This window comes from Paroedura picta, chromosome 4, assembly GCF_049243985.1.
Source record: "Paroedura picta isolate Pp20150507F chromosome 4, Ppicta_v3.0, whole genome shotgun sequence".
NCBI classification, from domain to species: Eukaryota; Metazoa; Chordata; class Lepidosauria; order Squamata; family Gekkonidae; genus Paroedura; species Paroedura picta.
The window spans coordinates 112,921,854-113,043,732 of NC_135372.1; the positions used below are offsets into that span (position 1 = coordinate 112,921,854).

The 121,879-nt window shown below is 42.4% G+C and overlaps 3 protein-coding genes across 9 annotated transcripts; all 3 read right to left on the minus strand.

Moving 5' to 3' along the window:
* Positions 1-7,489: 7,489 nt before the first annotated feature.
* Positions 7,490-16,934, minus strand: EIF6 (eukaryotic translation initiation factor 6). The gene is made up of 6 exons (XM_077335165.1): positions 16,600-16,934; positions 15,358-15,443; positions 14,331-14,506; positions 12,523-12,699; positions 9,380-9,561; positions 7,490-7,790 (listed from the first exon to the last, which is right to left on the minus strand). The coding sequence occupies exons 1-6, from the start codon at positions 16,704-16,706 to the stop codon at positions 7,781-7,783; spliced, it is 738 nt and encodes a 245-aa protein (XP_077191280.1). The 5' UTR covers positions 16,707-16,934; the 3' UTR covers positions 7,490-7,780.
* A 3,199-nt stretch (positions 16,935-20,133) lies between these two features.
* FAM83C (family with sequence similarity 83 member C) lies at positions 20,134-34,718 on the minus strand. Its single transcript, XM_077335164.1, has 4 exons — positions 33,811-34,718; positions 24,428-24,595; positions 23,011-23,135; positions 20,134-21,822 (listed from the first exon to the last, which is right to left on the minus strand). Exons 1-4 carry the CDS (start codon positions 34,357-34,359, stop codon positions 20,949-20,951), a joined length of 1,716 nt encoding a protein of 571 aa, XP_077191279.1. The 5' UTR covers positions 34,360-34,718; the 3' UTR covers positions 20,134-20,948.
* Positions 34,719-58,051: 23,333 nt separating this feature from the next.
* Positions 58,052-110,965, minus strand: UQCC1 (ubiquinol-cytochrome c reductase complex assembly factor 1). Of its 7 annotated transcripts, none has more exons than XM_077335170.1 (10): positions 110,818-110,965; positions 107,493-107,597; positions 105,082-105,186; positions 102,222-102,329; positions 97,786-97,858; positions 94,195-94,252; positions 80,858-80,966; positions 61,801-61,878; positions 60,669-60,782; positions 58,052-59,223 (listed from the first exon to the last, which is right to left on the minus strand). In XM_077335170.1, the coding sequence occupies exons 1-10, from the start codon at positions 110,839-110,841 to the stop codon at positions 59,089-59,091; spliced, it is 909 nt and encodes a 302-aa protein (XP_077191285.1). In that variant the 5' UTR covers positions 110,842-110,965; the 3' UTR covers positions 58,052-59,088. The 7 variants fall into 7 exon arrangements, with proteins under 7 accessions (XP_077191285.1, XP_077191286.1, XP_077191284.1 ...); XM_077335171.1 differs by having other exon boundaries at positions 107,493-107,594; positions 110,818-110,923; XM_077335169.1 differs by lacking the exon at positions 110,818-110,965 and adding an exon at positions 110,276-110,752 and having other exon boundaries at positions 107,493-107,594.
* Positions 110,966-121,879: the final 10,914 nt, after the last annotated feature.

A 121,879-nucleotide genomic window follows, 5' to 3' on the forward strand; every position in this document is an offset into this window, starting at 1 on the left:
CTTCCCTGCAGACACTTCTGTTCATCATCTGGGGCTGGTAAGACTCCTTTGCTCCCCAATGACAGGCACATAAAGGCCTCTCCCTTTTTATTTACATAAACATATCATAGAATACCATGGTTGCCTGGCAACAGCTATTGAGGGAATTGTTGCTTAAAGCTACAGGTGCATCTTTTATCATTATTTTAAATTTCAAAGTTTTTGTATATTTTTTTCTAAATTCACATTTTTCAGCAAACCTGGGACCTTTGCAGGTTTGTAGAAATACCTGTCTTGTCCGTTCACAGCTTCAGTCACTAGATTTAGAGGTCCAAATATTTGGTTGACTTTGTTATTAGGATACAGATAGTTTGGATTCCACAAGAGCAAAGCCATATAAAACTTCAACATTGATACATTCCAAATATGATAAAACAGGTGGTTGCCTTAAAAACTCATGCTTTAACAAGCCATTTATTATCTAAAATACTAAAGACACCTGACCTGGCAGCAGCAAGAGAGATTCTGTGTTCACCTACCCTTTCAACATGACAGCTAATATACTTAGCCTGTGTTTATATGTGCCATGCTATGCTACTTTTGTGTTTCAGATATGTAATTCATTGCATGGTGTGTGTTTGTGTGTGCGTGCGTATATCTGTGCGTGAGCACATCAAAGTCCCAAACTGAAAAGAATGGAATTAGAATTGGTGCATGTGAAGTAGTCATAAGTTTTCCTTTTTAGCGTGTGCAAAAGCAAATTGTGCTTTAGCAATGTGTGTGGATAATTTACTGCATCACTGCTAGGCCTTTGGAGAGTTGAGCTGTAAAAGTACAGTCAAACGCCCAAACCTCTGCAAACCTGGCTGTGGAATATGATGCTGTCAGACAATGTTGTGTTGTGTGCTCAGGCTTAGCCCACGTAACTTTCAGCCTCTTTCAGCACTGTTCTGTAGGTGTGCAATGGATCTACCATGGTTACTGTTCTGAAATTTGTCACTTAAGAGTGTGCAAGGGTACTAGGAATAATACATATTTTTAAAAAGTCAAGGCATATTAATTTATACTGAAAAAAACTGAATTTTTAATGAATTCAGCAACATTTAATCTAATAATTATCTTTTGATCAACATGTTATCCCAACCCATTAGGCAGCACCTTTAAAAATATTTTAAATTTTAATGGCTGAGATGTCCCATTTTATCTATCATTTAAATAGACGAGTTCTTGTTTCACATGAGAAAATGTCTCTTCTAAGAAGTCACCTGTGGTGGCAGACACAGTGTTTCTCCCCTCAAAACTTATGTGTGGATTTATGCAGTTTAATTATAACTTGTACAATTGATTAAGATTCTATCAAGGTAAATGCTTAAAATATGGTAGAAACTATCTAAATTATAAGAGGGCAATCATTGAACTACTTAAGCTCCAGGAGTTAAGTGCAGATTGGCCACAGCCCTATCATGGAAGCTACTTATAGAGCATCATCATTGGGTTCAAATAATATATTAGCCTTATTACTCACTTCTCATCATGTATAAGCAGATATTCAAAATCCACTTATATCATGTCTCTGGTCAAACAACATCCATTAACCTTTAGAAAGTAGTGTTGTTAATGTATGGGAGAGTTTGGATCATTCAGGGCCCAACAATTTCACTGTTGTCCTGCACGTCTCCTTTGAAAATAAGACAGAGTGTAAGACTAGGACCAAAATATTCTGCTTCACATCCTCCTCTCAGCAATGGAGCTCAATGGATAACTTTGGGTAGTTTCTTCTTCCTTACATGGTTTATTTTCCTCATTTATACCAGTTTTCTCTCCCCAATGGAAATGCAAAGTAGCTTAAATTATTCTCATATTTTAGCCTCGCAACAACCCTTTGGGGTAGGCTAGGCTGAGTGAGTGAATTATTGGACCACATGAAGTTTCCATGGCAGAATTAGGATTGATCTCCGAGGTCCTAGTCAAAATCTCACTGTGGGAGAACAATGTCCTAAGTTTCCATAACAACTGGCCTCAACTTAATTGCACCATATTGTAATTTTCCATCAAGCCTTGTAAAATCACCTGATTCATTACAAAAATCATATGGTGCTAATCTACTTATATGATAATACTGAAAAACTCAAATGCATATGAAACAATTGCCCAAAGAAAGGCCTATCATCAATTTCTTCCATATTAGTTCCAAATCTTATATCTTTTAAGATTACCTCCAGTTTATCAGCATTCCGGTACACCTGTTTTTCTCTGAAATCCTTGCATGCAAATATGTTGGATATTAGGATGATTTACTAACAAATATGCAGGCTGAAATCTTATTTTCCTTTATTACATATTCTCATTATTAACATAGTTCTACCTCTTACACAGCTTGGGTATGTTAAACATTTTTCCATTTCCTCCCAAAGTATGGATTTATTTTTAAAATCCTCTCTGCAATGCATTGTTTAACCTCCCTTATTCTCTCACACCTTAAGTATTTTGCTCCATTAACTGCTTGGAATAATCAGTTAACCTTCCCAGTTATAGATGGGTTAATTCAGATATTTGCAATTTGTTCTTTGCAGAGACACAAAACCATTCCTGGGTTATAGCTGCACAGAAGACTTCACATACAGTCATGAGTTTTTGAATGCAATAGCTGGTCACCATGCCACTCTATTTGTAGGAAGCAGACTCTGTGGCCAGGTATTGAGTATGCCAGACATTACTTTCACAGTATAGCTTGCACAGGTGACCAAACAGGACTCTTTTGGGGGTGGCTTAATTGAACTGGTCTTCAATCAGAACCTGGAATTTTTTTTCAGAATCAGAACACTGGAGTTATTTTTGACAGCTGCCTTTTGTATTTTTGTTACAAAACAAGGCTGAAAGGAAAATCCATCTGCTGCTAAACTCTTCCCCACACAGGCAGTAATTGTGGGCCAGAAGAGTCTATAATAGGTGCTGAAGCTTTAGCCAAAAACAGACTAATGTGTAGGGATGGGCACAAACTGAAAAAAAAAATAGTTCAAAGCTTGCCCTGAACCCCAAACAAAACTTCTCTACTGAACTGGTTCAGGAAGTTCAGGATGCAGTGGGATAGCCCCTTCAGGTGCTAAAGACTCCAAAATCACAGGATATCCCCAACCATCTGTCATCTGCCTGCCTACCAAGTTTGGTGAAGACTGAGCTTTGGAGGTCTGAGTTATGGCTCCCAAAACAAGGTGCCACAGGAAAGTGCTTTTGGGGAATGATGTCAGGCGTGCATTCTGGAGTTCTGTATGAGCTAGAGGCATTAAACCCACAATGGACCTCGCCAGGATGCACCAGAGAAGGTCAAGCATAGGTTTTGGCCCACAGGATGGGGCCAGTGTGACCTAGTAGAGAGAAGGCATCAAACTTGTAGCAGGCCTCCCTGGGATGGAAACCTCCCTCCTTCCTCAGAAGATAGGAGTATTTCTGGCACTGTTGCACATGGCTGTCACCTTGTCCATGGCCAGGCCCACCCTCTCTCCACTGGCAAGGTGACCACAGAGCCAACCCCCTTGGGATCACTGGAAGTCCCCTAATTTGCCTGAACAATACATAGTATACAATGACTATGACAAATCTAAACTGTGGCCTGTCATCCCTGCCTCTGGAATCATCCAGCCAGCAATGTGGCCAGAAGGGGATAGTTCTGTGACAACAGCCGGACATGTAAATGGAATTCTGGGCCCACGTCCCTTCTGAACCATGGTGTCCCACCCCCAAACACCAGAATTTCCTCAAGAACATCACTGGATGTCTCAGCAACTGGAACCAACTGCCAAGGTCCCATTCCGAGGAAGTATCTGCCTACCAAACACAGGTGACGTGGTGATATACACAGGCTGGAAGCCTCAATATGAAGCAAAAAACACATCCAGCATACTAATATGTGGTAGATGTTGGTTTGTGAGGTAGGCATTATGCCATGCAGAGGAGCATATTGCTTGGAATAGTCAGCCAGTTATTGGAGCTGATGCTGAGCTCCTCTTCCCAGTGCAGGTTAGTCATGGAGGAGATGACATCCTGCACGGCACTCTTCTGCTCCACCAAATGCGCAGTCATAGTGTATGTGGAGTTCCATGGGGTGGCCATGTCTTGGAGGTGTAGGTCAGGGATCCCCAACCTTTTGGCACATGGGGTCATATTAGCGTGCCCAGTGCCTAAAGAGGGCCACGTCTTAAACCAAAATGTAACAAAATTATTAACCTACTTATTTAGATCAAAAGTAAACATTCAAAGAAAATGAAGAAATGTTAACTTTAATGCAATCGATTTGGGAAAAATATTTTACTGTAGAATCCTTTTATTTAGTTACACCTGCTTACCTAGAGTGATTTTTGTGGCTGCTTGCTGTTAGCCAAGGCACTGATGTCCATGTCAAGGTTTGTGACACTCTTAAGATGTCATGTAAATGTTCATCTATAAGCCTTGACCTACACTTTGATTTCACAATTTTCATCTTGGAAGAGGTTGTTCACAGATGTAGATGGAATCCCCCCCCCCCCCCAATTCAACACGCCTGGTGGTTATAGATGCAGATAAACTAATATACCTAACAGAAGATACCTTCTCAGGCCATATTTCCTCCATTACTTTAACAATGCACCTTTTAACAAATTCACCATCAGAGAATGGTCTACCACTCTCATCAATACATTTAGCAACATGATAGCTGGCCCTCACAGTGGACAGGTTCTCTTCAACATGCTTTCGAAAACTATTTTACTGCAAGAATAATGATTTTAAAGAGTTTATCTTGTTCACTCGTACCTCTCCTTGATATAGTGAGTAGTTCTTGTGACAGGTTTCAAACCTTTTAATAATGTATTCCTTTAATACTGAGACAGCTTCAAGACATATCAGGCAAACTGCTTTATCCTTGTTTAAAACAAAGAAGTATTCCGTAGGTCATTTGTTATTAAAGACATGGAACTCATCTGCAATTTTTCATTTCTTTGAAACAGAACTTCGTTTTGCAGATAATTTACAAGGTTTTTAGAAGAGCAGGAGTTGCAGAATTACGATGTTATTCTTGAATAAATAAAAATACGAGTAGTATGATTTTAGGGGCCTAACTCCTCCCTTTCCCATTAAATCCACCCCACTCTAGCTGCTATTATCTGGGGATTTTCCATTCAACCATGGCAAAGAAGAGACCCCTGGCCCCCACTATCGACTACAGTTCTCAGAAGCACTGGGCTATATACACAGGCTAGGAACAATTTTTTAAAAATGGATCATGAATCTGGCCTCTCAGATGGTAGAGTTGCAATCCTAGGTACATTGAATACTATGAGATTTATTTCTTAACTAGTAATCAAGCCTGCTGTACTTAAAATACAGCGGGCGCTAGGCATGGGAGCCCCCGGCAGTCGCGCGGAGCGAGGCTGCCGGGGGCTCCCATTGTCGGCGGCCTGATGCGGCGAGAGGCGCTTAGCGCCTCTCACCACGTCAGGCCGGCAGCAAAGGAGCAAACGCAGTCCTTTGATGTTTAAATATACACCTGCTAATATGTTTTAATTTTAATATGTTAAAAATTGGCAAGTGGCAAGTAGAAAGAGTGAATGAGGGCAGCCTTCCACCTGGAACAGAGGATATGCCATTAAGCTGGCTTCAAATTATATGCAGGCTGCACGTACACATCACTGCTTGCCAGCCAAGCCTCAATCATGAGAAGTAAAATGGCAGCCAGAGGGAGGGAACTTGGCTGGAGGATGATGTGAGAAGGGGAATGTCATAAGCTTCCCTGCTGAGAGAGTACTCAAGGGGCCACTCACTGGCTCCTGCAATCACAGAAGTATAAGAAGACTCCTGGCTGGAGTGAGGAAGGGAAGAGAGGCAGAAGCAAGCAAGGCCAGCAGTCAGAGCAACTAGGTCTTCTTGTGGAAGGAAGAACACTTTTGCTTGCAGCAGCAACCTCACCAGTAGCTTTGGAAGCTGCTTGCTTTGATGTGTGGAGCCTCTAGAAATATTCAGTATGCAAAACACTTTGTAATCTTTTTTTTTTTTGCAAAAATACCAGGCTTTTGCCACTTTTTTTTTTTTGTTGCAAAACCAAACCTGACATCTTCGGAACCCATTCACACAGTGACTTTACTTTCCGTATATACATACATAGCTTCAGCATAGAGAGGGGGAGTTAAAAAGCTGAGTGGTATGGGTGCCTGAGTTTTGCTGGCTAGCAAAGCACCTAGAATGGCTAAAATGCTATGATGGAGGATAAGAACAAGAGGGGGCTGATACAGACCCCCCCCCCAGCAGCAGCCTAAAAAGAAAAAAATCCCAAAAGGGGGCAATCCCTCAAGGCTTAACTACAACAAATGGATTGGAGACAAAGAGAAACCAATCAACAGGGAAATCTCCCTAAACAAACTGCATTCCAGGTGAAAGAGAGAACAATCCCACCCCTACCCTCCTTCATAGCAACAAACAAAAAAAGGCCCATGGCAAAGCCAAACCCCCTGACTGAGTGCAATCCCCCCTTGCCCAACAAGATTCTCCAACTATGCTCTCCCTCTTCAACCAACACCCAACAAGGACACATGTGCTTCTCTTGAACTTATATAGCATCTGAGTCCCATTGGGATTAATAGGTTGGTCAGTTCTTGGCAGGCAGCAGCACCTGCCAAGCTTCAGAGGATTCATATTTGGTGTTTCTAAGGTTGGAAAACGTCACCTCCACTGTTGCCTAGCAGTTCTGTGCCAGGTTTACTCTGGGTTGGTTTTGTTTATCTGTGCTGCTCCCCAAAGCTCGAAGATTTATTCAGAGACCAGCCCTGAGTCCTGATCTGTTGTATGGTTTGTGCCTATCCCTACTAATGAGCTTTGCTAATAGAGAAAGCTACTAAATGACGACAGGTGTCTATAAACAAATACTAATTATCAAAACCCGATGCAAAAATTCATATTTCTGCCTTTAAGGTTTGCTAGAACATAGTCTCTCACTGAGACTGAAGTCGACATAAGTTTCAAGGACTCCTTCTAACCTTGTGCAACAACAGGAAAGAAGAACAATTCTCGCAAGATTTGGTGCTTAAGACACAGGCAGCAGAGTGAAATAACAGAACAGGTCTACTTGTATGAATCTGATAACAGAATGACTCAGACATTTCTCTTCAGGAAAAGGTTTTAGTCAGTGTATCACCATTGTAGCAACCCAACGCTTTCTTACTGACCTCTAAGGCCAGTCACTCAGCAAACTGGCTGTTACAACTGGTTTGGCACAATTTCCTGGCTTCAGTCTAACTCCATGCTCCTTTAAAGGAGCTCTTGGCTACTGAATGAATACAAGACAGTAAGTAATGCCACAATCTCCCTGTGCTAATCTGGTCTGCTAAGCAGGTGGAAACTCCATTACTGGGTACAACATCTTTTGTTTCAGCTTAGAGCTTTTCAAAGGATGGCTTTTCAAGCTGCATGCTGAGAAGTACAGGAGATAGACTACCTTTTTGTTGAAACTGTAACTATGTGTACCACAATAATGACAGCTGCCTTTTCAACATACTCTCGAGAGCTGTAAAGATTTATTATCTCACAAATAAACTGAGAGCAACACAAAAGGAGAAACAAAAGCAGCAAAAGGAGTATAAGAGATTTCTCTCATTCAATAGTTTGCTAGAGGGAATTTATAAAAAGAATGTAATGTACAATTTTGAAGCAGTGTTGTTCAGCCCCTTGTTCCAGGCCTGCAAGAGTAACACAGTATATAATTTAGTGAGCTGTCAAACTCATAATCGGGCATTTCACTCCTTCAGAGCTTCCATGGTGGTTGGGGAGGACATCATCATGTCAAGCTATAAAAGGGAACAGAAATGAAGGTTAGCCAAAAAAAAAAAAAAAAGCTCAAAAGGGGAACAGAAATAAAGGCTAGCCGAAAATACTTAAGGGCTCCAGCAAGGCTTTTTTATTTCCAACCTCCTCCTCTAAAAATTAAAGAAGGTCCAATTGAGAACTCAAAACTTGTCACGTGAAGGTTACCAACTGCTTGGACACATATAATAGTGTCAGCCATAGCTGGAGTCAAAACCAAGTGGAATGCAGCATTCTATTTACATCTATAGCAATTCTCAGGGCCATTCAGCACAAGGACCAATGTTGCCAATTGTTTACAGAATGCAGAAACGCTATATTAAATAGTGGAATTTCGTCATTCCACATATCTTTTTTTTTAGTAGAATATAGAAGTCCCAGTAGCGTTTCATTCATTCCCCACAGGTTTCCGGTCTCGCTGGAACCACAACAAAGGAAGCGATTTTTTTCTGCGCTTCTTCCTGCCCCTGGCTGTCAATCAAATGGAACAGCCAATGGGCAGTTGTGTTCATGCTCACGAAAAGCCCCTTTTTCTTTAAGAACTGTTTTTTTTTTAACCAAACACACCTGTTGCAACGAATCTGTGTTAAATCGTTGCAAGACCTTTTTGCTGGCCGTAGGAGCTGGCGATTAATTGTTAACACGCTCCTCAAGTAGAAAGAAAATCCCCCACCCACGGGCGCGATTTGTGGCCGAAATTACAGGCACTGCCGAACAGGGGGCTGTGTTGTGCTTGGGAAATTAGGGAGGTTTGTTTTACTTTAAATCACTTCTGTGGAGGGACTTTAGCCAGTGAAGCCTCGCTGGTTCGTTGCTTTCACCGGTCTAAGGGGAAAAAAATGGCGATCGCTTATGCGGCAAGGGCAAGAGCGGGGGGAGGGACTTTCTTTCTACCGCTACATTGAGAACGCACATGTCTTTCGCTGATGTGTTGCAGCTTGTGCGCAGTAGCGGTTTTTTCAGGGGGAATCCACTTTTCCTGATTCCCTGAAAAGCGCTACAACTAAGAGCTTTTTGCGGGAGTGTTGCAGATTGTGTGCGACGTCATGTGGAACGTTGAATTTGTAGCGTTTACAAAAGATAAGACTTCTGCTACATTTAAGTTGTGCGGAATGGCCCTCAAGCTAAGCATACCATCTAAATACAAACTGACCAAGAGCATTTTAACAGTACACATAGTGTGCTCATCCTAGGATCAAGAATGGCACCACAAGCAATCTCATATCTATTCAGGGCTGAGAAGTTTAGAAAATGTTTAAAACCAATAATTTAAAAAATGCTGAATCATGGAAAACCTCTGTTCAGCTGTAATTTCTCAACAAAAAAGTGTATAAAAATGGAGGTGGGATTCACACTTTCTTGCTTTGATGAATTTTGAAAATGGTGCCCTGCTTCCAGAAGACAGTCAGCTTCCAAGGACATGATACAAAGCATCAGAAATGTTCTGAAAAGCTTAACTATGTATTAACTTATTTTAAGCGATAACAACTCAAACAAGAAGCAGCAAGAAAAATATATGTTCTGAATTAATAGTCCAGATATTAGTTTGATTTGAAAGTGATGTTTTACCTACCTGTCAACCAAAGAATCCCTCATATTAGTGGCAATAGCACTTGGCTGTGCTTCGTTGAGCTTGAAGACACTCTCAATAACTGATAACTCAGTGCTGGTTGTGTCCAGTCCACAAAAGGCACACCAGTCATTCACAACCATTCCAGCAGCGATCACTTCACTTCCACGGTTAACAGTCCCAGCCTAAGCAGCCAGAAGAGACAGCCAGAAGCACATCATAACAAGAGAAAGAATGTCTAATGTTCTCTCAACATCCTATTATTAAAATACTAGCAGAAAGGCCCATTTCTGCTAGGCCCCACTGACTGGGGGCCCCACTGACTGGGGGCCAACAGAGGGGCTTCCCTGCCCTACCCCAGTGGCTAGGAAGAGTGGAACCACGGAGGACAAGCAGACAGCCTTCCCCACCCTGGCCTGGCAGCCTGGAGGGCAGGAAGAGCAGGGTGGCTGCTGTGAAGCATGCAAAGTGGGTCTTCCCCATCTTCCCTTAGCAGTCAGGAGCCTGGGGAGGAGCTGCAGAGTGCAGGCAGAGGATTCCCCACCTTCACCTGGCAGCCAGGAAGAGCAACTCAGTGGCACTGGAGTGTGCAGCTTGCCATCCCCAGGCTCCCCCAGTGGCCAGGAGGGAAGTCAACGTGGACGGGTGGACAGACAGAGATAGGTGCTTACCTCCTGCCAGCTCCTCCTCCTGAGAAGCATGGAAACAACATGGAGTGTGGGGGGGTAGAGCCTTTGACTGGCCCTTAGGGGGTGAAAGCTCTCCCTATTGAGGGTCAATCAGAGGGCCAGTACATCGTCGGGTAGTACCCCATGCTTTTTGTTAGATATGATAAATTCAAGCCATCCAGAATAACTGTTTTGTTTTGTTTTTTGCCGGGGGGGGGGGCCGGGAGAATGTGAAACATTTCTACTGCTTGGAACTGTTTTTGATAACCACTTTAAACATACTACATGAGCCAGAGCCCCCAGGAAAGGGAAGGCATTTTTTAACCAATCCATGGAAATTTTTCAATTCATTAGGGGGAAAAGTCGAGAGGAGCCTGCAAAAAACTTTCCCTTCTGGTCCTTGTTAAGAATATAAGAGCTAGCTAGATCAGACCAATTGTCTATGTAGCCCAGCACATGGCCACTGTATGAAACAAACCAATTGCTCTGGAGCACCAAACAAACAGGTCATGGGGGCCAGGGCCTTCCCAGGCTGCCTCTGGAGATGGAGGTTCCCTTCAGTCACCATGGCTAGTAGCCACTGCTGGACCACTCCTCCATGAATCTTTCCCTTTTAAAGCTGTCTATCCTTGTTAGCTTAAGATCATACCTGCAAGCTGCATTTTTCCCTGTATGGGAAAGATATGGTCACATCCATGATTTCGTCACTTGTAGATGAAAAAGCAGCCTGGGGTGGGGGGAGGGGATTTCAAGCTACAATACCAGCTTGTCACCAGCTACTCTGCATTGATGCAGCCTGGGATTTTTAAGAATGCAAGGAAAGCATCATGGCATGCCTTTTGCCTAGAGCACAGAGCCCGATCTTACCCGTTAACAAGACTAACCATTTAAAATGCAATGCTGTTGCACAAACATCTCAATCACTGTGCTGATATGCACTTCAGGTTTAAGACTAGTCAGTTGGGAAGGAGAACCTGCCAAACAAGTATGCTATCCCAAGGCCTGGACTGCAGTGCTGTCTTGGAATCAGGACATGCAGAATCACGTTCAGCTTTGAACTTGTGATATGAATACTGTTGCACCAAATCCACAAAACTAAGCCACCTGCCAATGCACATCAACCCAAGTCCTGTGTATTATATACAGAGCATGAAGGCAAAGAAGCTGACTTGACTGAAACAGAAGTCTACTTGCAGTACCTGAATTTAAAAAAAGACAAGAAAAGGTGACCAGAAGAAGAGCTGTTTGTTATACCCTGCTTTTCACTACCTAAGGGAGTTTCAAAATGGATTACAATCACCTTCCCTTCCTCTTCCCCACAACAAATAGCCTGGGAGGTAGGAGAGACTAAGAGAGCTCAGACAGTTCTTGAGAACAGCTCTAATAGGACTGTGACTAGTCCATGATCATCCAGCTAGCTGCAAGTGGAAGAGTGGGGAATCAAATCTGGCTCCCTCTTTAACTAAACAGTTAAACAGAAGACGGACAGTCCAAGATTCCCAACTCCAGGATAATAAGCGGGGAAAGTTTTATTGTTTAAGTCGGCTTTTCTCAACTTTTTTACCATTGATAAACCCCTGAAACTTTCTTCAGGCTTTGAGAAACCCCAGAATATGGTTGAGAAACACAACCCATCATTGGCCATTTTGGGAGGGGAAGGCAGGTTGACATGGTCATGTCACCCAATAAATGCTTAATTTTTAAAAATATACTAAAAATTAATTAACTCCAAAACAGTCAGGAAACCCCAGGGTTTCACAAAATCCTGGTTGAGAAAGTCTGGTTTAAGTAAAGAGGGAACATTTGCCTAACTTTATATCAGAGTCATTGTTTCTCCTCTCCACTCATCTTTCTGAAATGAATTACTATAACTTGATTTGGCAAAAGAAACATCAGTAAGGTTACATGTAGCTCACTCATACCTTTTAATAACATGAATGAAGCTAAAATATGTCAGTATCAGTACAGCAAAATATAAGGCAAAGTAGCACATATCAGATGATGTACCTCTGACACTGCCATCTTTCATTTAATGCTCAGGGCAAGACCAGTGCTTCAGAGCACACCTCACCATCCATGTGCTCTGCGTGCTCTTACCAATGCGCCTTGTATATTTCTTGTACCGTTAAATTAACTCCTCACTAACCCGCCTTCTGCTATGCATATTCACCCTATGCTACTACTCTCATCTCTTAGAATTTTCTTATTTCTATTATTCTTATAGGTTTTCTTCTTTTAGTGCCACTATATTTTCCCAGTACCATGCACAACGTAGCAGAACCGAGAAGTAATTTTATTAATAAAATTGGCAACAATTAGAAATTTAAGTTCCTGATACAAATCAGATGATATCAAGGCACAGATGGATGGTAACATGGTAACCAATATGTACTGCCTGCTCATACCAACCCTAAAGTCAAAAGAACATATCTGAATCATCTGAGGAAACTTAGAAATCTGACTGGAAAGAATACTAACCACAAGTGGGACTTGTAGCAATGAGGAGAGCTCATCTTGGTCTTCAATAGAAGTCTTTGGATGCACCAGTCCTCCTTGATTACTGAATGCACAATAACTTCCCACCAGCACTTGATCTGCTAGTGTCTGTCTGAACACTTCTACTTTTAGTACATCAGCTAAAATCTCCTCTGTTTCCTGTAAAAACAATGGGAATGTTTAAAATTAGAGCTGTCAACAACATGAAACTGTGTTTACTTGATTTTTTGCTTTTAACAGACCACATACCAATTACACTTTAACACTGTTCATGTAATAAAGCATTACTATAGGGGTCTTTTTGCTGCTTAAGCTTGACATTTAATAAACTAAATCTATCGCATAGAAAGAAGGAAGACAAAATTTTAAAAACACCTACATCGATTTCAACTGAGCACTGTCAGAATTACAGAATTTATTTATTTATATTTTGATTTGTATGCTGTCCCTCTCCAAATGGTCTTGAGGTGGCTCACACCAGTAAGATTAAAAACCTGTACAAGTTTAAAATTTTAAAATGCATTAAAACCAATTCAAAGATCTATCTCTGAGGATAAAACTGCTAGCCAGGCACAGAATGGAGGATAATGGGGGTTTGGCTGGAGGGGCCCCATTAGATGGGGATGGTGGACCCTGGTCTTAACCAAATGCCGTGCCATCTTGCATGCCCTTCAGAATTTTACAAGCTCCGTGAGGGCTTGCACTCATTCCATCAGGCTGGAGTCAGGGCCAAGTGCACTTCACTGGGGCCAGGGATCATCAACAGGTTGGCGTTAGCTGAACAAAGAATCCTCTGGGGGACATATTCAGAAAGGCAGTCCTTCAAGTACACGGGTCCAAGACTGCATAAGGCCTTAAAGGTTAGAACCAGCAACCATTGCAGCTGTTGGGAGAACTGGGAGAGCTATCTAAGAGGTCTGTGATAGCTGCGTTCTGGAGCAACTGCAACTTTCAAATCAGGGATAAGGAATACAGCGATACAGCGAGTTACAGTAGTCACCTCTCAGTTCTTACCTCTTTCATTGCCACTCTTCTCACCATTTCTGCAACACTACTTTGACTTCAGAAACAACACATGGCCATGGCAAATTGCAGCACATAGCTTCACATGAGACCATGCTCTCAACCAGCTCACAGACAGGCACTCTCTCTCTCCTTCCCACTTCTGCGTCTGGTTTGCCGCAAAGAAGCCCAAGAGGAGCAACCCTCAGCACAGATGAGGATACATTTGTCCTCATCAGCAATGATCTGATTACTCTTAGTACTATGATCAGATTGCTCCAATTCTGTATCCTTGCATATCTCCTAGACATCACTCATGGCCTTTACCCCAACTAAACAGAAGCAAGATAATGAAGGTGCCGAGGTGGTTAGCAGTCTGACAAGTTAACATGCAGTTTTAGAAAGCAATTCATTTCTATTGGATTTAGACATCTTGCAGTCCAGACTGCAGTAGAAAAAGTTGCCTTTTGCTCAGTGAACATGAGAGGAGGGAAATCACCTTTCAAATGAGTCCTATGGCATGTACTGAGTCTTCATCATTGCTCTCGATTTCCCCACTGCCTCTTCTGTTATCTCCTTAACCCAAGGAACCGAGGTCATTTGAGCAGCAGGGAGTTGTAACCTTACACAAGGAGTCTGGAATTCCAGGTCCCCACTAAGGCCTTAGCTGAACTGCTAGTAAAGTTCTCAAAATCCCTCTGGAAACCAGTAGGATCCAGAAGTCTCCAAGGGGAAACCAATTTGAAATTAGTATGAGATTCTGAAAAAAGGTCAAATAAGTCCTTTACCCTGTCAATGTCTGGATGAACAAGTGCTACATAGTCATTGCAGGTGGTGACATTGCCCAAGGCTGAGAGGCGTTCTTCTATTCGCTGGATTCGCACTGAATCTGGAAGACTGTTTCGGATATGCTGAAGCTCCTGGTCTGTGGTATTGTTTGGGACTAATAATCCATGCCTGTTTCCTAGAAACAAAGACAAAGACTACTCTTATAATGAGGGTAAAAGGGAGTCAACTCCTGCTTTTAAATTCTTCCTTCCAAGACCCCCATGCTATATAGCAACCACCAAAAGCAAATCCTACCATCATAGAGCTAGAAGGATTGAACAGTGTGTCTAGCTCAGCCCTGCCATTCGACCCATAAAATCTAGATCACAGAGTATCAAAAACAAGGTTCATACAGAAAACTATACACAAAACAGACTGATCTAGCAAGAAGGTGAACCCTACTGCTCCCCATAAAAGGAGACAAACCCATTACCACTTACAGACAGAACATTAAGTGGAATAAATACAGTTCACATTTATTTATTCAATTTCTATACTGCCCCTCCTTGCAAGTTGGCTTGGGGCAGTTTACAATAATAGTAAAACTTTTAAAATCAGTATTTCCCCCCCCCACCCCCTCTTAAATACCTTCCACCAGGTTAACCCTACTGGTGATGGTCTAAACTAGGGGGGATGGGCAAGGAGAAGGAAGGAGGCCCATATAACAAAAAATTATTTAGCATCCTAATGATCAGCACACAGGTTTTAAAGTATTTTTCTTCCAAGCTCAATTGTGACAAAAACAATACAAAATGCTCATGAGAAATACTCCATTAAACTCTACAATGAATGTACATCTGATGCACTCATTGTGTGGGTGTTTATATCCTGAAGAAACTGTTCTCCTAAGATACAAGTGCTTTTTTACCTTTGAAAAATCAGGAAATAGCACACTGGGAGATGGGATAGTAAGGAAGATTAAAGGCATGTTCTAGGAAACTCATTTTAAAGGAGTCCAGAATTTATCAGTTTGAAGACTTCACTTACCCACACACATTCTGCCAATGATCCGACATCCAGCAATAGAGGCATGGACTACAGGGATGGTATCAGAAAGCTCCCCTTCAAAAACACTAAAATAAATAGCAGAATAATGTTTACACATTACATCAACTACAGAGCCAGGAAGTGACTTCAGGTTACACCTTACTACATAGCACAGTGAATTTTTAAGCAAAATACACCTTTCGATGTTTCTTTTAAATTGCTTATCATTAAAACACACACATCTCTAATTCCCAATGTATGAATCTGCTGAGAATAAAAATAAAATTTTATTCCATTATAAACTTTCATGAAATAGAGGCCACTAAATGGATAATTGCTACAAAGTTATTTTATATCATAGCAGGAAAAAACCCTCAGACAGGAAGATCAAAGTAAGAACGGAGGGGAAAATGAAACACATTTACTAGTTATAGTAAATTACTTAACCCCAGGTTTGGTTAAATTTGGGGGTGGGGGAAGACTGTTATCAAATTTCTCTTCATTTCCCCTCTGAAGTTCTGTTGTTGAAGAATTGTTATAGTCATGTAAGAAGTATAAGGAGCAGTGATGATGCTTATATTTTAGGGTTTGAACATGCCCCCCCTTATTATAGGAGAGTGGAAAAATAGCTTGTCAAGGCAGTAAAAAATGAATATCCTTATGCAGTTTTATGAGCTTTTATTTACTGTAACCCGCCACAAAGCTCTGGAGAGTGGTGAGCTAGAAATGTAACAATAAATAAAAAAATAAGTACTCAGGCAGTCCCACTGCCAAACAGTGCACCTCCATGGATCTCGCCTTTGAAATCACAGCCTTGAAAAGACCCGAGGGAGTGGCTGTGCTGACCTCAGAAAAATGAGTCTGGGCGAAACCTGCCACCACTTCAGGTCTGGGCAAGGAACTCTTGGCTTTGAGAGGCCCAGTCTGAAAGGAAAAGGAGCTGTTTTTTTTATACCCCATTTTTTAATACCCGAAGGAGTCTCAAAGCAGCTTACCATCGCTTTCCCTTCCTCTCCCCACAACAGACACCCTGCAAGGTAGGTGAGGCTGAGAGAGCTCTGACAGAACTGCTCTGTGAGAACAGCTCTAACAGGACTGTGACTGGCCCTGGTCACCCAGCTGGCTGCATGTGGAGGAGCGGGGGATCAAACCCGGCTCTCCAGATGAGAGGCTGCTGCTCTTAACTCCCACACCCCGCTGGCTTTCAGGAGGCCCCCAGAGGCGCTGCGTCTCTCCATTCACCTGTAGAAGCCCTCGGAGCCCCCGACGGCCACCAGGCAGTAGGCGTTGGTGAGCTTGGCGAAGCACCCGATTTCGTTGTTGTTCTCGAAACTGGCCCGGACCGCCATGGTCGGAAGAGAACCGGCAGAGACAGTGAAAACGAAATGGAACTTCTCTGAGCGGCTTCCGAGACACGAGGACAGGCCACCAACTACTAGCCCGGAAACGCAATGCGTCACTTCCGTTTCCTGGATCCCTTTTTCCGGCGAGCTTTGAGAGCCGTTGATGGTGGCCGATGAGGTGTCTAGGGTCAGAGCCCCGCGTCGCTCTAGGCCTGCGCGCAGTGACTGTTGGAGGGGGGGGAGTGGAAAACTGGTCCAAATGAAGACCGGAAGTGGCGATACCGATAGTGTAATTCCAGCCTCTTCCCCCGCGATCCCTTGTTCGGCAATTCCCGCGAACTTCCGGGGGAAGGGTACCAAAGAATTAGTCTGAAAGGGAGCCCGACGTCCCGTCTCGTTGTGTGCAGCGCCGCCTGGCGTTCGTTTGTAGCCTAGGCTAGATTCCAAAGGGCAGCCGTATTGGTCCGAAGTGGCTCAACAAAACCAGAGTCCCGAGGCCTCTTCAAGACCAGCGAAGATTCCGTGCCCGTGCCCTCTTCCTCAGACCAGACCAGACCAGCCCTGAGGGCGTGTGCATTAACCCCAAAAGCGCGCCTTGAACGAATCCTTGCTGGCCTCACAGTTGCCTAGGCTCGACCTTTGGGCCATGGAGACGGGTCGCGGGGGAGGGGGGTGGGGAGGGGGCTCGGCGGCAGTCGTCATCCTCCCTTAGTGGGGGGCCTGAACGAGCGGCTTCCTGGTCCGTGCGCAACTATTCCTCGGTGCGTTTGAGGTTTTTCGCAGTGAGCAGGAATCTTGCGGCGCCTTAAAGACTTTTCGCGTGCTCGTTTTTTACCCTGGAATCAAATGACGCTCGTCTTCGAGCTGTCTCCAGGCGCCTGGTTATTGCTGCTCCAGCGGACTCCCAGGGCTAGTTGGCTGAGAAGCGCGCTGCTGCCGGAAATTCGTGGAGCTCCGAGGGCAGATCTCGCGTGGGGAAACTGCCCCCCAGTTCAGAGGGGCAAGATTCAGGAAGACTCAAAATCCACGTGTTGTCCAACAGTGGGATCTGGATCTTTGGAAGGACGGGTGCATAAGGGCCTAAATGTGCTCATGAGGATGAGTGTCACGGGTTCAACAACTGTCACCAGCCCACCCTGGAACTGTTTGTTTTTATGAGGCAGCAGAAGCAGGACATGCCGGCAGGAAAGGCAGAAGGTGACTACTAGAATCCCTTCTGAATTACGCTAGGTTTTCTGATTAACCATTGGCAAGCACCAAAGCAAAAGTGATTGGCTGCTTACAGGATTTTGTTGTAGAACAAAGGTTGAATCCAGTGGCACTCTTAAGACCAACAAAATTTTAACTGTGGTTAAGTTGCCTTGAGCTACAAGGGAAGGCGAGATACAAGTATAATGATAATGGATGATGATAGATTCTAGGTACTGTATCCTAATGGCAGAACAAAATGCTTACCCTTACATTAATACAGATTCCGGGGGGATAATAAATATATATGCTATTAAACACAACCACCATTACCAAAATTCAACATTGTGATAAATAAGGCTGTTGCAAAACTATATCAAGTCATATCTTTTCATTTTATTGAATAGAAAAAAGAGAAGCTGGCTGATAGCACCATCAATTCATATGGCGCTTCAGTGAATAAAATAAAAAGACAGATTGCCTGCCTTGAAGCAATCAAAGATGCTATTGATAAGACTGTACACCCTTGAAATACAAAAACAAACAAAAAACAACATGAAATGTATTATTTACTTATTTGGAAAGCCCTCTCCTCTCTGTTAAAAAGAATACTCATTTCTTATTTTTTAAAATCCCAATCCACAAAAAGGAATATGACCTAAACAAAATACCACCAATATAAAAATAGCAATATACAATAATTTAAAAAACAAAACAAACGGCAGCAATAAAACAAGCTCCAGAATCGTCTACATTTTGCATTCTTTGCATCCATCTGTAAGATAAGCAAACAATTCCAAAAGCACTTAAGATCTGTTGGAAAGCTAAGAGAGAAGCCATTAATCTGAGACTTGGGGCAGCTACGTAATAGACTCTCTTGCAAGTGTCACCCTTACATTTCTCAGTGTTGGTTCCTTCTGCAGGGCCCTCTGTTGACTTCGGGGCCTGGACAGGTTCACATGAATGGAGACAATCCTTTGGCAGTTTGGATCCAGGCTGTTTTGAGACACTATAAATCAAACCTAAATTTTTAATTGGGCCTGATCATAAATTGGGAGCCAGCAAAGTTGATAAAGCAGTCCGTTTATATGCTCATTGTTGCAATTCCAGTTAACATCCTAGTTGCCATATTTTGTACCAGGTTTCCAGAGAGCCTTCAAACATATTGTGATATAGAATAAATTGAGCCTTGATGTTACCTAGGTATGTGTGATAATGTTATGATCTGTTTTCTCCAGGAATGGCTGCTGCTGGCAGAGTAACTTAGGCAGGTAAAAAGTACTTATTTGCTGCCTCTACCTCTTATACAGCAAGAAGCTTAGGATTATAATGGAAAAGTAAACTTTATCTTTCAGGGGAAACTACAGCCTACTCTAGTTATGTTCTTCTTCCCCAACTTCCCACAGCAATTTGCATGGTTTAAATTTCAATAAGATCAGCAACATCCTGTCTGTCTCTGATTCCTTACTCTGATTTAGAGTTGCTAGTCTACCACCTTCCTGGACGTTAGATGAAAAGCAGAAACGGGTTGGACATCGTAAACATCCTGAGGAGAATTCCCCCAAGTTGATCACATTTTCCAGTAGTTTTACATTCTGCAATACAGGAGACAAAGTGCTCCTGTGCAGAATCTCACAAGCCAATGTCCATGAGGGACAGCAGTAATTTCTCAACACCACCTACTGGGATTTTCCTTCTTGGAAGGAATATAATTATTCCCTGTCCCACCCCCTCTCTGTCATGGCACTCACCAAGAGTGAAATCCTGCTCCTCCTGTTAAGTAAGGAAACAATAACCTCAAAGCCCCGCTTATTTGAGTGGCATTTATTTATTCATCTGATGAATACTCCCTGAAACCAGTGGGACTTCAAAGGGCCTAACTTGGATTCAGCTGTGTCCTAGTTTTTTCCCCAAGTAATTCAACTGGAAGAAACAGAGTTATGATTGTGAAAATCCATTATTCAAATCTGGTTGATCACTGGTTTTGCGTAAATATATGTCCACATAATGAAAGAGTACATCATACTGTGCACAGAAACAAGGGCAGAATTCAGGTTGCATAGGCTGCTAATTTTCAGACATCTGCGGCCACCCTTTGAATTAGTTTGCATATTTGACACCAGTGGGCCCATAGATCTTCCTTAGTGTTTATTGTGCAACTAGAAGAGCTTATTAAACATGAACACAAAAGTCAATTACTGTGGCCTTACTAGTGCAATGTTCCACTACAGAATTCACAAGTTATTTAAAGAAATATTTTCTAACCAAAGCAATATATTCTTGATTTTCTTTTTAAAGAAAAGATTTTATTGCAGGAACAGAGGCTGTGATTGACATGGCACAGGGATTTAAATAGTGATTTCATATAATTTCATATTTCTGTACCCACAGCAGGATTGCAAATGAATCTTTTTAAAATAAATAAATATATTTATATATCTTGCAAGCTGCATATCGCACATTAATACCTGTTTGCCACACCAAGGAGAGAAGGGAAGAGAAGTGAGGAAGGAGTAGCATTAGAGAGGTAGGCATCTTTCAAACCATAAATCTACATATCCTCACTATTGCTACCTGTAGCCGCTCTGACTACGGAGGCTTGCAGAATTGTCCTTAATAGGCAAAGTGAGAGGTCTGGACCTGCCAAGGAGCAGGGTTAAGCGCAATCTCTGTGACTGTCCATTAGTACGTGTGAATGATATTCCTTATCTTCAAGCTGTACCAGGAAATAATGGCTGCCCTTCCACTGATTTCAGGAACAATTTGTTATACCCAAAAGGCAAAACAATTCAAAGAAGTTCACTGACATTGATGTTTAAAGCTCTGATAATATATTATAGTTTAATTCATTATAGAAGCCTCCAGTATTAGAGGACAGTTTATCCTGTTCCTGTCATAGAGCTGATTTTAATACTTGTTATGATGCCTTCTCAGCTTTTGTTAAGCCAAATTTGAAACCTAGACCAATTAAAAATGTCATTGAGCTTCCATGTTTTTATTATTATAGATTTAATTTAATGGCTGCACTTGTTACCCCTTGCTAAGAGCCCAGAATACAGATTACAGCTCAAATCGACTGTGAATTTGCCTTGTTTTTGATTTGTTATAGTTAGTAATCAGATCCAGTTTACTATGACCAAGAGTCATCCTTTTGTCACTCCTCTGTATACGGCTTTTGCTTTCCATTGACACATCATCACAGAGGCCAGAAGTACTGGGAACTGTATATTTCATCTCGCTGTTTAGTGGATTAAAAGTCTTGCTAAGGAGATCTAGTTTGGTGTATCTGTGATTTATTGGTCTCTCATCCTTCTGTATTTTGCTTACATCTTCCAGAGGCAGAGCAGTATAGTGAAACTTGTTGCTTATTCCGGTATCCTCAGTCCCAAGTTGCAAATCATGAACATATCTTGTTTTGGAGTCTAGCAGTGGTGGAGTTACTGGCAGCCAAGATGCCTTAAATTTTAAAAGATTAGAGGCCTCATCAAATGGAGCATTACATTTTGGTGATATGCTGTAAGTAGAGCTTGGCTGCTCTGTGGGCTGGTGTTTCAAGTCACAAAGCCTGAGGAAACCCAGCGTATCTTTTTTTGTCTCACCAGCAGCCCCTTCTTTCTTCTCACCGGGTACAGTGGAGGTTGCTCGGTTTCGATATGGCGATCGTTTAATGCTCACTATGCTGGAGTTGGAGGAACTACTGGAAGGGCTTGAGGGATCACTCTCGTTGGTCTGAGAATGCTTTAAAATTGGTTCTGTTTTCTGCAAGCTGTTGTAAGGAGAATAGGTGGGTCTTTCAGCAACGGAGGCACTGAGTTTATTCACAGATCTGGATTCAGCATATGTGCATCGGAACTCTCTGTCAAAGTCCTCAACCAGTTTCCCTCTGAACTGTGTCACCAAGCAGGTGTGGACTTGGCTGCACAGCCATGTAAAACTGAAAGGAAAAAATAGAGAGAATAAAAGTCAATATCGCTCTAATGTCTAACTCAGTGGTGGGCAAACTGTGGCCCTCCATATGTCCATGGACTACAATTCCCATGGGAATTCCCATGGGAATTGTAGTCCATGAACATCTGGAGGACCACTGTTTGCTCACCCCTGGTCTAACTATTTACTTTCTTCAGATACTTTAAGAACTTACTGGGAGGAGGGGAATGGCATCTTGTAGCTTCCCCACTTTTCCTACTTGCCTTTCCCCTTCCCACCTTTCAATCCCATCCTCCTTTCCTTCTCCCCATTCCCTACTCCCCCACTTTTTCTTCTTCCCTCCACTCTAGCTTTCCTTCCTCTCTTCCTGCTATCCTTGACTAATGGATAAGTTGGGGAAATTCCATGGGGTAAGCAGGATTCCCATAAATAAAGGCTTAATGATTTCACAAACAATGAGAAATCAGGTGTGAAGATAGGTGAGCCACATGCATAGCATTAAAGCAGGGCAGTTTCCTCAAAGGAGAGCCAAGGAATATCCTGACAAAGGGCACGTGGATGTAAAGAGGAAGTGAACACTGTAATTACTGATAATGCAATTAAGATGAGAAGCAGCATGATCTCTGCATAAAGCAGGCAGGAAGTGAAAAACTGTGTAACAGTCTGTGCAATTTAGAAGGTTTTTTACACTAAAAATTTGGGGCAGGCATGATTTTGTGCAAACAAGTACAGCAGAGTTCAGACAAATTTCCTCCTGGGTTTGTGCCTATAAGATTGCAGCTTTATATGCTTTTCAAGGAGACACTTAACCAAATGTTTATAATTTTGAAATTGTATTTCCTAAATGGTGATTTCATGCCAACTCAGAGTTTTTACGTTTTGACATTCTCATGCAATTAGAAATTCAGCACCACTATCTCTTTGTTCAAAAGATGCCATGCTTTACAGGAGGAGAACCCAGATACTATTTTTCCTATTGACATTTGATAATGACTATCTTTTAAACCTACTTTGAATACAAATGGACACTTGAATTCTACAGTCGCATGGAATATCATTCATTATTTTAAATGACTGCTTCCTGAAATACATGGTGCAATAATCATTTTCTCAGGATCAAAGAAAACCACATTACAGGCTAAAGAGCATTCTTAGAATTATATGCGAAAATGACTTAATTGTTCATAGTTCTCACCTGTAGGTCCCAGCAAGGACTTGTTCACAGTCTATCATCATAAATTTCTCAAGAGCTTGTCCTGCAAGCTTCTTGCCAGCCTTACTGTAGTATGTGTCTCCGCTCACACAGCGAATGCGCATGTTCTAGAATGGGGGAAGGGGGGGAGAAGAAGGTATATTAGAAATGAGCTGAAACATCTCTCTTTTCCATTCAGTGTGGACCTTATGGGGGAAAATAGAAAATAAGTGAGTGTTGGGATGTGTCTGATCATTTTAGACATGGAACTGAAAGGCATGGGGAAATAGTTTTTTGTATTTTAAAATATATGACTTTTCGGTAAGTTAGTCTCTGGCTAAATGGCAGAAGCTACTTTCAAATACATATGTTTTTGCATGTCAGTGTAGTAATGCAGAAGGTTAATGTTGATCCATGCCTATTCAAATGGCAAACCCGATATTTACATCAACAGCAGAGGCAGCATACTCCATTTCCAAAAATCCTTTTCCATTGGTACTTTTCTCCCTGCATCCAGGGTTTTTTGCTATACAGCCTAATTGTATTGACCAGCCTGCATTGATGATTTTCTGGCTTAGCAACAACACAACACTTAAAATGTAATCCACAAAACACAGGCAGATGCATTTTAATCTTCAGCAAGAGCCCAGCATTTCTGGTTTTTATCTTTTAACTGGGTTGAGCACATCTATTAAAATTTAGATCTTAATCTCTAGATTTCCCAACTGCAAGGAACAGCAACTGATGGATGCTCAGTCTCTATCATAAGACACATCACAAATTCTCTTCCTGTTTTCAGTTTAGGGTGTTTGCTGCCAATTAAGAAGTGCGTGAGAAGGTTGTTTTTTTTTGGGGGGGGGGTGACACATGCACAGGTGATACTGGTATCTTAGTAATATTAAGGTTCTGTTCTGGGGACAGGTAACCAACCCTGTTAGAAAAACATGGTATGAAAAGGGTGAAAAATATCAGCTCAGTGATTTTATGGGAGGTGTTACATTTGGGTGAGGAAGAGTTTATGAAATTATGAACTGTATAGAGACAATATATAGAGCTTTTTCACACCCTCACCTTTGGTGTCACTCAAAGAAGTTGATTTGTGGAGTGTTTAGGACAGACAAAATTGTTATTTACTTCATTTGTACCCAGCCTTTCTTCCCAGTGGGAACCCTAAGTGATTAGGACAATACTGTTTCATAAGTACATCATCACATTCATTTTTAAAGATGTAATGATAACTATTAGCTTAGATGGCTTTTCAACACATTAGCAGCTTTTCATCCTAGTGATGGGAAGAAGAGGGGTAAGAAAATACCTTTACAAATTTCCCCCTCCCTCCCTCCCTCCCTCCCTCCATTTCCTCATGGTTTATCCCAGGTTCTTTTAATATTGCCTTCAATTAAAATAAACAGGAATATACTGGGAAGTCATCCATGGTGAGATCCATTTTACTGCACATCTCTGCAAAGTGACTGAAGTTCTTTTCATCAAGGATCAAGTAAACAGGGACGTGTCGTTTGCTTGAAGCTTCTAGCAGGTCACTGAGGATCTCCATATCTGTAAAGAGGTCCATCACAATCGCAATCACCTGAATGGAACGGGTGAAAAAATACAGCAGGCATCCTTAAAGCACTGGAAGTAGATTGTCATAACCCAATTTCCAAAACAGAGCAACTGAGTTAAGTACATTGCTTTAGTGAAAAAATTAAAAAGTGCTTTAGCAAATTAAAAGTAAAACTCAGATTGACCTTTTTATTGTGAATTTTAAACCTTTCTTGCCAAATATTACGCCAAAAAAATAGTGTTTGAAATACTCAGCTAAGGACCTACAAAAGGTGACAGAGGAGAATAACTAAAATTTTAAAATGTTAACTTTTGTATACATATGTCATATTTTTAATCTTCTATACATGTTATCTTAACCATAAGCCTTATATATAAAAGAAAAAGGGCCATGTAGGTGGTGGTGTCCGGGTGGTGTCCAGGTCAGCTGGACGCGTCTGGATTGGGCCGGCCCCTGGAGTGCCCGCCTCTAGGAGCCGCACACCAGCTGCTCGCCTACCGTCCCAGCCAGAAGGTTCCTGGCTGCTGAGGAGGGCACTTTGCTTCCTCGCCTCAGTCACGGATGCTTCAACAGGCCACCGCCTCCGCAGGTCAGTGCCCACCAGCAGTGGCTTTCCAGGGGCTGCTTGCCCTGCTATGGGCTCTTGCCACCTCGCAGACGTGGCAACAGCCCTTCCCGCCCCAATCTGCCACGCCCAAGAACCATGCCCGGCAACAGGGAGTTTCCGTCTCTGCTTGTCCCGCCAGGAGCTCTCGCCACTTCCCCAACGTGGAGTCAGACCCCTGTGGACCAAGCGGGGAGGGAAAGCCCCCACCTCCAGTCCCGCTCCTCTCCAGGCCTGCCTTCCCACGCGAGGCCTCACACCGCTTCTCCGCCGTGCCGAGAGCCCCTCGCGGCCCCCGCACGGATGGAAAACCCCTCCCGCCGGCCGCGCTCCTTGCTCACCCTGGCTTCCCATAGTGAGGCCTCACGCCGCCTCTCTGCCGTGCCGAGAGCCCCTCACCACCCCTGCATGGAAGAAAAGCCTGTACACACTCAGGGCCATTTCCCACGGCTTAAAAATAGCACAATGGTTGCTAATTGAAAACGCTACTAATTTGGCATTACCCACGACGTCGTAGACAATCTGCAACACTCCTGAAACCGATCAGCAATAAGCGCTTCGTTTTAGCGCTTTCAGGGGAATCCAGAAAAGTGGATTCACCCTCCGGATAGCGATACACTCCTGCAACCAATCTGCAACACTAGCGCTAAAGACCTGTGCGTTACCATTGTTGCGGGTTCTTCAAAGTCCCTCCTCCTGAGCCTGTCATCCAAACTTCCGGCGAAGCGATCGCCATTTTTTTTTCTCGGAGCGAGCGGGGATAAACGCACCGGCGAGCCTCTTTCTGTTTAGAGGCTTCCCTGGCTTCATTCCTTCACCTTTAGTCACTAAGCACAAACCACATAAAAGCCCGTTTGCTGAAATAAAGTCCCTTTATTTTTTACACATTAATTCAGCCCAAAATCGGGGCCGTGAGAGGGGGGGGGATTTTTTTTTTATCACTCGAGCCAGCGTGCCAACGATCATACAATCAAACGACAGCTCACATTAGGCAGCTGGATGGGTCTCTCCAGTGCAAGGAATCTATGTAGATTCGTTGCTATGGGTCTGTTTTTTTTTTTAAAAACCTTTCTTAAAGGGAAAGGGGCTGTTTGGGAGCATGCTAACGGCTGCCCATTGGCTGCTTGACGGCCAGGGGCGGGACGAGCTTGGCAATAGCGCTTCCTTTCTAGCGATTTCTGCCGAGACCGGAAGCCTGTGGGAAACGCTAAAAAACGCAACTGATTCCACTACAAAGCCAGGTGTGCAAAACGACGAATTCCACTATTTTAAATGGCGATTTTTCATTCCGCAAACAATTTGCAACAAAGATCCCTGTGCGAAAAGGCCCACAGTATCCCTTCAATTCATAATTCTTCATCAGATACTTCAGAACTTGATCTTGGCACATAGTTGCAAGGGTTAACCAACAGAAGGAGCTCAAGCTCAATAATGTCATGCTCATGAATAAAATATCTGAATTCTAATCTCTCAATATTCATGGGAGACCCAACAGTAGAAGTTCCTTTGTCTGAATTATGCTCTATAATTATATTTCTAAAGAAAGTTAATAGGATGGCTTTGTGATTTATTATTACTATATACTAGGGTATTTTTGTGTGAGTAGTATTTCAGATACAGAAAAGTTTTTAAACTAATTAATAATAATAATAATAATAATAATAATAATAATAATAATAATAAAGAGATTGATGTAACAGAGTTAAAGCAGAAAGAGTAGTACACTGGATAACTTACTTTCTGCATCATCTGTCAACTCTATGTTAGATTTTAGTAACACCCTCTCCCAAATCTCTTTTTATTGACAATACACAAATAGAAAATGTAAGGTTGTAGACTTTTCTATTGTTCCATTTGTGGTAAAATGACAGTTCCCTGAGATCTCTGTATAAAAGTTTACAGCTCTGTACAGTGAATGTTGAATTTGTACTCTGTGAATGCTTGGAGGCCAAGCCAAGGCTCCTCTCAGGTTGTTAATAGGTTGAAGAACCTGTTTCTTCCCCCTAGCAAATTCCTTTCAACTTCCAGTCTGCCAAGATAGGAAGATGGCAGTTCATATATTCATTATAAGTAGCCAGAAGACAATGGACTTGTTCCTTGCCTGGGGCATTACCAGAACTCTTTATCATCATAGGAGTAATTTCTAGATAGAGGATACCATTTATTGCCTACTTTATTTTCCTTTGCTAAGATGTTGTTTGTTGTTGCTCACTTATATGTTTTTTCTTTTTGTAACCAATGGCTGTAGTGTTTATACAACCAGGGATAATCTTTTTTCCCCTAACACTGACATTATGACTGGTTCCTGCACCCAAATATCAAAGCCCAGCTCATGCTAAACTGAGTACCAGGAAAAGCTAGTGAAATGTCTGCCTGAGCGTGGATAATCCTAACAAGGGAGAACTCCAGGATTTTTGCTATCTTCGTGGTGGTTCCAAATAGGAGAGTGACTCTTTATTTGCAGTGGAGGATCTTAAAAGGATCTGGAGCCCAGATTATAAGGGAAATGCACCTCCAACTCACAACCAGTTGGTGCCAATAGAAGAAATGAGCCCTGGCTCATTTCTTGTAGGTAAAATTGTTTTTGTTTTTGTTTCATTTACTTTTTTGGCCCACAAAATCTGTGAAAAATACTGCTGTTTTTTTTTTTTTTTGACTGATGGTTGAATTCAACAGTTTTTTCTTGAACTTGACTCAGACTGGTTGCCTTGTATTTCCACTATCCAAGTACACATGCAGTGACTGACTGGGCACAGCCACTTGCCCAGGTATCAGAATCAAATGGCTGTGATGCCCCACCAGCCACTCCATAGCAGTGTGTGAGTATTTGGGCACAACATGTAGACGTGTTTGACCAACCATCACCACACGCTGATTTAAAACTGGATTGGGAGAAAAATAGCAAAAAAGGCTTACAGAGGGGAAATCCTCCTAAAACAGTTGATTGACTCGGTCCAGAGTTTGACATTGGATAAAGTCTTTAGCCTTCTACAGAACTTCTCAACAATACAAGACAAACACACATACGTACGTTTTTGGAATTGAACTGCTGCAAAACAAAGGGCTCATAAGGTCTATGAGTAATGCTGTTTATCCTGATGCTATTTAACATCTATATGTGCCGTACAACTCATCTGAGGGTTTGGGCTGGGGTCAGCTCTATCTATTTATGGGCGACCAACCAGATGCACCCCAGTTTCATTGGCCAGGTGTCTGGAGGCCATAACACAATGGCTCTGACAGAGCCACCTAAAGCTTAATTCCTCAGAGATGGAGATCCTGTGCTAGGAAAGAAGGGACCAGGAGAGGCAGTGCATCTCCCCTGCCTAGCTGGTGAGCAACACCATCAGGAATTTGGGGGTGATTTTTGATGCCTCTTTCTATGGAAGCACAGCGGCCTGGCTGCCTGCCGCAAACGTTGCCCACACCACCAACACCCTGGACAGGTAGGGTGACAGCACCAACATTGTGGGCTCCCCCCTGCTAACACTTATTGCATCCTTGGTGCAACAGGCTTTAGAACAAGTTATTCCATGTTTTTGTTTGAAGTGTACTTTTTGCTGCATGCTGAAAAATAACTATTAACTCAGGTCATAAAAAGAAGGTATGGATGATAGACTGTGGATTTCAGAACAAGTGCATCCTACTTTACATATAGCAAAATGCTTGCACAGAAAATATTTTAATGAAGCAATTAATGTGAAATCTTTATCTAGTAAGCGATGTGTGTGCTGATCAAATGTCTGGGTTTTTTTTCAATACATCTGCGACAGTCTACACCCAAGTTTCACATTAATTGCAACACTACCTGTGTATAAATTTTATAGGGTGTAAAACTTAGCAACGTCCACATATCTTTAGGTAATAAATTTACTGTTAAGGGATTGGATCCATTTAGTTTTTTCATCCAATCTTACTGACTTATCCTTTTTACTATAGCCACCATATTGCTTTTGTTAATGTAGTCCCCATGATCCCCATCATAACCTTATTTGGTGGCCAAAGAGGACTTGCCTTCCCTTTTAAACCTAGGAACTTGTTCTATTGTTTGAATAAAGCTTTTGCCATCGCCAGCTTGAAAATTTCATTCTTGTCTACTCATCTTCAGCTGATGGGTCGTCTCTGCTTCCCTTTCTAACCAGCAGAAAAGCTAGCTGTATCAAACCCATGGTTTCCCAGTTCTTCTTTCTCATAAGTGAGCAGGTTCCCACAGAAGGTGGGAAAAGATTACTAGCTACCAAAGAAGCATGTAAACCATCTTGTTCCTTTTATAAGCTGTCCTGGAGGGTTATCCATTTAGACTGTTGTTCAAGTGGCACCTTGAAGACTAACAGGTGGCCACCAGGGAAAGTCCTGGTAGATGGATGACCTGAGGAGGACTCACCTCCCTTGCACATGGCTGCCAAATCTGAGTTGCATGAGCAACAGCTCATGTTCATCTACAACCAGCTTTCTCAACTTGGGTTTCATTAAACCCCGTTAAACATTTATTGGGTGAAATGACCACATACGGTAATGTCAACCCCTCTCCCAAAATGGCCAATGATGGGCCTGGGGGGGCAGGAAGGGGAGGGTCCCTGGGTAGACATGTGTATATAGGGTATGCTTCCCAACCATGTTCTGTACAATCATGCTACTTCTGGGGTTTCTTGAAACCTGAAGAATGTTTCAGGGGTTTCTGAATGGTAAGAAAGTCGAGAAAGGCTGATCTACAATTAGGGGTTCCCAAAATTGGTGGTATGCCCCCCTGTAGGTTGTGTAAGGGTCCAGGGGGGCAGTCAGGCATTTTGGGCAGTAGGGGGTGGTGAGGATTTGGGGGGCATTTAAGGGGGCAGCAATCTGCCTCTTCCTGCCATGGCTGCTTTTTCCTAGCAAGAGACATCCCAAAGTGGCTTGCCATTGATTGACTTTGAGTAGTAGCAATTAGGGTTGGGTGCTTCGGTATCCAAAGCAGCTGTTCTTGCCCGAAGCAGCCAGCACTGTGGTGCAGTGGGGAGGCATGGGTGCCAGTGTGCTGACTAGCACACACATGCCTGTACCTCTTCCCCCACGCCACGCTGCTTCGTGAGCGAATGGTCACTTTAGATGCTGAAGCACCCAACTCTAGTAGCAACCCTGGACTTCCTTGGTGGTCCTCCAGCCCAGTGTTGACCAGGGTCAACCCTGCTTATTTTATTTATTTATTTATTTATTTATTTATTTATTTATTTATTTATTTATTTATTTATTTATTAATTATTCAATTTATATACCGCCATTCCCTGATTGGGCTCATTGGGGTTTACATCATAAAACATTAAAAATACAATAAAATCCCCAGTAAAAACATCCCAGCTTACATCGTACAAGCGGCAGTAGTCACAATTCCAATCCCAGTTCCCTTGTTGTTTAGTGTGGTGGGAAACATAACATTCAGTGAGAGTGGGAGCCAACCCAATAGGTCATAATGTTGACAATCTCAGTATTGGAGGTCTCTGTATTGGAGGGGATCCTTAGTTGGACTATTGGGGAGACTGCCCTGGCCTCAACCGTACACCTGGTGGAAGAGCTCCATCTTGCAGGCCCTGTGGAAAGCTGGTAACTCTGACAGGGCCCTCAGCTCTTCCAGGAGCTCATTCCACCGAAAAGGCCCTGGCCCGAGCCGAGGCCAGGTGAACATCCCATGGGCCCAGGACAACCAGCAAATTTATACCCGCGGAGCAGAGTGCTCTGCGGGGGGTATAGGCAACCAGGCGGTCCAGCAGGTAAATGGGAACCAGGCCGCATATGACCTTGAAGGTCAATACCAAAACCTTGAACTTGACTCTGAAACAGACTGGTAACCAATGCAGATGACGAAGCACCAGCTGAATATGGGCCCTCAGAGGTGTTCAAGTGAGGACCCTGAAGCTGACATTTTCTTCAGGAGTGGGCTAGATGTCACCATATTTCTGCTGAGCCCCCCCCCCCCCGCAACTCTGTCCTCCCCAGGCTTTGCCTTCAATCTCCAGGATTTTCTTAACCCAGGGTTTGCAAACACTCCATGTCTCCATCTTTGGGAGGCTGGAAATACCTTCTCCTGCTTGCTCCCAGCCATGAAATCTCTCTCTCTCTCTCTCTCTCTCTCTCTCTCCTCCAATGAGGACCCAAAGGGTTTTTTACAAATGACTTTAACAAAGAACTTACATATTTTTCTATACTAAAATATGGCTGCTGCACAACAAACAAACAAAAAAGTTCAGGCGATAAAGTGTGTTTTGAATTTGCAGTAGACCTAACACCAGGAAAGGGCACTAGGAATGTGGCATGGGAGAGCAGTGGCCTGAAAAAGTTTGGGAACCACTCATCTACATCTACCACCACAGCCAGACAGACCTCCCTCCATGGGGGCTTGAGGGGCAAAGACAAGGAGGGGCCTTTCTATAAGGCCATTTTGGCTTCCCAGATGCCCCCTGCAGACTAACAAAAGGTATTCCAGCATAAACTTTTAGCAATCACATAACCTTTTTTCTTCACATGCATGGAATGAATATTTTTTTAAAGATTTGTATGACCAAGGTCACAGAAAATGGGAAGAGCAGGAATTGTGGCAGAGAGATACCTGCTGTAAACCATCCAGGTCTGAGATCATGTGTAATGAAATTAAATTGACATGATTGTTATACATAGTGAACGATGAGGAAGGACAGAGCTTCCAGCCTTCTTGGAGTGCAGATATAGAAAGATATAATTTTTAAAAGTCTAATAGTGGAGGAAGACCATTTATAGCTGTAGAGGATAGACAGACAGACAGTCAGACAGACAGTCTACCCAGGGACGGTACAACGCAAAGCATAATAATCCTAATTTCTTATTATCATGTTTTAATCATATTACCATGTTGCGTCCTACTGTAATCTTTTACGTATGGTAATTTTTTTAATGCTTCACATTGCACCTTCTGTTCAGTTTAACATTCTGTTTCCGAGGTGATTTACTGATGCCAACATTCCAGGAAGCAATCAGGTTACTGATCTCAATGATGAATGTCAATTAGTGCTGAACCTTTGTACAATACTTTGTATTTATTTCACCCTTCACATTTCCTTTGCAGGCAAACAAACAGTGCTTTCCTTTCCTTATCCATTTTTATGTTGCCATTATGGACTGGCATGTCTTACATATAAACACGAGAATGCTCTCTCCTTGCCTCTCCATAAGGCAATTAAACAGAAACGAGGCTTTCTGCAGAATTCTTGTTTCAGCCCAGACTAATGCAGCCTGCAGCTGGCAAGTTCACTAATTTCAATATAGGCAACTATTCCAAAAGGTTTATATATCAGTTTAAGAGTTTGAGAAGGAATTAGAGTATCATAGCTAATACCGCTTCCAACGCAGAACTTGGCCTGTTTGCGTGACGGAAGAAGGACATTTATCAGTAACAATCAATGGGTTTGAGAGAAAGCCAGTTAATTCCTGTCGAGCCTACTGAGTCATCCCTGTAAATAGCTCCCCCAGATATTTCCTCACCTCCAGGTTTACTTTGGTATTTAGAGCACAGAGAAAAAGAACACTTTTCAGCCATGCAGAGGGGCATTTGCAGGGGGGAACTGAGGCAGAAAGGGCACGCTTGCCTTTCAAGCAAACAAGAGAGTTTGCCATGCAATTCATAATTCCACCTTTTGATGGCATTCTTACAATAAGTGCCCACTTCTTTCTTTACCCTTCATGAATAAATATTGGCAATATGTTAAAATGAAGAGTTAGCTTCCTTCCCTCCTGATTAAATGGATAATCATTGAAATTAGCAGGAGTTATTTTCAACAAGATCTGTTTTAGATCCAGATCTATTAGCTGAATAACATCAACAGGTATGTAAGTGCAAGAAACCTGTAGCTCTCTTTTTGACTTTTTTTCCTTTTATAAAGCAGTTTGGAATGATCACAACCGAGTGGAAAATCTACATGGATTTTGGAGAAAATAGTTCAGAACAGGAACCAGCAGGAATGTGGCATTTTAATAGTGGATCTTTTCTGCGAATGCCACGTGGATTTTCAGATTTTCCACATATATTCCTTCACTGACTCATCCTAAAATGCTTTCATGTCTAGAGCCACAATTGTCACAGGAACGGTCAGAAATGGCTTGTGGAGCAATTTTACCTGCCACACAGAGGCCATACCAAATTTAAATTATGATAACATTTTGCCCTGTTTCATGTATAAGGAAAATAAATTTGTTTTCTAATTTGTGCAAGTTAGACTCACCTTTGTCTCTCTCTTAAAATTTGGAATTTAGTGCCCAGAACATATGCAAAAATCTCTATAACTCTGAAGTTCACAGTAATCAGTTTTCCTGGCTTTATTATAGAGCCTGTGAAGGAGTTAGGCTGTGCAGCAAAATCTTTCTGGATAATCCAGTGGCCCGCAAGACTGCAGAAATTGGCCTTCTTGTGATAGAAATATGGTCTCCCTAACACAGAATTATCAAACTTCATAGCCTGCAAAGTAATTCTCTACTTTGTTTACAATTTTTCCAAGTACAAAACAATACAATAATGAGGCACTTAAAATAACACACCAAAAAATAGTATATGAAGTCCAATATTATAAAACACAAGAGTCCCACAGAAATGAGAACCTTCCCCATTTAGATTTTTTACAATTGTTGTACTTACTCTCTTGGCCTTGCTTATTAGAGATCGAAATAATTCCTTTATGTTGTTTGCCTTGTCTCTTTGAAAATACAAACTGACTTCAGTTTTCTCAAACCAGGAGACAGGGGGCACCGCTGGCCAACCCAGCTCTAATTCTGGGGGATCAATGTCTGACATACATGGAAAGTAGGTCCCAGATGTAACTTCAGAAAGGAGAGAAGCCCTGTCTACATTATCTTCTCTCGCGAGCCCTGCCTCATGTCCATTAATGGGAGAACCTATGATGCATTGGCTGTGTTGGCTCATGTAATCCATGTCTAACGTGGAAAGAAATGGTAGCTCCTTTTCTTGAACAACGGCTTGCAGATAGCCGGATTCACCCTGCTCCAGAAAGGCATCCACAGCCAGTCTAGCCGTCTCACTGTGCTGTAACAATGAAGGAGTGACTTCTGTCCGCCATGGCTTTTTCAAATCCTCCAAACGACTTTTCAGCTGCCCCGTGGCCCCTTGAGAACTCCCAAAGCTCCTGTGGAGCCAGCTCTTTGCTTCTGCCGATGGGTATCCAAACATGATAATGGTTGCTGTTGCTCCTGCTGAGGGAAATTCTCAGCCTTCCTTTCTTTTTTGTGTGAAACACTGCTCCCCAAGCTCTCTCACAGTTAAGATCCCCAAGAGACAGTGTTTTGAGCTGTTTCTCTGATGTTTCCTTGGTCTTCAGCCTCTTCTAAACATTTGAGCATCCCAGGGCAAAACTGGTTTCTGAAGAAGTCTCTGTTCTCAATTTTCCCCTTGAAGTAGGAACAGTTGCTGAAAATTCTGGGTTTCGGGGCCTATCTCGATGTTTCCTTCCTCATGGAAATGAGGAGAAGGTTTTTCCGTAGCTGCTTTTAGACATACTTCTTTCAGCAATGCGACCCAGTTAAGTTCCCGCCCTAACTAACCCTAAACTAATTTCTCTCGTACAGACAAAGCACTGGAACCCGTTCTGTCAGTTCTTATGCCTGGAGAGGAAATACAAATGTCGAAACCTGTTCTCGGGTCAACATGAATTTATGTCATAATTATAACTATACCCAAATGATACGACAGTGTAATAACACCGAGCCAGTCTGGAAATGGGGAGGTAGGCTGCCAGTAATTTCTTAGCACATTTCTTTCTCAGGTGTTTAAAAGGATCTGAGCATCTGTGATGCAGATTGTTTAAATTAGGGCAAAGCAATGGATATTCATGCTTTCCATTGAACATGTTTTGTCTGAACTGCAAGATAAATGCTAGATACTGGGCAACTTATTTTCTGTACAATGTTTAAGTTACCCTGGATGTTTAGCTTTCAGGCAACATTGCCAATGTTTGGACATGTCTAGGTTGTTTAAAAAGGGAAAGCTTTAAAAGTTGCTGCTTTCCCTGTGTATTTCTTCCTGGTCCATTTAAACTACTAATAATATGGAATATAAGTAGGTTCTAGCTATACAAAAATAGATAATGATAGTGGCTCAAAATTTATAGACACTATTATATGTACCAGGGGTCTCAGACCTCATTGAGTCTGTTGTTGGCCCCATACTCATGACAGTTCCCTCAGACTCAATGAGGTCTGAGACCCCTGGTATATATAATAGTGTCTATAAATTTTGAGCTACTGTCACAGGAAGGGGAGCAAGGATAACTTGCAAATGAAATGTAAGGTCACCATCTAGGCAATGAATGATTATTTAAAGTCCCAATGATTTCAGCAAAAGAGTTCAGTATTTGTTAAAGAATCCCCATTGAAATAAATGAGATGGTCGTTCTTGACTTTCACTGGGTCTTGCCTTAAGGGCTGATTTTCGTGATATGAAGTGCTTGAGATAGTAATGAAGAGTTTGGATCACATGTGCACTGGGAGATCCATGCTTTCCAGCTATGTGAGGGACCCTGTTTTGAATGGGACCACAGTAAGTAAAAAGAAGGGGATAAATGCTTCCCTCCCTCCATACCATGTTATGTACCTGAAAAGGTTTCAGGGAGTTGCTATTTGCTTTGTTAGGATGGGTACATGTAAGTTTCCCATTAAACAGTGATACCCCAGGGCTGTTTTTCATTGGCTGAAGCCCCTTCCCCATGGATGTCATGGTTCATATGAGAAAAAAGAAGACAAATTGGTTTTTATATCTTGCTCTTTCACTACCTGAAGGCATCTCACAATCACCTTCCCTTGCTCTCCTCACAACGGACACCCTGTGAAGTAGCTGGGACTGAGAACTCTGAGGGAACTGTGACTGGCCCAAGATCACCCAGCTAGTTTCATGTGGAAGTGTGGAATCAAACTCAGTTCTCCAGATTAGAGTCTGCCGTTCTTAACCACTACACAAGGGGTAGTCAACCTGTGGTCCTCCAGATGTCTACGGACTACAATTTGCTGGCAGGGGCTCATGGGAATTGTAGTCCATGGACATCTGGAGGACCACAGGTTGACCACCCCTGCACTGCACCATGCTTGCTCTCATGAGCATGGAACTTCCAGCACCCGTGTGATCCATAGTCCTGGTGGTGGCTACATGGACTGTTTATGTTAATTGACCCTAAATCGCTATAGGTTTTTAAATCATAAATTTAATGCAAGGGTGTGGGATGCGACTTGTATGTTTTCTACGTACAACTGTACTGAAAACATATTCATATAATGGTTGCCACTTATATGACTCATACTTCTATAATATAAATTTCTTGTGGATAGGTTTTTAATTTTTCTTAAGGCTAAGCAAATTGTTTGCTTTATAGTTTTAATTAGATTCTGTCAATCTATCTTCTTTTGGTTCTGAGTCCCACATCTCATTACAGCTTTATATTAAGTGATCTTCAGAATCGATTTGGGGTTGTTTTGTTCCAAACTGGTTTTGTTTCTATTTGCTTTTTAACAATTTATTTCTATTGTGCATTTCCACTAATGTCTTTTATGCACGTACAGCTTACTTTGATTTTCACTGAAGTCAAGTTGGTAGGACTTCTAAAGATATAATATAAAGATATTGAACTCCAAACCTGCACGCCACACCTTTTCCGCCCTCCAATTTTTCTCTTAGGTGTTGTGACGTATATATTCTGCTTGCCCATGATAAAACATGGATATTGTATTGGAGCATTTACATTTCCTTTTTTAGTATGTGACATGGCTTGTTTTTCCTTATTGATCAGTTTTGCACAGGGCATGTTTTTAAAAATTGTATCAGTTCTTCAAGCTGTATTTGCTCTCGGATAACCATCTTAGCTTAATCTTTATCAGTGTACAAGCTCCACTGTTGCTTGCTTTCCCCATGTGATTTTTTTTTGCTGGGTATTTTTCTATGCATGATGAGTTTAGTGAAATAAGTAGAGTGCTAAATTTTGAGTACTGGTCAAAAAATTGTCAAGGAAAGCTTTAAGAGGTAGCTTGCTCCATGCTTCAGCTCTCTTTGAGGAACCTCTTTAGTAGGTGGAAGAGGCATGGCGGTGCTCCCATTGGGCCAATTTGCACCCCCTCCCCAACCTATTCTATTATTGATCATGTTTAAGCCTTGAGTCATTTCTCTTTATTAGGCACTTTTTTCTCAAGAAAAGAGAAGGAAATATATGGCTCTGACCATAACACATGTTGACTCACTCTGTGTGTGTGTTTATAGCTGGGCAAGCAGGAAACAGGAACAAGCCCCTTGGTAGGGCTGCCCTGACCCATGACGTTCTCTGATTCCAGGAGCTGGTAGATGCATCATGCTGCTCAGATCCTGGCCATGGGCTTATCCCCTTGATAGCTGCATTGCTGTGTCAGTGCAAGGAATGCATGCCTCTGCTGCTGACTGCACTTGACACTGATCTGCAGAGGGGGTTACAGGAGCTGACCCACCTGGGACTGCTAAGGTTTTCCACAGGTACTGGCAGAAAATCCCCTTTTCCCATTCCTGCTCCCCCACCCATTCAAATTCACTTGGCAGAGCCAAGTCAGCAAAGATGCACTGCATTGCAGATCAATGCCAGGTCTAGTCAGCATCTTCCAGCATGGTGTGATGGTGAAGAGAGGTGGACTCTAATCTAGCAGCAGGTTTGACTCCTCACTCCTGCACATGAAACCTGCTCTCTTAGCCTCATCTACTTTTCATGGTTCCTGATTTGGGAAAAGGAGGGGAAGGAGGTGGTAAAAAAAACCCTCTTCTTTGTCTCAGGTTCAGTCAGGTGGGGGTGAAGAATGCTGCCAGTCTGAGTTGACAGTACTGATATTGATGGATCAAGGGCCTGATTAATTCAGTATCGGGCAGCTTCATGTTATTTCATGTCTGTCCACAATAGCTAATATATTAAGTGTAAGATACCACTGCACAAGTATTTTTTAAAAACGATTTCAAATTCATTGAGATTATTTTCAAGGTGACATCTTTGCCAATCTATTTCCATTCCTGAAAACTCAAAACAATTATATCTTTCTCTTGATTTTTTTCGTGTAGCTTAAAGGGGTGGTATTCATGACTAAATCTCATTCCACTAGAGATAAGACTGACAATGATTAGGGATCCAAAAGTGGCTTTGGTTGCAAACTAGTATGTTTCTCAATAAATAACAACTTGTCTTATTTGAAAAATTGAAAAGTGGGTTTTATTCCCCTAATTGTACATGTGTTATCCTCACGAGAACATAAGAAGAGCTCCACTGAGTAAGATCAGTGGTCCGTCTAGTCCAGTATCCCATCTCACTTAGTGCACTTTGGTTATTTAATGGGAAAAATGCAGTTAATCATTGAAAAAGGTGAAAGTTCATGGCTTTATTTAACTTTCTATTACTCAGAAAGGATGGAGCTATACCTAAATTATTCACCTCACATCTCTCAACTTCAGGCTTTTTTTCAATGAAGACTCCAAGATGAATATATCTTTGCACTTAATATTATGTTAGAAATATTTGCATTTCAATTTTGGTCTATGAGTATCCAATTTGGAGTATACCACTGGTGTATGGGGAAGCTTTTTCCACTGCACCAGTATCCTGCCCTGAAATGGTCTGGAGGAGGCACTATATGCCCCATTGGAGAAACCCACAAGAAACTGGATCCTGCCTATACTATTGCTTCAACAGAAGAAAACAGGGAACCTTTCCAAGGCAATGTGTTTTAATAATGTATATAATGAATTTCAATTCAATTTCTTTTACAATTCTTTTATATACCAGAAGGAACAACCATAATGGCTTCTAGATAATGCTAGTCATTAGCATTCCCCACAGTACCCTAGAGAGCCTGTGGCCTATTGATACTAAAATACTAAAACAGTAATATAAGGAAAGGCGATAGGATTTTGCCACCTTTGATACAACACACTGTTTTGGGAGGAATGGAGGATTCAACCACTGATGAAGTCAATGAAAACAGAATTTATCTAGAAGCCATTATGGTTGTTCCTTCTGGTATATAAAAGAACTAGTAATCAAGCCCGCTGCACTTTAAAGGCGAGGGAGCAAATGGCGGCGGGCGGCTGGCGGTAGGGCCGAAGTGTGTGTTGCCGCGTGCCCCAGCGGCGGAGGCGGCCTGGGTGGAGAGTGGGGGCTAGTGTCTCGCTGCCGCGGGGCAGTGATAGTGTTGGGCAGCGGCGGCCGCCTATCCCTGCAGCCTGTTGGCTTCGCGCCTCCCGATTCGTCAGTCTGGCAGCAAGGGTCCAATCGGGACCCGCACTGTGCGCGGCTCCCGATTGGTCCCTTGCCGCCAGACTGACAATCGGACGGGCCAATCGGCAGGCGTGAAGGATTGGCCCCTCCGATTGTCAGTCTGGGGGAAGGGGCCAATCAGTACCCTTCCTCATCACGGACAGGGCCCTCCTTAGGTGCCCTTACCCGATTATTTAATCCACTCCGCAGGAGCGGTTAAAGATTGTAAAAGAAATTGAATTGCAATTCATTATATACATTAATACAAACATATTGCCTTGGAAAGGTTCCCTGTTTTCTTCTGTTGATTTTCCATTGTGAACCTTTCTTTTTTCATGTTGTATACCATTGCTTCAGGCAATGGTGGAGTCAGAAAAGGTGAGGGCAGAGGGAAGGATCTAGTACTCTGCCCCCCTCACACACATACAAAACTTTTTGGGAGCTTTCCCATCTCAGACTATTTATGTACTCATTCTTAACAGTATTGTAAATACACTGTAAAACGCAGAAGAGTAGAATTGCAAAAAGGCATGAATTCCAGCAAGGAAGGAGATGTACAAGATACATACTGTTATTAGACATTGCCACAAACAGCTGGGAGTGTACAGTTGTTTTCCTTGCTGGATTTTAGAAAACAATAACATTAACCATAATAACAGCAATTATGCATGTCATCCAAATCACTCTTACGTTGTGTAACTCTTTGGGTGGCCTTTAACAAAGTCATAATTGTTCATCTTAATTTACTTATTAATTTATATGTGATAAATATCTTTTTTCCTGCCAATCAATTGTTCAAGATTACAATAAACTAAATGCTTTATAGAAATATATTACAAAGGATGCAATAGAAAACACACACAAGACCAAACCCTATGAAGAAAGGCTGAGGGATCTGGGAATGTTCAGTCTGGAGAAGAGGAGGTTGGGGAGGGGAATGATTGTTCTCTTTAAGTAGTTGAAAGGCCATCAGAGGAGGGCAGGGAGCAGTTCCTGTTGGCAGCATAGGGTAGGACCTGCAATAATGTGTTTAAATTACAGGTGGAAACCTTGATATTAGGATCAAAAAAAAAAAAACGATAACATTAAGAATAGTCCAGGCTGTGGAATCAACTGTCTAGGGAGGCAGTGAGCCCCCCCACACACACACACACACACTGCCAATCTTCATGCAGCAGCTGGACAAATATTTGTCAGGGATGCTTTAGGGTGATCCTGCACTGAGGAGGAGGCTAGACTAGGTGGCTTGTATGGCCCCTTCCAACTCTATGATTCTGCATACAACTAGTTAACCCAGATTCTGTGAGCTTTCAGGGTCTAGGGCAGGCAAATTCCCCTTCATTTTCTCCCTTTGACTCAAATATTCTCACTCTTCATGAAGCTCCTTAGGCCCCAGAATAGTCTTCTTACTGTGGTGAATATAGAAAGGTTCATTTTTCTATATACCTGGGACTTCCATGAATATATAGAGACTACAGGTGACCTCATTTTTGTTGCTTGCATGATTTAGCCATATTTGGTATAGTGATAGGCTGAGGATTTCTCAGCTCCCCCATTAGCCACTTTAATTTCCAGCTGCTTTTCTCTTCCTCTTGTTTTTAGCTTCTCCCCTCTCCCTGCTTTCCTTCATTCCATTTTTCTTTCCCTCCTACCCCCACTCTAGCTTCACTCTTTGGTACTTTCTGCATTGTGCTTTTTATTCTCTCTTAATCTGAATTAAAAAACACCCTCTATGCACCTTATTCGATTTCCATTTTATTATTGAGCACTTTACATTTTCCCTGTGCAATGTCTATGATAGATCCGTGGTGACACTACCTTTTCTCCTGGATATCCAGAGGTGGCTATAACTTGCTACATCTAAGAAAGGTGCTCCAAGAGCCCCAGTATTGCAAGTGTAGATGTTGGCGTTTTTCTGGATTAACTTCCATCCCCTTCTCCATGCTTCGAACACTGACGTAGTGCGGTAGTCTGTCACTGTTTAGTCAGGGTGTCAATTCAAAGACTGGAGGAAAACTGGTTCCTGGTTGCCATTCCCTCACAGGATTTATTTGGGTCCTCATTTTGGGATCCATTTTAAAGAGACTGTGAGATTTGCCTTTTGGATGTACTTTCCCACCCTTGTTCTCTCTGAGGCTGCTTCCTCCCTCTCCCCCTCCTCCTTGCAGGAAAAGAAAGATAAACCAGCAGCCTGATGCTTCACTTGCCTCTCTCCGAGCTTGCTCTGGCTGTAGAGTCAGGAGACAAAAGGAGCTTAACACGACCACCACTTCTCCCCCCTCCACTTCCCCAATCAAATGGGCAGGAGAGAGGAGACTGAAAATTGGGACAATGCAAGTACAGAATTTTCAAGTCAAGGAAAAAGGAAGGCTGCAGATCCAGGTTCAGATTGATCAGAATTTGGCAGGATCTACAGCGGAAAAAATGTGAGTGCAGACTCAGCCATTCTTTCTTGTCCTTCTTCCTTGCCCACCCACCTCAATCTTTAAATAGGACAGGGTCCTATTAAATAAAAGAGTAAGGCCACCTGGGGAGGAGTTAGGGCGGGCCCTGTCCAGGATAAAAACTCAGAGGGCCCAATCAGGAGCCGCGAAGCGGCTCCTGATTGGGCCCTCTAAGTGTCCATCCAGGGCCAAGCAGCCAATGGGGAGGTGCGCAAAGTGCCTTCCTATTGGCCCCTCACCAGGACAGACCAAAATTCCATTCACCCAACCCAGTCTGGCTGCCAGTCTGCTCCTGACCACCGCAGGGAGAGGAGGTCAGCAGGGCTGCCAAGGGGGGTGAGAACAGAGGCTTGGACAGGCTGTGCCAGCGCTTTTCACCCCAAGGCTGTCCTAACTGCCATGTCCAACTGTAAATTGCCTCAGAACCCTGACAGAGCTGGCAGGAGGCTGCAGAGTGCTCCCCCTCCCCCCCTTCAGGCCTGCTGCGAAGGAGCCTCTGACAGGCCCTGACTGAGGGAAGGAGGCCTTTCCAAGAGCAACGCAGGGGAGCCTGAGGGCCTTCCTTTTGAGGTGGGGGGACTTTCCCCTTCAGCCAAACAGTTGCCTGACAGGGAGGCCACAGAAAAGCCCCTTCTCACTTAAAATACTGCTCTGGCCGGGGGTTAGACACAGCCAAGCCATGTGTCTTTCTTCTTTGCAACTCTCTGCAGATTTGAGGCCACTGCACAGCGTTATTCTGCAGAGGAAGCTGGCTCTTTTGTCTTCTGTTTCATCTGCACAACAACCCTGTGCAGTAGGCCTCAAGTCTTTCAATTCAACAACAACCTGTGTGGGAAGCCTTAAATGTTTCTTCTCTACCACAACCCTGTCCAAAGTAGCCCTTTCTGCCTGGGGAGCTGATCTTTATACTCTGCAAGTGAGCTGTAATTCCAGGAGCTCTCCAGGCCACGCCTGTAGGTTGGAAATATTCCTGGAGGTTTGGAGGTGGGACTTCAAAATCGTACAATGCCTCAGAGTCCAGCCTTCAAATGAGCCATTTTTACCTGCAGTTGGTAGGAAGTGGTGCAGGAGTGTCCCTCCTGGCCTATGGGTTATGGCCAGCCCTTATCAGCAACTGTTTGTATTCTGGGGCGCAGACAGGCAGACCAGCATCAGTCCTCTGAGTCTTGAAAGTGCAGGAAGATCTAAATAAATATTTACAAGCCTGAAACTAAATAGAGAACAAGTAAATGTCTGGAGACACATCGTAACTGAAATAATAACTGGCAAATAACCTTGGCCTGGCAAATAAAAAAACAGTATTAAAAACCTTACTAAGGTCAAGACTGCTGTGCACAGACAGTCTTCCTCTTAGGGTTGCCAGCTTCCCTGTGAGGCTCGCTACCCCACCTCCCTCATGGGGAGTCTGCTATGGAGAGAGAAGGGGAAGACGATTGGAAAATGCTTTGAGACACCTGAGGCCTGCTGGGTCACTGCGGCCCATTCCCAGTTCTCTCAGATCTCTCACAACCCTACATACCTCACAGGTTGACTATTGTGGAGAGACAAATGGAAAAGGTGTTTGTAAACCGCTTTGAGACTCCTTTGGGTAGTAAGCAATAGGGTACAAAAATCCGTTCTTCTAAGGAGCAACCATGAAAGAAGCATGTGGGCACATAACATTTTACCAACAGTGAAAATATGGGAGACAGAAGGAACAGGGTGGACACCTGTGTACTGTGACTACCCTATGTGTATTAGGGCAGAGGGGCATTTCGGTGAATGTGGCCTAATTCACACAAGAAGGGAAATGACGCAGAAATGGGGGGAATTGGTTGCCATGTAATCTTCCCCTAAGAAGAGTCTCCAGTCTGATTTTCCCTTCACATATCTGAGGACATGGCTCTGGAAAGCTCATCTGTAACCACTATGCCACAATTCCCAAAGGTCAGTCCTCTCCCACAATCAACGAACATTCCACACCACAGGTTCTTGACACCCATATCTCCACACCCATGGCCTCATTTGCCACCATGCCACCATAACCTCCCACACAACACACATGACAACCCCATGCACTTACAGACTGGACAACTCCTCCCCTTCCTCTTCCCACTGCCAAGCTCTAGCGCCCGTTGTATTCTTGGAGACAACGGGCTTTGCCCCTAGTTAAGTAATATTACAGAAGTCATTGTCACTGAATTTGTCCTTTCCTGTAAGACTAGAATTCAAATTTGTAGAAGCTGTTCAGATGCATTTCCTCCAAAAGCTAGTTCTGAAACTGCTTTTTGAATACCAAAATGCATTGTTTGCCAATTTAGCTAACTTCTCTCAGTTTGTTTCTGCTAGTTTCAGATACGTGTTAGTGTATTGAGTGAATGTGTAACTTCCAAAATTAACAATTATAATTTGTAGAGAGATGTGGGCCTTTGTCCCACCTGCTCTCTTTCAACCAACATGAAATTCTGCTTCTGTTAATTTGAGTCTTTGTACTTTAGGGTCCACTAGGCTGAATGTAGTCCAGCAGCCTGTGGTGGCCCAACAGGTCTCAGTGAATCTTCTACATTTGCTGCATTTGGAAGTATGCCAAATACCCAGAAAGCTGCACTATGTACCAGTAGGGAATGCTTACTGCTTAGTGTGATGGGTAATAAATTGGGTGGACCAGACCTACATGTACCAGCGTGCATCAAGCAGTAATTTCCAGATTATTTTCGAACAGCAGAGAAAGCAAGCAGGACACTGGAATACACAGTGATGGGATAGCAACAAATGTTTTTATGGAGATGAAGGCTGAGGAGATTTAGCCCCGCTAAATTGACAAACATATCAGACTTCTGATGTTTTGTGCTGATTGAATGGTAAATACAGCTCACTGCTATTCTATAGGTAAATACAGCTCACTGCTATTCTTCAGAAAAATTATGTTCCTTGATATAAAAGAAAACATGGTCCAATCTTGATGATCTGCCCCGGACCCTTGTGCAGCCTTAGTCAAGCCTTCGCTAACAAGTTCAGACTTTCAAGCACTCATGATGAGTAGCCCAGGATTATGGAATAGTGCTTTCAAATGGTGATTTGTACAAGTGTGGTGGCAGAGGTGTATTTTCATGTTCATATTAACAGCTACCAGAAGACAGCAACTGTCGTTACAGTCATGCTGCGTCAGACGCTTACTCGTTCCTCTGTATGGGTCACAAGGAGCCATAGGGGTGCTTGCGACACATTCATGAACTTTTCAAGACTCAGCTGGGAGTAATTTTCAAACCCTGCCTGCAAATAATCTACCTCAGACTAATGTGTGTACCTTTGCAAATAACCAAGTAGTAGGATCCATTAACATTTTTTGCTCTGGATTAGAGTTCTTATAAGAAGAAAAGCTATGAGGGGTAAGAGCTGTAATACACCCAGTAATCCCCATCATGACCTTTATTATTTATTTAATACATATTTTATAAATATTTTATGATTTATTATTGAAGAAAAGCCAGTTGAAGCCATCCCAGTAATTCCAGGAAAGTGCTTCATAGGTGCTTTGAGTACAAAATACATTCACCCCCTTCTGATTTACTGTGAAAAGTGCTTCTACTTGCTATTTTGGTAAATATGCTATTTGGTAAATACACAACTTCAAACTAAAAACATTAACTGTTTTTCTCACAACAGCAAGGAAATTTCCTTCTCATTAATTGTGTCATGTAGGTTTTCTTCACGCAGGTCTAGTTCACATTTCAGAAACTATTGAGACTGCGTGATCCCAGGAAGAACTGATTCATGCAAAAGCCATTTGTTTAATGGGAACATACTTCTACAGTGATTGGAACAGGAGGTGCTGTTGAATTTACTTCTTCCTCAACATTATAGTTAACACACCATGTTTACTTTGAAAGCATGTTTCAACAGATATCATTTCATAATAGATCATGTCATGCAGAAGCCAACAAGTTGCTTATCATTTAAAACACATATATCACTTTGAATACTTTAATTGCTTATGACCTCTTTTCTTACTTGCCCTCTCTGTGAACTCCTGCTATTGTTTTATTCCACTGAGCCTCTTCTGTTCTTGATTCAGATAAGCCTAGGAAGCAGGGCCCCATGATGGCAGAGCTCCGAGGCCCAGGGCTGAGCCACAAGTACCCCAAGATCGCACACACTGCTGCCCATCCAGTATGCATGCTTCTCATTTTTGTGACCTAGATGTAGAACTCTGCACTTATCCTTATTTAACTACATCTTGTTCCCATTTGCCCACTTTTCAAGCATGTTCAGATTTCACTGAATGCTATCTCTATCTTCTGCGGTGTTTGGTAGTCCTCCTAATTTGTGTCATCTGCAAATATAATGAGAACTCCCTCCACCCCCTCATCCAGATCACTGATAAAAAAAGTTGACTGGATCCAGTAACAAGCCCTGTTGTACTCCACTGCTCACTTCCCACCAATATGATGAAACACCATTGACAACTACTCATTTCCCTATTCACTTTAGTTAAGTCTAAAGTCTATCAGAAAATCTATTCTGCAGTATTCCAGTTTACCCATCAGCACATCATGGGCAACCTTGTCAAAACCTTACTGAAATCCAGGTTAACAACATCAACTGAGTTTCCACAACCTAGTAAGTTACTCAGTCAAAGAAGAAAACCAGGTCAGGAGAAGTTCTACTCTTTTCTTTCCTAGTCAGACCTCATCAGGAAAACTGTCCAGTTCTGAATAGCCACTTCAAGTAAGATAGAAACAAATTGGAATGGGTTCATAAGAGGGGAACAAAGATGGGTGGTGGTGGGGCACCGGAAATTAGTTGAAAGATCTGGGTATTGTCAGCCTGGGGGAGAAGTGGCTTATAATATTAAAATCCATACACAATAGTTGAAAATAGATAACAGAAATTAAACATGAGCACTGGGGAGAATATTTAACTAAAAATGGTCAGAGAAACATTTCATTAATTCATTAATTCATTAATGAGCAGGCAGTGCTATACAGCGGTAAAAAAGGCAAATGCCATTTTGGGCTGTATCAACAGGAGCATCACATCAAAATCACAAGATGTCATAGTCCCATTGTATACGGCACTGGTCAGACCACACCTGGAGTGCTGTATGCAGTTCTGGAGGCCTCACTTCAAGAAAGACGTAGATACAATTGAAAGGGTACAGAGGAGAGCGAAGAGGATGTTCTGGGGCCAAGGGACCAAGCCCTATGAAGATAGGTTGAGGGACTTGGGAATGTTCAGCCTGGAGAAAAGGAGGTTGAGAGGGGACATGATAGCCCTCTTTAAGTATTTGAAAGGTTGTCACTTGCAGGGGGGCAGGATGCTGTTTCTGTTGATTTGCAGAGGAGAGGACACGCAGTAATGGGTTTAAACTTCAAGTACAACGATATAGGCTAGATATCAGGAAAAAAATTTTCACAGTCAGAGTAGTTCAGCAGTAGAATAGGCTGCCTAAGGAGGTGGTGAGCTCCCCCTCACTGGCAGTCTTCAAGCAAAGATTGGATACACACTTTTCTTGGATGATTTAGGATGCTTTGGGCTGATCCTGCATTGAGCAGGGGGTTGGACTAGATGGCCTGTATGGCCTCTTCCAACTATATGATTCTATGGTTAATTCATTTTATTTATAGCCTACCTTTCTCACAGGGACTCAAGGTAGTTTACATAGAGTGAGTCAGTACAATCAACAAAACAGGACATCCAGTAACCAAGGCATTATTAGGGTTGTATAAGCCTCGAACTGACCAGAAAGAACTGAAGCATAACTATTAACATAACGCATTAAGAAATGCAGATATTATATAATAGGATCCTACTTACAGTAAGTGTGGCAGAACAGGCCTGCTCTGACTTGCAGACCCTGTCCAAGTATTAGGAATACTTTGGAGTGGTTTCTCTCTCTTTCTCTCTCTCAGGTAATTGGTTCCACCACCTGCCCTTTGTACAGAATTACCCATTGAAAGGGTCAGGACTCCCAGCTTCCCTTCCAAATTCTGAGGCCTTACCACTGTGTTTCCTGCTTCTCAACACCTAGTTACCATGGGAACAATTTACTGCCTTGTGCACCTTGGAAGAATAGCTGTTTGCCAGCTGACTGTTTTCCCCTTGTCACTCCTTTTAAGATAGCATGCCTGAGATGGTAGAAGTCTGTGTGGTACAGAGAACCACTACTAGCATCCAAAGTCATAAAGGCTTTAAAAAATATATTCACAAGCATACTTTTAGCATATCACCAGTCTGAGCAAGGAACTCAAAGGAAATTAGTAAAATGCAGTTCCTCTGTCCCTCTCTCTATACATGCCCTCTCAGATGTTAAAATATTGTTTACTCACATAAGAATGCCTACCATCCTCTTGGAGTAGTGATTAAGAGCAGCAGCCTCAAATCTGGAGAAGCTGGGTTTGATTCCTTACTCCTCCTCCACATGCAGCCTGCTGGGTCATCTTAGGCCAGTTACAGTTCTCTCAGAGCTTTTTCAGTTTTACCTACTTCCCAGGGTGCATGTTGTGGGAAGAGGAAGGTAAGGTGCTTTGAAACTCCTTTGGGTAGTAAAAAAGCAGGGTACAAAAGGGTTACAGGTAGGTCACTTACCGTGTCTATTAAAATATAGAGGAGGTTGTGATCATTTCAAACCTCAGGTTGTCTCTCTCACATACAGATACATCTGCAGACAGGGTAGCCCTGCCCCTTTTAATAATAGGCCCTCGCTCACACAGTCTTATTATAGTTGGGGGTTCAAACACTGTTCAATTCATATGCTGCCACTGTTTATTCATATCCTAAACATGTATATAGGCAGAGATATTAACATATATGTGTGTTTCGTTCCCTGAGACCCAAAACCCACAGAATTAAAACAAAACTAGGTTAACATTTATCTATGGTATAAATATAACATTGAAGAAAGTAAGGTAGAAACTACAACATTTCACCTCCATTTTGAACTGTTCCCGTAGTCCCACAGCTGGGATTCATGGTTCAGGCTATTTTCTGCCAGCTTTAAGCAGCTCTTTGACACAATCATCCTCCTTTCCCTCTTAGCTCCCCAGATGACTTCTTAACTGCTGCTTTTTGGCTTTCTCTTCAACTTTTCATCTACTCTCATCAATCGCTCTTAGGGAGAAGTGGAACCTGCCCTGTCTTTCACAGCAACTTATAATTAAAACCATGTCACTATATTAAAAACAAGCCATTTGACATATAAGTATCAGACATATAAGGATCAGAGGGACTGCCCTCCTTTCTCCGGAATCGCGGACAGAGGGTAGCATTAGGAGAGAACTCATCAAGCCGCCACCAACTGGCTTGTGGAGTCCCCCAAGGGGCAATTCTCTCTCCAACACTATTAAACATCTTTATGCCCCCTCTTGCCCAGCTGGTGCGGAAGTTTGGGCTGGGTTGTCACCAATATGCCGATGACACCCAGTTCTTCCTCCTGATGGATGGCCGCCCTGACTCTCCCCCAGAAACATTAGCCAGCTGCCTGGAAGCGGTGACGGGGTGGCTCAAGCAGAGTCGTCTGAAGCTCAACCCTTCAAAGACGGAGGTCCTGTGGCTGGGCAGGAAAGGTCCAAGTGAGGAAGCATGCCTACCCAATCTGGATGGAGTGCAGGTAAAAGTGACCCACTCTGCCAGGAACCTGGGAGTGATACTTGATGCCTCCCTCTCAATGGAGGCTCAGATCACGATGGTAGCACAGCTGGCATTTTACCACCTTCGCCAAGCCAAACTACTAGCGCTCTACTTGGCCCGGAACACCTTGCTGCAGTGATTCATGTGACGGTCACCTCTAGGCTAGACTTCTGTAACTCGCTCTACACTGGCCTGCCCTTATCCTTGATCCGGAAACTGCAACTGGTCCAGAACGCGGCTGCCAGGGTCCTCACAGCAACACCTTGGAGGTCCTATATCCGGCCTATCCTCCAGCAGCTGCACTGGCTCCCGGTTGAATTCCAGATCAGGCTAAAGGTCGTACGCAGACTGGGCCTTTAAGGCCATACGCGGGCTGGGCCCAGTATACCTGAGGGACTGCCTCTCCACCTACACTCCTCAAAGAGCCTTGCGCTCTACTACATCCAACCTTCTGGTGGTCCCTGGTCCCAAGGAAGCCCGTTTGACCTCAACCAGGGCCAGAGCTTTCTCTATTCTGGCCCCCACCTGGTGGAACGAGTTCCCAGAGGAGATCAGGGCCCAGACAGAACCCAAACAGTTCCACAGGGCCTGCAAAAGGGAGCTCCTCCACCAGGCATTTGGTTGAGGTCGAGCAAACCACCGCTTCCAGTTGGCCCCCAAGCTCCCCCCCTACGACCAACATTAATCGGTTACCCACTGGGTCCAGTAAGAGTTGAGCTGAGGCTCTCGCGATTTCTATTTTATAATGTTACTAGTAATCAAGCCCGCTGTATGAGTAATACAGCGGGCTCTAGGCACTTACCGGATCGTGGGAGGTCCGTCGGGCGGCAGGGCCTCCCCTGGGCAGCGGTCATTTGGCGGGCAGGGAGTCCCCGGCAGCCGCGCTCCGCGCGACTGCCGGGGGCTCCCTCGGGCGGCGGCCTGATGCGGCGAGAGGCGCTTCGCGCGGCTGCCAGGGACTCCCTTGCGGCCAGCCTGACGCGTCGGAGGCGCTTTGCGCCTCCGACATGTCAGGCCGGCGGCAAAGGGAGCAAAAGTGCTGGGGCTGGGAATCGGAGGGACCAATCGGCAGGCACTGTGCGCCTGCCGATTGGTCCCTCCGATTGTCTGTCCTGAGGAAGGGTCCAATCCGGACCCTTCCTCATCACGGACACATCCCACCTTAACCATTTATTTAGTCCGTGGCGCCTGTGGCGCCACGGGCGGTTTAAAGATTGTTATGATCTTATTATTGTTATAATGTTATTACTGTTACTGTTACCTGTTACCATATGTTAATAGTATCTTTTCCTATTTTCTGTAAACTGCCCTGAGCCCTCGGGGAGGGCGATATTTAAATATAATAAATAAATAAATAAATACCATCCGCAAAGCAGAAGCAGTCGATTAAATAGGTAATAAGATAAACCCCTTAATTAAAAGCCTAGGTGAAAAGATGTGTTTTGGCCTGGTACCTAAAAGAAAGTAAAGTACGCACCAGACAAGACTCAACAGGGAAGCATTCCAGTGGTGAGGTATTCCCAATGAATAATCCCTGCCTCTAATCACCACCCACCTCACCTTTGAAGGAAGGGGGGCAGACATAGGGCTTGAGAGGCAGCTCTTAACTAGTGGGCTGGATAGAATGGGAGGAGACAGTCTGTCAGGTCCCTGGTACCAAGCCACTTAGGACCTTAAAGGAGAGAACACTTTGAACTGTACCTAGAAATGAAAGATTGTACTTACCTGAAGACTTCTTCCCTTCATTGGGGCAAAGTCATCCTAGCTAGTTAGATCACATCCCCTCTTGCCCAGGCAGAGCTATACAAATCCTTGTGCAACTGACCTGGGGTGGAGTAAAGCCACCTATCCAGTCTTCCCATTGTTTAGTTTTATCCGTTCTTCAACTTCCTATCAATAGGTGTAGACTGCTATCTCCCACTCTCTTTTTACTTTCCTTCTTTTTTGCAGTGGGTGGAAACTAGATGACTTTGCCCCACTGAAGAGAAGAAACCTTCAGGTAAGTCCAAATATTTTGTCCTCCTTTAGTGGGGGACAGCCTATGCTCCCGCAGCAATTGAATGGATGCTTCTGAGTCCCTGGTCCTGATCAGTAGGTCATCCAGTTAAAGGTAGCTGTAGATCCCTTGCTGTCTCAGGAGAACCATCAGCACTACTAGCACCTTGGTGAAGACTCTTGGCAAGGAAGACAGGCCAAAGGGTAGGTCTGTGTATTGTCTCCCACAGAGAAACAGGAATATGCAGGTAAATAAGAATCCTTGAGATCCTGTGACCCAAATCGTCCTGATGTATTTTCTGCACAATTGAGCAAAGCTACTTCATGCAGAACTTGTGATTTTTACCCACAAGTTCAATTCCTTTAGGTTGAGAGTTGCCATCTAGTCTCCTGACTTCTTGGACACCACAAAGAGGACAAACTTCCAGTGTGGTAGAGATGCTAACTCTGTCTTGTAACTGTACTTGATGATGGAAAGCACCGACTGCTTGGTCATGGTCTATTTCCAGGTTTCCTGATGTGGACAAAGTTCTGGAGGCAACCCCCTATCATGTAGTCAAACAGTGGTCCTTTTTGCTGGACAAGTCCTGTCCTGCTTCTTGGGAGGTAACTAACTGCTTTTGAATCACAGCCAGTAATTAAAAGTATGATTGCTCCTAAAATCCTTGCCTTCCTGTCCTCTGGCATGGGATCTGAAGCCACAAAAGGATTTGAAGTACCTCCCTTTGCTGTCTGTTTCATTTGAGGCCAAGATAGATGCATGGCTTTTTTGTCTTTTGTTTCCAAGATCATGCCTAAAGCTCCCCCCGAATAGTAGTCTACCATGCTGTCCCCTGCCAGGGATCCCAAGGAGCCCTGATGGTGGGCTGAAAGGGGACCATCCAGGCTGATCTCCAGGCCTTTAAATCCCATTCTGCTGAGGCTGGGAGGAATGGTATGACTCCATATTATGGTTTCATGAGTTTGCCAGTGGGCCCACTAAAGTCTGTGCAGCTTGGGGAAATGGGCCCTGTGTTATCCTGCCCCTGGCCCTTACCATCACCCCACTCATGTCCAGCTTGTAGTTTCTTCTAGAGCGTTTGCTGGCAGGGGGTCATGGGAATTGTAGTCCATGGACATCTGGAGGACCACAGGTTGACTACCCCTGTTCTAGAGGGTTGCTTACATCCTTCCCCGACTCGTGCACTTCTTTCCAACCCCATGACTTCCAGGTTCTGTCAGGTGATTCTTGCTGTGTCCTGTGCTACGTGGGCTGCTATGATCTGCCTTTGGGTGGTATCTGGTGACAGCAAGTCGGCAACTGCACAATCCAAAGCTTAGGATTGTTTACCAGTGGAATTACTAGTAAATTCAAGACAAACAATAATATAGGCAGCACATATTGCAGTACATAGAAGTAAGAGAAAGTATTAGGAAGAAGGGTGTCTATTTTTATATGTGGGAAACCACCCAAGACAGTGACCAGAAAGGAGTAGTCTATAAATCTATAAAGCAGTCTATAAAGCTTTGGATTGTCCTGCCCTGTCCTTGATAGCAGATGCCGGTCCTGGATCCTGCTCCAACTCCTCTCCTGTGCCCGAAACTCCAGGCTCGAGGGACTTTTCTTTTGTCACTGTTTTCTTCCTCTTCTTAGACCTTCTTGGAGGTCTTTTCTTCTTTCATGGTTTGGATCCTTCTGATTTTTTTTAAAGGTGTCAAACCTAGTCTAATGAATCCTGCAGGGCTATCCAAACTGGAGAGGTGGTCTTGCTCTACCCCAAGTCAGTCGCACAAAGATTTGCATAGCTCTGCTTGAAACCTAACCATCTTGGATGACTTCCTCCACTGAAAGAAAACTGATGAGGAACCAGTTGAGGAACGCTACATTCTGCCACCATTCACACACAAGGATACATTTTGAAAGCCAATGAGGACAATTTAAAAAATTTATTTATTATTTGATTTATAGACTGCTCCTTTCTGGTCACTGTCTTGGGTGGTTTCCCACATATAAAAATAGACACCCTTCTTCCTAATACTTTCTCTTACTTCCATGTACTGCAATATGTGCTGCCTATATTATTGTTTGTCTTGAATTTACTAGTAATTCCACTGGTAAACAGGAAGAGGCAAAGATTTAGTGATAGAGCATCTGCTCAACATGCAGAATGTCCCAGGTTCAATCCCTGCCTCTTCAGTGCAAGGGATCAGATAGTAGGAGATGTGAAAGACCTTTACACCCAAGACCACAGGGAGTCACTGCTGGTCTGAGTAGGCAATGCTCATTGATACAGGTATGGTCTGATTCTAGGGTTGCCAGGTCTCCTCTGGCTATTGGTGGGGGTTAGGTGGAAGCCTTGCCAGCCGCAGGTTGGGAAACACCTGGGGATTTGGGGATGGAGCCTGGGGAGGACAATGGGGTATAATGCCATAGAGTCTACCCTCCAAAGCATCTGTTTCCTCCACAGAAAATGTTTCCCCTGACCACTGCCATGCAATTTCTATATAGAGAAAATTCCAAGTTGTTGCAATCCAGCAGGGGCTTTTTGCACGCCTTCAAAATAGCACAATGGTTGCCAATTGAAAACGCTACTGATTTGCTGTTTTGCACAACGTCGTCGACAATCTGCCACACACCTGAAACCAATCTGCAAAAAGCACTTCCTTGTAGCGCTTTCAGGGAAATCCCCAAAAGTGGATTCACCCTCCGGAAAGCGATACACTCCTGCAACCAATCTGCTACACTAGCGAAAAAGACCTGTGCGTTAACATTGTTGCGGTTTCTACAAAGTCCCTCCCCCTGGCTCTCTTCTCTGATCTTCCGGCGAAGCGATCGCCATTTTTTTTTTCTCCGAGCGAGCGGGGATAAACGCACCAGCGAGCCTCTTTCAGTTTAGAGGCTTCCCCGGCTTCAGTCCCTCCCCTTCAGTCACTAAGCACACAGAACGTTTGCTGATGTATTTTCCCTTTATTTTTTACATTTTCATTCAGCCGAAAATCGGGCCCGTGAGAGGGGGGGGGGATTTTTTTTTTCACTCGGAGGGAGCGTGGCAACGATCAAACGATCAAACGACAGCTCAAACACACTAGGCAGCTGGATGGGTCTCTCCGTTGCAACGAATCTACACAGATTCGTTGCAATGGGTCTGTTTTTTTTTTAAAAAACCCTTTCTTAAAGGGAAAGGGGCTGTTTGGGAGCATGCTAACGGCTGCCCATTGGCTGCTTGACGGCCAGGGGTGGGACGAGCTTGGCAATAGCGCTTCCTTTCTAGCGATTTCTGCCGAGACCGGAAGCCTGTGGGAAACGCTACAAAACGCAACTGGATTCCACTACAAAGGCAGGTATGCATAACGACGAATTCCACTATTTTAAATGGCGATTTTTCATTCAGTGACCAATTTGCAACAAAGATCCCGGTGCGTAAAGCCCCTCTATATTGGTTCAATTTTAATCTTTCTTATAACAGTGAGCATGGTCTTACTTCAGCCACAGGGCACTATCAGGGACTAGTCTGGGGCTTATCTTAGCATCCATATTGTTCTATATTGTTACCATTCTGGTATGCAGTCTCCTGGTTTTGGTGCTAACTACATGAGATAAAAGATATACTGTAATTCACTAAATAATTTTATTCTAGAAGTTAATTCTGGGTCCAAATTACTCTTTTAAAATGGATTCAGAGCCTCCTACATTGTTTATTAAAGAAGGCAGTGTAATTTGTACAAACATTCCATAGCCGATAACATTTCAAATGCACAGATCTGGGCTCCACATCGTCCCCTGGCATAGTGAACAGACTTCAAGGGCTCTAGATGGCAGGTTTCACAGATCCAATAGCCAGAGACTTCTCATACCAGCTGACCCCCGGCCTACTCTTGGTTGATCAACTGTGCTGTACTTCCAGGTTCATCTCCTTGACACTGCAGGTGACAAGACAGTGTTGGATATGGGTGTGGGGATGTTAACAGTGAAACAAGCATTTTGAATTTGAATTAATGCAGGTAGCTTTGTGCCAAAATATCTACCATTACTTTTTCCATCTATTCCAGGAGCAGCAAGATACACACAGTAAAGTTTATTTTGGTCCTGGGTATACTTCACTCCCATTAAAAATAAATTAATCAGCAAATTCCTACACAGCTAAGCCAGCTTTTATGTAAATATAACACAGCTGTAATGAATTACAAGGTGTTATTATCTCACACACACGCACTGCATAATACTTCACACATAAGAGGCTTCTCTCTTTAGCTCCGCTTGCAACAAAAGCATCTTAAATAAACTGAGAAAAAATTGTTTGGTTTGTAATGTTTTCATAGAAGTGGAGTATACCTCACACATATAAAGTTTCATTATATGACTCATTTTATAACAAGTTAAACTGAGGAAGTTTATTTTGGAAACACGAACAAATTGGGGTTTTTGTACAAAGAAAATTTACTGGTAGCTGCTTCTAGAGCAAAGGCTAAAGGGGCACTTAGAACAGACTTGTCAGATTTCATTTTGTTTTAGGTCTGTCCTTCACTGTCTTTATACGTTGTATAATTCTGATGCGAACACATTTACCCTCTCTGGAGATGCTGGGCTGTTTTAATGACATTGCCATGTTTTTAATGGCTTTTATTGACTTAATTGTAAGCAGCCTTGAGCAGGTGCCTGGAGAGGCGGCATAATATTTTCTACATAAAATTAATACATCTGGAATTGCTGCCTCCAATTTTAATTTGTTTCTGAAGGCTGCACCTGCATGCCCATATATTCCTAATTAATTTGATTCAAAGGTGGGGAAAATTGACATGGGAGAGTGAATTAGTCTCATGTCTATTAAAATATCAAATTACCAAAACGTCTACCTAGACAGGTGTGCCAGTGCAAATTCTGCATTTATTTTTACCCATGCCCCAGTCATGAAAGCGGAGGGATTAATCAGGAAGGCCAGTCGGTGTGAGACTTCTATTGAAGCCAACCATTGACAAGTATTTGTCTTAATTATTTATTTAAAACATTTATTAGCTGCCTTTCCCTCCTTGCAGAATTCAAGGCATCTTAAAATATAAATTAATATTAAAAACACAATAAAAAACGCTTTTACAAAACCCATAACATCATCAGTTTATTAACTCCAATGAGGACTGCCAATAATAAAAACTAAATCCATCAAAATGCAGACCTAAATAAAACTGTCTTCAGCTGCTTCTTAGAGATCGACAACTCGGGGGGGGGGGGGGGGGGGAGGGCTGGCACAACCAAGAATGGATACTGTGGATGAACCAGCCAGAGTTGGGCAAATCTACTCTAAGCTACAGCAGGCACCTGGCTTTCTAAGTTGACTGCTGCACTCCCAAGCTGCAATGGTGACAGGGAACTATTGCCTATTCACCATCCTCACTGACACAGAATATTCTCTAATATGGGCTCTATGCCACATTCAATCAGTCTCACTCTAAGATTTTTGCCAGCAGCACTCTAGCCTTTTGTCCCTCCCATTTAATTGCCTATTGTTAACCAGGGAAACTGTTTGGCTCTGTCTTGGGGGAGGAAAGGCACCTAGGTGCCATTGGGCCAACAGCTCTGGCCATCTCCCTATCCCAGATAAGGGGTCAGAGTCTTGGCAGAATCATGAGCAACTGAAGTGGGAATATCCACAGGGAGCCATTCTCTCCTCAATGTTATTTGACATCTGTATGCATCCCTTTTGCCCATTTGGTCTGCAGTTTTGGGCTGGGTGGTCATCAATATGCAGATGACATCCAGCTGTATATGTTGATGGATGTCCATCCATCTCCCCCCCCCCCCATTCATTGGCCAGTTGTCTGGAGGCAGTGGTGGACTTGATCAAGCTGAATCCAGTTAAGATGGAAGTCCTCTTGCTGAGTTGGCGGGCTGCAGGTGAGTTTGTTTAACTTCTAGATCTTGACAGAGTTCAGTTAAGAACTTCACCTGCCATCAAGAGTCAGGCTGTGACTACCTGGCATTTTATCATCTTTGCCAGGTGCAGCAACTAGCACCTTACCTGTTAGCATCTGACCTTGCCACAGTGATCCATGCAAGTTATCTTCAGACTGGCCCACTGCAACTCGCTCTATGCAGGGCTGCCCTTGAAATTGCTTCAGAAACCTCAACTGGTCCAGAATGCAGTGGTGAGAGTCCTTACTGGGACCCAGTGGAGAGCACACATTTGACCTATGCTCTCCCAGCTGAACAGGCTCCAGATTGAAGACTGGTTCAGGTTCAAGGTTATTACCTATAAAGCCCTAAACAGTCTGGAATTGTCATACCTGTTGGAATGCTTCTTCCCCTTTGTCCCCCAAAGGAGTCTAACCAGCTCAAGACCCCCAGCCCCAAGGACGTCAAACTGGCCTTGACCAGATTAATTATATCTCTCCCACCTCATCACCGGTAGCCAATTTGGCTGGTTGCACCCTTTGAACAGCTACAGATTACATTCTGTATCTCGCTGAGACGCAGACTCTAAACAATATGCTGAAAAGAAAAAGTTAAATTTGTGACAGTCAAAGAGAAAACATATATTAATGGACAGTTTATACAATGTATTAATGTTACCCAAAATGAAAGAAGCATCTGTCTATATTGTTTTCAGTACATTTATTAGGATCAAACCCCTAAAGTACTGGAGAACTATTTCCCAGTTTCACAACAAAGGCATTACATGGGAAGGAAAATAAAGATCCCCCTTCTCCATTTACGATTTTGACCACAAGAGAGCTGAAGGAAGTTTTCCCTCTAAGAATGGGATACTAGACTAACCTTCCTTATGTAACGCAGACAGGGATGTGTTAAAAACAGGTTAGGAAAACCAACACCTGGTCAAAGTGTGAGTCAGACAGGATCCCGAGCCTTTATTTTACATGGTGGTAACCTGAACAAAGCTAATAGGAACTGCTGTTCCTGCTGGAAAGCTTTCAGAACAGGGCAAGCAGCCAGGCAGGAGGCTGAGCAGCTGATCTAGCAGTGGCCCCAAACCTTGCCTTGCCTGGATGGAGTCAATAAACAGACTGCCATGCATCTCTGCTCCCAGGACACGTATGTGAAACAAGGAGGGGGTCCCCTGGCTCTGCAGCTGGTAACCTTCAGTCTGATGATGTTAGATGGGAATCTGCAGACCATCCTTTCAGAACCCATTCTCTTTTCAAGCTTTGCAATTCCGGGATCTTGTTTGCCTTGTGCAGAACATCATGCTGCATCCAAGTGGCTACATCCACACTTAGGCTTCTCAGTGTCAGAGAAGAGAGAAGGACAGCGTGAGGCAGCTGATCCCCTCTTGCCAGACAAAGGGAGCTGGCTTGTTGTGTCACTTTGGGAAACTCTTTTGCTCTCTAAAGACAAAAGCTCCCTCTTAGAACCAGTGAGTGGGATAATGTATCAGCGAGGGATTCTTCAAATGAACTAGCAGCTTTTTTCACCACAGATGTAATACTAAAAGTAGAATGCTTTCCAGGTTTGCTAAAGGTGGAAATCATTATACATAAGGGAGTTTTAAACATTCTTTCAAATTGAAAATACTGTGTTTATTCTTTGCCTTCTTGTGAACTCCGCAGCATGATATGTCCCACTTTCAGTGTCTCTTCCAAATATAGACTTTAAAGACACAGTCAGCAGCAAACATGTCAGAGTCCTTCATCATTGTACGTAGGAGCAGCTGGCTTGACGATGCTTTGGGCATTTGTTTCCACAAGGGGGCGCCAAGAAACTTCTCCAGACAGCAGCAGGTCTTCTCCAGGTATAGCATCCAGGTGCTGCATCTGACATTCACAAGATTAATACAAGTCACTCTGGGGTCTATTAACAAGATTAATCCCTAGTCATGAATCTGATTATATACCACCATCAAAGGAAACACAGCAAGGTTAATTTTGAATCTGATATTTCTTATTACATGAGGTTAAAAGGGCAAATTAGTTGCCAAACAGGTGATCTTACACAAAGAAAAACAAAAGAAATGATATGTATCTGGATATCAGAGGTCAGTTTATCCCTTTCTACAAATGCAAAAGAAGATGAATTTTGGCTTGTAATGAGGAAGGATGCTCCCATCTAGTAGAGCCAAGCTTGTTCACCGTGTATTTAGGCTGCCTTAATTAGAGAAATTATGGTAAAATTATCTCTGAAGGTGGGCAAAAGAATTTAGCAGTCTTTGAACAGCAAGCAAATGAATGAACCTGTTTTTTTAACCAAAAATGATCAAACACAGTTTGCCTCTACATTTTAGAAGAAAAAGAAAAGATGGTTTTTTAAAGCATGTTTTTCACTACCCAGAGGAGTTCCTAAGTGGCTTACGAAAACTTTTCCCTTCCTCTCCCCACAACAGACAGCCTGTGAGGTAGCTGGGGCTGAGAGAACTCTAAGAGAACTGCTCTGTGAGAATAGCCGTAAGAGAACCGTGACTAGGCAAAGTTTATTTGTTTGTTTACTTATTGACTTATTCCTTCCTTCCTTAGATTTCTAGCCTGCACTTTCCGAAAAGGTCTCAGGGCAGCTTACAAGACAAATAATCTTACAATAAAAGCTTTAAAATCTTAAAATTCAACTAAAATACACTGTAATCGCCCTATCAGTTAAACCATCTCCTGGGCCTGATGTTGAAGTTTGCTCGGCTTTGATGGCAGGGGAATGCAGAAGCCTGAGTGGGGGTTTAGGGGGGGGGATTCCCAGCTGGCTGCATGTAGAGGATTGGGGAATCAAACTTGGTTCTCCAGATTAGAGTTCACCACTCTTAACCACTACACCACGCTTCAAGGATCTCCATCTGACACAAGACTGACCAAGATGGATTTTACCAATGCACTGTAAATGTTCATGAGTGGGCTATTACAAAAGTTACACCAGAAAATCAATAAGAATTCAATATATCACATGAAGAATTTTTCAGATTATAATATTGTCTGGTAGGCTACTTAAAATCTATAGTCCAAGGTGCAAGATAAAACTTTATGGCTTTGGTAGCTCCAGCAATCACAAATATGTCTAATGGAACCTGAAACACTGCAACTCTATTTCCAGCTCTGGGAACAAAAATTTCAACTTCCTCAAAGAAACAGGGGTATTTGTAGTGATGGGAAGGCCATTCTGTCACCTACAGGTTATGGTATCAGGGCTCATTAGATTAGCTCTGGTTGGGAAGCAAATACAAACATTTCCATTCTTTGAGGAAGAATGAGAATATCCACATCCCAAATCGATGGCCCACCTGCTTGCGTATATATTCCACCATTATTTCTAGATGCCTTGGATCATCACATTGCTTTTCAAACAGATTTCTCCAGATGGCTGCTGCAAGTATATGGTCATCTGATAGGATTCCCTAAAATAAAGCAAGAAAAACAAAAATGGGGAAAATATAAGCTCTAAACCAATGAATGAATCAGTCCAACCTTTATTGGTATATCAGTTAAAAAGCTCTAATAGACCAGGTTCAGGCTTAATTAATTCTTTTCCAACTGGACATTTCCTTGAGATAATACCATGTTAAATGAATGTAGCCAAACCCATGAAAAGTTGCAATTTTCAAAAAGCACATTCAGACCCATCCCTACCTCCCTTTTATTCACGTATTATGTGTACAACTAGCATAAGCTGGTGCTGGGAGTGGAATTCAGCAAATAAAGCAAACTTCGATCTTTCATGGCGGCCAAGATACATGTGTGCGAATACCTGACTACTAGTCTAGCTGCAGCATTTGATACAGCAGATCATGCTATCCTATTTGGAGGCAGAAGTAGGTATTAGAGGAACTACCTTGGACAGTTTCAAATTGTTGCTGACAGATAGGTAGATCAGGGCCAATTTATCTGTGTAGCACGGGCCTTCAAGGGCCCACAAGGGGCCTTCCCCCTATGGATCAGGGCCACAGCCTCTGTCCTTCCTTTCCCCTCTTTGTGAGCACTCAGTGACACCCCTTTCCCACCCCCACTCTGGCTGCTATTGCCTCTGGTGCTACTTGTCCCGCAAATCCTGAAACCCCTCCTGGGTATAATCTACTGTATCGAAGGCTGCAGATATATGCTTAATAATAGCAAGGAGAAACAAAGAGGCGTGACCTGCATCTACATTCAGGTGGTCAACTAAAGCTAGCAGCTTCAAGCTAGCATCTCTAGCTTCAAGCTACACCCCAGAAAGAGAATAAGTTAGGGAGAAGAACACTTAACAAGCACATTAATTTAATTGGCATAATCCATAGTTTGTGAAATCATAAATATCTGCCATAGAAATTAGGTCAATTTTAGGCAGAACTTGATTTTTTTAAATTATAAAATACAGAACCCATCACTTGTTTATTTTGACTTTTATACATGTGGTGCTAATTGTGTAATTAATATCACCTCATCATATCCAAAAATTGCTGCATAGAAGTTTTCTGTCATGTGCTTCATACTTCCTTTCAGGGCAACAGAACTAATCTGAAAACAAAGCAAGACAATTAAATGTTAAAGTACAGAGGAGGGAAACCAAGAACAGTCATGGGCTGGAGTACCTTTGCTATGTGGAAAAGCTGAAGAGAGTGGGACATTTCAGTTTAAGAAAATAAATGATAAAGGGACATGATAAAGATTTATACAATTAAATGGGGTGGAGAGTGCTAACAAAGAGATTTTTTTTCTCCTTCTTCCAAAATATTCAAGGGCATCTAATTAAGCTGATGGGCAGTAGGTTCAGGGAGATCAAAACGTTTAAACAAAGAACATTTAAAACATGGAATTTGCTGCCGGAGGATATAGTGATCGTCAGAGGAATAAACAGTTATAAAGGGGGATAGATTCATGGAAGATAAGTATCAGCGGCTACTAGCAGGGAACCTCCACATCCAGAGGCACTAAACCTCTGAATCCCAAAGCCATAAGGCAATATCAGGAGAAGGCTTCAGTCTCTATGCCCTGTTGTTAGCCATTCAGAGGAACTGGTTGGACACTATGTGAGACAGGATGCTAGACTAGATGGACTATTGGTCTGAGGCAGCAGGGCTCTTCTTGTGTTTTTGTCCAGCAAATCAGAGATTAAAACAACACATTTCCAAAAACTGAAAATCTATTCCATCTACATGTAGTTTGGATAGGTAAGAACCACAACCTTAGTGGGTCAGGGCTGGACAAAAACGGTATTTTTGAAAACAATAAGTACACAGAATGGGAGCTATGGGACATACAGGTAGAGGGGATGGATGTTCAAATGTTCAACAAGACCTTAGTAGGTTGCAAAACCTCAACTGGTTTGCATGACCAGAACCTGGGGGGGGGGGGAGGAGCAAACAATGGCAGGCCCTGAAAGGGGAGCGGGCCATCCGTGGTCTGGACCTGACATATCTGAGGAACCATCTATCTCCCTATGCTTCCTTGCAGGGTTTTACACTGGATATAAATATGCTGGTGCACCTGAAAGGTGCCCACGAGAGGTGCACCTGGTCTTGACCAGGACCAAGGCCTTCTTGGTCCTGGCCCCCACCTGATAGAATGAGCTCCCAGAAGAGCTAAGCGCCCTGTTGGAGGTCTTCTGCCAGGCTTTTGGTTGACACTAGGTCAGCAATATCCTGCCCCCTGCCCCCCTTGTCTCATGGCTGGTACCATGCACTTTTACAGCAAATTTGCCGACAGCTGTCCACAGGCGGCATGTTGCCAGGACTCCAGGGAGGGTGGGAATTAGAAATTTGTTTTTACCTGCTGCCCTTATGAGTTTTAAAATTGTAATTGGAGACTTGTTTTAACTTGGTTGTTATTGTGCGTTTTTAATATCTAACCTGCTGCAAGCCAGTATACTGATACTGGCGGGAAACAAACAAACGGACAGAATGAACGAATGAATAAACAAAAACCTGGAGGGGGATTTCCCCGTGAGTTCCTTGTGGGTTTTCAGTGGCAAACTTTTAATGTAGAGCTGAAGTGGGAAGTATCCCTTTCCAAGAAAGGCTTCCCATTTCCTAAGGATATTTCCACATGGAATATATGCAGCACAGAGCATTCCACACTAATGTCCTATATCTCAGAGAGAAAAACATAAGGCCACACTCAGAATATCCACTGAAAAAAAATCACGTGAAACCTTACAATCGAATGGGATGCCATGAAAAAGAGCACACAGGCACACAAGGGGCTTGAATTAATTCCAATGAGTTTGGTCTGAAGTAGCACAGTAAAATCAGAGTCCAGTAGCACCTTTATGACCAACAAAGATTTATTCAAGGCGTGAGCTTTCGAGTGCAAGCACTCTTCCTCAGACTTGAATGTTTGGCTTGCACAATATCTAATCAGCATGATCTGAGGAGCTGCAGAATTTGCCTCACAAAGGAAACCAAGAATACCTCCAATCACCAGCCTCACTGCTTTGATCAAACAGGCCAGTATTGCTTCATCAGTGATGTCATCAGAGTCCTATTAATATGCATATAGCCCTGAGGTTATTGCCTTGTAATAATTTCTCCCTCAAACAGCTAATTAGTTCATGTCATACTATCAAACCTAAGGCTTATATATATTCTTCCATTAAACTGGTATCCTTCATAGCTTTCTTTTTTATAATACATGCATACAGTGCAACCACAAGGGGGGGAGTTCTTTTATGTCTGTTACTCATATTTTTCCATTTATATAAACTATTAAAATTCATGCATATATTTTATAGGCTATCAAAATTTGGTCGCTGGGCTATTACTGAATGTTTCATGAAAAAGTGCTAAATAGAAGAAATCACAGGGTTAAATGGTGACTGCAACCCCTGTAATGACTTAATTAAAAATTTATTGAGTACATAAACTATGATGTCACTTTTAGCCAACCAGGCTCGAACTTTCGAGGCATGTCGGAGACCATGGCTTTTCTCAATAGAACATGCTCCTAACTAAGCAGCATTTCTATGCTCTAATAAGGGGGAGCAGGTCTCATGTAACACACTCAATAAATTATCCCTCCATTTTTAAAACAAACAAATTCCATGAGTTATAATATATTTGCCATGCACTTTTTATGACATAATAAAAATGTTACCTTAAGGATTACTTAACACATACTACAAATGTTACAGCAGGCAATTGCAAGGGGGGCAAAGAAAATAAACAGCGCCATTACAGGGACAAGCCCTGGACTCTGCATCCCTAGGGGAGCAGCTCACTATATAAAAGCAAAAGGCAGCAGCCTCATGTTAGTTAGAAAGAGATTAATAAGGAGATAACAAAGTTAAACAAACATGGCAATAAATAAAATGTGACTCTTGCACTGAAAGGGGGGGCAGCGTCCTGGATAACATCATTATTAATAGTAATCATCATCATCATCATCATCATCAAGGGCTAGCACAATATTTGGAGGCAACCAGAGAAACACTGTCTCATTAAAACAAGCTTCTTTAGAAACCTTCCTTTCTTAATCCTGTCCTCTCATCATGGGCTAATTTCAGTACCTTAGAACAATGGTAAGGGCTACACTGACCAAAAGCTTGTGTCAAGTGCCATGCATGATTTAAAACTACCATTCAGTGACAGCCACTGGATTCTCCCTGCAAGCTACAACTCCAGCACATTTTTGTTAAAAGGGAACCTTGGATTAGGAATATTCCACTACCTGCTTTGATTAATAGGAGATGAGGAACTTTTAAAGGCCTTACAAACAACAGTAATGGGTTAATATAAGGGGAGCCCTCCTGGATCAGACAGTGGCCAACCTGTTGCCCTGGAGGGTCAACAAACAGAGCACAGAAAGCAGGGCCTTCCTCAGATGGTGCTTCCTAGCACTGGTTATTCAGAGGTTTGTTGCCTTCCTACATGGAGATTCCCTTTCGTCACCTTGGAAGGTCATTCCAAGAAATTAATCAAAAGCTGATCAAAAATCCTACTTCTAAAATCTGTTCTGGGTCTCTCAGAATTCTGGTGTACTAATTAAAAAATAGGTATATGAACATTTTCACATTTAATCTACCAGGTCTTGGTGTAAGCAATTTACATCTAATTCAAGCTACAGTCATATAAATAAGTGAATCAATCCTTCCTGATGTATTAGTTATACTGGAACTTTGCATTTGGAAAAATGAGAGATTTAGCTTTGAAATATTGTCAAATACAGTGCAACATGTTACTGCTCCTAGCAGTGCAGAGTTCCATGGATGGAATACAGTTCTGCTTTCTTAAAACACTTCTTCTGCCCAAGGCATCATACTCACTCTTGCTACAAAACAGTTAACAGTTAAATATTTTCTTGCCAATATTTTAAGAGTGTAGAAGGTTCCAAATTGCTGGTAAAATAAACAATGCCAGACTGTGAAAACTCCTGGCTGCCATGCTCTCTGATGTTAACAAGAGTTTCTTTATTACTGTAACCTTTCTGAAGTGAATAAAAATTATTTCTCTGCCCTACTTCTGCCCTCAAGTAAAAGGAAAAGAAGGAAAGTAAACCACAAAAAGTTACACAGTATGAATTCTAGAATCCTGAAGAATTCTCATTTTAAACATCTATTTATACCTTATTATATATATATATATTGTTCCCCAGTTTAAAAGTCTTATGTTCCATCAGTACAACAGTTTCTGATTTTGCAAATCTCCAAGAGTTTATTAAGTTCTATTGAATGAACAATAACTACAAGGGACCCTTTGATGTTTGCCCCTGATATGTTCTGGAGCCAGAAAGGTATTTTTCTGCCTAATGTTTTGGGAAAGGAGAATTGTTCCTTTGTTTGAGGCAAAAAGTTGCCACAACTGTAGAAGTAACTATGCTAAAGCACCAATTGATTCTTCTAAGTACATTTTCTGTTCAGACTTTTCCAGGACATGATCCAGCTAAAATCAGGTACTTTAAAGCTCAACTGATTTCACTAGGAGAGAATTAAGCACATATGTAACTTTCTCACTGAAATCAATGAAGATGAAAAGCACTGCACTTTGGTTAGATTATAAATTCAGGCTTTAACTTTTGTTAATCAGCAACCAGGATTTGGAATTTTTTTTCCATCCAAAATCTGAATTTCAGATTTGAAAATAATTGCATCCAGAATTTAGTAGCAGTGCTGAACTGGTATCTGGAGAAACTGAAGAAGCTGCAAGTGGATTGCTTCAGGTTGGAGGAGTATACAACAATGTGGCAAATACAGTTCAGTGTAAATAAGTGCAAGTTGTTGCACACTGGAACAAAAAAAAATCCTTACTTGATTTATATATTGATGGGATCTTGGTGACTGAGATGAGATATTTCAGTTGCAGTGGAGTGGACAACTAAGTGAAAATGTTGACAGTGCCCATTAATGACTTTATAGCAGTGTGGAGGGAGACTGAGTTGGGGTTCTCTCCTAGGCCTTGTATTCCATTTTCATGAATGACTTGGATATGACAGATGGGATGGGGAGGGGTAGCTATCCCTGAACAGAGTTAAGATTTAAAATGATCTTAATATACTGAGCCAAGACCAAAATTTTTATTTCAACTGGAATAGAAGAAAAGTTGGTTTTTATATGCCGCTTTTACCCGAAGGAGGCTCGAAGCGGCTTACAGTCGCCTTCCCATTCCTCTCCCCACAACAGACACCCTGTGAGGTGGGTGAGGCTGAGAGAGCCCTGATATTACTGCTCGGTTAGAGCAGTTTTATCAGCGCCTTGGTGAGCCCAAGGTCACCCAGCTGGCTGAGTGCAGAATCAAACCCGGCATGCCAGATTAGAAGTCCACACTCCTAACCACTACACCAAACTGGAATAAAGATAAAGCCTTTAATTTAGTTAGGAAAATCAAGACACAAATACAGGATGGTTGAGATTTAACCTGGCAGCAGTACATGGGGTAGATGTGTCAATCACAAGCTGAACATCACCTAGTATTGTATTGTGGCTGATAAAACAACTAATGAAGGTTTAGGCTACATTTAAAGAATCATAGCTCCCTGATCATGGGAAGTAGTAGTTACACTCTGTTCTTTACTGGTCAGCCATTATCTGGAGTACTGCATCCAGTTCCGGAGACCACATTTTAAAAATCCCATAGACAAGCAAAAACAGGTTCAGAGGAAGGTAAAGAGAAACCTGAAAACCAAACTCTGAGAGGAAAGGTTGAAATAGCTGGGTTGAGAAAACAGTGTTGAGAAAACTTAAAGGACATGACTGCTATCTTCAGATATCTAAAGGTATGTCACATTATCTGCTCTATCTTCTTGTTCTCCCTTGCTTCAGTGTGCAAGACTAGAACAAAAGGATGAAAATGACAAGGAAACAGTTTTCAGCTAAATATAAAAAGAATTTTCCTAAGAGTTCTTTGACAGTGGAACAGACTGCCTTGGGAGATTTAACTTTAATTGAAAACTTTAATTGAAAGTTTTTTTTTTAACACAGTCCAAATTATGATCTATCAGGGATAGTGCAGTTGTATACCCTTGCACAGAGCAGAGGTTTGAACTACATGATCTCCAAAAACCTTCCAACTCTTAACATTCTAACTTTCTAGGATTAAGAACATCTATCAAAGCTGTAGCTTTTTCTCTAGCCAGATCTCAGTAATGCTAGGATTGCCCTGCCAAAGAATAAGAACTGGTGTAGTACAGCAGTCCCAATGTCAGACTAGAAAGGTCCGAACTCATAGCACAATCAGCCATTATGGTCACTTTGGGCCAGTCAGTGATTTAAAGTCTAATCAACATCACAAGGTTCCTGAGAGGATAATACGGAAGTGGGGAAATAAGGTACGCCTTCCTGAGCTCCTTAGAGAAAGGACAAAATAGAAAAGTGAGAAATATAATAGCCATACCGCAAAATGTTTCTGCAGAATCACTGGATAGCTATCGTTCGAAACTCTCTCCATCTGACAGAAACCGTGGACTGTTAGATAAATACACTACACAAACATCTGAAACTCATCCCAAATCCCACAGTGAAGGCCTACAGCATTGAGGTGTTGGGCTATCTTATTCTATCCCTGAGGCAGGTGAGCTAAATATTACTTAATAATCAATAGATGGAGCAGAGGAAGTGTTGGACTCTTTGCACAGGAATCACTCAAACCCATTTCCAGCTAAGTTTGCAGGGGTTTGTTTACTTTCCAGGAAAAGGATTCCATTCTGTGTGAGCTGGCAGATGGTCAGGTTATAAATTCATTGCATAAATACATTCATGACCTAATAGATCTTATTACAGCGCTTATGCAAAGAGACTTTCATTTCTAAGTCCTCCCTTTTCTCTGTTTAAGGAATGTAAATTTTACTTTGTGACTCACAGGTCTCCTATTTTGGGATTCCCTACTTTAACTCTCGAAAGATGGCCCATGTTTTACCATTATCCTGAAGGTTTTTTTTTTTTTTTTAATGGAGGAACTATATTCCTAGCCCACACATAGGAGAAAGACCTCAGATTTCTTATTTCTCTGTTCCTTCCTTAAAGGATAGTAGATGTGCCTGGTATGGGACAGGAAGATCTGGTTTCCTTCACCACTCTGGGACACAGGAACCTCCTTGTTATTGCATGGCCACCACAGAAAGGAATGATGATACTAACTCAACCATGTGGCCAATTGTTCAAATAAGAACTGAAGAAACTCCTACCCAGCTTCTAGTTCAGAGGAAATAGTTATGCCTTGAAACTCAGGATTTCACATACCATTTTCGTCTGACCATCACATCAGCTAGTGAAAGGAAAACAAGCATTTCTCCTTTTGGAGTGTTCCCTAACCAGCAAGGAGCAGGCATCAAAAGCTTACCTCCTCTGGCCACAAGAAATGGATGCAAGTCTCAGTGCCTTTCTTCAGACCCTGAACAGGAAGAAGCTACTCTGCTGGGTAGCCGAGGTTAGCCTGATCTCATCAAAGCACGAAAGGGTAGAAGGGTTGGCTTGAGTTAGTGCTTAGATGGGAAACCACTAAGGAACTTTGTTGTTACATAGAGGCAGGCGAACTACATCTATTTATCTCTTACCTTGAAAGCCTATGGGATTGCCATAAATCCACATCAACTTCATGGCATTTTGACACACACATTCACACACACGCACAAACACACACACACAAACGGCTGATGTAAACAGAACAGGAGCTGCAAAAAGTACACCATAATCTGTAAATGGAACAAAAGCCTTATGATCACTTAGTAGCAATGTGGAGTTTCTAGGAGCTCTTGCCACTGGAGTGAGTGGGATCCAACTAGCCTTTGTGCTGACAAGACGGGGCCTTTAAAATTTGTATTTAATTTATTTATTAGACTTATATGCCACCACTCCCAACCTAAATGATTATGCTTTGGAGCAGAAGCAGCCTTGTGAGGTGGGGGCTGTTGTAGGCAGGGGAGTTGGGGCAAGATTAAGCAGAAAAGCTTCACTATCACTAACTGCTGGGACAAACAGGACGACACAGCAGGACTATGGCAGGACAGCCAATGTGCTGAACATATGAGCTGCTTGGAAGACAGAACAGGCTGGATGAAAAAAAAATAAAGTTCACGACAGAATACATGAAGGTACTGCTAGGTGAAGACTTTTGGACTAGTACAGTTATCTATTGTTTGTTCAGAATAAGGAAAGACAGTGCCAAAGGGATCTTTCAGATTCAGTTTTATCTTTGGATACGTAAATAGCATCTGTGATTCAAAGAACCTTTTCTCAATAAAGATTGGTGTGCCCGCTACACCCTTCCAAGGAAAGAAATGATCTGGTTAGTGTTATTCACACTCTAGTCACATCAGTGTTTGATTACTGGGACTGCCCTCCGAGGCCTCTCAGATACTTTTGAGCCCAAAGTGCTGCAGCAAGGCAGCAAGCTGAGACGCATCACAGTAATCATATCACCTTTGTATTACAAAAGGACAATGTGTATTCTTCAAATGCCTATATTCACTTGGTCCAGGGGATCAGAAGGCCTGTTTCCTCTTGTATGAATTTTTCTGTCTTGCAGTGGGGCCTTCCTCCAGGTGCCCACACTAAGGTGATCCCAGTCTTGTGAAACCTTTTGAAGTTTGCATGGCACATTATTTGCATGCATGCAGGTGACAAGAAGGAAAACATCCCCGGCCAGTCACGACATCCTATATGAACTATGAGAGAACCCCGTAGTCAACCTATGAGAGAAGTAATCAGAACTATCAGAGTAGTCAGAACTATGAGAGAAGCTCCATAGTCAGCCACTTCTTGGAAAGTAAACATCTGCTGTCCTTTCTAGGCAGGAAGGCCAAAAACTTTCCTACTGTCTTGGAATGAAGGCCAACATTAGGGAGGGGCCATGGTTCAGATGCAGAGCACACAATGTTCATACAGACATTTCTCCAGAACAATCATTCACAATCTAGGAGAGCCATAACTAGTAACACAATACTGGATTGGATTTCTGAGTCTTAGAGTATCATTTGGCAGCACAGGACATGCTAAACATGAACTCTACACATGTCGTTTTGAGTTGCCTAAGGCAAAGCAGGCAGGAAATATAAACATAATAAAACAAAGCAAATCTATATGTTCATTCATGATACAGTACTCAAGATTTAACTTCCTGCTGTTAGCACACTGCTTCTCTGAACCGATTTTCTCACAGATACTTCTGACATGATGTAGTCTAACAATAGTATACTATAATCTGTATGTACCCTAGTCTATTAGAATTAGAATACGGAGATTCTTCCTTACACCAAGAGGATGTACAAAGGGATGGTCCGATCACTTCTAGCTTGGCAATTCTCTCATTCTATATGCCGCTTACTAGATCAGAGGTTCTCAACCTATGTTTAGGCCATGAAATACAGAAATGCGCTGTGGCTAGCTCCTCGCAGGGGCCAAAATAGGGAGAAAGAAGCCTGGTGCCTCCATGTTTTGCTAGAAGGCTTTCCAGAAGTATCAGTTTGGAAAGGGAGTCTAAACATAGAATTACTCTTGATCTGATCCAACTGGGGTATTCTGATTTTTTTTTAAATTGTGGTTTAGTTTCTTCAGGGGAGAGGAAAGGCTGGATCTTTAAAGATCAAAGGGGCAACATTTAGCTACTGAGTGGATATGTGGAGAGGTAACGATACTGGCTACCTGACAGTAGAAAAAGTAAGAGCAAAAAAGACCACCAATGGGAACAAAGCAGAAGCTCAGTTTTATCTGAAGTCAGTTTTAAGAAATGTGACACTATCTAGGAGAAAACGATAGAAGTCTCATTTTAGGATGACTGATCAAAGAACACTGGTGCTGAAGGCCATCAGCAGAGAAACCACAATGGCAGCGAAAAGAACAGACTGGAGAAGAAAAATACATACAGGGGGGGGGACTTATAAAAATTTTGTTAATGGAAAAGAATGAACTATTACCATAAATCTTGACAGGAGCCCACAAAAAGAGATACAAATAAGGAGGGAAACGGTGCAGCTTAAAGTGCTAAGAAAAATCCAGACAGTATGACCCATTGTAAAATGCAGACAATCCACCAGGAGCTGGAGTTCAGAAAAGAGGCCTTGGGACTTAGCACAAAGTACAGATAGCCTGACACATGGGTTAGAGCAGTTTTTAGCCTGATAAGAAAGGAGAACATGACAGACAGCTAAGAATGATAGTAAGAGAAAGAGGGTCAACGAATATTTAAGTATAATATCGGGTACTATATTAACAAAAGCCAGGACGGTAAGACTCAGTGTGAGAATCACCATCATGGCTCTTTGGTATGTATTTGCCTATACCTCTAAGACAGCTGTAGCACCTCATAATTTGTGAATGACATAAACATCAATCTTACCTTTTGTACACATATTACCCATGAAAAGCCTTTTTCATTGTAACCAGCAAGCACCACACCACTGCTTAACACCAGCTCCTTTTCCAGCCACTAGGAACTGACCTTTTGAGGCATGGAATCTATGTCTAGTTTCAGACCAACCTGTGGCTTTGGGTGGAGGGGATTCCAGGAAAACTGTATCAGCCACCCTAAGCTATACTTACCTACTGATTCAGCTGGGCTGGCTCCATTACTGAATAGTATAGCTTCTGTCCGCAAACAGGCGGATAACACAGAACAGCATGAAACAGATGTTCAGTATAGTTAGGAAGCTGATGAGGCATGTAATCCCTGTATTATTTTTTTGGTATACCATTTCATTAGCTGCAGTTTTGGTAGCTGACCTGTCATGTCTGGAAATCTACTGGGTGGCAAAGTCCAAGCCTCTGGATCAAGGACGATCTGTGAGTCTGATTTTGCTCCCTCAAACCACCAGAACTTAAGACCATCCTGCTCCTAATATACTGACCACATACTGTCTAAGGGATGAAGGTCCATACTGAACCTATTTATTCATTCATTCATTTTTCCACTTATACCCTTCCCCTTTCAGCATGCTGGCTCGAGGCAGCTTCCAACATTAATTTATAAAACATAATAAATAGAAGTTAAATATAATATTAAAACTTTAAAACCATATGCTAAAAAAGTCACGTCAGTTGCATGGTCAATTGATTTAAGAGGTCCAAATCATAGTGTTTGGGGATGAGGGGGTGAGATATCCATATGGAGGTGCCTGAACTATATTAAATTGGAGTTGTCTTGCTGTTCATTGGCCCCAACCAAATTCCTGGCGGAAGTGCTCTGCCTTACACGCCCTACTGAACTGACCCAGCTCTGTCAGGGTCTTTAGCTGTTCTGGAAGCTCATTTCACCAGGTTGGGGCCAGGATGGAAAAGGTCCTAGCCCCTGGTTGAGGCCAGACATACTTCCATTGGGACAGAGATCATCAGTTTGAACTGGACAATCTTAATGTCCTTTGGGAGGGTATAGTCAGCCAAGCAGTCCTAGCATTAAACATGATGGTGGGGTTGATGCTACTAGGATACTGACGTGAGATAAGCAGAAGAATGAAAAAGATACATTTTTGATTGAGTTGACTGTGTTTTAGCCCTGTAAAGTACTTAGGGCTCTAAAGGAGAAATGTCATACTTTGTTCTCACAGAAGAGTTATGTAAGAAGCGCTAATGAAACCAGAAATGGAATCACCAAATTTAAAATAGCAGAAAGTGAAAGAGGAGGTGGTTCAGTACAGAAATGCAAGCGGCCATCGTAACACTGCTTTAAATGTCATCATGCAGAGAATGATGCAAAGGGAATACAATGGGAAGGGAATGGCAAACCGCCCCATATTGAGTGCCAAGAAAACGCTAGAGGGCGTCACCCCAAGGGTCAGACATGACTCAGTGCTTGCACAGGGAATACCTTTACCTTTAGAGAATGATGCAGCATGCATCATTCCCATGCAGTGAACAATCTGGGTACTACTCACCTTGATTTCCTAGATTCCTCCCTACCACACACACCAAAAGCCTTTGTGACAAAAACAAACAACTCCAGCTCTACACTGCCAGCTTGACCCATGGTATGGCTTCCATAAGTTCAAAGAAACCAAAATGTGACTGCTCATGTGGACTGAATTGGGGACGTATAACAGTACTGTATACTTGTTCCTCTTCAACACACTCAGATCTTCAGAAAATAGACAGCTAATGCCAAGATGTACAAATCTAGATATGTCTTTCATTTAGTCTTGGAGGACTATCTGTTCCAGATGATTCCGTTCCTTGATGTGGAATCTTGTCTGTCACCAGGACAACTCACTTCTTTCTGAGCAAAAACAGATGCATCTATGAAACAGATTTAAAAAAATGAACTATGAACTGTATGTCAGTTTCCAGTATTACAGCCACCACTACTTTCAACAGAATGAATGATGATGAGAGGGGGGATAAGGCAGGGGGAAACGTGAATTTTATTTCAATTAGTTGTAGAATACTGAGCAAGATTCTCCGCTTAGCTGTGCTGTGTAGTATGAAGTAACCCCAGCAAATTTCAATTGAATCACTCCGGGGTAACTGAAGGTAGAATAGGGGCTACTGTGTATAAATGGCTCTACCGAAAATATAACAAAGACTTCATTGTACTCCACTGTGCAGAGCCAATAAATGAATTCAAGAGACACTTAGATGTGTTTCTGGAATAGGAGGGGCCTGAGTGGTCTGGTGGGAAAGCAGGAAAGTGGGATTAAGATAAATTAAAATGTGGTTGGCATGTTGGGCTGGACGGCCCCTTCCTGCTCCTATCATCTTGTGCAGCTTTTAAAAACAGGCTCAGCTACAAATCAGGATTTTACACTGAATAAACAAGTCTTGTGCGTTGCGGGATTAAGACTGTCCATGCAGCATGTGAGCAATGTTTTTGTTAAAAAGATGTGCTTATTTGATGTTAGGATTGCTTATTTCAAAATTTGATCCTCACATGTGTTTTTCCACAGCATTTAAATTTCTGAAGAAGTAAGAGTTTTGAAGATTTAAGAAGGTGACACCTCAGTGATTTGATGCAGACATAAACATTAACAGGCATTTAAAGGATTGGGACCAGGTACAGTTGCCAACAGGCCTGGAGAAAGGCGTCCTGTTCCTTTAATGGAGCTTAATGTGTAGAAATGGGCAAATGAAGTTTTCCATGGCATGCAAGTATATAGCACCACTTGTTCAATAACAACCCAATCAGCCTCTATTAAAAGGGCAGGATGTTTTTCTCCAGGCCTATTGGAAACCCAAGGTTCAGGCTTTTGCACCCCTCCAACATACAAATGTTCTTTTTCTCTGTCATCTATTTTGGCATTTCATGCAGCCGCCATCTACATGCTAACTAACATTAATCCAGGGATACTGGTTTTAGTCTGAAGCTTGGGTCACTGATGTTAATAAAATACTCAGTTTGAGTTTAGGAGCACCTTGGCTTTCATTTTGACATGGTTTTATGGTACTTGGACATGACATCAACTTTTAGAAGAGATGGACAGAGGGAATTCAGGATTGGGAGAAGAATGAAAGTTTGAAATTTATAGGTAAAAAGGTAAAGGTATCGCCTGTGAAAGCACCGGGTCATGTCTGACCCTTGGGGTGACGCCCTCTAGCGTTTTCATGGCAGACTCAATACTGGTTTGCCAGTGCCTTCCCCGGTCATTACCGTTTACTCCCCAGCAAGCTGGGTACTCAGCTTGAAATTTATATCGACTTACTAATATTATTTTTTACATCTGAAGATTTGGCTATGTCTACTTAATTTGCTTCCACGTATTAGAATTTACTATTTTTTAAAAAACTGCATTTTCATAATTAAAAATTGAACAGAAGTCTGTATTCTTTATCAAGTAGTTATAGCATACAAGCTTAAATGCAGTCTTTCTCAACATTTTTTTTACCGTTGAGAAACCCCTGAAACATTCTTCAGGCTTCAAGAAACCTCAGAAGTGGAGCAATCATCCAGAATATGGTTGGAAAGCATAGCTCTCTCCTTCCCACCCACCTGCCAGGTCCATCATTGGCCATTTTCAGAGGGGGGGGGGTGTTACATGACCATATATGGTCATATCATCTGATAAATGTTAAACAAATTTAAAATACATATAAAAAATTAAATCCCGCCCATTCAAGAAACCCCAGGGTTTCACAAAACCCTAGTTGAGAAAGCCTGGCCTAATGTTTTGAGTTTTTGAGGGGTGTCTGTGTGTGTTTAATTTAGTTAGATTAGAAGATCAAGAGTCCCTAGGCTTTTTCAAACTGCAAGCACATTTGGAATTCTGACACGGCATGATGGGCACAGTAGCAAAATGGCTGCCACCAGAGATGGAACTAGACACAAAATGATCTCCACAACTTAACTTCAGAAACACAGTGCAGATCCTTGTCTCGTGACAGAAATGGCATACTCAGGTTGTGCTCTGTCTGCAGCTCTTGCTCACAGACTGACTGGCTGACACTTCAGAAAACTTTGGCCCATTTACTGTGAGACATAAGGCAAAGACAAGGGCAGAGCTGGATCAAAAGGAAATCTTTTATTGAGCCTAATGTTGCTAACACTTTGAAACACTGTATCAAGCCAATTTTTATGCTTGTTTTTAAGTTTGGTAGAAAAGTCACAAGTGGAAAAATCAAATAAAGAACACTGGTTAGCCACAAAACTGGACACACCTGGCTGCATAACCACCAAAGAAACTGACTTCATTAGTTCTAGGGGCAGCAGAGTAAAATTTATATATGAAATCTGCCTGCACCAGTAGAATTGCTGAGGCCAAAGGCTTTCTTTCTGTTTTTACAGCTGTGTCAAGTTTTGGTTCTCAACTCTTGCCAACAATCAAGAGTGCTGAAGGAGCCCAGGTTAAAGGGTCCCAAAAACGTTGCAGCCAAGATTCAGATTGAAACAATTTTAAGAGCCAGTCTATGAATTAATATACCATTTGAAATGGGGTAAGCATAAATTGAAGTGTAAATGCAGCCTGTTGCATTGGTTTAAGCTGTGGTGTCCCTATTTTTGTAATGCCAGACAACACGTTGTAAATTAAACAAAGCTGCTGAAAGATAATGAAATGATTTTAACATCCAGCCTTCTATCATCAGTTATATGTTGCCGGACAAACAGATTGCAGTGGTTCATTTGCTTTGTCTAAATACTGCATCATTTTCAGCTTCTCTGGTAAAATTATTCTACAAAAACATTTCAATCCATAGAGTGTTTTTTTTTTTAAGAAATCAGTTTAACAACATGAAAAAAATCTGATCTTTTTTGTGTGCAACTGAATTTCCTGCCAGTCCTACCATTGAACTAATCATCCATGATGGCTAAATAATTCACTGATGTGAAATGGCCAATTTATACAGCTTATAAAAGTCAAACTGACATATCCCAATTTAAACATTTGTAGGTCAAAAGTCTCTCCGCTGTGGATTAGCAAATCCAATGGGATATTGTCTCCCTTTTGGCCTAGGAAAGTATCTTCGGTGTTAACTGTCATTTATTCCTAGATGCAGTTTAAACCTTTTTGCCGTTCAAAATTTAAAGAGGAAATTCTGCTCTTAAAAGAATACAACTTTAAAAAATGGTTCATTGGACAACTTTGGACTAACATTCTTCCTCATCTTAACCTACCACTTTCAGTTGTTCTAAAGGTACTGTAAAATGGAGAGTGGAGAATTATGGATGTCCTTAATTCCCTGACAGGAGAGAAGTTCGTCAGATAAGTAGAAATTAGATAACCGTTTTGATAACGAAGAAACTGATTAATAAAGAATCAAATATCAGGGAGCAGAGCAAAAAAATATGACAATTTTGGTATAATTAAACAAGGTCTTATTTGGCATCACAGAGATGGAAAAGAAGAGAAAAAAAGGTAGAAAAATAATGGAACTTCCTGCCAAGCACCCTGAACAATTCTCCACATGGGACTGAACAGAGTATAGACACATCAGCGCGTTTTTTATACAATTCCAAAATTATTACAGCTTACTGTGCCAGTGTAGCTAAAGCTAGCTATGACTAAACTCCATTTAAGCCAAGCAGGATCTGAGATGCTGCCACACCCCATTAAAATCCATTTTTTGATCACTCATCATTCATCAACAATCCAACTCTCCTCCTTAGAACTAATGCTTAAAAATATTTGCACCAAAATAGTTTTCAGCAGCTTTAGCAAAGAGGAGGAAGAAACTGAGAATATTCCTTTTGTACCAGCAAAAACATTTTATGATTTGACCGAGCCTTACAATAACTTGGTTTGTTCATGGGTGGCATTATTTTCGTACAATACACAACAGATAATCTGATGACATTACAAAAGAGACCAAAAGCAGACCTTAAACACAGTGATTCTATGACATCTGTTAACAGATATACATTATATGTAGGGCCACTAGGGGGACAAAATCCCAGAAGAAGAGTTGGTTCTTAAATGTCGCTTTTCTCTAACAGAAAGAGTGTCATAGCGGCTTACAATCGCCTTCACTTTCCTTTTCCCACAACAGACATCCTGTTGAGAGAGCCTTGATCAGGGCTGTGACAAGCCAAAGGTCACCCAGCTGGCTACATCTGGAGGAGTGGGGAAACAGACTCGGCTCACCAGATTAGAAGCTACCACTCTTAACCACTACACCAAGCTGGTTCCCAGGGACCCAAGTAGGTGGAATGGCTCCTGAAGTAAGCCATGCTGTATTTTTAGTGGGTTTTTTGAATTCTAATAAAGTTCTGACTTCAACCACTGGAGGTACAGGAGAGGCAGTGCATAGCAAGAATGGTATCTCTGACTGCTGGTTCAGCATTTCTGCAAATGCTATGCGGCTGAAGGAAAGCCTTGCTTCTCAGATCCTGCTAAACCCATCAGCCAAGCCAGCATGAGAGCAAGGCAAGACCGGCCAGGCCAAGCTACAGTCATTGCCAGGAAGCAGCCTCCTAAAAAGGTTGTCTTATTTATTTATTACATTTATTTATTACTTATTATCTATACATGGTAATCGTACAGTAAATAAGGAAAATGTGGTTTTGAAGCAGGTTTCAGAAAAGCTGCAACAAAGCCAGGGGAAATCCAGATGGGGGATTGACAGATGATGATTTTAGACAGAAACCCCCAGAAGAACCACTGTAGCCTGGGAGGCAACAGGAAACCTAGTGTGTAAGCACCTCTGTTGGAAAAAAGACGTGTGAGTGGATAGCACGGGATATGAAAGCAAGTTTGGTGCAACATTTAATTAAATTTATTGGCCACCCAAATAACTATCTGTCATTGGTTCTGCAAGTCTTTGCTGCAACTTTGAACATAGCAGCAAATTTTTGTTAGTATTATGAACAGAAGGGGGAAGTCAACACTTCCCCATAATTCAGCAAAGTAATAAAAAGATGCTACTCTCCCTCCACACTTTACATGCATGATAATGCTTTAGTTGTAAAAATAAAGGACAAAAGTTAAGAACTTATTTATTTACTTGATTTATATCTTGCCTTTCTCCCTAAGTGCCCCCCAAAGTGGCTTCCAGGGTTCTCATTTCCTCTGTTTTATCCACACAACAACCCTGTGAGAAAGGCTAAGCTGAGAGTATATGATAGGCCCAGGGTCACTCAACAAACTTCTATGGCAGAGTAGGAATTTGAACTTGGGTTTCCAAGTTCAACCACTTAATCCAGTTTAGCTTCCACTGCCAATAGCATGGAAGGAATCTGGAGATAACCTGGGTTCAGGTACTCTAATTCCTTTCATTTTTGGCCCTGAAACTCTCATTATCATCCTGAAGCTGGTGGCCAATTCTGAGATTCCTTGTCTTATTTTCTGAGTTATGCCTGCCACAAATGAACAGACAGATGGACATCACTATTATAGATGTGTGGTAACAGCCAGTCAAGTGTTTTGCTTTGTTATGAGACATGGGCTGGATCAGGGTCATACTAAGGGGATAGATGGCATCTTTGTCCAGGGGCCCATGGTGGCTCTCATAGCCCTGATTATATGATGTTGAAGGGTGGAATAAGTATGAAGGATAAAGATATGGAAAAGTTTAATTTGAACTGAGAGGGAGAAGACCACAGATCTCAGAGAATGTGAAATTGTATCTTCTTACTCTGAGCCTCACCTTTCAGAAAGAAAAGCTACACAATTGGTCCCTCTTTTAGCTAAAAGCATTGCCTGAGAAACAGAAACAGATGTGGAATTAAGGATGCTTGGGAGAAGGTTTGATACTTTTCTAGAAGATCCTTTTGAGTACCAGCAACTCAAACCCTGTCTTGTGAATGGCCAGAATACAATTTGACCCATCTTGGATAATCAAAAGTTGAAACTTGCAAAGAAGCACAGTACAGATCATTAAATCTTCATATTAAGCTATTTGTTGAACAACAAGAAATCCCTGGCCTGATGGCTAAATTTGGGACTGGATCCAATAATTTTTCCAGAGCAAAGGGGCACATTGGCTGGGGAATAATTCCTCCTTCCCATTGTAGGCCCCACACCATGGCAAGACTTTTTCCTGGTGCTCCTGTAAAACTGGGGGAGGGGTGGTGGTGACTGCAGTAGAAGGATAGTCCAAAGTGTTCTGAGTGCAGTACTGATTCCTTATTTTGACTAGATAACCCATTCATCAGTAGCTGTGGAGTTAGTTGCCTGCTGCTGACACAACTACATTAATGGAACATGAGAATTCCAAGCTAATAAGTTACTGTGTTGCAATTACTTCAATATGAAGAAGCACAATAAAATCAATGTCCAGAAGCATCTTTAAAACCAACAAAGATTTATTCAAGGTGTGAGCTTTCAAGTGTAAACACTCTTCCTCAGACAGCTCATGCCTTGAATAAATCTTTATTGGTCTTAAAGGTGCTACTGGACTCTGATTTTATTGTGCTACTTCAGACCAACACAGCTACTCATTTTGAATCTTTTAATATGAAGAAACAGCTTTAAATCTGTCTCAAGAGGAAAACTATGCTTAGCTCTAGTTGTTTAAAGGGACAGACCAAGGAACACCACCTGTTCACTGTCATCCTACTCACAATTGTTCTGGGTGTATAAAACATCTTAAAAGTGGATGACTGAGACAATGGTTTGCTCCATCTGAATCCTGAAGTGCTGGCTTTATGTCACACAACCATGGTGTGTCGTGGTTAAAGGGTGACAACTGAGTCTCTGCCAGACAAACATTACTTACCCCCATCACCTTGCCACGTTGCCCAACATCTTCCCACATAGAATGAACTATATGGCGACACATGTATTTTCCTGCTCGACCCTCTTGCTTCATTCGTACTAAACACATCCTAGAAAAAAGGGAAGGAAATCTGTTTGCCTTAAGATGCAGGGAATTTTAGAAGTTTAATAGTATAAGATATGAAAACAAGTAGGGGGGGAGAGAACTAATGTATGTGTCTAAGAACACATAGCAGGGAGGTAGCTAATTCTAACATAAGGTTCACTCAATACTCTGACTATAACAGTACTCCCACCCTACAGCAGAATTGCTATCTTAGACAATCAAAGCAGACATGAATCCAACCTAAATAATCTTCCTCCAATTTAGTAGAAGAAAGAGCCACTAAAGTTTGAACTCTACTCAGTGGAATAGGTAGGATCCATTCTATTATCAGAGCAAACCTAATGAGAACCTATGGGCCAAGCTACCCATAGCAGGTGGATTCATTTATATATATTCTCATCAGGTCAAGGAATAGATTTGACAATTTCTGAGATGTTTAAATTTTTCCCTAATTGGGAGGTTCCCGTTTTAGCCAAACTGTTTGTAGCCAATATAAATGAATATCGTAGTTCCAGTATTAAAAATGGAAGTAAATTGGTTGATAATAACTATCATCCAATAAGCTTGCTGGATATAGCCTCCAAACTGTATAATAAATATCTTCTTCACAAGCTGAAGAATTAGGAAATTTCCAATCACCACCCACATTGAGGAAGCAGGCTTTAGAAAAGGGCAAAGCACAACCAATCACTGTGTAACTTTTATCAGCCAGTCCTCTTCACCAAAGTCCCATCAAATTTTTGCATACAGCTTTTGTAGATTTAACAGCTGTCTTTGATTTAATTGATAAAAATGCTTTGGCTGAAATTGGCATACATGAACATCAACAAGGACCTACTGTTTATGTTAGAAGAACTCCATGCCAGCATTTCTGCTAAAAAAGATAGGTATCTCTGGCCACTAACTGAGTAGATCCCAAGTAGCAGAAGAGTAAGAGTTTGGGCCCCACTATTTTTTCAATTTATATATAAACTAGTAATCAAGCCCGCTGTACCTGAAATACAGTGGGCGCTAGCGGGGCAGTGCACGGCCCCCGAGCCGGCAGGCCGCCAGCAAGGGAGCCATGGCGAGCTGCGCTGTGCGTGGCTCGCAATTGCCGGCGTGCCGGCGGCCTGCCGGCTCAGAGGCGCTTTGCGCCTCTCGACTAGTCAGGCAGCCGGGAAGGGAGCAACGGCGAGGTGCAGCAAGGGAGGCACGGCCAGCGCAATTGCCAGCGTGCCACTCCTCAACGCGTCAGGCTGCCGGCAAGGGAGCAACCGCGAGCCGCGCTGTGCGCGGCTCACAATTGCTGCCTTGCCGGCAGGCGGCCAATCAGAACGCCTGCCGATTGGGCCAATTTTGGCGCAGCAAAGCGCCTGCCGACCGGGCCCTCTGATTGTCAGTCCGGAGGAAGGGGCCAATCGGCACCCTTCCTCATCCTGAACAGCACCCACCCTAACTCCTTCCCCCCCAGCCCTTAGCGCATTATTTAGTCCGCGGTGCCTGCGGCGCCACGGGCGGTGTTAAAATATGCTTACTTTCATATAATGTATTTGATTCCCCTAGTCAATGAACTTGTTTTATTTAAAAACTAGGGGCAAAGCCCGTTGTATCCAAGAATATAACGGGCGCTAGAGCTTGGCAGTGGGAAGAGGAAGGGGAGGAGTTGTCCAGTTTGTAAGGGCATGGGGTTGAATGTTGAGGCCTACTGCACAAGGTTGTTGTGCAGATGAAACAGGAGACAAAAAAACCAGTTTCATCTGCAGAATAACGTCGTGCTGTGGCCTCAAACCTGCAGAGAGTTGCAAAGAAGGAAGACACATGGCTTGGCTGTGTCTAACCCCTGCCAGAGTATTATTTTAAGTGAGAAGGGGCTTTTCCGTGGCCTCCCTGTCAGCCAACTGTTTGGCAGAAGGGGATAGCCCCCCCCTCAAAAGGAAGGCCCTCAGGCTCCCCTGTGTTGCTCTTGGAAAGGCCTCCCTCCCCTCAGTCAGGGCCTGTCAGAGGCTCCTTCGCAGCAGGCCTGGAGGGGGGGGGAGGGGAGCACTCTGCAGCCTCCTGCCAGCTTTGTCAGGGTTCTGAGGCAATTTGCAGTTGGACATGGCAGTTAGGACAGCCTTGGGGCAAAAAGGGCTGGCGCAGCCTGTTCAAGCCTCTGTTCTCATCCCCCTTGGCAGCCCTGCTGACCTCCTCTCCCTGCGGTGGTCAGGGGCAGACTGGCAGCCATTTTTCCAGACTGCCCCTGGCTGGATGGAATTTTGGTCTGTCCTGGTGAGGGGCCAGACAGACCTTTATTCATGTCATAAACTAGCATAAGATGATGTGATACATCTGTTAAAATCAAAATTTCATATATCCTAAAATACAGTATTTATACTAAATAAAGCATGCAGTAGGAATGTATCCAGACAATAAACTACACTAAGATAACACAGCTCTTAAGTTCATTTAGCACAGACCATCCTATTGCGAATTTTCATTGCTAACCTGGACAGAAAACTGGAAACCAAACATAATAACTTTTAAAAGAGAATTTTAGCTCTGCCCAGAATCTCCCTGTAGATGTTGTCATGCTTAGCTTTTGAAGAAAGTAAAGGAATAATGTTACTATAATATTCTCCATTGTTATCCCATATTGGATAATACCCAGGGCATCCTTAAAGTTGGTAGCAATATTCAGGACAGAGAGTTCAAGAAGCGATACAGTTCCATAACGAATAATCAATTTCCAGTTCCAGATTTTCCCTCTGATTAAAATCGATTAAAAGGAACCCCATTAGAGGCTTCTATTTGTCCAGCTTTAACCTTCATAGTTTCAGAATACTTGTTAAACCTATTTGGTGCCAAACCATGCCAATAGCTTTGCTTGAACGTTGCTGTTCTGCAAAGTCATTTGTTTTGTATTTATCTTTATTACTACTATTTGACCAAATAACAGGTTTGCTGGATCGGGGAAATTCGGTTGATGTCATTTACTTGGATTTTAGTAAAGCTTTTGACAAGGTTCCCCATGATGTTCTGATGGATAAGTTGAAGGACTGCAATCTGGATTTTCAGATAGTTAGGTGGATAGGGAATTGGTTAGAGAACCGCACTCAAAGAGTTGTTGTCAATGGTGTTTCATCAGACTGGAGAGAGGTGAGTAGCGGGGTACCTCAGGGCTCGGTGCTCGGCCCGGTACTTTTTAACATATTTATTAATGATCTAGATGAGGGGGTGGAGGGACTACTCATCAAGTTTGCAGATGACACCAAATTGGGAGGACTGGCAAATACTCCGGAAGATAGAGACAGAGTTCAACGAGATCTGAACACAATGGAAAAATGGGCAAATGAGAACAAGATGCAATTTAATAAAGATAAGTGTAAAGTTCTGCATCTGGGTCAGAAAAATGAAAAGCATGCCTACTGGATGGGGGATACGCTTCTAGGTAGCACTGTGTGTGAATGAGACCTTGGGATACTTGTGGACTGTAAACTAAACATGAGCAGGCAGTGCGATGCAGCGGTAAAAAAGGCAAATGCCATTTTGGGCTGTATCAACAGGGGCATCACATCAAAATCACAAGATGTCATAGTCCCATTGTATACGGCACTGGTCAGACCACACCTGGAGTACTGTGTGCAGTTCTGGAGGCCTCACTTCAAGAAGGACGTCGATAAAATTGAAAGGGTACAGAGGAGAGCGACGAAGATGATCTGGGGCCAAGGGACCAAGCCCTATGAAGATAGGTTGAGGGACTTGGGAATGTTCAGCCTGGAGAAAAGGAGGTTGAGAGGGGACATGATAGCCCTCTTTAAGTATTTGAAAGGTTGTCTCTTGGAGGAGGGCAGGATGATGTTTCTGCTGGCTGCAGAGGAGAGGACACGCAGTAATGGGTTTAAACTTCAAGTACAACGATATAGGCTAGATATCAGGAAAAAGTTTTTCACAGTCAGAGTAGTTCAGCAGTGGAATAGGCTGCCTAAGGAGGTGGTGAGCTCCCCCTCACTGGAAGTCTTCAAGCAAAGGTTGGATACACACTTTTCTTGGATGCTTTAGGATGCTTAGGGCTGATCCTGCATTGAGCAGGGGGTTGGGCTAGATGGCTTGTATGGCCCCTTCCAACTCTATGATTCTGTGATTCTGTGATCTTTTTGTGGAGCTCCAGTTTCAGAGGAGTTGCCTCATTATATTCTGTCTAGCTCGCTTTATACACAGAGCCTAAACCCAAATTTTTGCAGCACTTCTCAAGAAAGTGCTTGGAAGCAGAAGAGCTGATTTTTCTTCTCTCAGAAGTGCTTGGAAGCAGAGGAGCTGATTTTTCTTCTCTCGGATACTGACTTGTGCTTGCAAGTGCTTGCTTGGCAGTTAAAAAAATAGTGGCAAAAGTTGTATCTGATGGGTGAGATGTTTTAACATGACAAGCACTTTCAGAGCAGGTATTTTACTTATGTTATGTTATTTGTGATTTAGGTTTTATGCTATTTGTGACTGGGTGTAATGGCCTTTGGCTATATATGAAAAATGTAACCAGCAACAGAAAGTAGCATATTGGTGAAAGAAAGCTAAAATTTGCCTTCTACTGCTTTGCTCTGTTGTTTTGGTAGCGTCTCTTCTACTTGGCTCCCTTTGGTATCATAACTGAGCAGAGAAGAATGCCTACAGAAGCCTTTCTCAACTTTTTTACCAATGTAAAACTCCTGAAATATTCTTCAGGCTTTGAGAAACCCCAGGAGTGGCACAATCATGCAGAATATGGTTGGGAAGCATAGCTGTGTACACGCCCACCCCTTCTTACCCCCTACAGGCCCATCATTGGCCATTTGGGGAGGCTCTTCTACGGTTGAGAAAGCCTGGTCTACAGCAACAGATTGCAAGAACTTAAGGTTGGGAGAGTGCAACTGGGGACTTGTATGTCTTCTACCACTTTTCCAAGTAAACAATTACACAGACATATTTGTATATTTTCAATTTTCTAGGACATATTAAAGTCTGTAGAAATACCAATTATTCCTGATAAAAGTTGTCTCTCTTAAGCAAAGTTCCATCTTTGAATGCATCAATTTCAAGTTAATCTATTTTGTCCAATGGTATTGTTAGAAGATAGCCATTTAGCATCTAAACTATATTTTTACACTAGAAGGGAAACATTTTACAGATCTAGTTTGAAAGATTTGTAATCCGCTGGTAGAATGTTCCACTTGAACAGATTTCTATGGCCTACTCAGACTTCTTACAGAAACTGGTTTGTTGAAGTGCTTGATGTAATCCAAACATAAAGAAGATAACGGCTCAGTTCCTTACAGTAGCCTTTCTCAACTTTTTTACCATTGAGAAACCCCTGAAATATTCTTCAGGCTTTGAGAAACCCCAAAAGTGGCATGATCGTGCAGAATATGGTTGAGAAGCATAGCTGTGTACATGTCCACCTGGGTCCCCTTCCCTCCCCCCCACAAATCCATCATAGGTTGTTTTGGGAGAGGGGCAGGTCAACATGCCTGTGTATGGTTATATCACCTGATAAATGTTTAAAAAATTCAAAACATATATATTCAAATCAAATCCCACCCATTAAACAGGCACTAAGTTAAAAACTCCCACCCATTCAGGAAACCCTTCCAGGGCCATCAAGAAACCCCAGACCCACCAAGAAACTCCAGGTTTTCATGAAACCCTGGTTAAGAAAGCTATTTTGAGACTTCTCTAAAGTAAGACTTCTTTAACAGTGGCAGTTATGAGCCTGAAAATGGGATGATACTCATCAGTAGCTACTACAAAGATCTTGACCATAATATTTTGGTTATTTGCCAGAGAATGATCTTGTAGTTATGTTTCTATATTCTCTGTGAGGCATATATGATCAAAAGGAATAGAAAAAATTAATAGTGCTGGATTTTCTGTTCCAGCGTTACTGTTTTACAATTGAGAGAAGGCCCAGGGATTCATGATATGGATTAATAGAATACATATGTTGCCGCGTGCAGAGCTTGTTGACCCTTAACCTTCAATTTATAGCTCCCAGGACTTGTACAAACTAAGAATGTTAAGTGTACCAAAATCAAGAAACATTTACAATAGCATGTTGTCATGTTTTGCCATCAACAGTCCTTGAGGGTCATTACAAATACTTCAAATGCTCAACTGTATCCTTGTGGTAGAAAGGCAGGAGGAACCATGGCTCGTGTGTTGTTGTTTTGCAATTACCATAAAGGAATCAGAGATGAAGTAGATATGGTTTGGTGTAGTGGTTCAGAGTGGCGGCCTCTCACCTGGAGAGCAGGGTTTGATTCTCCAGTCCTCCACATATAGTCAGTTTTGTGACCTTGGTCCCATCACAGCCCTAATAATGCTATTCTCACAGAACAGTCTTGTCAGGGCTCTCTCTGCCTCCCCCCCCCCCCCAACATCACAGGATGTCTGTTGTGGAGAGAGGAAAGGTAGGCAATCCTAAGCCACTTCAAGACTCTTTCGGGTAGCGAAAAGCAGGGTATAAAGACCAGCTCCTTTTCTAGTTAACAATGCTGGGACCAGGATGTGGGACAACCAGGTATGAATCCCTGGTTTGCCATAGAAGCTTACCAGGTAGATCTCTCAGTCTAGCCTATTGCATAAGGAAGGTGTTATGAAGATAGAATGGAAGAGAAGTGAACAATGGGATAAGCTGTTTTGGATTCTAAGGGGAAAAATTGAATATAAATAATTGCTCTGTTCTTGACTTGAGGTATCAGGCCTTCCAGCAGAACAGCTGGTTATTCTTTTTCTTATTGTGGCAAATGTACATATTTTTACTTATAGCTATTGGGACTACATTTGGGATACTGAAAGAGCTCTGTTAACCGAATATGTACAAGTACTATATATATTCTAAATATTGTATCCCCAAACAATCTGTTAACCATATAATAAAGATGATTAGAAAAGTAATGTTTGCCTCCAATAGATTTAACCACAGGTTTTGTATCCTAACCCTAATATCCCCGATATCATCCACAACTCTTGATGCAGTCTCTCTTACTTCCCCATAATGTACCTACTGTTAGGTCTATAAGTGGCAACTGATACCTGTAGATACCACAAATATTGCTTTGGTCCTTTGGGTTGATCCTGTGTTGAGCAGGGGGTTGGACTAGATGGCCTGTATGGCCCCTTCCAACTCTATGATTCTATGATTCCCATTCACTTTTCTGGAAAAAAATATCCTTCCAAGGATGTCCAAGGAGGACTGTATACTCTTGAGAAACTTGTACATGCCACAGACCATTGATGACACTGAATATGATCACATCACAAAATCCAAAAGTATCAAGGACCATAAGCAATCAGTGATGGAGTGAAAATCAAGTATTTTGCATATTATACTTAGTGCAGTGCCTGAAAGGATACTGTGTATTTGTATGTATAAATGCTGTCACAGAGCAGTTCAGCAGCACCCTGAGTGAGGTCATGGAATTCTGAAGTTTATTTTTTTTAAAGGTACCTTGTTACAAGAACTGCCATCTGAGGTTAAAATGACAGATTTTCTTAGACTATAAGCTTTCTAATTAGATCAACACAGCTGCAAAACCTTTTATTGTTTACCATAAGGACCTGCTTTGTAATATATTCAATTATTCACCTTTGAAACTATCTACAAGTATAAAGAAGTTTCACTTTAGAGAACTGAGTTTTTAAAAAGAAAATGGCTATTTTAATAGTATCTAAGAAACCATTTCCACAGCAGGTTTCTTCTATTTACTTCATTACTGATGTTATGCACAAGTATCTTTTCCAAATTCAACACAGAAATATTTATGCTACTTGTATGCTTGCCACCATTAATCATTTCTACTATTCAGTTTATTAAAGCGATTGCTTTCTATGAAGATAAAACATGTTTATTTTTATATGCCAGTCAATCCTGAGTTCCTACTAATATCAATAATTCGACAATAAATATTTATTTTCCACTTTAAAGGGCTGTTTTATAGCAATATTTTTCATTGCTGCCTTACCTTAACCAAGGTAATTTTAATTATCACATCATCTTTTGCAAATTATAGCTTTTTTCATTTAGTAATTTACAACTCCCCTCCTTCTATTTCCAAACCAAGCATTTTAAAATTCCCTTTAAAAAATAGTCTCTCCCTAGTGGATTCTCTGCATATAGCAATGCATTTTAAATACATTTTTCAGGTGTAATATACTATAGCCCTGCAATTCTATGGAATATGGAGTATTCTCTATGGAACCTTTTCATGTTAAATTTCCTGTTATAAAATGCACATAGCAGTTGATTAAATTATTTAAAGCCTCTATACACCTTTTAACCAAAGCCACAATTGACCATCTTATTACAAACAGACAGCACAGTATTCAGGCAGGTGTCTATGCAAGCACAATAATGGGGCTGATGCATGCAATCTGGGTAGTGCAGAAGCATTCACTCTTCTGCCTTCTTAAATCCTGGGATTCAGCTGCTTGCCTGCATAGATGGACTGGTCCCCTTTCTGTGGCAATGGCGTTCTTTACTCTGGGAATGTCAGAACAGGTCAAGAGGCAGAGAGGAGCCAAGACTGTGCTGAATTATCCTTCATGGCATTAAAAGGCTGGTTTTACTCCTGGAATTCTCAGAGCTCCTTTATGTCTGTTGCCTATTTCCATTTCATCACCCTTTTCCTCTCCCATATAGAACATAACTTCTCTCTTTTGCTCCACCTCGATTACATTTTTATGCAAACTTCTATTAGCTAGAAACGACTTTTGTAGTTAATATATCTTCTCTCTCCAGTCAAGTCCCATATTTAGTTTCCTCCAGGCCATGCAACTGTTTCCATCTCATTTCTTATTCAGCTTGTACACCTGACTGCCTATTCTATTTGTTTCTTTCCCCTGTTTCTCTCATGTAAATCTAGTTATTTCCTCTTCATTTGCAATTACATTTGTACACTTCTGTGAAGGCAAAGTGCTTTCAAATTCTATAGCACTAACCTCCTATTTCTGCTCTCCTTTCCCTCACACCTCATATTTCAACTAGCTGCTGCTAGACGGACTTATTTATTTACATTTATCGTGAGCACTCAATATACTGAGAACTTAACATTTATTATTTATTTATTTATTTATTTATTTAATAATTCTGATCTTCCAATGGTCTCGTGGCAGTTCACATCAGCATAAAATCAATAAAATATTATCAAACCTCATAAAACACCCCTTACAGCAATAGATAGATGGTGATCCCTTCAAAAAAATGCCAAAGTCCAGAGATTTCCACCTAAAGAAAGTTTTAAGGTCTAATCATTTCCCTTACTTGCGGAACTGGCATAGGCTGAAGTGAGGCATCTTCCCACTGCAAATGATTCTTGCCCACCCACCTCCATTGCCACATGCCTTCATCATCGGGACCTCCTTCTCCACCCGCTAGTAGTGGGGGGGGTCGAGTTTTATTGATTCTCTGCCATGTTGGTAATGTTTTATTTCTTTTAATGGGGTTTTAATGGGGGTTTTAAGACACTGTAACCCACCACGAGCCGCAAGGGAGTGGTGGGAAATAAATTGAAAATTAATAATTAATAATTGATAATTGATAATTAATAATTAATAATTAATAATTAATAATTAATAATTAATAATTAATAATAATAATAATAATAATAATAATAATAATAATAATAATAATAATAATAATAATAATAATAATAATGCCCTTCACTCATTTGCTTACTTGCACTCCGAGCTAACTGGGTTCACTACCACTGCCCTGGAAGATGGTCCCAGCAGCAATATCCCCAGCTGCACAAACCTCCCAGTGTCAGTGAGGAATGAGCATGCAGGTGCCTGTCGGAGGAGTCATGAGCATGCAGGGTAAGGATGCAGAGGCAGGTGAGGGGGGGTACCTGGACAGAGCAGGAAAAGTGTCAGCCTGGGATTCGAGAGAACACAATTCCTACTGTGCCATGGAAATTTGCTGGATGATCTTGAGCCAATTGCATGCACATGGCCGTTGTGAAGATAATACAGAGGACAGCAAAATGCTGTAAGGCATTTTATGTATTTATTTATTTATTGTATATTTATATACCACCACTCCCAGCAACTCTGGCTTGTGGTGGTTTACTTATAATAGATAAAAACAAAATAATATTCTAAAACAAGACAAAACATTCTAACCAATAAAAACAGTAACCACAGTTAATTAATATAGTTCCAATCTATAATAATGGCAGTATAACACTACCTCATAATGCTTCACTGAACCTGGTTTCTATAAAATGCAGCCTACCAACACTGCTGATATCAAAAAGGATATAAAAAAATATCACAATGGTCAAGTGTTCCAAGGACAGGTATGTGTTCCCTTTAGAGAAAACATCCTGTATGGATGAAGCAGGCAGCATAATATAGCCCAATTTCATCAGATCTTGGAGGTTAAGCTGGGTCAGTACTTGGATGGGAGACCATCAAAGAAGACTCTCAGAGGAAGGCAACACCAAACCTCCTCTGCTTCTCATTTGCTTTGAAAGCCCCCTGTCAGGGTCACCATAAGCTGGCTGCAACTCGGTAGCACTTTACACACACATAGTAAATAAATATGAATGCAATCATGCACCCCTCTCCCATTAGCTCTCCTCAAAAAAGATGGTACTTAGGATGCAAAATAAACCAAGAAAAAAGTAATGTTGTTCATGGAGGGGCACAGAAGAGGCTCTATTCTTGCTCTAATAGATTTTTTTATGCCAGTGTAAGAAGCTTGCGGCCCGGCAAGCTTCTTACTGTGGGAGGGGGGGAGAGGGAAGCAGGGCCGCACACGTGCGCTTGCACCATGTGCGGCTGGGTTGCACATGGCGCATTGCGCGTGCCTGGCAATCGCCCTCCCTGTTGCCGCCGGTCCCCAGCCTGAAAAAGGTTTGGGACCACTGTCCTAACCCATGAGTAGATCAAATTAAAACACAAATTAAAAAACCTTGCCTACACTTGCCCACTGAAGTAGGAACTTACTCAGCTGCTCTTCAAAGATTATAGCCTGAATCCAGGCTAACGTTCCTGTGGACAGAAGGAATTGTCCCTCTGCCCTTATCCTGTAGACCAGTGGTCCCCAACTCCCATTCCGGGGACTGGTACCAGTCCGTTGATCAGTCGGTACAGGGCCGCAGCTCCTCCTCGTCCTCCTCCCTGGCTTTTGCCTCGGGGGCTGCCCCGCCACTCTGCCGCCGGCTCACCTTTGGTGCTCTCTGGTAGCCGCCATGGCTGGGGCTCCCCCTCGGCCTGGCACTGTGCAGCTGCTGCTGGCAGTGTCCCCCAGCGGGTGGCGGAAAGTCAGGAGCACCCCCCACCAGGCCTCAGTAAAATTGTCAAGTGTCGACTGGTCCCCAGTGATAAAAAGGTTGGGGACCACTGTAGACCAAACAGGAATAGTATTTTCGGGGCCATTTCAGACTGCCACATGTGGGACTGCCACATGAGGAAAATCAAGTTCTACAGGTAGAAGTCCTTGCACTTGTAGAGATGTTGGTCTGGATCCAAACTAGGATGGTTACACTAACAGTGCAGGGCAAAATAATATGGACTTGGACTTTCTAGCAGTAAAATTAGAACACTCCAATGAACTACTACAATTGTCCATTCCTTTGCATATGTGGAAGAGGCAAATGTCTGAAAGTGGCACTACAACACTAGTGAAGCACTAAGGTACCTTTCTAGCTGGTGTTCTTTAGCTTTAGGCCAAAGGCAGAGGAAGAGTGGAAATGAAGAGAACACAGAAGTAATTGCTAGAATTACTAACCTCTCTTTGGAGTTGTAATAAGCTGAAAGGGTGCCAAAGTTATTTGGAAGGCATTCAAGATTTTTGAAAGATACAACAACTACTGCGATTCATTTTGCTGCCTTCTGCTGCTGTGATGACTACCTGCAGGGCTGAGAGCAATTCTGCTAACCTTAGCAGCTTAAAGTTCATCATTCAGTGAAGAAGCTTAAAGGAAGTTTTAGGACAGAGGAAGCAATTGGATGAATGGAGAGGTGGTCGGGGGGGGGGGAGGGAGAGGATATCTGTAATTAAGATGAGCATTACTACATTTTTTGAGAGTCAGTTTATATATTTTAGTTTAGTTTAGGAAATGGGACAGAATTTAATCAACAAATCACTGGTTTTAACATATGATTCAGTGGGGAATTCTTTCATTGGTCAACAGCCCTAGAATCTTTCTGAAGATGTGAAAGGAACTGAAAGCAATTGTGCAATCCTATGGAACCTTACTGGGGGATCAAGTCCTATTTGTACCCAGTGGGATATACTCCTTAGTAAACTTTTACTGGAACAGAAAGTATACTGATAAAAGCAGGAAACACTTCAACTGAAGTGCTCGCAGCATGTTCCTCTCATATCGTAATGTATATTTTTATAAGGGTTTTCATTAAATTCTCCCATTAGACACACACATTGTTCATTTTTCATTTTATTTCTGAATACATTTTCTCCTGTAAACTAATGAGATGCACCATCAAAATGAAATTCACATTATATGTCTGAACTTTTAAATAAAATGTGAAGGCTGGAAAAGAATATATATTTTAAAAAATCAATTGGATCGAGTGCCTATTCTGTGATAACTTTATTCTCAAGTGTCCACATTGGTCAGTTTACATTTAAGGCTCTTCAGTTTCCAGAGAGGCAACTGGAAAAATAATCTATTTCCTTCTGCATCACTTTTATATCACTTTGACCTTTTCGAACAGGTAACTTCAGATGAAAAGTAGATTTTGCCTAATTATTTTTCTTGGCTAGTTATTTAATAAATGAAAGGAAAACTCACTTTCTGAGGTGTTAAATATTTTACATGCAACCAATCTGGCATTCACTTAATCTGTAGGTACATTTTAGAGGTGCAAATGTAAATGTCAATGATATAATTTGTTAAAGGCTTCTGACAACCAGCAAGTAAAGTCACCACAAGTTCTCACAATTCAAACCACTTTTACGTAAATGTGAGCCTTTCCTAAAACAGCTAAATAAGAGACCTTTCCAAACAGGCTGAATGAGGCTTTTAAAAGATACTCCTAGCAGTAGCTTTTCCACTACTAAGCTTAAAAAAACCCACTACAAATATTAGGCTTTTATAACCTTTCTTTATAAAAAAAAAAACCTCGTCATAAGGTAGATTTATTAAATCTAGTATTTTTGTCACCATCAGAAATAGTTTCTTTTACCAGGTCAATCATGCGGCAGATATAAACTTTAAAGGTATATAGCCCCGCAACATGCAGAAAATACAGATTTTAAATAATTTTTCACTTACCAGACATGAAGTTGTGCTATTAAAAACCATGAATTCAGTGTGTCAGGCATCTGAAATTCTTTAAAAAAAAAATAACGGTAAGAATTTTTCCCCATTGCTTGTTTCATTTTTTAAAAAATGCAAATTAAGTGGTGTGCATCCAACCCCACTCCTTCCAGTACACAAACAGAAATAGTCTGTACACTTTCAGAGAGGAAGGTGCAATTTGTACTTCTGGGGTAGCCCCTGGCATTCTTGAATGTCTTACTTGACCATGGGAAGAGTCTTTCAGGGGATAAGGATGATTGTTGCTGGAGGAAGGAGCTGAAATGGTCCCATATACAAGTAAAATACTGAATATTAATCCCAGCCACTGACTTTAAGTACTAGGCCAAGACAGCTAACTTTCAGATTTTGAGACAAAAAAATTAATTTACTATGTTTTATGAAATCTGAAGAGAAACTAGTACTGGGCCAGCAGAACAACAGCAAGAAATAGTTGCAGTTGGGATCCATTTGTCTGAATAGAATGCCCCTTTAACTGCTTTAATACAAGCTCTTCTACTACAGTAGTAAAAGCAGTAATTAGAACGGCACAGTAAGCATTTTAGGTAGTGTTCCAACAACTGACTTGAACAAAATACAGCAAGCACAAAATCAACTTTTAACAGTGGTAGAAATATCAATAAACTAAGCCCCTTCAAATAAAAAAAAACATGCTATCAATTAAAAATATCCTTTTTTTTGCTCTGTTTTTCCCCCTCCCACTAGGCTAATACAGCTGTCTACATTTTTTGTTATATGTTGCCACAATAAGCATCCTTGAAGCTCTGAAGTTTAGCATCTGCTTTGTTCTTTTTCACATTCAGCGTACACACATTAAAATGTGCTCTTTATATAACAGATAAAAAGGTTGACCACCTATATCTTTGGCACCTTGCAATAATAATGTCAGAAGTTCTATTGCACAAATTTGTATGGCAGCAATGGTGGATTTCATACAATCAAATTTTCATTACAAAACCTAGAAGGATTGGTGAAATTGAACCACCACCTGGCTGAAAAGGCCCTGGCCCTAGTTGAAGCCAGGTGAACTTTCCAGGGACCTGGGACAACCAGCAAATTCATACCCACAGAGTGAAGGGCCCTGCAGGGGGCATAAGGAGATAAGCAGTCTCTCAGATAGGCAGGATCCAGGCCATGTATAGTCTTGAAGGTCAAAACCAAAACCTTGAACTTGACCTGGAAGCTAACCAGCAAACAATGCAGCTGCTGTAGCGCTGGCTGGATATGGGGCCTCCATGATGACCTAGTGAGAACCCTTGCAGCTGTATTTTGTACCAGTTGCAATATCCAGGTCAGGGACAAGGATAGGCCCACGTAAAGCAAGTTACAGAAGTCCAGTCTGGATATGACCATTGCATGGATCACTATGGCCAAGTGTTCTGAGGACATGTAGGGCGCTAGTAGTAGTGCTTGGCGTAGGTGGAAGAATGCTGTCCAGCCTACTTTCATGATCTGAGCATCCATAGACAGGGAGGCATCAAAGATCACCCCCAAATTCCTGGCCCCTGGCACAGGTGTAAATTGTACCCCATCCAGGCAGGGGAGGCACACTTCCTGGTCCTGTACCCTTCTACCCAGCCACAGGACCTCCGTCTTGGAGGGGCTGAGTTTCAGACAACTCTGCCTGAGCCATCCAGCCACTGCTTCCAAACAACTGGCAAATGTTTTGGTGGGGAATCCGTCCATCCATCAGGAGGTAGAGCTGGGTGTCATCCACATATTGCTCTGGCCAGTGTCCATTTTGATTGTATCTAACCATCGTGTTCTTTGCCAGCCTGGTTTCCTTTTACCACTGACCAAACCTAACATAACTGCTTTCTCCACTGAGTTGGATCACATGATATGGCCAAAATAAGTGAGCCGAAGTTTTGTGATTTTGCCTTCCAGTGATATATCAGGCTATGTGCCCTAGTATTTCCTTGTTTGTGAATTTTGCTGTCCATGGAATCCACAGAAGCCTTCTCCAGCAGCAGAGTTCTAACAAATCAACTCTCCACCTGACAAATTTCTTCATTAGTGGCTATTTGGTATTCAACATTTGGTAATCAGTAGTGGCTATTCGACATTTGGTAATCAGGCTTATGTCCTTACATTTCCATACTTAGAATCATAGAATCATAGAGTTGGAAGGGGCCATACAGACCATCTAGTCCAACCCCCTGCTCAATGCAGGATTAGCCCTAAGCATCCTAAAGCATCCAAGAAAAGTGTGTATTCAACCTTTGCTTGAAGACTGCCAGTTCAAAGTTATCATTGCTGAACGACAGAGAAATTTGATTTTTAATTCCCATACTGCAAGCACTACTGTGATTCATTTGTGATCCAAGAAAAATGAATTCTTGAACGCATTCTATCTCTTCACCATTAATTGCTATTGTGACTTGGCTGGTTTTTAGTGGTAGTCATTATTTTTGTCTTTTTAATGTTTAAGAAAAGGTCAAACCTTGCTTTCTTCACTGGTTTATGTAATTAGCAGTTCTAGGCCTTCCTTAGTTTCTGATAGATGGGCAGAGTCATCAGTTATAAATTATTCACCAAACAGTTTAACTTGTGCTAACTACAGTTATATTAACTATACTCTTGTAATCATAGAATTAAGAATACATTATGTGCTTAAATCAGCGATTCTCAACTGCTCCGATGTTGCGACCCCAACTGCGGCAGTGGTGGGGTCGGTGGCAGCAGCGTGCGCACGCACATGAGCAGTGTGCGTGTGCAAGCATATGCGCACAAGTGCATGTGCACAACAATCAGGCAGCGTGGAAGCGGCCATTGCAATGGCTCTGCTGCTGCCGGCCATCTGCCACCACTGCACCGCCAATTTATTGACCGCTACTCCCAAAGGCTCGTGGCGGTTCACATATGTCCGACTAAAACCCCATTAAAAGCCGTCAAAACCCCATTAAAAGGACTATAACAACAACAATAATCATCAACGACAGGTAAGATGGCAGTACCTTCAACCCACCCCCATTCATTTATTAGAGGGAGGAGAGAGGAGAGACACATCATATGGTGTCTGTTGTTGGCAAACAGGGAGACCCCAAATGCTCTTCCTGCACTAACCTGGCCTCAACCATAGACCTGGCAGAAAAGCTCAGTTTTGCAGGCCCTGCGGAAAGCAGCAAGTTCCCGCAGGGCCCGCAACTCACCCGGAAGCTCATTCCACCAGGTTGGGACCAGGACCAAAAAGGCCCTGGCCCTGGTCGAGGCCAGGCGTGCTTCTCTTGGGCCGGGAACGACCAGCAAATTCTCACCTGCATAGCGTAAAGCCCTGCGGGGGGCATAGGGCGACAGGCGGTCCCTCATGTATGTGGGGCCCAACCTGCGTAAGGCCTTGAAGGTCAAAACCAAAACCTTGAACCGGATCCGGACAACAACTGGCAACCAGTGCAGCTGCCTCAGCACCAGCTGGATATGGGTCCTCCATGGTGTTCCAGTGAGGACCCTAGCAGCTGCATTCTGTACCAGCTGGAGCTTGATTACACTTGCTCAATCAGAATCCCAAAGTAAAGTACAGGCGAGGCAGTAGGTAGAAACACTTACTGTTAAAGAACTCCTCATAATCTGTCTTCTCTACACAGCATGTGTACATGCGTAATGCTGCTATTTTAATTTTCTGGAGAAGAAAAATAATTAATTAATATCACCCATGTATAGCGTTACTATGTTTTCATTAATCATGCAAGCATGCTATACTTTTCTGTAATCAAAAATATTCAAGACAGAAATGCACTTATCTCTAACAAAACAATATCTCAAAAGCATTTGTAAAAGGAGTGACGCAAATCGGCACACATTCTCTCCTACTCAAAATGCACCGCAATATTAAAATATTTAGTTTAAGCAAAAGACATGGTCACACTGTTGACAGACTATTCTAATAATTTAGCAAGTAACCCACCTTTTTATTAGCTTGCTATACTTCTAAATGCAATTAATCTCTGTAGGCATTAGATTGAATGCAAAGAATCTCTTACATTAACAGCAGAATCCTAAACAGAGTTATACCCTTCTAAATTCACAGACACTGAAAGATGTAACTCTGCCTAGGAAAGCACTGTAAGATTTCTCATGTTTAGGATCTAAGCCTTCCAATTATATATTAAACATATAGTTTGCCATAATTATCCAACATTTTAATGTCTTTCAAAGGAGATAATAACACAAGATTAATCAACGGTGGAAATATGTGCTAACAAATTATCAAGAAGAATACTCTGTTCATTGGATTCTGTTTATTTACTTAGTTAAACAGCCTGTTAAGGAAGATATTTAGCAGAACTGGCAAAATATATTCTCAAACCTGCTCTGGCTACTGTCCACAATCCCCTTTTGCTCCAGGAAATAACAACTAGCAGGTTTATTATTTGTTCTAACAATTTCCTGGGCAGTAAATATTATGTTATTCATGCTCCTTTAGATACTCTAATTCCACTTCCACCTTCTTTCCAAGAAATTCAAGCCAGTTTCTCAGGTAATGTGCACAGATTCCCAAATCAGTTTTCAAACTGTTTTTAGTGAACCTCCCTAAGGAAAAGTATTGTTCTAACCTCTGCAAGATCATGTAAAGAAAAAGCAGGAATTCCTCTAATAGTCTTCTTCCATTTCAGTTTTGAGAATATGCAGGGTAAAGAAGCAGTTTGCAAAAAAGAACCAAAAACACTCCCAAACGTGATATAAATGGACCAGTTGCTGGTCCTTAGCGACAAGGAGGCATGTCTGGCCAGGATGTTTTCCGTCCTGCCCCAACCCGGTAGAATGAGCTTCCAGAGCAGATCCGGGCACTGGCAGCAGTTCCACAGGGCCTCCAAGATAGAGCTCTTCCACCAGGTTTTTGTTTCGGGTCAGTGAAGCAACAACATGGTCTGGGGCCTTGCTATTAAAAAGATGCACCCTGAATGTACTCTAGCTCCGGACGAAGAGATGGCAACCAGGATTGTTGGTGCTGTCAGTTGGTACTGAGATTTAGTACTTGAATTAACTGCTGTTTCAGTTAATTTTAATTGCACCACTGCAATACATCACCCCTAAGTTACATATCCATCTTATGTCCTACTGTAGATGTTGCAATACAAGCAGAAGATGTATGAAACAAGAGGAGTCAAAGAGGGAATCACTTAGTACAGCTCCTGTTGGGAGCAAGGGTGCTCTGAAGAACTAAAAGATAATCAACTCATTCATCCTCTGTCCCTCAGAAGCACTGCTTTAAATAGCAGGAGACATATTTAAGTGACACGTAGCTCTCCCCTACATATTTCCTCAGAGGCAGATTTCACTTATTTCAGTTGGCCTCATGGATTTGTTCAGGAGACCATTTTTATAAACATGAAAGTGCTGCAGTTTTAATGTCTGTGGGAAAAACTGTAGCCAGTTTTTACAGCAATGTTTATTGTATAAATTATCTTACTTTCTAATTTTTTTAACCCAGGTTTGTTGCACTCAGTTGACTTCACTCATTGCAAAACATGCAATGATAAGGAAACACACCATTGAAAATTCTGGGCAGCCTTTGGAAGAGAGCTAATGACTGAGAGCTAGACATCTTTCATTAAGTGACCTTTAAACTTTACAGCTCTTACTTTGGAGTTTTTATTGGCTGCTGTACATATATGTGTTAAGAACTGCTGCGTGTTAAAACCAGACCTTTGAAGAAGGCCATATAAGGGCCGAAACACATCATTCTATTGATTCGCATAGTGCATAGCGTACTGGTTTGCAATAGCCTATGGCTTATTATGTAATCTGCTTTGAAAATTAGCAAGAAAGGTGAACTATAAGTAAACAAATAAAAATCTATTGCATTTAAACATGGATGAGCAAGAAGAACTGTATGGCACAATGATGTTTGCTGAGACAGAAACTGTTCATCACAGGCTGATGGAATGACTGTGGTGAGTCTCTTGTTGACCATAATTTAGGAATACAAAATCAGTTAAAGAATTTTAAATCTGAATTCACACTTTACGGAATTTGTCAGCTGAGTCCATCAAGATCTACAAATAACTGGTGAAAGATTTACAGCTATAGAACTAAGGAAAGATAATGATTTGCTCTCAAATCACTGTAGGTTCAGCAGCTTGACTGACTAAGGCATGGAAAATGAATCCCAAATGCAGTTGCAAACAATGACAAATTACCTAGTCAAGCTACTATCTGCTTCTCCTGGAAATCTTCTTTTAAACAAAGGACAGGTTGCTGTTTTAGCACTTAAAACTGCTTTCTGTCACTACAGAATGAACGTATTTCTTCAAGTATGGCAACATTTCAGATTCAACTTCCAAGTGCTTTTGAATGGTTTCTGATTGTTGCCATGCATGTAGATGTCATTCTTCATCTGGTGATACACTTTTCAGAACCTCCACATGTATAGCATGAAATGGGTATCTAATGGATTTTGAATAATATTGTGTTCCTTATATCTTTCAAAGTAATAATTGTGCAGACTGAAGACATTTCATATGAACCTGAACAGCTTCACATATAACTGCAAAATATTCTCTGTACTTACAAGACAGAGATGACAAAAAGTCGGTTTTTATACACTGCTTCTTTAGTCTCAAAGCAACTTACAATCACAATCTCTTCCTTTCCCCACAGCAAGTACCTTGTGAGTTCTGAGAGAAATATCACTAGCCCAGGTTCACCCAGTGGGCTTCATGCAGAGGAGTGAAGACTCAAACCTTGTTTTCCAGATTAGAGTCCACTACTCTTAACCACTATGCCATGCTGGTGTATTGACAAATATAAAATATTTAATTTAGAACTTTACTTTGCATCCTGGTGTTATGGGCAAAGTGTGTAACATAAGTCACAAGCTTAATATATTAGAAAAAAAGGATGAGAAAAAGGATTAGAAAAAAGGCATAGGTATTCATCAGTGACTGAAATAGGTTGATAAAACTGACTTCTAGCCTGAAGATCAAGTCTACATGAACTTTATAATGCTAATGTTTGTACTGTAGTTCAGTAGTCCCCAACCTTCTGATCACCATGGACCGGTCAACGCTTGACAATTTTACTGAGGCCCGGGGGGGGGGGGGAGTAGTCTTTTGCTGAGGGACGTCACCACCCCCGCCTGAGCCCCTGCTCCACTTGCTTTCCCGCTGGTGCCCCTGACTTCCCGCCGGTTGGGGGGGCACTGCCAGCAGCAGCTGCACAGTGCCACGCCGAAGAGGAGCCCTAGCCATGGCAGCTGCTGGAGAGCACCGAAGGTGAGCCAGCAGCAGAGTGGCAGGGCAGCCCCTGAGGGAGCAGGGGGAGGAGAACAAGGAGGAGCCGCGGCCCAGTACCGACTGATCCACAGACCGGCCCCTGGACCGGGGGTGGGGACCGCTGCTGTAGTTTACATGGATATTCTTGTGCATACAAACACTGACTCTGCCACAGGGTCCCAAGGTGTTCTCATTCGGACACATATAAACTTTTCAACCCAGTGTTTTCACATTCAACAAAATGTAATGTCTACATATAGATGAAATGGAGCAGAGCCAAGAAAGTCTGACCAAGATTTCATGAGGTCATGGACAGAGGTTGAAACCAAATGAGGATGGGAAAGTCCACATGAAGTGTTTATCAAAGGAAGCACTCTTTACAAGTTCTCCAGTCACCTAGGTGGCACCAGTGAAGTATTAACTGCAGCATCTTTTTGCCCCCCTGCTCCACCAAGTTTTCAACAAATTATAACTTGCAATTATAAGAACAAGATACTAATCAAATCAATGGCTATATATTAAGAGACCATCAATATGAGTATAGTGAAGAATTGTGGCAGTGCATGCACAGTAAACAAAAGAACCGAAGCAATTGATGACTAAAACAAAGGTAATAACAGAAAAATGTGGAGAACAGCCTAATCTTGTTCTAATATAAAAGTGACTGCAAAAAATTAACAGCCTTTTGCTGACAAAAGCTGAAACTAGTTCTTTTTCCAATGAGCCACCCTGTTTTGAAACAAAATGTCATTAATAAGAAATGCTTACCCATCTGTTATATTTTAGTGGTCCTGTGAAACCCATTGCTTCTATCATCTTTGTGAAAGCACCCACTTTCTCTTCAGATGGCTGAACTGAATCTTTGGTTGCATGAAGCTATCAAGAAAACAAAGTAATGGGTTACAGATATCACAGGATTTAAATTACACAATTACGTAGTAATAAGTTAAAGGTAAAGGTAAAGGTAAAGGTATCCCCTGTGCAAGCACCGAGTCATGTCTGACCCTTGGGGTGACGCCCTCTAGCGTTTTCATGGCAGATTCGATATGGGGTGGTTTGCCAGTGCCTTCCCCAGTCATTACCGTTTACCCCCCAGCAGCAAGCTGGGTACTCATTTTACCGACCTCGGAAGGATGGAAGGCTGAGTCAACCTTGAGCCGGCTGCTGGGATCGAACTCCCAACCTCATGGGCAGACAGCTCCAGACAGCATATCGCTGCCTTACCACTCTGCGCCACAAGAGGCTCATTAGTAATAAGTTACTGGGGTTAAAATTGCATTCACCTCCAAGGGCACCAAGAGCATCCTCTAGGCATGTCTTCCTGATGAGTCTTTAATGCTCAGTCGTATTGGAACAGCATGCGATGAACATAAAATCTGACACATGTAGAGCTGGACATTTCAATCCACATCCCAGAAAGCATTAAGCAACCATGTGGTTAGACATATGCATACTGGATTTTATGCATGTGTATCATATTCAAAAGTTACTCATATAGATGGATAGTCATGATCTTGGAGGATGGACAGGCACATCAGGAGGGCAGGTAATGCCTCACTCCCCTCCTATGCGTATGACAGAACTGGGGGAATTTTTATCTGATCCAGACCAACAAATAGCAAATGTGTATTTGTCATACATGTGTGCTTACATGAATGCATGTGTCTCTGTGATGAACACGTGTATGCTTCCTACTTCATAGAAGTCATGCATAAATTAAGTTCTCAACTGCTGTAATTACGAATTATGCTGACTTCTTGACATTAAACTAACGGAAAAACACATGGAGGGCCAGCTTGGTATAGTGGTTAGGAGTGTGGACTTCTAATCTGGTGATCCGGGTTTGATTCCCCGGTCCCCCACATGAAACTAACTAGGTGACCTTGAGTTCACCACAGCTCTGATAAAGCTATTCTGACTGAGCAGTAATCTCAGGGCTCTCTCAACCTCACCTACCTCACAGGGTGTCTGTTGTGGGGAGAGGGAAGGGAAGGTGATTGGAAACTGCTTTGAGACTCCTTCTGGTAGAGAAAATTGGCATATAACAACCAACTCTTCTTCTTCTACATGGTGATTTGACCCCCTTCAGATTTTCCATAGCAGCATCATATACAGGGATTTCAAAAACACCCCCATCCTTATCTATCCATGGTTCCTCTATATATTTGTGAAACAGCTTGGTGGGTGGGACATGTCCGGCTGTCCAAGTTGGAATAGGGCCAATCAGGCCCTGCCCCTGCATCTCCCGCCCTCCATCCCTGGACTCTAGCCTCTTTGCTCTCAGACATGCCTCAGTGCCTGGAGCCAGCAGCAGGTAAGGGGAGAGGGCCCTGGGCAAAGGGCTGTGATGGAAGGCTTACTAATGAGGGCCTCTTGGCCTACTAGGCTGGACCTGTTAACGAGGGCCTCCCGGCCTGCTGACTGCCTGCTAAGGAGCTCTGTCCCGGGCCTGCTAACGAGCTGCCCAGCCCCCACCCGCCCCATTTGATCTGGCTGTGAACTGCCTGGCCGGGGGCCAGGGGAAGGGGCCCTTTTCAAGGCCCATTCTTAGGAACGGGCTTTGAAGTTAGTCCCATAATAAAACACATATTTGGGTCTGTTTCTATGACAGAAATTAAGACATGAGCCTAGGTTATATCCGTAACTCCACATTTGTATCCCTGTTCCGGCAGATCCAAAAAAGAAAGAATGCTACAACAATATGGGAGACACAGTGAAAATCTACCAACACAATAGAGAAAAACTGTGTCTAACACAGGGCAATTTTAGATGCAATAAACAAATCTGTTATTTTGCTTGCGGTGCCACATAAAAAATCGTTTCTGTCAAACAGCTTTCATCCATTGTGGTCAGAGCAGCTTTACCAGTGCTGTGGTGAGCCCAAGGTCACCCAGCTGGCTATATGTGGAGGAGTGGGGAATCGAACCCTGCTTGCCTGATTAGAAGCTACCACTCTTAACAACTACACCACACTACCTCACACCTCAGTGCTAAAATACAATCAATCACTCATGGACTGTTTTTCAGGCCTTCTTGGAGATGCAATATGAATTTAATGGCACAGGATCACATTTGGTCATAAGTCTGTATGAGCCTCAGATGCTCCTATGAAGAGGAGAGAAACTGCCATAACCAATGACTATAAAGAAATTTATCCAAGAGGCAATAAACAGTAGAGCACGAAGGAGGGGCCTATATGTTGTACTGGACTGGCTTTAACTGCAGGCAGGAAAAAGGAAAAAAGTTCTATTCAATTTTCAGGAATAGCAAAATTGTACTTAAAACATTTGTCTGCAAATGGCAAAATAGTGACTCATGTAAAAAGGTAAGTCAACAGGGACTGGTATTCAGCATTAAATGTTACACTATAAAAAGCAAAGCAATTTCCCCCCTTTGGCTCACAGCACTCAAGTGCCATCTCATCTAACATTATGGCTAATAGCTAAGCTAAAGATGACCTTCCATGAATCTGTTTGAACTTTTAAAGTGTTTATTTCAGGATTTAATACATAGTCCTCCACACAAGTGAAGACTTTGTACTTAAGACCCTCAGAAATGTCAACCACCAAACAGTTCTCACCCAATGGGGCTACACAAATGTGTGATTCACACAACACTTTCCTCTAACCTTTTTTGTGTGATGAAATGCCCTGTTTGGCTGTTCTGCTGTACCAATGGTTCGTATTAACCCACAGCAAACGTTGGTCAGTTGTGATCGGCCATTCTTATGTCTCTAATAAAACAACAGTGGAAAAGAATGTTAGTTTATATTGTTAGGTTAAAAATATTGCATGCTCGTGCTATTCTGAGTAAGTGCTAATTAAACACCCTTAGATCCATCTCTGCTACAGATACACTGCTGAACACACACTGTTATAATAGCTCTATAATGGTGACAAAGTAAGAATTCTTCTGATCTCCTCTGGGAGACATAACACCCAAGACAGAATGTGTTTGATAGGCTAATAGACTTCAGGAATGGGGCACTCAAGACAGATTGATACACAGGCTCTTACCAAGAAAGGCAGACCTTCAAAAATGTGTGTTCCAGGCTGTGCAGAGATATATGGGCAGGAACCAGCACACTGAGTTTAATCATTTCTTGGCCTTGTGATTGAGATCAAGTGTGTTTGAATTTGACCAAGACCAAATTGGCAACCAACATAAATTACTTCAAAAAACACAAAGCAAACATAAACAAGCAGTTGCATTCTGTACAAATTGAAAACTCCAAATTACTTTCAAACACAGTCCCACCAGCTCAGCAGAGTCCAAGTAGGTAGCAGTTGAAAAGTGCAGTTGAAAATAACATACTTCCCACAACTACATTATCCTGATCTTTCAACAACAAAGCAGAATTTAAAAAAAACACTCCAACGGTCTTATTAGTTTAAATTTCACACCACTGAGGGAAGACAAGGCAAGCCCCCCCCTGCTTCCCCAACCAGGATCGCCTCCAGTTTTAGTATGTTATACCTCAACTAACTTGACTACTTTGTTGAGTAAGAAATGTTACAAATACATACAGAAAGAGTTAAGGTTATTCTAAACTCTTTCATACTAGGGCCTCTTCTTAATAAAAACTATCAAACTCCTCTCCTTCTGGTGTCTGTTGTGGGGAGAGGAATGGGAAGGCGACTGTAAGCCGCTTTGAGCCTCCTTCGGGTAGGGAAAAGCGGCATATAAGAACCAACTCTTCTTCTTCTTCTTCTTCTTCTTCTTCTTCTTCTTCTTCTTCTTCTTGTATAAGAAACAAAGAGGAAGTAGACCATGTATTTTCAAATGATCCTCCTATCTGCCTTCCTACCCCTTGCTCCTGTAAAACTTAAGTTTCTGCAGCAGAGAGGTGGGTAGAAAGAGCCACCACATTTCAGAATATTTATAGTTTCTGCTGTTGGGGGGATGAGACACATCAATAACATATTTAAAAATCTCTCTTGATGTTCAGTTCTATTCATATGTACAGTAAGTAGCCATACGAATTCTTAAAAAAATCTGATTATCCAGTATCCTTGAGGCACCTGCGGCTTAAGGAAATAATAAGCAGTCACACACACGAGATCACCAAGGAGTTCAGTAAACAAAAAGAGAATGTTTTCTTTCCTATTTTTAACTGCTCCTGTAGTTAAGGGCACCGAGGGAGGGCTCTGTCCATGATGAGGAAGGATGCCGATAGGCCCCTTCCTCATGACTGACAATTGGAGGGCCCTGCCGATTGGGCCCTCCGATTGTCAGTCCGGCGGCAAGGGACTAATCGGCTCGCGATTGGTACCTTGCCGCCGGACTGACGAATCGGGAGGCACAAGCCCGCTGCCTGCCTCCTGCCCTCTGACGCCAAGAGCTCCCTACAGCCCGCGCCGTCTTCGTCCCTGACGTTCCAATAACAGGTAGGCCGCAACCCGCTGGCGCCCACTCGCCGCCACTTCAGCGCCCGCTCACCACCCGGCCTCTGACCCGTCCCCGCTGCGCCGCGACACTCCGGCACCCCGCTAGCACCCGCTGTCTTAAAGTTACAGCGGCCTCTATTTCTAGTAGTCATATAAGTTGTGTAACTGTAATGAAAGAAAGGGACAAATGACACCTGGCACAAACTGTTTAGCTTCCTGAAATGACAAAACACACAAACCATGGAAGGCTTGAAATAGACTTCTTCCAGGAGTCGTAGCCCCCCCCCCCCAAACAAGCATAAATAACTATGACTGTAAGGTCAGTGCTCAGAAAATTCTCATTTGGGGCTGGATAGCAGGTAACAAGCTTAAGAGAGCATTTCACTAAGAGTTGCATGTAAAATTAATCTGGAGAAAGAAATACTCTGAAGAGACTGAGAAAGTTCAGAGTAGTCTGGCAAAGGGAAGTTCAGATGTGATGTTGTGGTGATGGCTGGATTTTTAGGTTAAGAAGGTTGGTGTGGTGTCAGAGTAGGATCTGGGGAAAATTCTGGTTCAAATCCCCACTCTGTTATCACAGTTTGCAGAGTGACTTTGGGCCAATCTCACACCTTCACCAAAACCTACCTCACAAATAAACAAAGCATCTTACCTGGAGAGTGCCATGAAGCATCCTGCCCCACTGTGTTTGAGCTATTGTTGTTTGTATCAGTCCACTGCATAACATAATCCATTGAGGTTCTCCAGCTCGATGCTTCTAGGGGGGAAAAAGCCACTAATCAGCAATAAAAGTAAAATGCAAATTAATAATGATAAATGTGCGGTTATGACTAACGCTATCTAAATTCAAACAACATCTTTGAATAATTTTATGTAAATATAGACACTCTGTATCTGGAAAGCCCTAATATCATTAGAATCACTGAAAATAGTGACTCTCCATATATTTAACTGCAACACAATATAATAAAGCAAAACCTGAACATTAAAAATCTGATTTATTAGGGGGAAAGAATACATGAAGGCATAAACTCAGGCAAAGTATTAACTGTTCCATTCCTTAAGATTCCAAGGAAACCCTTGTTTCTGATACAATATGTGACTATTACATGTTTCAAAAAAAGAAACTAAAATTTGACAGAAAAGACCAGTCTACTCTGGCTCAAACTAGCCACAGTTTTTAATGTTGGAAACAAGATTCAGTTGTGCTGTATTCTCCCATGTGGTATCCAGAGCATACATAGCCCCAACAGGGCAAATAATATTGCCTGGTGGCTATTTCAGTTCAGGAAAATTGTATGGGGGGGGGGGTGAGGTTTCTTCTCCCTCCATGCCCTGGATCAGGTTACCACTTAATGCCACTATGCATATTTCTATATACTGAGTCCATACAGGCAGCTATTTTACCACACATTCTACCTTAAACCTGCAAGATTTGGTGAAATCTTCCTTACTACTTGGACAGGACGTAATATATGACCAAACTGTCCCATGACAACACAGCTCATCTTGCAACAGCCTGGTCACATGTGTGGGCTAACTCTTTTGATAAAACAACAGAGAGGTATCAGTCACATGTATCAGAAATAAGAAAAACAAAGAAATATTATAGCAAGCATTGTGAGAAATAAAAATAAAGGGTAATAAAAAATGGGTAAAATGGAGGAGGGGAATCAGAGAAAACAGTATATGCCCCAAAATACCTTTAGGGATTTTTTATTAGCATGACTTACATGAATCCCATAAAGTGTGAGCCAAAATAAAATATCTCATGTCACTGGGAATGAAGACTAAGCTCCAATTACAAGGATACACAAGACAAGGAGCCCAATGTGAAAAGACTTGCAGTCATCAGTTACAGTACTAGGAAAGATGTAAATGGAACATTCTGCACCTGACTGATATAACTAAAAGTGAGGAAATGATAATTGGCTCCAGGTGACCCTGTTCTTACTAAATTATTCCTTGCCTCCAGGCATTTTTTGTCATAGCACATCTTACTCACTCTTATATCATGTAATTATGCGATTACACATTACTTAAGCTGAGTAACATGGCTTAATGTATAGAAGGAAGGGGGTTCAATGAGATGGGCTGCATATTCCCTCAAGCTGTTTGCCGAATACAGTGCCTATGAAGAGAATGTTTAAATAAGCAGACATAATATGGCCTTCTTATATAGAATTGAAGGACCAGGCACAAAATACCAGGGAGACTGTAGGCTGGAAAATGTAATTATTGTTGTGTATAAGGAACCCTCCCCCCCACACACACACACAATCAGGAGTTTTGACTTAGGTCGTTATAATTTTATTTTAAACATTACTTTTAACATTAGATAGATGACAGAACCTAACAGTTTCCTTCTTTGTTTCTTGATTTGAGAGAGCTGCATGATGTGTTCAAGAGCTTTCTTCAAATCAGAAGACTGATTTACAGTGTTGCTAGTTTCTTCCTTTTGGGATTTTATATGGGCTTGATGAAACAGCACAGAACTGAAGTTGTTAAAATTAGATAATAGAAGACTGGCATTTTAAAGGCTAACAAAATCAATTGCAACATAAACTCTCAAAAGTCTTACTTTATTAGATGCACACATGTATCAAAGTACACCCACCCCATGCATTTGGGAACAGAAGATTTACAAGGGATGCAGTTTTAATATTTCTAGTCTCATGTCTTCATCACCAGCCCTACCCTGACAAAATATGGGAATGTATCTGATGAAGTGAGATCTGATTCTGCTGGAATGCTAATCACTGATTTGCCAAGGGTCTCTGGTTTAATTTTGCTAAAACAGAAGTCCTGTTTAATCATTGACCTCACATACAAGAAATTATTTCAATACACACCCACATTCCAGATTCAGTATATACCTCCCTGAGTAATCTGGTATCTCACTGAGTTGCCAACTCCAGATCAAAAAATTCCCAGAATCTTGGGGCTGACACCTGGAGAGGACAAATCTTAAATAAGGAAAGGATCGCAGAAAGGTATGACATAAAGTCTACCCTTCAAAGCAGCCATTTTATTCAGAGGGACTGATCTCCATAGTCTAAAGATCAGTTATAATTTCAGGAGACTTCCAGGCCCCATCAGGAAATTGACAACTTTAGGTGCCAGGTACTCATGCCTAGGGTTAATAAATCATCCATGGTCACTGACAGTTGAATTGGGTTTCCAGCTCCAGATTAGGAAACTCCTGGAGATGGGGGCGGGGGGCTGTAAAGGGGGGGGGACAAGGACTGTAAAATACATTACAGTCCACCCCCCCCCCCCAAGCAACCGTTTTCTCTGGGGGATCTGATCTCTATAGTCTGGAACCGAACTGGATTCCAGAAGATCCACAGGTCTCACCTGTAGTTTAACATCCCTACCATGTACCAAGACTGAAAATCCACACGTTGCTGTCACTTCTGAAACCGGCACACGTACCAAGAGGCTCACATGTAGCACGACCGTTCTATACATACAATCACGGGAACATAACTTCCGAAAAGACTATAGTACCACAACTACCCACTGTGGAGTTGGCAACACAAATTGTAATGACCAGTCCAGGTAAGCAGCCGCGTTAGTCCGCGACAACCAAATACAAGAGGAGCGCCTCTTATTCCATCATAAACTTCCGCGAGTCACAGCCCACGTCATGAGCCGCCTCCGTCGTCAGCACAGCCTGCCCTGCATGCCCCGCGGGCGAAGGCTTCCCGGGCAGCCCGTGAGCCCCGAGGCGGCGCTCCATGTGCGCTCCCGCCAACGCCCGGCTTCCCCGCTCCTCCCACCGCACACGCTCCCAGCCGCTCAGGTGCGAGGCTGCCGGGTCACGCAGCCCTCTGCCGCCCTGGCTCTCCCCTTGGCATCCGGCGGGCCGCAGCGCCGGGGCTTCAGGCGCCTCCCAACATGCAACCCAGCCGCCTGCCTGCCTGCCTGCCCGCCCGAGAGGCGCGCCCACGACACCGGCCCCGGGCTCCACTCACCGCCACTCTCGCCAGCGCCGCCATCACTCGGCCGGGGCGCGCTTCCGCTTCCGCGAAACATCAAAGCACTTCCGCTCCGGGGACAGAGAAGGGGGCTTCGCGCGGCCTTTGGTTGTGCGCCGTTGGCCGGGCGAAGGAAGGGTCGGCGTGCTTCCTTTTTCCTTGGTCTGGCGTCTGCCCTAGAGAAGAGAACTGTGGGTGCTCAAGCGCCAAGACACGCGGCCGCACCCCTGTGCTGGGAGATTTCATGCGCCACTCGTTTTATGGGGAAGGATAGAGAAGCGCTAGGAGGCATCGTGTTGAGTCGCAAATCGGGGTTGACACCTCGAGCAAGATATAGCAAGGAGTGTACTTTGAAGTATGCGCAGAGTGCATTCACTCCTGTCACTATCAATGGGGAGCAAGCTCAAACAGGTCTACTCTGAACAGGGTCCTCTCTTAGGCTTTGGGGCTTACGTCTAGGAAAGGGTCACGAATGTGGTCTCAGCTGCCCCAAATCTATGCCTGTGATGGATCGGGCTCTAAAGGTGACCAGATTGTCCCACTTTTGGAGGGACATCTGGAGGTACCTGGCAAATTGTACTTATGTTGAAATTAAAAAATATGTATATTACAATACTATTTTTGCATTCTATGAAACTTTTTGTTGCTCAAGGACCCCCCCCCCCCCCCCCGGTCAATGGTGTCCTGATTTACCAATGTTAAAATCTGGTCACCTTACTCTAAAAGGCTGGGATGCAACATCTTTTGGATCCTGTGCCTCTGTCAGTAGCCTGGCACATAGCTGTTTAACAAATGGAAGGCCTGTCCTCTGCTTAACACTACACCAGGGAAAAATTCAACAATGAAACATCTGTGCATTGAACTTCTGATAGATGGAATGGCTCTCTTGCAATTCTGCAGCTTTCCTTAATCCCACCTAAGAATGCTAACCAGGGGGAAAGAGGCATTCCTCATTATTTATGTGTTTTACAGGCCACCTTTCTCATTGAGACTCAAGGCAGATTATACAGTGCAAAACAATTTAAATCAACGTGAATGAGATACCCAGTAAACAATACAATAGGGATTTGGGTTGTAGAAATTGGAAAATCATCAGAAGATCTGAAAATAGCTGAAACATCTTACACTGCTATGGGTTGAACAATCTAGTCAGGTATTTAGTACATTGCTCTTGCAACTTAATGGGGCTCTGAAAGAAGGTAGTGAGAATATATTAATTTAATCAGTCTTCTGTGGAAAGGGTACTAGTTAGGAGAATACATTTGGAGTGGTAGGAGAGGAAGACCTTTAGTTATACAGCATTTGAACAAATGCTTTAGGAAGGGGGTTGTAACTCTCAATTTCTCGGCAGCATCTTGGCAGAATCCCAGGTGGGCATGTTGCCAAGTCCTATTGGCAGATGTTTTTCCCCAAACCTATTTCCCCAAACCTATTTTTAAATGGTTTCCACTGAGAGAGAATCCATAATCACCTCTGTAAACTTGTTCTAGTCCACAGCAATTTTCACATTTAGAATGCTTAATGTAACATTTGTTTAAAACATTCTTGTAATTCACAAGAATACTAACTCTTACTTTGCTTTCAATGGCAGTGTTGGACAACTGATATATACATCCACTTTATAGCAGCTCTCTTTATATTTGGAATCAGTTGACAAGTATTGCTACCTGTGCTATCACAGGTACTTTTGGGGCTGAAGTTGTTTTCTTCTGGCATGCACATTGTCTACAGCATTCCTTCATAACATTCTAAATTATGATCCTGCTCTTTTCTAAAGAGAAGATAATTGTAAGCTACTTTGAAACTCCTTAAATGTAGAGAAAAGTGGGTTATGAAAGCATGCTCTTCTATAGTAATGCACTTGCACTTTAAGGCAAAAAGCCCAGGATGTCTGATCTGTTTATCTGTAGGAAATCAGAACGAAGATGGCTTACAGCATTTTAAAATAAAGGAATTAAGATAGATGAAACATTATGCCAGCTATGAAGACATGGTTGACATACAAGGCTATGAATCCATTATCCAGCTTGATTTGGTTAATTTGGTTAACACAGGGCAATCCCCAACATAGGGCAATCTTGCCAACATAGTTCTCCCTTATCCCTTGGGCATAAGTGAAGTTTTAATATCAGCCCAGTACTGTTCATGAACATTCTGTTGCTGAAAATTTGATTTCTGCATAGTAGATACACTTATGAACATTCCAGGAGATCACAACCAACTGCTGTCAGAAACTTAATCACCACAAAATCCCTGAGGGCATTACAATATAGAGTTTGGAACCCACAAAATTAATACCATCAGTGGAATTCATGTATTTGACACCAAAAGCAGTTTTATAATAAGTAAAACTTCTTTGATCTGGTGTCTGGGTTTTGCTTGTGGTCTACCTTCTCTTGGGGGAAAGTGCATAACATGGAAGTTGCAGAAAGATGTTGGACCAGGCTAATTTCACTGAGGCTTGTTTTGTTTTTGTTTGCTGTAATGCTTTCCACTCTGTAATTGTGCCTTGTTCTATGATCCTGGGTCTTGCTCAGTGGATTCTCTACAAGTTAGTCATTGATTATTCAATTTCTGCACTGGACTAGGCTCTATACGTTCTGCCAGTCCAATCTACTTTTATCCCTGTTGGGACTTTCTTTTACAGTTCTGAAGCCAAAATCAACCCACAGCATAAGTTTCTTGCCTTCCGTGTGGCTTGCTGTCCCAATCCCTTTTCTATCAATCATGCCAAGATTTTTTCTTTCCTTTTCTAGCCTGCACAGTCAAAGTACTAGCAAATACTATGTGGGTTTTTGCATGTTATGATTTCTCCTTCCTTTGCTTCACAGCCATGTGTGGATAAAATTAAATCAGATTCCTTAGAAGTCACCTAATTTAGGTTACATTTAACATGTAGAAGGAAGCTTTTAAAGCTTATCTTTCTTGGGTAAAGTTTTATAGGAAATAAGAAAATGTACACATAAGGGAAAAAATTAGATCTGATAAATACTATTGCACCAAAATCATAATTTTGCAATAGTTTGCATACTGGAGGAAATCAGCAATGTGATATCTAGGTTTCAGGCCTGGGTAGACTTAATGAAAATGTCCGAGCAAGTGTATATTGACTTTTAACAATATATTTGCATGCACTGAAATACCAGAGGCAGTTGTTTAACGAGAACCACCGACTTCTGAGGGCTTGAGCAAAACCTCTTGTGAAAAAAGAGGCAAGACCTCAGTCTTGTGAAGCACATTTAAAGGGTGAATGCTTATTCCAGAGCTCTGAAGGGCTCCTGTCTCAGTCCAGGGAGGCAGTGGTTTTGATAAGGAAAAGTTAGTTTCTGCACGGCTTCCTTGGATAGGCTATGTACAAGTTTGATTCCAGTGCTCCCAGCAAATTCATGAAAACAAAGATGGGTAAAGATACCATGTCACTGTTGGTGCCCCATTGAACTTTCCAATAAGCAGACTTTTTTGGAAATCAAGAGGGTGTGTCATTCTCAGCAGGGGCTCTGCTTGGGGTGCAGGACCTCAGGGCACTTCCTACCAGATTGCCCAAAGAAAGCACCAATTCCAGGGAAGCCAGCTATAATTGGGACTACCCATTCATCCCTCCAGAAGCCACTTAGCTGAAGAGATAATTCCAGAGCATCAACAGAGACACATATTTCCTGTACCTCACCCTCAGCAGGAGGGAAGAACAAAGGAAATTAGTAGCTGGTCAAGGGAGGGTGTGAAAGGCAATAAAAGCTAACTCTAAAAAATGGTAGAGAACACAGCAGAATCAAACAGAACCTCAATCAAACACAGCAAGAGAATGTTCATACAGGATCTTGACAGTCACCATCAGCAGGAGGTTGTCTCCATTTCCCCTTAACACACGGGAGTTGTCCATTCTCTGTCAGCAGGCCTTTAGCATCATATGACACAGAATCAAGAAACAAAACACAAGGACAGGATTGTGGGGTGACTGCTTTACGATGCTGTTCCTAAGTTTTGTTTTTTTTAAGCAGTCTTGTAGTCTTGCACTGCAGTGTTAAGATGTTATGTTATAACGCAGGGTCTTTTAAAAAATTACATACATGGCAGTTAGGGGGAAAGGGGAGGAGGTGATAAAGTCAGATTTTTCAGAATGGAGTGAGGGAGGAGGAGAGAGGATGGTGCTGAGGAAAGGGGTATTCCCAAACAACTCAAAATGACCAGCGTGGGAGAAAACCTGATTGCATGCATTTCTGCATATGGCAGCACCGAATTAGACCTGTTAGTCCCTGCTTTAAAAAATGAAAGACAATTTTCTGGGGATTCTTTTGCTGTTGGGCAATTCGTGTCTGCACCTGAAGAGTTGAATTTCAGTGCAGAAACGGTAAAAAAACCTCAACCATTTAAAAATACAAACCCAGATAATTTCCCTAGTGTGGAGATAGTCTAAATTTATTCCTTAAATCAGATGACCAGGGGTCAAAAATGATCAGGATGACAATAATTCAATCAAAACAAAATTTGAGTCCGATGGCACCTTTAAGACCAACAGGCATGAGCTTTTGTGTGCATGCATTTATAAACCTAGCCTACAGATCCAAGAATTCCAGGATCCCTAAAGCAGAGGTGTCAATTGTATTTGTAACAAGGGTTGGATCTGACATAAATGTGACTCTGTTGGGTTGGGCCAGGCCATGTGTGCCATTAAATGTAATGCCAAGTACTGCAGATGTTTTACCACTGATCATGACACCCAACCCCCCTTAGCACCTAACTGCACTTTGCACAGTACAGGAAGATATTGCCTGACAATCAAAGTCAACAACCAGAGAATCTCATAGCTCTTTAAAGAAATTTTAGAAGCTTTTAATGTGCTGGAGCATGAAGTGCTGTATTTGGTTGCTGCAGGTACAGCAGCCAAAGACCAAGTGCCAAGTGGCATCCACGAGGGGAACCCCACGAGCCCTTTGCAGAGGAGAGGTGGGTAAGGCACCCATACAGTCCCACACCTCATGCTCTCAAAGTCCCAATTCCAGCAACAAACGAGCTGCAATGCTCCCTAGGACCTCAAACAATCTTCAAGCGCTGCCACTCTCCAAAGATGCTCACTCCACTTTAATTGCCTTTTGCAGACTTTTATTGTCTTCCAGCTCCATGGCATTATCTAGCCACCCAGAACATTACTCCTCATGTGCAAATGCACAGATGCACATCTAGCACCTGCCTCTGACTTGGTGGGCCTCCTCTGCCTCTGACACCTGCACACATGGTGCCCCTAACATAAGCACATTATCTTTTGCCCAGGCTGCTGCATATAGTGCACCCAGTGCAATCAGTCACTCTCTTCACACAAACAGGCACATTTCTCAAGCTGGCCAGTGGCTTTCCACGGGTCTCCATGCCTGCGGACACCTTCCCCAGGTTGCCTGTAAGTGGGAAGCCACTTGACTCGGCTCAGGCAGGTCGAGGGCAGGAGGTAGGCCCTAAGGGGGCTGCTAGCACAGAGCTCAGGGCTGAACCAGCCCTCCTCATCTATGCTTGCCAACTCTGGGTTGAACAATTCCTGGAGATCTGGGAGAAGACCTCGGGGGTCCGATGTTTGGGTAAGGGAGGAATCTCAGCAAGTGTTATAGGCCCTTCTGGTCCACATTTTTACTCATTTCCCCCAGTTCCTCACAAGCTGGATGAGAGCCCTAGATGAGCTGACATGTCTGCCCTAATGCATTACCTTGCAAAATCCAGCCTTGTTTGCTACGCTTCAAAGCAGTGTGCGCAGATGGTAAATTGATAGAGTGGCCACATGGACATCTCTCTCCACCTTTAGAAACAACAGTATTGATGCACTCACATCTGCTAGTTTCGTCCTTTGCATAGTAAGTCCAATAGTTTCTTGAAGGATCAGTCCAGTGTTTCTGCTTCCTGTGGGGCCCACCACACAATACATTTACTACTTTGAGATATTGTTGTCCTCTTTCCCTGTCACTGTGCAACAAAAGGATGAGCTTTTCTTTACAGGGCAGGCAGATCTACCTAGCTGTAGAATAGGATGTAAATTTGGAATGGGATGGGGAAGTTTTACTCACATGTATGAGAAAGTTTTGATAGTTTTTCCCTGGATATTATTTTATGCGTTTTTTCCCTTTCACTTATCCCATTTCTTTGAGTATTCTAGTTCTATAGTATTCTGTGGTTCCACCCTTCATATTAGGGTTATCAGCAGTGGAGTGTGAAAAATCTAAAGACTTGGGGCATGGGTGCCTGGAAAAGTTGGGGTTCATCAAGGGGAAAGACCTCAGTAGAGCATAATGCCACATAGTTCACCTCCCATTTTTTTCAGAGGAATTGATCTTTTTTACCTGGAGACTAGTTGTAATTTCTAAAGATCTTCAGCCACAAACTGGAGACTGGCAATAAGACGTCATCTGTTTGATCGCCCAGTTTTTCTCAACTATAGTTATTTCCAAAACTGGGAGTGGATTTCTCTTCAGAAGGAGATGTTAATGTCAGTTGTCCCTGCCTTCTGCTCTGTGATACAAAAACCCTCTATTTTGAGCAGGAATAAACACTTTCTGCCTGGAATATAAAAATAATTTAGAGAAGTACATTGCTACATGTTATTATAACCCTATTCAGTTTAGTGGCTCAAACAGCAGCCCTACAAATGTCCAAAACATGGTAGTCAGAGACCAAGGGTCTGTAGAACTTTATCCAAACCTGAATTTTGGCAAATGCATGTGCTTATTCTGTAGATGAACCCTACTCCACATTAGATAGATGTTTTTTGATCATACGCATGAATGCATTTGGTATGAAGTAGAAGGTCAAGGAGGTTGAGGTACCATCTATGAGAAAACATTTTCCAGATTTTGGCTTTCTCCAAGGTAATATGCAAGCGCAATTAAAACAGAACCTGGAAATACAGAGTACAGTACCCTATTCAAAGCTTGTTGTATGAGCTGAACTCCCTTCATTGATAGTTTTCCAAAACACACAGCTGCAATAATCTTTATCCAGGGGCAGGGAATAAATTAAGTCTGAACACCTCCTCTACATATAGTGCAGTACAGTGTGCAGCCCTGTACGCTGCATAACCTCTTATTGGTAATGGAAAGCTAATTCAGGCAGGAGAAGAAAACCTGTCTGACCAGCAAAGGTTTTCTTCAAACAGCACAAATGAGAAGAGAAAAACCCTTATGAGGTAGAAGGCTTAATCACGGTGATGTCCTGTTGCTGTAACAATGTCTGCTAGAGTCGTCAAAGCTTCCAGTTGGGCACATTGCCAAAACACATTCAGAAATTGAAGGGGAGAGACGAGATGGCAGGAGCATCCTGCTGGGCAGGTAGAAGCCAATAGAGCCCCCACCGATGATCAGCTAAAGTAAATAAATTCTAGCAGAAGCAGTAGAAACCACTGGATTGAGTAAAATTTTCCATTCTATCCTTGTGATTTTTACTGGACCCTTTTCTTTGAACTCATAACTCATAACTCAGACTAAAATCTGAAGGTGGGTCCTGCCCAACAGTCTCATCCTAAATATACTTGTCCTATTAGACTTAGAAGGGATGGCATAGCATTTAGTGAAGGAGGCCCTATTTTTCTTTCCATCAGTAGTTATGAGGGAAACATGGTTCAGTTTTCTTAAATCACATTGAACAGTGTTCCGATTAAGTTGATTCAAGGAGTTTCAGATAGTAATAACCTTCATAATAGTTGTATATCATACTATAAACATGTGGTCTCAAACTCTTGGTTAGAGCTTCTATATAAAACATAGTAGAGCTCCTATATAAAACATATTTTGAATGAAGAACCTATAACCATGTTATAAATCAATACAGTAAAACCCATTAACACATGAAGCTGCTTGATACGGAATCACCGGAACAATACAGCAACCCTCCCTTTTGGGATCTGTATTCTTTTGGGCTTTATTTCTGTCTGTCTGGATTTCTGAGATGCTGAACATGGTCCCTGGAGTGCAAAAAGTCATTTTGTTTAAATGGTTGGCTTATAAACAAAGTGCTCATACCCTTACGTGATTGGGAGAAGGATGTTTGATCACCTGCCCCACCCCCCTTTCCCAGATCATTTCCCACCTCCAGAAAACAAAATGGGGCTGTTTTTGCCTGCCTGAGTTGTGAGAAGGTTGGACATGGTAATTGAAGCCCAAAAAGTCACTTTGTGTAAATGGTTGTCTTAAAAACAAAGTGCTCAGTCCTCTGTATGATCAGGAGAAGGCTGCTCAATCATCTGCCCCCCCCCTCTTTCGCAGCTCATTCCCCAACTCCAGAAAACATAAAAGGGGCTGTGTTTTGCCTGCCTGATCCCAAAAAGAAGAAGAAGAAGAGTTGGTTCTTATATGCCGCTTTTCCCTACCCGAAGGAGGCTCAAAGTGGCTTACAGTCGCCTTCCCATTCCTCCCCCCACAACAGACACCCTGTGGGGTGGGTGAGGCTGAGAGAGCCCTGATATCGCTGCCCGGTCAGAACAGTTTTATCAGCACCGTGGCGAGCCCAAGGTCACCCAGCTGGCTGCATGTGGGGGAGCACAGAATCGAACCTGGCTTGCCAGATTAGAAGTCCACACTCCTAACCACTACACCAAACTGGCTCTCACCAAAAAGACTGTGAACACTTTGCAGAAGAGTTTATTTTACCTTTGACAATGTAGCTTTGCAGTTGGGCTGCAACACAGACTGCGCCATTAAAAAAAAAATAGAGCAGGAAATGGAGAGGGGAGGGAGGGTGCAAAGGCAATGGGATGCATGATTGAGGATGGTAAATCCAGTTTTGGCAGTTTCCCTCACCGCGAGTTAAAATGTCCAAAACTCGCCCCAGCTCGACTGCCTTGGGATGCAGGTGACGTCATGTGGAGGGGGCTCTAAAATTTGCCAACATTCAAAGGCTACCCAGGGGGAGATTCCGCATGCGGAAATGGTCTGGATTTACCACCCTCAATCATGCGTTCCATCACTGAGCAACCACGGGCAAGCCCATTCGGAGGGGGAAATGTATGATAATCTCTGCAGCATTGTCCTACCCTCAAACCTACCCTCCCCTCTCCATTTTCTGCTCTGAGGAAATTTAATTTTTTTAAATGAGCTGGGAAAGGGGGAGTGATCAAGCATCCTTCTCCCAATCATACAGGGGCCTGAGCACTGTGTTTATAACCCAACCATTTACACAAAATGACTTTTTGCGCTCCATCGACCATGTCCAGCATCTCAGAAATCTACCAAAACATAAATAAAGTCCAAAAGAACACGGATCTCCAAATTTGGGGGGGTGTGTGCTGTATTGTTCTGGTGTTTCTCCATAGCAGCCCATCAGTGTTGATATTTATTAAAAATGCATTTATTAAAATATATTAAAATTGCTTTATTAAAATTGCTTTAGGATGCTTTGGGCTGATCCTGCGTTGAGCAGGGGGTTGGACTTGATGGCCTGTATGGCCCCTTCCAATTCTATGATTCTGCGATTCTGCATCTGTCCTGTGGCATTATCGCATAGCAACACATAGGTGCCTTTAAAAAAAGTTATCTTGAGTGCTGGGGGAGGGGGAGAAAGTTTCAGTCAATGAGATAACTGCTGTGATGTGATTGGTGGCAAGCCAAGGAGCGGAGAGAGAAGTTCATTTTGCTTTCCCTTACAGCCTAGTCTGGAAGCAAAAAGTCACTAAGGGGCAGAAGGAAAAAGTGGGAAGGATCTCCTGTGAGGAGGGCTGCCACCATGAGGTTTACCATCCCACATTTACAGGCATGAAGCCACTCATGTTTTATCCCTCTGTGCAGATATGGTCACAATCTTGGGTCGTGCTGATTTTTTCTGCATTATTTTATGGGAGTAGAAAGGAGTAACTATGTTTGATTTGTGCAAGTGAACCATTGTATTTGACCAGGTTCTCCCATCACTTGTGTATTTTGTCCATAGAAATCCCATAATTTCTAAGTGTAGATTCTCAGTAGTCAGCCTCCCATCTCCCTCTGGTATGATCCAATACAGCCTCGGCTTCCCATTCCAGAAAAAGTCCCATGCCTGGTGGCTAGCTATCTACTTCATTTTTGAAGATAGAAACATACAGAGTAGGACATCAGCAGATGACTTTAGCTGATGGGCAAGCTCATATATATGAGCAAACAGGGCACTTAGGTCCCACTCCAACTAGAACTTAACATTTATAGATTGATTTGTGCTCAGAAACAAACAGCCTTCTCAGAACTGTTGAGGTAAGTTCCCAATAGCTTTCCTCAGCCAGCAGTCTTGTTGCTGTATTTTCCCCCCAACTGAAATGTATCACTATCAAGTATATTCTGTAATATGACTTCAAGTATCTGAAAAAATTATCTGTGCAAAGCCTTAGCTTCCAATCTCTGTGCTTCTTGTTGTCACGTAGGGTGATACGGCCTGTCAACTGTCAGATTTTCATGTTTCTTGATAACTGTTGCCCAGTAGCAAGCCTACCTCTGCAGAAGCGTGCAGCTAATGCCTGTGAATGGGGAGGTGGGGAGCCATTTATAAGCTTCCCCTCATCCTACCCTCAAAGGCTGGCCCAACACAGGCCTAGCCAACCCAAGGGGCTGGAACAACATCCCCCCATCCCCATCAACAATTGGGGACAAACTTTTCTAAGAAAGATTGTAAATCAGTGAATCTGCTATATATATATTTAATTTGTAAAAATACCTTTTTATTGTCCAACAATATACCACAATTCTTAAGATTAAGCAGAACCACAGAGTGAAACTTTTTTGGAGGTATATTCTTATCAGCCACAGTTAAGATGTTGTAAAAGAAGTATCTTTTAACACCTTTTATTATACAAGGGTCAAGGGGTTTTATGTTTCTTAAAAGCAGTTTCAAATAGCCCACATAGTGGGTTACTGCATCTTTCATATGGCTGCTGTATAAACAAGCACGTTTTATACAGGAAATGACATAACCGTGTAAAAGTGTACATGAAGTTTAGGCACATATTCAAACTCCTAATGGGAATGCATTGTTTTAAATGGCATAGTTGTATGTTTACCTATTTAGCTTAGTGCTCATATTTTAGCCAAATACAACAAAAATTACCCACATGTACCTGTCTCATAGT

Bases quoted from the DNA above. Each gene is read 5' to 3' on its own strand.
- EIF6 (XM_077335165.1), bottom strand. From the start codon at position 16,706: ATGGCGGTCCGGGCCAGTTTCGAGAACAACAACGAAATCGGGTGCTTC. The intron at 12,700-14,330 runs GTAAAGGACTTA...TTGTTTTTACAG, and splicing joins TTCATCCAGACATTGACAGG to GAAACAGAGGAGATTTTAGC. The intron at 9,562-12,522 runs GTTAGTATTCTT...CTGGCTGCTTAG, and splicing joins TGCTACAAGTCCCACTTGTG to GCTGGGACTGTTAACCGTGG.
- FAM83C (XM_077335164.1), bottom strand. From the start codon at position 34,359: ATGTTTGGATACCCATCGGCAGAAGCAAAGAGCTGGCTCCACAGGAGC. The intron at 23,136-24,427 runs GTATATTCCTGT...CCCCCATTCTAG, and splicing joins TCACCATGGATGACTTCCCA to AACATGCGCATTCGCTGTGT. The intron at 21,823-23,010 runs GTGAGAACTATG...TTTTCCTTTCAG, and splicing joins GTCCTTGCTGGGACCTACAG to TTTTACATGGCTGTGCAGCC.
- UQCC1 (XM_077335166.1), bottom strand. From the start codon at position 110,311: ATGTATAGAACGGTCGTGCTACATGTGAGCCTCTTGGTACGTGTGCCG. The intron at 94,253-97,785 runs GTAAGTGTTTCT...TTTTTTTTAAAG, and splicing joins TTATGAGGAGTTCTTTAACA to AATTTCAGATGCCTGACACA. The intron at 59,224-60,668 runs GTGGGCCATCGA...TGTGAATGTCAG, and splicing joins TGGAATATATACGCAAGCAG to ATGCAGCACCTGGATGCTAT.